We start from the raw sequence: 127,034 nt of genomic DNA, 5'->3' as shown, positions 1-127,034 counted from the left end.
TATCCAGTTTTCTCTGGCCTTCTTTATTTCTCTGTTGATGTGATTTCTGCACCTTCTGTATTCCTGTTCTTTGTTTGTTAACTTGAACTGTCCTATTTTTTCATCATTTCCAATATTTCTGCTGTTATCCATGCTTTATATTGGGTTCTCGTTTCTCTTCCTATGTTTTCGTTGGCTGCTTTTGTTGCCCGTGCTTTCATGGTTTTCCACTTTTGAGTTGATGTTATTACCCGCTAAAGCCACCTTATGCGTTTCTTTGTGTGTTGCAGTTGCAAATTACTTTTTCTTGTTTTCATCGTCTTAGCTTGATTGTGTTCCATCTTTTGCTTGGTGCTACCACTCTTTTCCTCTGGTCGGCGTTCGGTCTTCATGAAAACTAAATTATGATCTGTGTCAACGTCTGTACCTGCGTAACTCTTACTGTTCTTGATTTCTAAATGCTTATCGGACCAGTAAATAGTCTATTTATTATCTTGCTTTGTCTACTGGCTGTTCGAAGAGAGTATTTGCTACAGTCAGATTATGGCTTTTGAATAACTCAAGTAGTCGTGCGCCTTTCGCATTCCTTTCTCCTAGGCCGAAACTCCCAGTTACAATCTCTTCTTTGCCTTCGCCGACTACTGCGTTCGAGTCACCCATGATTAAATTGTCCTGGTCTTGAACTTTCATCAATACTTCTATTTGTTCATAGGTTTCTTCTACTTCCTCATCTGTGTAGCTTGATGTAGGCATATATACTTGGATTATCGTCATATTCCTCGGTTCTGTTGCTATCTTCAACATTATTATCCTTTCATTGTATCTCCAACTGCCTATAACTTTCTGTCCTGTCTTCTTATTCAAGACGAAACCGACTCCGGCTTTATCGTTTACAGCTCCTGAGTAAATCGTTGTGAAGTCCCCGTTCCACATGTCTCCTCCATCTGGCCACCTAACTTCGTTGAATCCCAAGATATCTATTTTCATGCGTTCCATTTCTTACTTCAGGTTTTCCAGTTTTCCACACTGTAACAGCGATCGCACATTCTAAGTTCCTATCCTGCAGGGATTTCGTTTGATGACGACCGGGGAGGTCTTGATTGGTTTCCCTCCACCGCCGGGGACGAAACAGTAGTGTAGTATTCCCTAATATTACGTTTTCTTATTTGTCTTTGCATGTTGTTTTCTAGGGACTGAGGAAAGTGTTGGTGTCCTAATTTTTTACACCTCACAGTGAAACAGCCAATAGAAGACATCCTGTCTCTGCCTGTTTTTGTCCACATCTGAGCCTTGCCGATGTCAGTCTTCTTTAGCCTCAATGTGGTAATGGTAGATTTGCTGCAAACTACCATAGCATTTCTCTTTGTCTGGCTCCTACCGCTAAAGACCTGTCCAAAATGGGAAACCCTCTGATAGAAAAGATATCTCCGGCATTCAATATACTACGCTGCTAAACTAAGTTTAGTACGCTGTTTTTGTGTCTTTGGTTTTAACAAGTTTTGGAGGCATAGTGGACAATGTGGACGGGCTATATCTGGGATAAAATATAGCGTTTCATAACCGGAATTAAACAACCTTTACAAAAGCCAAAGAAATCTTGAAATCGGTTAGAGAGATTTTGAAAATTTCTCATGTATACAATGAAGCAAAAAGTGACGCTCCCAGCCCTCGAGGGTCTATTTCTCAGAAGAAAATGTAAAGTATCATCACTGACTCTAGATAGGCTTTGCGACAACGAAACAATTTTTGAATGCTTGTTCAATAGTTTTTGAAAATTTATTTTATATAGAATTTAAAGTGACGAACGTTAAGCAGTGGATGAAGTATGAAGTATGAAGAGTAGGGAAAGCATGGAAAATGATGCATTGACAGTATACAGTTGTCATAGAAACGTGGGTCCCAAGTTAAATGCAAATTTTAAATATAAGGATTGAACAAGGGTAGCGGGATATATAGTGTTTTTGAATATCGTACACTGTGTTTCTACTTTCATTCGGAATTCGGAATAGTATTTTAGGGTGGTTCCTCTGAAGCGCAGACTGTTTTAAATCGGCAAAAAAGAAGTTAGAATAGTAAAGGAACTGTCTCGAACTGCATGGAAATATTTAATGAAACACAAATTATAACAGTGCCCTCTTTGTATGTTTTTGAAAAGGAATAATGTAATGGTAATATAAGTGAGTTTAATCTCCTCACCAAAGATAATAAGTGTACGGGTATAAATTATTTAAATTACTAACACAAATGGTGAGTACAATGTTTCACTATAACTTCAAAAATATTGTAATTTTTTTCTTGAAAGAAATTCAGTACATAGTATTTCAGATTTAATTGTGAAGAGATTTATGGAAAGCAGAATGTTATTATATAAAAACTAATATAAACAGGCGAAAATACTTGTAAATTTTATCTAAAGATCTATCTAGGCTCCAGTTGCGGCGGTTGGACGTTAAAAGTGGGGGGGGGGGGGGCAAGACATGATCTTAACAATATTGTATATCAATGTTAGATTTCCTGGTTGTTTCTAACACTGTTTGATGAAAGGTTGTATAACTAATAGGATACTATATTTTTTCACTTAAAATACCGTATATCGTATTTCTATTTTATCAAGTAAATTCATAAGAGCAATACAGGTAAGTAACTAGCTCTTTATACTCTTAAATAACGAAAGTGTAAGAAGAGATTTGAGTTCTTACTCATGAACATCTTAAAATTCTGTCTGGAAAATTGTGTGATCAGATTATTTCATAAATTTGGGAAACAAATAAATAGAAGGGATAATATTATTCATAGTAATGAATAATGACGCTTGTTTTGCAGAAGTTATATTGAAACTGGGAATTAATTACCAACTTATACTTTTAATTCCACACATGCCATTAAATGAATGTTTTTACTCTTAGAAAATGAAATACAGTAAGTACTGCAAGCATATGCTATGACATTTAAAGAAATATGCAATTGCAATATTAATTGCTTTGAATTACAATTAAAACGTAATTCCTGTAGCTTTCTTAACTCCACGGGAAGACAAATATCCAATACGTACTCACGCAACGGCAAATATATGGCACCATTTTTTTCTATGAAACAGTAGTACATACAAAACCTTTACCAGGGTGTCCACATACTGGAAAATAAGTGATAGTCAGGGGGAGGTCAGGGAAGTAAAAATGTATCAGTTGAAGTCAGGGAAATGGCAGATTGGTCAGGGAAAGTCAGGGAAAAATCGATTTAGGTCCATTGTTCAATTGCTGAATTTATGAAATAAGGTTGATTTCTTTACTGTTACTGGATGCAAAATGTAGTGTTCTCAATGATGATATTGAGGGAGGCAGTGTTCTCTGATATAGTTGTTGAAACTAATTTTCTGCGAAAAACACATATCTAACTGCATCCTGGCATATTTGCTCAAAAGGGTAGACGCGGTTCTAGAAGAATTGCATGGTGGCAAGAGAATATCTGGACAAGTGGCTGAGAACGCGAAGAAATAGTACCTCCAGCTCACAGTGAAAGCTCAGACGGAAGAATTTAAGGAACACTAGAATGAAATGAAATTTGTCAGTTTTACGTCCCACGGTTTATGCCGGTTAGGCTAAAGGAGACGGTGATGATGAGAAATGAATGAAACAGTGGAATGAAGAAAGTGGGAGGAAACGGGGGAACCCTAAGAAAACCCACGAGTACGGAGGAACACTCGAATGAATTCATAGCCAATGATAGAGATGGTATTTGACTTGATGAGTTTTTTACTAAGTCTTAGGAAATGGAAAGAATTTCGTTGACTTATGGTCAGTTATGAAATTGTGTTTTATCTTCTTTCACGGAAACGCATTTTTTGAAAGTGGTTTCACAATAAATAAAATTATCATTGTTGACAATTTACAAGAAGAATCTCTGGTGGCTCAACGGATCATATATGATTCTGTTATGAGAATAAGTGAATCATCAGGATTAATAATTACAAGAGGTATGATAAATTCAGTGCGAAGTTCAATGACACAATATCAGGTGTATTTGGAAAAGAAAAGAGAAATAAATGCTGGAGACGAGAAGAGGAGAGAGAAACAGAAGATTCAGCAACAACTAAAGGAGCTGGAGGAAGAAGAAGAGAAGATTAAACTGCAGAGACAACAAGAATGATATTCAGATCAATGAAAAGAAAACTATGGGAGGAAGAATGAAAACAAATTTCTAAATTGATTGCATTTAACAACTGCACAAGCAAAAGTATGTGTTACACAATGTGTGTGTGTGTTTTTTTTTAATAATCAGTAAAAGCATGCATGAAGTGTTTATTACTTTAGGCAATATTATAATGCTGTGTAATTGGTATTATAATGTGTAAGCATATAATTTGTAATTTTTTCATATCTTAAGTACTCTGTATACTGCACACTTTCGTTTGTAACTTTACGTATGTAGGCATAATCAATATCGGCCTAATGCATATGTTTGTAAATTTACATTCCTTTGGAAAGAAAATTGAAAAAGAAATAAAACAGAAGCGGAAGAGAACAAGGCCAACTATAGGGAGTGTGGAGGCTGAAGTTTTTCTTTCTTTTTTCTATATTTTTAAGTTACTCAGGGGTCAGGGAAATCTGGAACTTTCGTCATGGAAAATCAGGGAAAAGTCAGAGATCTTTTCTCCAAATTGTGTGGACACCCTGTTTACCTTTCCAAATGAAATTATATAAATTAAGGCGTCACTTCAAAAAAGTGGGGGGGGGGGCAACTGCCCCCTCTTGCTTCTCCTAATCGCCGCCCATGCTAGGCTCATATATTTTTAGACAATGTCTACTGAAACAAACAGTGATAAATGAGAATGAAGAAAATATTACATTAGATTATCTGGTGTAGTGCTAAACGTAACTGTTTGAATCATCGACTCGAAGACACACGCATTATTGGTAATTTAGGGACAAGTAGCTTATCTAGGGAACTTGGAGAGTCAATTACCATTAAAATCTTTACAAAAGTAACTAACAACGTTTTCAACAGCTCCTCTAGAGGCTTTTGGACAAAGCTGGCGAATTATTACAGTGCTTTGCTTTTTATTTAAGATTTTGATGTTACTTACTGAGCAATTTTAAAAATAAAAAATGCAAATCATTATTTGAGTACCACCGTTCACAATTTGGGAATAACCTGTATGATTCGTGATGTCGCCACCTGAATATCCAATATGTCACAAATACGAGAATTTCTCTGTGGGTCGTTACACCTGACAACACAATCCACCTTAAGGGTAGTGATGCATCAGGTCAATTGACACTTGTCCGTTCGAGACAGGGTGAGGAGAAACATTTTTGCGGGCGAATTGTGCAACGTATTGGGAAACTTTTCTAGAATAGGGCCAAAGAAAAAGAAAATAAACAGGCGGCTAATATAATTTATGAAAACAGGTCAATTTGATGTAATTCTTGTAGATTCATGAATTCCAGTTTTTCAATCTGATTCGAACTGGAATACAATGACTTAGAAATAAAGTTAATCCTCATCTGTCGCACTGTTTCTCATATGACTTGAAGAAACTATTCTTCATCTCATTCGTCAGATTAAGTATCATGTCGCTCGTCTTAAAGAACACTTTTACGGGCAGTATTTTTCATATAATTTTGAACAAATGCTTTACTATATTTATTTATAGTGCAAGGTATAATTAACGGCCCTGTGTAATTAACCCCTTAAGCGTGTGGACCGCTTATAAGCGTCACGGCCGATATAAGGTTTGATGGGTAAACACATACTAAGCGATTTTGAAGCTTGTTTCACTTTCTTTCCTTGTGTAGACAGAGGCGGATAGGCATCATTTGGGGAGCGCGGGCGCTTTTTTCCCACAAGAACCACTAGTACCTGAATGTCACAAATCAAGTGCACAATTTTCATTCTACATTAAGTCAACACTATTAACAATTAACAATTAAAACTCATATATTCTTTCATCAGCATATTATTGTGAATTATTCAAAATATTACGTTCAAGGAATACGTATACTATATTACAAAATTAGCAGACTTTTTAGAGTACTACTTTTTGCTGATACAAAGTCTATCACCTTTTCAGTCGCAACATTCTCTAACAAGTCCTTGTCAATAGAGTAAACATTAATATTTCTAGATGTTCCTGAGGCATGGTATTCCTTAACCTATTTTTAATGTATTTCAGTTTTGAGAAACTTCTTTCACATGAACCTGAGTTCCGGGCAAAGTCAATAAAAATTTGTATGCTAGTAGCAAATCTGGATACGCATCACTGAACACATTACAGCTCTGCAAATTAAAAAAAAAAGAACACATTGGACAATTTTTGCAACACGTTTTGCACTCGCCTTCCTTGTGAAGAAATGTTTTTTATTGAACTTGTGATCAAGACTGACTTTCAAGAATTGCCATTTCCTTGAAAAGTCCAAAAGAAAATTTCTATGCAGTCCTTGGAAAGTTCTTTACTGGAGTTTCTTCAGAAGGTAAGTTTATTGAAAGCCGTGTCTGGAAGTTCTTTCACTTGGTTGAAGTTTCTAGGGTCCAAACAATCCATAAAGTATCTCTCTTCTTGAATCTTGAAGAAATACTCGAAATTATCATTTCCAATATTGTGTTGAATGCTACGATACAGTAGCTGGCCACTGAATCAGAAGCAGCTTCATCTTCACATTCATAGGGAAACATCCTTCTTCAACTTCGAAGGCGAGTTGTCGACAGGTGAGTAGAAACAAAGAAATCACGTTTCATTTCTTCAAATTTGTAATTGGTTCATTCTGCAATTTTTAACGCTGCATTCTTAACAAATTCGAAATCAACTATCTACACTTTCAGTTGGGATAGAGAAGCCTGCACCATTCGATACAACTACAATACATTAGCACCCTGTGTTTGGAGATAGTTTAACAGAGAGGTTGTCACTTGAAGTATTCTCAAGAACACTTGTGCTGTCAAAATTGTTTTGAACTTGATAAGATCTTTTATATTCCATTTAGCTACACGCCTAACTTCTGGTTTGAATATTTTTCGTAGAAGCAATTCTTTATTGTTATGGTCAACTTTGTGTACAAAACACTTTCTTGGATCAAATATGACCAAATTTTTCTGCAAAGCAGTGTTTTCCATCATCTTGTTTCCGCAATAATTGTAAGATGCCTTTGTTAACGCTTGATCTTCCAAATGTCTATCAGCAGATAATACTCATTTATAAATACCGCACAGTCATTCAGCAGAACAACAATGACACAGAATCAATGCAACTTTTTGTCTGATCAAATATGATAATATAGGGTATATGAGTGTAACACGGTACGTGTAACTGATCATAGGTGTTTTGAAAAATTCGAATATTCTCCTACATGTTACTTGCGCCACGGCGGAGTTTTCAATACACTTCTTAATATCAAGGATCAATTTCTGCAGAACTTCCAGCAGTAAACCGCGAAGATACTGGCCTTGTAGTATATATACATTTCATAATGTAACAACTCTTTTTTTTAAGAACAGTTTTAACAATATATCGTAAAACAACAGAGCAATGGCATCTTAATTAATGTCTAATAGAACAGAAAACATTCCAGCTTGAGAGACTTCTTTCGAAATACCTTCTCTGATAAGTGTGTCGATAGCATCCAAAACATAATTCACCGTGTTTTCTGGAAGTTATGTGACCACAATCATCATTACTTTCTCGTACATGTCTGTTTACTCTTCTCGATGGCTTTTATGCGGAAGAGCAAATTCGCTTAACAAGAGAATAATATCCAAAAAGTTTCCATGATCTAAAGCTGTGTCTTACAGTCTATAGGCTGCCTCATTTAATTTTCATCTGTAAGTGAGCCTTGTTTTACCAATGAGTTTCAACACTTCGACATTTCGATGCATTCATTACCTATCTGTTCTTCTCAATTTCATACTGCCGTTGTTTTATCTGTCCATGATGAAGTAGTTTCTTAAACCTATTCTTATTTTCGTTAGATACGTAAGCATTCCTGCTGGTCTGATGTATTTTGGAAAACTTTCATTCTCTTACTCGCTGATAACCGTGTTTAGTGTTCCGTTTGTCGTGTACAGAACCTTAAAGAACCTGTTTGTTCGATCTCCAGAATAAGTTGTGCACACGCTGCAGAAAACGTATTTTGAGCAGGACAATATGAGAGTCAAGCCCTGTTGGTGCCATCTGCTTGTATATAAACAAACTCAGGATTAAATAATATACTTTATTCCGTTGATGGGTATGAAACTCAAAAACTTGACGATGTCATCCTCTTGTGGACGTATGAAAGATTTCGTTGTTCTGTTTTCTGGTGAATCATGCTTTTCAATGTTTTAACTGGCTTCGGAATCGGCATCACTAGAACTAGGGCTGTTCTGTTCATTTTGTTCTTTGACATCAACAATCGTAGTTGATATTGGAAGCGCAAAATTTGAGACTCATTGAAGTGGAACTTTCTTGTTCATTTTCCACTCTGACACTGACATTGGTAGCTGAGATAGTGGGAGCACTATTTAAGCATTCATGAAACTAGTTTTCCTGTTTATATTCCACTCGTAGCAGATGAAGTAGGATTGTTACCTTCAACATGTTCAGTCTGTTGGCAGTCAATAGTTGATAGTCTTGCAGGTCTGGAGGCACTAAATATGTATGTGATCTTTTTGCAGGTATCAGCATCTGCTTCTAACAGCTTTGCCTTCTTTCCACGGCGCTGCATCGATTTTCACGATTTAAAACTACCCCAGCAATGAAATATTTTCAAAACGTTTCTAAAACATCCATCATCTTCCTTCGTAAAATGTAGCGTACTTACCCTTAAGGAAATATACTCCATGTGTTGTTGAAAATATTTTCCGAATAATACTGAAAATATTCTCTGAATACACTCAAAAACGTTGTTGAAATATTTTATTCGCCATTACAAAAGTTTTCCAAAAAAATTTTTTCGGTACGATTTCCCAACATTACTGAAAATGTATTTGAAACGTTTTATACAATGCTGACGGGATGGTTTCTAAAATGATTCACATGGAATATTTTAAAATTATTTGTCAAGAATGAAGAAAAAATTTTCTAAATATTTTTACAATTTATTGGGTACATTAGTTGAAATATTTTCCGAAGATTTCTAACTCATTTTTAACAAAGATTAATGTCCTATAAAATAATTTTAACATATTTTTTATACATGCCAAAAAATATTTTCTGTATATGACAAAAAGTATTTAGACAATATTTTCCTACATATGACAAAATATTTTCTATATATGATAAAAATATTTAGCGAATAGCTTTTGTACATTACAGAAAATATTTAGAGAATAATTTCTGTACATGATAGAACCCGGAGCCCGTAGGCCAACTCGGTTATTATTGCAGATATGGAAACAAGATAATATATATATATATATATATATATATATATATATATATATATATATATATATATATATGAAAGAAAACGAAAAAAAAATAATAATAATAAAAGTGTACTGGAGAGAAGTCGCTAAAATTAATTCTCTTTAACGAGGACGATTACGAAACATCACCTACTGATTGAAATCCGGATTATTTTCCAATAAAGTAAATTCCAATAAACTTTCTTGTTATTGTTGATTATTCCATATCGGACTCCCGAAGAAAACTCATCTAAACAACTTGTTGACCGTGCCAATAGCGACTACTCTCAGTCATGACTCCGTTTTCTTTCATTTAGAAATAGAAAAGAAAGAGAAGAAAGTAGAAGGGTAAAAGAAGGAGGTAGGAAAAGAAGAAAGAAAAGAAATAGGGTATTTTAATAAGAAAGCAGATTACTGGATAATTCTGGAAATATAGTAAAAGGTCGGGAAAGTAGTTGAGAGATGAATCATTCTAAATGTTATTAACGACTAATCAATTTTGGGAATGCTTCGGAATAGACACATGTTCCCTCATATCACCCAGACCTAGCTCCAGGCACCACGACCGTGGGATTGCCCAGACCTAGACCTGGAAACGAGAAAGGTGAAATCATTCTTTGTACGGTTATTCCGACCGGTGATTGATAACCATCCAGCATCTGAACTCTGTTCTCTAGGATCGACCACACATATGAATTAGCCAAGAGGAAAGAAAAAAAAATCAGACTTGTAAACTCAATATAAATTTACATATCGTATCAATAAGAATTTCAACTTCCTGGAAGAAGGATGTCGTATTTAGGCTCATCCTGCTATTTTTGTTTCACTCCTAGAGCCGATTTAAACCATTAGTAGCGGTCCTTCATGACCTAGGTTATTTACCTTAACACATATATTAAAACACGACACATATATTATAGATGTTAATACAACAAATGATATCACTAAAATTACTTATATTAAATCTATCATGCATTCACACGCTCACTCACTCAGGACAGTGTGTATATGTTTAAAGGAAAATCAACTAGCTACAAGGGTACAAATAGTTTATTACATTCATAGTGAAAAGAAAAGACAAACAAATAATTATGAAGAAAATATTAAACGCACAAGTTCTTGGTTATATATCAATAGAATACAAAGTGTTATATTTTAGTAAATTTTTATATATTCAATCCTATTAACAAATGAAAAAAAAAATATAATTACATGTATCATATCTTAGGCATGCTAAAGCAAAATTATAATTTGCGACATACGCAAAAAGACACTTATTTCACTAAAAAAAAAATTGGACAAAGAGGAAAGAAAAGTGGAAAAAAAAAACTTTTAGCTGTATTAGAACTTATATGAGTCTCTACCTCACATTGATCAATAAAATATTAATGATTTTGAGCGTTCAAATCACAGATCACGCACTAGTCGTAGTGTCCAAAACATTTCGCTCCATTTAACTTAGTTTGTGTTTATTTATATATCTCTCTCTCTATATATATATATATATATAAACTATTGGTTTACAAAAAAACATTCATCGACTATATTTCGATTGTAACTCTTCGCAGTTTATATCTGCACTCGCACACTGCGATGTTTATACCCATCTTGGGATTTCAAAAAAAATAATCACTTTCGCCAGAGGATGTTTCTCCTCTTAGATAGTCCATTCACAAATTTATTAATCGAATAATTTCAAGTTACTTATTTGTTCAACACAGGGACACGTCATGAAACCTTTCCTTAGAAACACTTTTGTATATATGTATACATGGTTCGGATTAAAAAAAAAAAAAACAATCTTCCACAGGTGTACAGAGTATAAAGGTTCAAATTGAGGATAAAAAAAAACTGGTCAAGTCACAGGATACATATGAATGGTGAGAAGGATTCAAGGTGCACTTTCCACAATGGTTTTAGGTTAGTTGTTCAGGGATAATATTCGTTATGATGTGGGTTACGTTTAGACCTGCCGTTACTTTTCAATACATGCCATTACATAATTACAGAGGTTATCATGTACATCGATTCAGAAGAAAAGGAAAATTACTTGAGTGCACGGCGGCATTCTTGACAAAATCTATATTCTTATATACGTCGGAAACTTACTGGTAAACTATAGCAACCAATACACGTTTAGGGGGACAGACACGAGCGCTCTTACATATATTCATAATACATTTAATATCATACTTTTACTTTAAAATCATATTCACATACTAATTACATATACATTTCGACGTATTCATTTCTCTCTCTATATATATATATTTATTATAAATGCGCACACATTTAAATTAATCACCCCAATAATAAAATTTTTACAAGGTTGCAAACATTGTCCCAAAACAAATGACTTCCGACATTACATATGAAAAAAGAAAATTGATTTTTACTTGATACCGCGCATCTATAAATTTTTCACTCTTATATAATCAATTCGTGTTTAAATCATGAAGAAAAAAAAACTTTGGAAGGCAGGCACGTAACACAGAGCATTCCTAAAGATATAACTAGATAACCTAAAATACAATTTCTGGGCCCAGGTCAACTACAAGGTAAACAAAAACCAAAACGGAAGGAAAGTGACCAATGGATTAAAAAATAACTTAAGAGGACGACGGTGACAGAACGTAATCGAAGTGTCGTCAACTACGAAGTCTTTGTTCATTTCGGCGATAGGTCAAAATGTGATGGAAGACCCAATCATTATCTACTCTATCCATGAATTGTGTCTTGCAACGTCTCAGCCGGTAATTTCAGATCAGAGTTGTACGTTGAATAAATTGTAAGCGACAAGTTCAAAATCTTGGGGGGGGGAAGGTTGGAAAAGTTAAAAAAAAAAACTTGAAGAAATGAAGACAGAGAGAGAGAGATAGAGAAGAAGGAAGACGAAGAATAGGGGCGCCAAAGACTTAAGTGAGAAATAACTAACGCTACAAAGATGGAAGTCGAATTTCGCTCTCAACAAAATCCATAGCCAAAATATTCTTAACATGCCAAAAGGGGTTCGGCTTACCAAATAACTAGCCGATAAAACTGTCTGCGAAGATGAGACAAGTCTGTGTCCACGATGGGATTTTCGGAAAGACAAAGGCTTTAGGGAAATCCCACCACTCACCGTATCCGGTCAACACCCTTGCAGACCCCGAAATCCTCCGGAAGGTTAGAGACGGCGTTAATTTAGAATTTCAAAAGAGAGAAAAAAAAAATCATCCGACCTCTTGGAAACTAGAAGATTCCAGGATAGTAATGAAATTAGAGTAATAGCTAAGATATCCCTAATTAATGATTTGCCAAAATAAAAAAAATTAAATAAACTGAATTTTGGATCGGTGATTTCAATTGCCAAACTTCACCGATAGCTACCCTGCGCAGACACGCCACAGTCTGGGATGTCGTTAATTTCCCTCGTCTAATTAAACTAAGAAAAGAAATGAAAATACTTAAAGGGACTAGGGGTCGACATCCGGGTACGCGAATAATAAATTTCAATAATTAATTGTTTTGATTCTGTAACCCTGTCAGAGCTGTCGCCTCCATGAACATTGTAAGCTAGCCCGAGTAGGTAACGTGAAGGAAAAAAAAAATCTCACGGAGCAGGATATTCTATTTTAAAACTGTCCAGAAAATATAATTCACTACAGCCCTGTTGTATAACTATTGTCTTTCCGTAATTTATTATTCAATATGTCTAGTCATCGGTTATATGATGCTACCTATTCTATCAGATGGTATTACTATGGTTGATTATTATTATAACATATAAAACTACAAAGTATTACCATAGTCCGACTATATATCGCCCTCCGGTCCGCGTGATATTATGGTGCAGGGGTCAGAACCTGAGATGTTTGTAGCTACACGTATCTATTCAATATCTATATATCAACACGCGGCGAAGTATTCACTGGGCTACTATATATTTAACTATATGGGTGTCTTATATTCTATATTCATTTACTACAATATTCATATACTTTATATTCATATTCATATTAACATTTATATAATATTCATGTCATCATCTTTTTCATTTACTACGTCGCTATATTCCACAAACACCCTGTTTCCTCTATCTACGCCCAGCCTATTTACACATTTCATCATAACACTTTAAAATCTATAATGACTACAAACATTTCCCATTCCGATCACCGCACGACAACCTCACTCGAACTCAAGACTTTCACCACACACACACAAAACTATGTAATACCTGGTAGCTTTATTAAGAACGAAAAAAAAAAAATCCTACGTATGTTCACTGAAAATAGAATTATCCGCGATAATATTTAATGTTTACGAAATTCTGCAGCAACAATAAAATTATTCTGCAGCCACGAAGAAAACACGAACATTTAATATAATTTCAAAGCGAAGAACTAGCATCATATCGCCCGACTTCTGTTAAAAATTTACGTATTGTTTATTTATTTAAATATTTCGATTTCTAGACTAGGCAGAATGTTGAAATTTTCAGAATATATTAATTTTGGGTCACTTGACCTAACTGTACATTCATATGGGCTGGGAATTATACCTTCTAGGTTTTATTTCGGAAAGAAAGGTCAATTTCATGAAAACTAAATCACTAAGTACCTCGACAGAAGAATGACGGTTAGTACTGACTTTCGACACTAGAGGCTAGCGATAATATAATCAACCCTTGAACAACTGAATGTGACCTTGTACACGGAATTATTATACTATATTACGTTCACTTTTGAATATTGTGTGAGTTCACTTAATGACGGAATAAAAATATCGCATAGTAAATACTACACTGTCCATACTCAACCATCTCACACACTCTTTCATCACTTAACTACCACTACCACTGATACTAGAAAATGTTTACTACATTACAAATATACACATACATGCCACATCCATGCTACACACTACATTAATACATGTTATACTAATAAATATACACAGAAAACATTCACAGATTTTACCATTTTAAATCGGCTCTATGCAAGGTAACGAAAGGAAAGGGAAAGAAAGGAACAGGGCCAACTGGCCCTGTATTTACTAAATCACATTCTTAACTGTTTAATCAATGCCCCCGAGGGGACATATCGAAGTATTGGCTAACAATAGGACCCCTGCCCTGAAGGGGCAGGAACCCGGAAACAAACTACATGTTCAACTCATCCCGCTGGAAGCCGTACTCCCAATTTGGGAGTCTGATAGGAGCCCTTACTGCAAATTTACACGTACATGCTGATGGTTACTAACACTACAAACAGACCTAAAAATACCGCCATGTATGTAATTAAAAAAAATCACTCGCTACCTACATAAACAGATCTATAGATGGACAGGCCTAACGTAACTCTAACAGGAATAGTTTTAAGGATAAAAGTATTTAAAGGGAAAAACACCACTCTTCCGAAACTGTCTGTGGATATTTAAGAACCACTAGCAAACTGATGCACTTCGTGGAACCTGTCCATCACTCATTATATCTGCTCAACATGGCGTTACTATACTGCACTTCCTATTTCAGCTTTTTAGTTCAGTTTTTTTTGTATGAAATTTAATAGTTTTTTGGCTCCTAGAGACTTCCAGAGATGTTAGATATTAAAAAACTCCCAAATGTTACCTTGTTGCAGCTTTTCTACCTCATTTCTGACTTTTAAGCTGGAAGGTCCAAATCTGGCTATTGTCAGCAAGACTTCCCGGCATGGAATGGAAATAATTGCGCCCTAATATCATAGCGTGGGTTTATCAGCCAATCAAAACTAAGCATTTTGGCGGTGGGGCTTTGAAACGAATAAAATTTGGTAAAATCTGGATTAAACTAGATTTTAGAAGGACCTAGGTATCTAAAAGAGAGGTGAAGGGTGGTCCTGAAAATTCTGTCGAATTTTAGATTGGTTATTTAATCTGAAAGTTCCATCCAATAGTGGATCTATATTTTCGGATAGCACTGACACCGTAAGAATTGTAATAATCCATTTACACATCCATATACAAGACTTATAACTAATTTAAAATATAAATAAAAATATTGATTCCCAAAACTATAATCCGTAATGAATTTTTTTTTTTTTTACAGTTTTCCGTGTTAATTTGAAATAGAATAACGAACAATATTACGAATTATATGAACAGCCAGAAATTTTTTGTTAAACGTCAGATACAGTCGGTGCAAAAAATTTCGGGCACCCTCCTATTAAAAACATAATCTCATTAGACTGTAATGGCACATTACAGTTCCCCGGCGTCGTTAAAAAAAATTTTGTTTGATTAACAAAATTTTGTTGAATAGAATTAACATGTATTAATACTAATAAACTAACTACTCACTCATACTCTCATGCACTCAAATGAGACAGTGTAACATTCACTTTGGGTATTGAGTTAGAAGTTCCCGTTTTTTGTCCTCAGTACAGTTGAAAAGCTTAAGATTCTGGAAATTGTGAGTTCCGATACTTTCACCTTTTAGATTGTGTAATACAGCGCAATTTTTCAATAATTTAACTGCTAAAAACGGGCCGGTATAGACTTTCATCCATTTTGCTGACTCATGCTTTAGAAGTGAGGATAAATTATGCAGTTTCAACATCACTAATTGCCCTTCTTGCAGATTTATAGCGTTTGACGACTGTTGAGCATGACTTTTTAATTTTACCTCTACTTCAGCGTATCGGAAACGGTTATCTACGGAATCTAACTCTTTGGGCCATGGGAACACTTTCTTATAGCTATCAACGGCAGAATAACTAAGAAAGCGTTCCGCAGGCGTACAGCCAATACTGGAACAATATGAATTATTTAGGAGATCCTGAATTTTGACTAAGTACTTGTGCCAAGTAGTTTGATCTTCATGACACCATAATCTAACTAACCTATTGAGTTCTTTATGGCTACGTTCTGTAACGCCGTTAGCCTGCGGGGAATAACTGGAAGTTTTCTTATGTTTAATTTTGTATTTGTTACAAAAGTCCTGCCATAACTTAGATTGGAACTGTGGTCCTTTATCAGATAAGAATTCCTGTGGGTAAGGCAATAGATGAAAGTATCGTCTCTCTAATACTGTGATTATTTCCTTAGTATGAGCCTTTTTCAGTGGGAGGAAAGTAACGAAACGAGAATAGATATCCGTTAAAGATAAAATATAATAATATCCCTGACTAGGTGGCAATTTTCCAATAAGGTCCACCCCCAGAGTCTCATGGGGTACGGTCGCTTGGATATGATATTCCTGCTTAGCTATAGCACGGTTTGTAAACTTTGTTTCGGCACATTCTATGCAATTTCGTATGAAGTTTTTAATCGTGGTTTTTTGATTTTTCCAATAAAATATAGCTCGACAAAAACGATAACACTTCTGAACTCCAAAGTGACCGGTAGAATGGACAACATTGATAATTTGGGGTATACAACTCTGCGGTATCACTAAGAGCCATTTTTGAATACGCAAAGGTTTAATATAAATTAACCCACAGTACATTGTTACTCTGTCCAGATTACGGTTGTTTTCATATTGCTTTAACAGGTTCTTACATAATTCATCTGTTATTTGATTTTCTCGAATAAAGTCTAGATTAATATCAGCATCCTGCGTTTTGGTTAAAAAATGAACATAATGTGTTTCGGGCTCAAGCAATACCTCAGGTGGGTATCTACTAATTGTGTCGGCTACAAAATTTTCTCTGCCTGGACAGTGTTGAAAAATTAAATCAAATTTCTGCAGTTTCAATAGAATGCGGGTGGTTCGTGGCTCAAGGTTCTTTTGGGTGAATGCATGTGTGACTGCCGCGTTATCCGTATGGACATAAGTAGTACGACCCATGATATACTGCTCAAAATGTTCACAGAGGAACAGGACGGACAGGAGTTCCAGCTGAGATATTGAAAGAGACAACTCATAGGGCTTTACCCGTCGACTAGCATATCCGATGACATTAGGATCTTCTTGACCTGCGGGATATTGTGCAAGATAGCCAGCCAGATTTTCCATACACGCATCACTGTGTATGTGAAATGGCAGGGAGAAATCTGGCTGACTTAGAGCAGGCGGATTGCTAATAAGCTCTTTTAACTTATGGAAAGTTTCCAATGTTTCATCGTTCCATGTGAATTTTTGATCCTTTTTTAGTAGTTGATATAATTTAGCGGTAAGTCCAGAAAAGTTTGGTACGAACTTTCTCCTCCATCCTATGAGGCCTAGGAACTTTTGTAATGCCTTCTTTGATTTCGGAATCGGGAAACAACGAATGGGTTCGTTTAATTTAGGGTCGACCCTTATCGTTTTGCCACTAATGATATGACCTAAAAATTTTATCTCCCGTGCGAAGAACTTACATTTTTGAAAATTTAAGGAAAAATTTGCCCTCTTGAAAATTTCAAAGGTTCTTTCTAAATGAGATAAGTGTTCTTCTTCCGTGATCGATTTTACCATAACATCATCAAGGTATAAAACTACAAAAGAACGAGTTGAGTCGTTGAAAAAATTAGTCATAACGGATTGAAAAACAGCAGGACTGCTCTTCAATCCCTGTGGCAAAACGGTAAAACAATATTGCCTTCCTTTATACACAAAGCTAGTACATTGATATGATTCTTTGTGTAAACTGATCCCATAATAGGCACTAGACGCATCAAAAGATGAGAACCAAGTGGCTTGTGAAACACGATGTAATAAATCGTCTATTGGTTCAACCTGTGCTTGTGGAGAAATAATTTTTGAGTTGGTAGCCCTGAGGTCCAAAACGGGACGTACGCCCCCAGAGGCCTTTCTGACAACATGAATAGGATTTCTGTATGGGGACATCTGTTCTATAGCAATTCCTAACCGTAACCATTTCTTTAATTCGGCCTCAAACTCGGGTTGCATTGCTTGTGGGACAGAATAGCAAGGTCCTACAACTGGTTCGTTATCTTTTAGTTGAATTTTGTATGGAGGCGCATTAACACGACGTGGGTACTCGGAGAAGAGAGATCTGTACTGTAATAATAGTTTACGGAGACCTGATCTAATTGGTGGTGGTAAGTCATCCCGAGTAGTAATGTAAGTGTCGATGTCTTGTGGAGAGACATTGCATTCAGCATTCAGGAATGGATCCAGCTGGTCGTCCCTGTTAACCTCTCCCCCATTGAGAGGTGTCACTGCACAGGCAGCTTGACAGATAAATCTGGGGTCAAGCATGGGCTGATCCATCACTGGCCGCCCTGACTCACCGATTGCAATCTCTCTTTCCGGTATTCCCACTAACATTACATTTGGTTTATCAGTTGAAACAGTAACTGCATTCCCGAGACTATCTTTCATACGAATTTCTTTCTTTTCACGGTCAATGATACAATGGAATTTATCTAAGAATGGGCAACCCAAGATTAAATCCGTTCGCAAGTACTTAATAACAAAAATAGCTATTTCAAAAATATGGTCTTGAATATTAAGATTGAAATTTTGAACCCCTTGAACTGAAAAACTTTCCTTCCCAGCAAATGCACCCAGTGTAAGACCCGTGTACGGTCTTAATTTTGCAGAAGGGAAGCGCTGTTTCAATCTTCTCCACACCTCCCAGTCCATTAGGCAGAGCTCCGAACCACTATCAATGGTAGCAACAAGTTCAACGCCACCGATACTTCCTCTTAGGCTGGGAGATGCCGAGAAATAACTTTCTTCCCCCACCGCAAATGGCTCTTCATCGATTACGAATTTTATTATAAATTCTAAGGAATTCGGTGAGGGGTATTCTTGTATCTGAAACTCAGATTTACTATTATTAGAATATTGCATTTTGTGGTTAATGGGGTGTATGTACCCGCAGTTATCCTCCCCCATTTCATCAGGTAACTGCGGCGTTAGTTTGTCGACTTTACCGCTGTTTCGCGACTATCACTCCCATTTAATATTGTTCTAGGCTCACCGTTACCACGCACTTGCGAAGGGACTGAATTCTGGGGTCGATTTACATTATTGTTACTATTATTCTGACTATTACCGTTCTCCCTTCTTCCGTACGCCCTGTTAAAATTCCTCCTGGTGTTATCGCCCCTACCCGGGTTCGATTCCATGTTGGTACGGTCATAGGGACGATAACTCCGGCGATTGTTGAACATGGGCCGATTCCTAAATAGTCGCCGGCCATTATTGTTGTTTTCTGAGCCATACCCACTAGGATAACGAGATCCAGCTTGGGTATAACTCAGGAAATCTGTCTGGCAACTTGCCGTTACCTTCGTCTTCGTCGGTTTTAGAATTTTCGCCTGTCGGGCGAAGTATCGTTTTGGTGGACCACCAACTTCCTTGCCGCACAAGGCAGCTAAACGTGAGGTGACTTCTCGCACCGTTTGGCACAAGTGGGACGCTATGGCCCGAGACTCATCGGGTGGAAGAGCGTTAACTATAATATCTACAAGTTCAGCCTGAGAGGGATGTTCAGCTATCTGATAATATAGTTCGATAATTTTCCAAGCATAGTCCAAGAGGGACCCATACTTGGAGCGATCATACCGGAGTGATTGTAAGTTTCTCTTTTGGAGCCGTTCGATGTGCTCATTACAATATTCTTCTTTGAAAAGAATCAAAAAATCACTAAACGTCCGGATTTGGTATTTAACCGAAGCAAACCATGCGCCCGAAGCGGCGATCAAACATTTTTCAACTATCTGCAGGCGTTCCCCATCAGTAAGTTTATACATGTCTAAATATTGCTGCAGTCTCCGCAGGAAAACTCGAGGCTGTCCATTAGTGATATTCCCATCAAACGTGGGAAAACGTTCGATGTCCCTCAGTGAAACCTTGGAACTCATGCTAACATAAGCAGGGGAATAGTTAGTGGGAATTAACATATTATCCTGCACAATTGGAGTCGTCACCGGATTTACCACCGACGACGTAGTAGCGGTGTTATAATTACCCATGTAAGTGAAAGGGACTTTGTTGGTCGTATTGAATATGTTGGGCTCCATCCCCGGACCAATCGCACCCATGAACAACGACTCAGAATGGCACCCATCTCCTCTTCCCGGCAACACGCTATGTGATTGTATACCTCCATGTAAGGAGGGAGCACTCACGCTAGTGACCGTAGTCGTCACAACACTCGACTGATTCGGCACACTATTGGAATTGAACCACGACTTTGGTTCTAACCGATGCATGGGGTAGTGCGTCGCAATATCCCGTGCATCAACTGACGTTAAATTTTCTTTTCCTGCGCCACGGGTAGTTGTTATAGCGGGTAATATTTCTGAGGAATCGCTACCGGGGAAAGGATAGGTTACCTCTGATTTTTCGCGACTAGATTTTGTCATTTCTTTTTGAATATTTGCTATCTCGTTTTGAATTTTCGAAATTTTCTGGTCAGTTACTTCCAGTTTGGTTTCCAATGATAAGTCTGACAAGGTTGACTTTAAACTATCAATTTCGGCCTGCTGTGTTTCTAATTTATTGTTGATTTTATACAATTTGGTATCCATTTGTTCAATTTCAGAATTTACATGCTCTAATTTACCCTCAGTCTCCTGCCGAAATTGCTTTAGGGACTGTTGAGCCTCGCGTCTGACCAAATCAATTTCAGTAGACGTTTGCTGCCTCAATGTGGTTATTGAGGAAGCAAAGTCCAAACATATGTTGTCGATTTTCTGGGTTAATACCTCGAATCGAGATTCGGTTTCTCGTTTCGAGGTGTCAAATTTTTCATTTATTTCGCGTCTCATCTCTCGGCTATTTTCATTCATTTCGCGTCTCATCTCCAGGCTATTATTATTCATTTCGCGTCTCATTTCCTGTAGCATTTGTTGCAACGAAAGGAGGAGAGCGTCATTATTAGACGACCCAGTCTTCCTTTGCTTTTCTTTGGGTTTATCACTAATTGGATCCCCATCTCTTTCATCATCATCGAGGTCAGATATCTCCACTGGAGATATTTGGCCTCGGTTCTTCGGGGTACTATACCCTCGCTCACCGTCCGAATCGGGATGTTCATTCTCTCTCTCAGAGGATAAACTCATGGGTTCACGCGACTGGTGGAGCTTCCCCTCACATTCTTTGCAGTATTTAACTATTTCACCAGCCCGAACCTTTTCTGCATTTTCAGCAGTATCCTCTAAATTAATACAACTGAAATGTATCCATTTCAGCCCACATTCGTAACACCTCACTAACCTACGAGAGACGCGAGCTCTTTTCTCACTACTTTCTAAAGTACACTGTGTACATGAGACTTCCGCGTTCTCGTGTGATACTACTTCCCTATTGGTTGCCATAGTTTCCATATAAAAAGACACAATATAAACACATGCAATTATATACTTATAAACTAACAATACTTATTAATCAGTTACTATTCATAAATTAAGGGACTCCCATCTAATTCCCTCCTTGGGTCAACTTCCAGCATTTTCAAATTTTAGAAGTTACTTTAGCAAATTCCTTCATTTCCCCCTTTCTACAGAGAGAGACAAAGATAGCAGAACAGCCAATGACTATAATTATTTAATCTCACTGTAACTTTTTAATTATGCACCTTTTGTGGCCAAGTCAATATGTGCTCGATCCTAACAGTGTTTAATAAATAATTTCAAATTCGTTACCAGGGAAAACAATTGTTTCCATGGTAACTGTCCTATGTCAACGGTCGCCAATCTTGAAAGAAAACGAAAGTCCGTCGCCATAGAAACCGCCGTTTCCAGGGCAACAGGTCCTGTCACGGTTAGCCAATCTTGAAAGAAAACGAAAAAAAAAATAATAATAATAATAAAGTGCAATGTACTGGAGAGAAGTCGCTAAAATTAATTCTCTTTAACGAGGACGATTACGAAACATCACCTACTGATTGAAATCCGGATTATTTTCCAATAAAGTAAATTCCAATAAACTTTCTTGTTATTGTTGATTATTCCATATCGGACTCCCGAAGAAAACTCATCTAAACAACTTGTTGACCGTGCCAATAGCGACTACTCTCAGTCATGACTCCGTTTTCTTTCATTTAGAAATAGAAAAGAAAGAGAAGAAAGTAGAAGGGTAAAAGAAGGAGGTAGGAAAAGAAGAAAGAAAAGAAATAGGGTATTTTAATAAGAAAGCAGATTACTGGATAATTCTGGAAATATAGTAAAAGGTCGGGAAAGTAGTTGAGAGATGAATCATTCTAAATGTTATTAACGACTAATCAATTTTGGGAATGCTTCGGAATAGACACATGTTCCCTCATATCACCCAGACCTAGCTCCAGGCACCACGACCGTGGGATTGCCCAGACCTAGACCTGGAAACGAGAAAGGTGAAATCATTCTTTGTACGGTTATTCCGACCGGTGATTGATAACCATCCAGCATCTGAACTCTGTTCTCTAGGATCGACCACACATATGAATTAGCCAAGAGGAAAGAAAAAAAAATCAGACTTGTAAACTCAATATAAATTTACATATCGTATCAATAAGAATTTCAACTTCCTGGAAGAAGGATGTCGTATTTAGGCTCATCCTGCTATTTTTGTTTCACTCCTAGAGCCGATTTAAACCATTAGTAGCGGTCCTTCATGACCTAGGTTATTTACCTTAACACATATATTAAAACACGACACATATATTATAGATGTTAATACAACAAATGATATCACTAAAATTACTTATATTAAATCTATCATGCATTCACACGCTCACTCACTCAGGACAGTGTGTATATGTTTAAAGGAAAATCAACTAGCTACAAGGGTACAAATAGTTTATTACATTCATAGTGAAAAGAAAAGACAAACAAATAATTATGAAGAAAATATTAAACGCACAAGTTCTTGGTTATATATCAATAGAATACAAAGTGTTATATTTTAGTAAATTTTTATATATTCAATCCTATTAACAAATGAAAAAAAAATATAATTACATGTATCATATCTTAGGCATGCTAAAGCAAAATTATAATTTGCGACATACGCAAAAAGACACTTATTTCACTAAAAAAAAAAATTGGACAAAGAGGAAAGAAAAGTGGAAAAAAAAACTTTTAGCTGTATTAGAACTTATATGAGTCTCTACCTCACATTGATCAATAAAATATTAATGATTTTGAGCGTTCAAATCACAGATCACGCACTAGTCGTAGTGTCCAAAACATTTCGCTCCATTTAACTTAGTTTGTGTTTATTTATATATATATCTCTCTCTATATATATATATATAAACTATTGGTTTACAAAAAAACATTCATCGACTATATTTCGATTGTAACTCTTCGCAGTTTATATCTGCACTCGCACACTGCGATGTTTATACCCATCTTGGGATTTCAAAAAAAATAATCACTTTCGCCAGAGGATGTTTCTCCTCTTAGATAGTCCATTCACAAATTTATTAATCGAATAATTTCAAGTTACTTATTTGTTCAACACAGGGACACGTCATGAAACCTTTCCTTAGAATCACTTTTGTATATATGTATACATGGTTCGGATTAAAAAAAAAAAAACAATCTTCCACAGGTGTACAGAGTATAAAGGTTCAAATTGAGGATAAAAAAAAACTGGTCAAGTCACAGGATACATATGAATGGTGAGAAGGATTCAAGGTGCACTTTCCACAATGGTTTTAGGTTAGTTGTTCAGGGATAATATTCGTTATGATGTGGGTTACGTTTAGACCTGCCGTTACTTTTCAATACATGCCATTACATAATTACAGAGGTTATCATGTACATCGATTCAGAAGAAAAGGAAAATTACTTGAGTGCACGGCGGCATTCTTGACAAAATCTATATTCTTATATACGTCGGAAACTTACTGGTAAACTATAGCAACCAATACACGTTTAGGGGGACAGACACGAGCGCTCTTACATATATTCATAATACATTTAATATCATACTTTTACTTTAAAATCATATTCACATACTAATTACATATACATTTCGACGTATTCATTTCTCTCTATATATATATATATTTATTATAAATGCGCACACATTTAAATTAATCACCCCAATAATAAAATTTTTACAAGGTTGCAAACATTGTCCCAAAACAAATGACTTCCGACATTACATATGAAAAAAGAAAATTGATTTTTACTTGATACCGCGCATCTATAAATTTTTCACTCTTATATAATCAATTCGTGTTTAAATCATGAAGAAAAAAAAACTTTGGAAGGCAGGCACGTAACACAGAGCATTCCTAAAGATATAACTAGATAACCTAAAATACAATTTCTGGGCCCAGGTCAACTACAAGGTAAACAAAAACCAAAACGGAAGGAAAGTGACCAATGGATTAAAAAATAACTTAAGAGGACGACGGTGACAGAACGTAATCGAAGTGTCGTCAACTACGAAGTCTTTGTTCATTTCGGCGATAGGTCAAAATGTGATGGAAGACCCAATCATTATCTACTCTATCCATGAATTGTGTCTTGCAGCGTCTCAGCCGGTAATTTCAGATCAGAGTTGTACGTTGAATAAATTGTAAGCGACAAGTTCAAAATCTTGGGGGGGGGGAAGGTTGGAAAAGTTAAAAAAAAACTTGAAGAAATGAAGACAGAGAGAGAGATAGAGAAGAAGGAAGACGAAGAATAGGGGCGCCAAAGACTTAAGTGAGAAATAACTAACGCTACAAAGATGGAAGTCGAATTTCGCTCTCAACAAAATCCATAGCCAAAATATTCTTAACATGCCAAAAGGGGTTCGGCTTACCAAATAACTAGCCGATAAAACTGTCTGCGAAGATGAGACAAGTCTGTGTCCACGATGGGATTTTCGGAAAGACAAAGGCTTTAGGGAAATCCCACCACTCACCGTATCCGGTCAACACCCTTGCAGACCCCGAAATCCTCCGGAAGGTTAGAGACGGCGTTAATTTAGAATTTCAAAAGAGAGAAAAAAAAAATCATCCGACCTCTTGGAAACTAGAAGATTCCAGGATAGTAATGAAATTAGAGTAATAGCTAAGATATCCCTAATTAATGATTTGCCAAAATAAAAAAAAATTAAATAAACTGAATTTTGGATCGGTGATTTCAATTGCCAAACTTCACCGATAGCTACCCTGCGCAGACACGCCACAGTCTGGGATGTCGTTAATTTCCCTCGTCTAATTAAACTAAGAAAAGAAATGAAAATACTTAAAGGGACTAGGGGTCGACATCCGGGTACGCGAATAATAAATTTCAATAATTAATTGTTTTGATTCTGTAACCCTGTCAGAGCTGTCGCCTCCATGAACATTGTAAGCTAGCCCGAGTAGGTAACGTGAAGGAAAAAAAAAATCTCACGGAGCAGGATATTCTATTTTAAAACTGTCCAGAAAATATAATTCACTACAGCCCTGTTGTATAACTATTGTCTTTCCGTAATTTATTATTCAATATGTCTAGTCATCGGTTATATGATGCTACCTATTCTATCAGATGGTATTACTATGGTTGATTATTATTATAACATATAAAACTACAAAGTATTACCATAGTCCGACTATATATCGCCCTCCGGTCCGCGTGATATTATGGTGCAGGGGTCAGAACCTGAGATGTTTGTAGCTACACGTATCTATTCAATATCTATATATCAACACGCGGCGAAGTATTCACTGGGCTACTATATATTTAACTATATGGGTGTCTTATATTCTATATTCATTTACTACAATATTCATATACTTTATATTCATATTCATATTAACATTTATATAATATTCATGTCATCATCTTTTTCATTTACTACGTCGCTATATTCCACAAACACCCTGTTTCCTCTATCTACGCCCAGCCTATTTACACATTTCATCATAACACTTTAAAATCTATAATGACTACAAACATTTCCCATTCCGATCACCGCACGACAACCTCACTCGAACTCAAGACTTTCACCACACACACACAAAACTATGTAATACCTGGTAGCTTTATTAAGAACGAAAAAAAAAAATCCTACGTATGTTCACTGAAAATAGAATTATCCGCGATAATATTTAATGTTTACGAAATTCTGCAGCAACAATAAAATTATTCTGCAGCCACGAAGAAAAATGAACATTTAATATAATTTCAAAGCGAAGAACTAGCATCATATCGCCCGACTTCTGTTAAAAATTTACGTATTGTTTATTTATTTAAATATTTCGATTTCTAGACTAGGCAGAATGTTGAAATTTTCAGAATATATTAATTTTGGGTCACTTGACCTAACTGTACATTCATATGGGCTGGGAATTATACCTTCTAGGTTTTATTTCGGAAAGAAAGGTCAATTTCATGAAAACTAAATCACTAAGTACCTCGACAGAAGAATGACGGTTAGTACTGACTTTCGACACTAGAGGCTAGCGATAATATAATCAACCCTTGAACAACTGAATGTGACCTTGTACACGGAATTATTATACTATATTACGTTCACTTTTGAATATTGTGTGAGTTCACTTAATGACGGAATAAAAATATCGCATAGTAAATACTACACTGTCCATACTCAACCATCTCACACACTCTTTCATCACTTAACTACCACTACCACTGATACTAGAAAATGTTTACTACATTACAAATATACACATACATGCCACATCCATGCTACACACTACATTAATACATGTTATACTAATAAATATACACAGAAAACATTCACAGATTTTACCATTTTAAATCGGCTCTATGCAAGGTAACGAAAGGAAAGGGAAAGAAAGGAACAGGGCCAACTGGCCCTGTATTTACTAAATCACATTCTTAACTGTTTAATCAATGCCCCCGAGGGGACATATCGAAGTATTGGCTAACAATAGGACCCCTGCCCTGAAGGGGCAGGAACCCGGAAACAAACTACATGTTCAACTCATCCCGCTGGAAGCCGTACTCCCAATTTGGGAGTCTGATAGGAGCCCTTACTGCAAATTTACACGTACATGCTGATGGTTACTAACACTACAAACAGACCTAAAAATACCGCCATGTATGTAATTAAAAAAAATCACTCGCTACCTACATAAACAGATCTATAGATGGACAGGCCTAACGTAACTCTAACAGGAATAGTTTTAAGGATAAAAGTATTTAAAGGGAAAAACACCACTCTTCCGAAACTGTCTGTGGATATTTAAGAACCACTAGCAAACTGATGCACTTCGTGGAACCTGTCCATCACTCATTATATCTGCTCAACATGGCGTTACTATACTGCACTTCCTATTTCAGCTTTTTAGTTCAGTTTTTTTTGTATGAAATTTAATAGTTTTTTGGCTCCTAGAGACTTCCAGAGATGTTAGATATTAAAAAACTCCCAAATGTTACCTTGTTGCAGCTTTTCTACCTCATTTCTGACTTTTAAGCTGGAAGGTCCAAATCTGGCTATTGTCAGCAAGACTTCCCGGCATGGAATGGAAATAATTGCGCCCTAATATCATAGCGTGGGTTTATCAGCCAATCAAAACTAAGCATTTTGGCGGTGGGGCTTTGAAACGAATAAAATTTGGTAAAATCTGGATTAAACTAGATTTTAGAAGGACCTAGGTATCTAAAAGAGAGGTGAAGGGTGGTCCTGAAAATTCTGTCGAATTTTAGATTGGTTATTTAATCTGAAAGTTCCATCCAATAGTGGATCTATATTTTCGGATAGCACTGACACCGTAAGAATTGTAATAATCCATTTACACATCCATATACAAGACTTATAACTAATTTAAAATATAAATAAAAATATTGATTCCCAAAACTATAATCCGTAATGATTTTTTTTTTTTTTTTTACAGTTTTCCGTGTTAATTTGAAATAGAATAACGAACAATATTACGAATTATATGAACAGCCAGAAATTTTTTGTTAAACGTCAGATACAGTCGGTGCAAAAAATTTCGGGCACCCTCCTATTAAAAACATAATCTCATTAGACTGTAATGGCACATTACATATATATATATATATATATATATAATGATATTTTTAAATTCCAGGAACAGTTTTGTTTTTATATTTGTATACCGCCCAATAATAACGAAAAGTACAATCCTGCCACTGTTGGACAATATTGAATGAAAGAAAGTGTGGTTTGAAATTATTTGGATCAAAGAGAACGGAAAGAAATACATAATGAAAGATATAATGCAGGACTCGATTTCACGTCTTTCGCATCTACTCTTTCCCCCAAACCCCGTGGTTCCTACGCCACTGACGTGGATATTGAAGTCGCCTGTTTATTATTCATTGTGTATCCTTTCAATTCTTCTCGGTGTAGCTAATTTCAAGCCATAAATTCTTTCATTCATGTAGTTCAACATGACGTATGGTAACGTATTTTCTTTAATGGGCGGTACACTATAACAGAAACAAAACTGTTGCTGGAATTTAAAAATATCCTTACATATCTTACCTTGCATTCATATCTGCAATAGTAACCGAGTTGGCCTATGAGCTCCGGACTTTTGCGTCACTGTATATATACCACCTCCTTGCTGGGAACAAATAGTGGGTTGAAAGCAAGCCGGTCAGGCTGCGACATAGCAGTTGGAAATACGCCGAACGCTTTTTCCCTCACTCTGTCTTCATCACAAGGAACCATTGCGGTCCACAGACTCTTTGAAAAAAGAGAGACAATACTGGTAACAATCGCGCTACAGTTCTCATACAAGGTACATCTACACACAACAGTCCAGTGAGGACATCTTAGATTCTCGAAATCTTATTGAGGAGAATTTGATGCATTCAAATACTGTGCTTAATTATCTCTCAATTACCTGAGAGCAGCTTGTTTAGAAAGAAAGACCATTGGATAAAATGAAAGATTAAGCTTGGTACAGAAAGTCCATGCGACATCTCTGCGACCTCCAAATGTTTGCTCTAGTTACATCCCATGCGATGTCGCTAGGATTTCGAAATGTCTGTTTTGGTTACATGTTTGGGATATCCCACGGGATGTTGTTGCGATATCCACGTTACTTCATTGGAACATAAATTGTGACATGTCCTAATGATGTTGCAATGTTACTAGTGGTGTGTGGCCACGCCGTGCATGTATGTTGGGGTGTCTTATGTGACGTTACGAGATTCAAAGTGCATATCAGTGTATTCACAATCGTCGCCTGCCAGTTTTGAAAGCGGCTATATTTGATCCATTTTTTTTAAAAGGAAACGTATTGAAGTTTAGACATCAAATTAAAGAAACAATTGTTAGCAACCTTTTCCTGATTAAAAAAAAAATACTAAATCCAAATGTGTTGTTGAAAATGTGTTCTGCAAATGTACGGCGGATGGGGAATAGATCTTTTCAAGAAATGCTACTTTTCACTTTCAAGAAATGTCACATTGCTGAATAATTGGAAATACATATTTGCTCCTTTATAATGTTACTTTTGATTACCACTACTAACTCGAATTTCAAATCTCACTCGAATTTCGACACTGCGAATTGTCAGTTAAAGTTCTGTGGAACTGCAGCCGAAGTTTTTCACTTAAAATACCGTATATCGTATTTCTATTTTATCAAGTAAATTCATAAGAGCAATACAGGTAAGTAACTAGCTCTTTATACTCTTAAATAACGAAAGTGTAAGAAGAGATTTGAGTTCTTACTCATGAACATCTTAAAATTCTGTCTGGAAAATTGTGTGATCAGATTATTTCATAAATTTGGGAAACAAATAAATAGAAGGGATAATATTATTCATAGTAATGAATAATGACGCTTGTTTTGCAGAAGTTATATTGAAACTGGGAATTAATTACCAACTTATACTTTTAATTCCACACATGCCATTAAATGAATGTTTTTACTCTTAGAAAATGAAATACAGTAAGTACTGCAAGCATATGCTATGACATTTAAAGAAATATGCAATTGCAATATTAATTGCTTTGAATTACAATTAAAACGTAATTCCTGTAGCTTTCTTAACTCCACGGGAAGACAAATATCCAATACGTACTCACGCAACGGCAAATATATGGCACCATTTTTTTCTATGAAACAGTAGTACATACAAAACCTTTACCAGGGTGTCCACATACTGGAAAATAAGTGATAGTCAGGGGGAGGTCAGGGAAGTAAAAATGTATCAGTTGAAGTCAGGGAAATGGCAGATTGGTCAGGGAAAGTCAGGGAAAAATCGATTTAGGTCCATTGTTCAATTGCTGAATTTATGAAATAAGGTTGATTTCTTTACTGTTACTGGATGCAAAATGTAGTGTTCTCAATGATGATATTGAGGGAGGCAGTGTTCTCTGATATAGTTGTTGAAACTAATTTTCTGCGAAAAACACATATCTAACTGCATCCTGGCATATTTGCTCAAAAGGGTAGACGCGGTTCTAGAAGAATTGCATGGTGGCAAGAGAATATCTGGACAAGTGGCTGAGAACGCGAAGAAATAGTACCTCCAGCTCACAGTGAAAGCTCAGACGGAAGAATTTAAGGAACACTAGAATGAAATGAAATTTGTCAGTTTTACGTCCCACGGTTTATGCCGGTTAGGCTAAAGGAGACGGTGATGATGAGAAATGAATGAAACAGTGGAATGAAGAAAGTGGGAGGAAACGGGGGAACCCTAAGAAAACCCACGAGTACGGAGGAACACTCGAATGAATTCATAGCCAATGATAGAGATGGTATTTGACTTGATGAGTTTTTTACTAAGTCTTAGGAAATGGAAAGAATTTCGTTGACTTATGGTCAGTTATGAAATTGTGTTTTATCTTCTTTCACGGAAACGCATTTTTTGAAAGTGGTTTCACAATAAATAAAATTATCATTGTTGACAATTTACAAGAAGAATCTCTGGTGGCTCAACGGATCATATATGATTCTGTTATGAGAATAAGTGAATCATCAGGATTAATAATTACAAGAGGTATGATAAATTCAGTGCGAAGTTCAATGACACAATATCAGGTGTATTTGGAAAAGAAAAGAGAAATAAATGCTGGAGACGAGAAGAGGAGAGAGAAACAGAAGATTCAGCAACAACTAAAGGAGCTGGAGGAAGAAGAAGAGAAGATTAAACTGCAGAGACAACAAGAATGATATTCAGATCAATGAAAAGAAAACTATGGGAGGAAGAATGAAAACAAATTTCTAAATTGATTGCATTTAACAACTGCACAAGCAAAAGTATGTGTTACACAATGTGTGTGTGTGTTTTTTTTTAATAATCAGTAAAAGCATGCATGAAGTGTTTATTACTTTAGGCAATATTATAATGCTGTGTAATTGGTATTATAATGTGTAAGCATATAATTTGTAATTTTTTCATATCTTAAGTACTCTGTATACTGCACACTTTCGTTTGTAACTTTACGTATGTAGGCATAATCAATATCGGCCTAATGCATATGTTTGTAAATTTACATTCCTTTGGAAAGAAAATTGAAAAAGAAATAAAACAGAAGCGGAAGAGAACAAGGCCAACTATAGGGAGTGTGGAGGCTGAAGTTTTTCTTTCTTTTTTCTATATTTTTAAGTTACTCAGGGGTCAGGGAAATCTGGAACTTTCGTCATGGAAAATCAGGGAAAAGTCAGAGATCTTTTCTCCAAATTGTGTGGACACCCTGTTTACCTTTCCAAATGAAATTATATAAATTAAGGCGTCACTTCAAAAAAGTGGGGGGGGGGGCAACTGCCCCCTCTTGCTTCTCCTAATCGCCGCCCATGCTAGGCTCATATATTTTTAGACAATGTCTACTGAAACAAACAGTGATAAATGAGAATGAAGAAAATATTACATTAGATTATCTGGTGTAGTGCTAAACGTAACTGTTTGAATCATCGACTCGAAGACACACGCATTATTGGTAATTTAGGGACAAGTAGCTTATCTAGGGAACTTGGAGAGTCAATTACCATTAAAATCTTTACAAAAGTAACTAACAACGTTTTCAACAGCTCCTCTAGAGGCTTTTGGACAAAGCTGGCGAATTATTACAGTGCTTTGCTTTTTATTTAAGATTTTGATGTTACTTACTGAGCAATTTTAAAAATAAAAAATGCAAATCATTATTTGAGTACCACCGTTCACAATTTGGGAATAACCTGTATGATTCGTGATGTCGCCACCTGAATATCCAATATGTCACAAATACGAGAATTTCTCTGTGGGTCGTTACACCTGACAACACAATCCACCTTAAGGGTAGTGATGCATCAGGTCAATTGACACTTGTCCGTTCGAGACAGGGTGAGGAGAAACATTTTTGCGGGCGAATTGTGCAACGTATTGGGAAACTTTTCTAGAATAGGGCCAAAGAAAAAGAAAATAAACAGGCGGCTAATATAATTTATGAAAACAGGTCAATTTGATGTAATTCTTGTAGATTCATGAATTCCAGTTTTTCAATCTGATTCGAACTGGAATACAATGACTTAGAAATAAAGTTAATCCTCATCTGTCGCACTGTTTCTCATATGACTTGAAGAAACTATTCTTCATCTCATTCGTCAGATTAAGTATCATGTCGCTCGTCTTAAAGAACCTTTTACGGGCAGTATTTTTCATATAATTTTGAACAAATGCTTTACTATATTTATTTATAGTGCAAGGTATAATTAACGGCCCTGTGTAATTAACCCCTTAAGCGTGTGGACCGCTTATAAGCGTCACGGCCGATATAAGGTTTGATGGGTAAACACATACTAAGCGATTTTGAAGCTTGTTTCACTTTCTTTCCTTGTGTAGACAGAGGCGGATAGGCATCATTTGGGGAGCGCGGGCGCTTTTTTCCCACAAGAACCACTAGTACCTGAATGTCACAAATCAAGTGCACAATTTTCATTCTACATTAAGTCAACACTATTAACAATTAACAATTAAAACTCATATATTCTTTCATCAGCATATTATTGTGAATTATTCAAAATATTACGTTCAAGGAATACGTATACTATATTACAAAATTAGCAGACTTTTTAGAGTACTACTTTTTGCTGATACAAAGTCTATCACCTTTTCAGTCGCAACATTCTCTAACAAGTCCTTGTCAATAGAGTAAACATTAATATTTCTAGATGTTCCTGAGGCATGGTATTCCTTAACCTATTTTTAATGTATTTCAGTTTTGAAAAACTTCTTTCACATGAACCTGAGTTCCGGGCAAAGTCAATAAAAATTTGTATGCTAGTAGCAAATCTGGATACGCATCACTGAACACATTACAGCTCTGCAAATTAAAAAAAAAAGAACACATTGGACAATTTTTGCAACACGTTTTGCACTCGCCTTCCTTGTGAAGAAATGTTTTTTATTGAACTTGTGATCAAGACTGACTTTCAAGAATTGCCATTTCCTTGAAAAGTCCAAAAGAAAATTTCTATGCAGTCCTTGGAAAGTTCTTTACTGGAGTTTCTTCAGAAGGTAAGTTTATTGAAAGCCGTGTCTGGAAGTTCTTTCACTTGGTTGAAGTTTCTAGGGTCCAAACAATCCATAAAGTATCTCTCTTCTTGAATCTTGAAGAAATACTCGAAATTATCATTTCCAATATTGTGTTGAATGCTACGATACAGTAGCTGGCCACTGAATCAGAAGCAGCTTCATCTTCACATTCATAGGGAAACATCCTTCTTCAACTTCGAAGGCGAGTTGTCGACAGGTGAGTAGAAACAAAGAAATCACGTTTCATTTCTTCAAATTTGTAATTGGTTCATTCTGCAATTTTTAACGCTGCATTCTTAACAAATTCGAAATCAACTATCTACACTTTCAGTTGGGATAGAGAAGCCTGCACCATTCGATACAACTACAATACATTAGCACCCTGTGTTTGGAGATAGTTTAACAGAGAGGTTGTCACTTGAAGTATTCTCAAGAACACTTGTGCTGTCAAAATTGTTTTGAACTTGATAAGATCTTTTATATTCCATTTAGCTACACGCCTAACTTCTGGTTTGAATATTTTTCGTAGAAGCAATTCTTTATTGTTATGGTCAACTTTGTGTACAAAACACTTTCTTGGATCAAATATGACCAAATTTTTCTGCAAAGCAGTGTTTTCCATCATCTTGTTTCCGCAATAATTGTAAGATGCCTTTGTTAACGCTTGATCTTCCAAATGTCTATCAGCAGATAATACTCATTTATAAATACCGCACAGTCATTCAGCAGAACAACAATGACACAGAATCAATGCAACTTTTTGTCTGATCAAATATGATAATATAGGGTATATGAGTGTAACACGGTACGTGTAACTGATCATAGGTGTTTTGAAAAATTCGAATATTCTCCTACATGTTACTTGCGCCACGGCGGAGTTTTCAATACACTTCTTAATATCAAGGATCAATTTCTGCAGAACTTCCAGCAGTAAACCGCGAAGATACTGGCCTTGTAGTATATATACATTTCATAATGTAACAACTCTTTTTTTAAGAACAGTTTTAACAATATATCGTAAAACAACAGAGCAATGGCATCTTAATTAATGTCTAATAGAACAGAAAACATTCCAGCTTGAGAGACTTCTTTCGAAATACCTTCTCTGATAAGTGTGTCGATAGCATCCAAAACATAATTCACCGTGTTTTCTGGAAGTTATGTGACCACAATCATCATTACTTTCTCGTACATGTCTGTTTACTCTTCTCGATGGCTTTTATGCGGAAGAGCAAATTCGCTTAACAAGAGAATAATATCCAAAAAGTTTCCATGATCTAAAGCTGTGTCTTACAGTCTATAGGCTGCCTCATTTAATTTTCATCTGTAAGTGAGCCTTGTTTTACCAATGAGTTTCAACACTTCGACATTTCGATGCATTCATTACCTATCTGTTCTTCTCAATTTCATACTGCCGTTGTTTTATCTGTCCATGATGAAGTAGTTTCTTAAACCTATTCTTATTTTCGTTAGATACGTAAGCATTCCTGCTGGTCTGATGTATTTTGGAAAACTTTCATTCTCTTACTCGCTGATAACCGTGTTTAGTGTTCCGTTTGTCGTGTACAGAACCTTAAAGAACCTGTTTGTTCGATCTCCAGAATAAGTTGTGCACACGCTGCAGAAAACGTATTTTGAGCAGGACAATATGAGAGTCAAGCCCTGTTGGTGCCATCTGCTTGTATATAAACAAACTCAGGATTAAATAATATACTTTATTCCGTTGATGGGTATGAAACTCAAAAACTTGACGATGTCATCCTCTTGTGGACGTATGAAAGATTTCGTTGTTCTGTTTTCTGGTGAATCATGCTTTTCAATGTTTTAACTGGCTTCGGAATCGGCATCACTAGAACTAGGGCTGTTCTGTTCATTTTGTTCTTTGACATCAACAATCGTAGTTGATATTGGAAGCGCAAAATTTTGAGACTCATTGAAGTGGAACTTTCTTGTTCATTTTCCACTCTGACACTGACATTGGTAGCTGAGATAGTGGGAGCACTATTTAAGCATTCATGAAACTAGTTTTCCTGTTTATATTCCACTCGTAGCAGATGAAGTAGGATTGTTACCTTCAACATGTTCAGTCTGTTGGCAGTCAATAGTTGATAGTCTTGCAGGTCTGGAGGCACTAAATATGTATGTGATCTTTTTGCAGGTATCAGCATCTGCTTCTAACAGCTTTGCCTTCTTTCCACGGCGCTGCATCGATTTTCACGATTTAAAACTACCCCAGCAATGAAATATTTTCAAAACGTTTCTAAAACATCCATCATCTTCCTTCGTAAAATGTAGCGTACTTACCCTTAAGGAAATATACTCCATGTGTTGTTGAAAATATTTTCCGAATAATACTGAAAATATTCTCTGAATACACTCAAAAACGTTGTTGAAATATTTTATTCGCCATTACAAAAGTTTTCCAAAAAAATTTTTTCGGTACGATTTCCCAACATTACTGAAAATGTATTTGAAACGTTTTATACAATGCTGACGGGATGGTTTCTAAAATGATTCACATGGAATATTTTAAAATTATTTGTCAAGAATGAAGAAAAAATTTTCTAAATATTTTTACAATTTATTGGGTACATTAGTTGAAATATTTTCCGAAGATTTCTAACTCATTTTTAACAAAGATTAATGTCCTATAAAATAATTTTAAAATATTTTTTATACATGCCAAAAAATATTTTCTGTATATGACAAAAAGTATTTAGACAATATTTTCCTACATATGACAAAATATTTTCTATATATGATAAAAATATTTAGCGAATAGCTTTTGTACATTACAGAAAATATTTAGAGAATAATTTCTGTACATGATAGAACCCGGAGCCCGTAGGCCAACTCGGTTATTATTGCAGATATGGAAACAAAATAATATATATATATATATATATATATATATATATATATATATATATATATATATATATATATATATATATATATAATGATATTTTTAAATTCCAGGAACAGTTTTGTTTTTATATTTGTATACCGCCCAATAATAACGAAAAGTACAATCCTGCCACTGTTGGACAATATTGAATGAAAGAAAGTGTGGTTTGAAATTATTTGGATCAAAGAGAACGGAAAGAAATACATAATGAAAGATATAATGCAGGACTCGATTTCACGTCTTTCGCATCTACTCTTTCCCCCAAACCCCGTGGTTCCTACGCCACTGACGTGGATATTGAAGTCGCCTGTTTATTATTCATTGTGTATCCTTTCAATTCTTCTCGGTGTAGCTAATTTCAAGCCATAAATTCTTTCATTCATGTAGTTCAACATGACGTATGGTAACGTATTTTCTTTAATGGGCGGTACACTATAACAGAAACAAAACTGTTGCTGGAATTTAAAAATATCCTTACATATCTTACCTTGCATTCATATCTGCAATAGTAACCGAGTTGGCCTATGAGCTCCGGACTTTTGCGTCACTGTATATATACCACCTCCTTGCTGGGAACAAATAGTGGGTTGAAAGCAAGCCGGTCAGGCTGCGACATAGCAGTTGGAAATACGCCGAAAGATTCTTCTGTGGAACTTTACCAGCTTAGACTCTTTTTCCCTCACTCTGTCTTCATCACAAGGAACCATTGCGGTCCACAGACTCTTTGAAAAAAGAGAGACAATACTGGTAACAATCGCGCTACAGTTCTCATACAAGGTACATCTACACACAACAGTCCAGTGAGGACATCTTAGATTCTCGAAATCTTATTGAGGAGAATTTGATGCATTCAAATACTGTGCTTAATTATCTCTCAATTACCTGAGAGCAGCTTGTTTAGAAAGAAAGACCATTGGATAAAATGAAAGATTAAGCTTGGTACAGAAAGTCCATGCGACATCTCTGCGACCTCCAAATGTTTGCTCTAGTTACATCCCATGCGATGTCGCTAGGATTTCGAAATGTCTGTTTTGGTTACATGTTTGGGATATCCCACGGGATGTTGTTGCGATATCCACGTTACTTCATTGGAACATAAATTGTGACATGTCCTAATGATGTTGCAATGTTACTAGTGGTGTGTGGCCACGCCGTGCATGTATGTTGGGGTGTCTTATGTGACGTTACGAGATTCAAAGTGCATATCAGTGTATTCACAATCGTCGCCTGCCAGTTTTGAAAGCGGCTATATTTGATCCATTTTTTTTAAAAGGAAACGTATTGAAGTTTAGACATCAAATTAAAGAAACAATTGTTAGCAACCTTTTCCTGATTAAAAAAAAAAATACTAAATCCAAATGTGTTGTTGAAAATGTGTTCTGCAAATGTACGGCGGATGGGGAATAGATCTTTTCAAGAAATGCTACTTTTCACTTTCAAGAAATGTCACATTGCTGAATAATTGGAAATACATATTTGCTCCTTTATAATGTTACTTTTGATTACCACTACTAACTCGAATTTCAAATCTCACTCGAATTTCGACACTGCGAATTGTCAGTTAAAGTTCTGTGGAACTGCAGCCGAATTCTTAACTCATTTTCTTGTTCGCCTCTGTTTGGCATGTTGAAACCAATTCTCAATAATCTCCACAATGTCATCGTTAGTTACGTTTCTCTTGTGTTGGCGCACAGTTTCTGAAAATAAAAATAATAGGCAATGTTTAATAAAATAATATCAGCAGGGATCAATTATTACAACTTAAACTTACTATAATTATAATTATAATCTTATCATAATTGAGGATAAATCATTACATCTTAAACGTAGAAAAATGTTTAAAATGTTTGCGTACGACCTGCATCAGCTTGTGAAAACAATATTGTGTTACAAACGTAACACCCTGAAGAAAATGTAAAGGGCAAGGAAGACAGCATTTACAGCTGAAAATGACATAACTGAGAGTATAGCTTAATTACGGACGTTGTAACAGCCACACTTCTATTTTCAAAAAGTATAGGTTTTTATAAATATTACACTTACACAGTACATTTACTTAATACTGCGCTGTAACTAAACGTCTGGTTTACTCTCTCAGTCATACTACGAAAATGAGGATGATATAACTGGAGCAAATTATAATCTGAATTAGTAGCAGAGAATAGAAAAAAATCATTGAAAATATTTAAAAAATAATATTTTGAAAACATGTGGCAGTATTTCAGTTGATGAAGAACTAGCGTCCCATTCCAAAGGCTCCGATCTCAAATCTTGGCCTGGTCATTCTTTTTCCCTCAGTCCCACTAGGTGAATGCCGAGATGGTTACTAAGGCCTTGATGCGGCTACATTCCTCGATTTCTTCTCACGGAGCAGGCCATATACACTACTTTGCCTTATACAAATGAATGATTTTGATAACTTTACATTGTAAAGAATACTAGAAATCGCGAATGTAGATATAAACATGGCAACTCAAGAACACTGCCAACATGGCAGAACAGTTCAATAAAAGGCTGATATGTACTTTAGGCGTGAGCGAATGATCCATAATCTGAAAATTATCCGTCCAAATGCCATGAAGATACTACAGTTTGCACACAAACAAAACAAACTTTTTTTAAGATTACGATTTAGAATTTTTTTTTAACGGAAAGAGCAAATTTCATTTCATTCTTTTATTCATCCATGTCTTACATTATTGGTCAGAGATCAATACATAGGACTTGTCAAATAATAAGACATTTCAATATAATTTACATTATTACATTACATTATTACATTTACATTACATTATTTTACAAACTATCACCCAAGTATTCATTAATATCATAATACATTTTGTTGCATAAAAAATTAAATAGTTCATTTTTGAAATTCCGTATGTTTTTGATATCCTTTAAATAACTTGGGAACTTATTAAACAACTTAGCGGACATAGGAAGAACACTTCTTTTGGTGTACGCATAGTTTTGGTATGCTGTGAATATGTTATTCTTTTGTCGTGTGTTGTATGAATGTACATCGTCAACATGAAGAAAACTACTTTCATTTCTCTTTACATATATGATACTTTTGTATATGTACAGACAAGGCACAGGTAAAATTTTATTTGACTGAAAGACCCTTATGCATGAGGACCTTGGTGATAGATTAAAAATAGATCTTATTGCCTTTTCTGTAGACGAAAAATAGTAACACTCAAATAAGAAGCTCCCCAGAAAATTATTCCATAATTAACATGGATTAAAACTTTTCCATAATTAACATAGATTGAAACTTACCATAGTACAATAACGGCAAAGTTTCTTTTGACACTGAACCACGTCTATAAATGACAAAACAGATACGGCTTAATTTGCTGTTTAGCTCAGTAGTATGTGCATCCCATGTAAGCCTATTGCTTATTGTTACACCTAAAAATTTAGTGGATTTTGAAGTCTACATCAGTTGAATTTATCACAATGGGAGGTACTATTCGAGGTGTACAGGAGTAATGAAAAGTTAGTGCTTTTGTTTTCTTTGCATTTATCAGCAGTTGATTCTGAGATGTCCATTTTATCAAACGCTCCACAGTTTGTTTTAATTTACTTTCTAGTTCAATTGTATTGTCCGCTATTGCAAGGACATTTACATCATCAGCATATAGTACAATATGTTGGGGATACATATATTGAACAAGATCATTTATGTAAAATAAAAAATGAAATTTTCCAAGAATTGAGCCTTGAGGAACACCAGCAGAGATAGTTGCAGTTTTGGATGAAAATGTGACTTGCTTATTGTTAATTATTTTTTGTATTTTACTACTTGTTTTCTGTTTGCCAGGTACAAGCGAAACCATTCATGTATTACACCCCTAATACCATATTTCTGGAGTTTTGCCAGTAGAAGAGAATGTTGAACACTGTCGAATGCCTTGGAGAAATCAGTAAATAAACCTACTGCATATTTTCCCTTATCAAGTACTGTAGAAACCTCTTTAATAAAGTTAAACAACGCGGTATCAATTGATTTTTTTTTTTTTTTGGAATCCATGTTGAGTAGACGAGATTAGGTTATGGCAGGATATAAAATTTCTGAAGCGCGATAACATTAGCGATTCAAAAATCTTCGAGAAAACAGGCCTATAGTTTTGAACATCATAAGTATTTCCTTTCTTGTGCAAAGGTATAACTTTTGCAGTCTTCAACTGTCGGGGAAAACGCCTGATTCAAATGATACATTTACAAGAAAGCATAGTTGTTTCACTATTAAATGCGCACTCTTTTTTATAATTAGGGATGGGACTTCATCTATACCTGCAGAACGGGTACTAGAAAGCCTTTTGATACAGTCCAACAATTCTTCTTCACTTACCGGAGATATATACATACTATGCTTGTTGCATGGAATATTTGGTTCTTCAGCGAGATCCGACTTTCCAGGTGGTAAATTCGTATTAAGAAAATACTGATTAAAGACTTCAGCAATGGCAGCAGGATCAGCGAAAGAATTATTTCTATATTTAACTTGTTATCTCTTAATTAATCTTCTTGTATCTGCTGGTGACAATCGCAGGTGGCTTACTCTTGAAACGTTGGCAAAATTTGACTCATTAAATGTAAGAATGTAGCCTTCATGCGCTTTTGCTGCTAATAGAGAAAGTTGGTATAGTTTTAATTCAACAAATTGACAACAGTTCCTTTAAACAAATTACATTGATTTTAGATGAATATGTCTCCGAGTCAGTTGCAGTTGACGCATTCTCTAAAATTAATATTTGTACTGACGTTTCATTTTTTACATAAAAGAAAAATTACATGTTAATTTTCAAGCAGTTGTAAATCAGGAATTGATGTAACCGATGTATCCATAAAAATATTACGAAATCTACAGGAAGACAAGGAATAATTTAACGGTTTCAGATGTCAATATACAGGGTGATTGTAAAGTCAATACATATTATTAATTTAGATTACCCTAGAAACTAGCATCAGTTCTAACTGGCGTGTAATACTATTAACATTTTATAAGTTTGTGGAAAATGCGGGTGCATACGTTGAAATGTAACTTAATAACCAAATGGTACACCCTAATAATGTATCCGTTGGAAATAAAACTATGATAGGTTGTTTACTTTTGAAATATTTATTGTTACAAATAAGAGCTGACTTTACAGTATTCAGAGAGTAGTAATGCAGAGAACATAAACTACTCACAAATTTAAAAAAGGATGAGATATAGTTCCCAGTATGCGTTGAATAACAAGTCACGTGTTTCCAAATTACTTCCAAAGCAAAGCCTACACGAAATTATTCTATCAGAATTCATAAATTTCAAAATCTTCGGAGAATTGTAGGCACTAAAACGTAAGCAACCTATATTAATACACCAGTTTAGCATTGTTCACAGATTGTAAATATTACATACCTTTAACTCAAGAAACAGGTACTTGGACACGGAAATGAAGATGAAATGAAACATTTAGTTTAACGTCCTAGGCTTATGAATCAAGGTTAAGTGAAACAATGATGATGAAAAATGAATAAAATGGTGAAATGAAGTAAGTGGTAGGAAACGGGAGAGTCCCAAGAAAACACGCACACGGTTTCTCCACCAAAAGCATATTTGGCGCGAGCTGCAATCGAACCAACAAGCCCATACAGCAAAGATAAACGGTCTACAACTGAGCCACCGCCCCCCGTAAGAATTTCTAAAAAATAAATGTAGTTCAACTAAAATTTATTGTTCCTTGGTATAACCGGGTAAATTTTCTGTTATGTCGTAGTTCCGTGAAACCTCCCTTAAAGGACACCTCTAACACGGACAGATTTTTTGTACCGGCAAAAATATATCTTCTCTTACGAACGAAACACTCCCTTTTACGGACAATCTGATATGGAAGTGGAGGATTTTTTTCAAACGTTACAATAACTTCTTCAAAACGAACATGATTTATTCTCGGTTGTGCATGTTCTGTTTGGCAGAAAAGTCTTTTCCCCACACGTGTATCTGAGTCTAGACCTGGTGAACCTTCAAACAGAACAGCTTCGAATTAAACTTTTTCTGTCCAATAAACTGCCTTCTCGTGAAAGCCCTAAAAAAACTTCAATAAGCAATAACAATGATGCAGGTTCAATCGTATGGCCAAGAACATTCGATTCCTTCCCTAACAAATTTAGTCCTTTTTTCTCTGGATTTTGCATCTTTCGTAATAATTTCATAGATAAAAAAAAACATTGTTTGTTTTACAATAACATTTTCAACGAGCGATATTTCTTCTTTCTTTTTTGGAAAAGCAAAATTTTTCTTTTACATATGATACTGGAGAAAGTCTGGGTTGGAGTTTCACCGGCTACCTTTTTCACTTTCTCTAAGACATTCTTTGTGATTGGGGTTGGGTCAATAAACATGTGCAACCCCAATAACTTGCCTTTTTTATCCATTCCACCAAGGAAGATACCGCGCCAAAACACAAATACAAACAGAATGTTTCTTCCAAACACAATGTTTCTTCGTACTGAGGATTCTTAGAAGACACTTGCTAAGAGTTTTATTAGGCTCTTAGAGGAAAAAGCATGCCTTTTTCGCTAAACAAAAGAGTTTAGCCAGTTTGTTTCTAACGTATCTTTTGAGAAGGTTCTGAGAATTTGAAACAAATGAGAAACACTTTCCCTCCCGCTTTCCCTTCCCATATTGGAAGATATCCAAACAACCTTTGAATATTAATCTTCATCGTTGAACGAATTCACACATCCCCAGCAATAATATTATTTAACAGATATGAATTTCTCCTTCAATCCTCCCAGTAATTCAACGGAGATAAATTCATGTCTCATTGGTGCCCATTATTCAGTGGGTTCACTGTATAGCAGACGGTTCAGCGAACTCAAAATATTTTAGGCGGGTCTAAGGAACCGGCTGAATAGCATCACTGGTTATAGTGAGTTCACCTTATATAACTTGAAGTGACACGAAATAACTAAAACAAAATAAGTAAATTATGTGTCACTTCACTTTATTTCGCATACAATTCTTCTGCCAATAACCCGTACTTGCCACTTTTGACAGGCTAATACAACAGAATACTTCAAGGAAAAGTTGAGTGAACAGTATACAATAAACGTATGTGAATAACGTATTGTCTGCGGGTTATAATGAATCTCCAAACAAATATTCGGCCATGTGCCCATTAGAGTATTATTTAGAAGTAGCTAAACATACCCACTTCGCTGTGTTAGACCAACAATTCAGCCACTTTCATCCTAATATAAGGAATTTTCAAAAACTCGCAAACATGTCTGCTTATTTTTCTCACCTCTTTTTCCCCTCCATCACCGTCAGTTCCCCTTACCTTTCCTTCTAGGAGCTACATTTAAAAAAGAACGCTTAATTATGTAGCTAATTATTTTAAATGAGAAGTCCAAATACCAAATTCCATGTTTCGAATCTTCAAACTAAATCCTTTTTCCTTTTCCACTCTTTCCTTCCGATTTTTACTAAAATATCAAAAAGAAAACAGTGAAACATGTTTAAATTATTTTAAATTAGGAGCCTAAATACGAAAGTTCAAGTTTCTTAACTTAAGGGATTCAGAGATATGGCCATCTTATTAACATCTCACCTCTTTCTTGTCCCTGCCCCTTTTATTCCATTCTAGGTTGTATGTAAAAAGGAACTGAAATACGAGCCTAATTTTTTAAATGACGGGTCCAAATTCCATGTTCCTAACCTTCAAATGTTCCGACATATCGAAATCTGATTATAATACTTGCAAATCCATTCTTTTTTTCATTTTTCACTCTCTTCTTCCAATTTTTATTAAAATGTCAAAAAAAAACTTAAATAAGTGTCAAATTATTTTAAATGAGAAGTCAAAATAAATCTCCAAGTATCTAAGCCCAAGAGATTCAGAGACATTACCACCTTAATAAAGTACTATCCTTTATTCCCTTTTTCCCGTAGAATTTCCAAAAATCCTTCCTTAGTGGAACCATTCGTCACAAATCCTATGTACTTTTCCTTTTCATCACACATTTTTAAAAAAGTATGTTTGTATTACACGCATCGCAGATGTCCACAACTGACGTATGAACCGGAAATTTCCGCCATTTACTTATACTCTACTTGCATTATTGTATTCTTCTGACTATGTTTCAGTAACTAGTTATATATACAATACTTTCATTATCATCCAAATTACGTATCAATAAGCTGTGTAATGACATATATAATTTACATTCATACTTTCAGGAAAATGTTTCACAACATATTTTACCGATAAATTTTGTTTTTAGTAGAACTATTTGCTCCAGTGAGTCCCAATATTATTATAACCTGTCTTTAAGGTGGTAATATACGCGCCTGCTCCATTCGGAAACACTCTTTCGCTCTCCCCCCTCGCCTTCAACCTTCCGGACTCGGTTAGATAGCATTCGTGCTTTTTAATAGCCCCCTAGCACAGATTGATTTATATTTTTTGCACTGTACTTCTTTTCCATATATCCAGTTTCCGTATATATACGAAAATCGTAAATGAATTACAATTTTTCGACAATTACTTTTGATGGTCTCCTTGAATTTTATCTATGCCAAGTGAAACATTTGTATGTCGCTCAGTGCAAATCACTTAATAGACAATAAGAAGGAAATTAATGAAATAATTATAATACTTCATTAATTATATCGAGTGGCACGCCAAAAGTAAAATTGTACGCAGAATTATTATAATCCGTCATTAAAATTCCAATATATGCATATTTTCCCTTTAGAAGCGTCCCTTTGCTCCTTCTCGATTCCTCCACCTTCGCCATGCATTGACTCGGTTGGATGACATTGGTGCTTTCTAGTAGCCACCTAGTACAGGTTGGTTTGTATTTTTGCAGTGTAGATTTTATGCCATACACCCGGCACCGTATAAATATAGGAAATCAGTAAAAGAATCATAATTTTTCAACACTATAATTCGAGCAAAAAGTAAACCTACACGGAATTTTATATGTAGAGATAAAAATAGAAATTTAAAAATTATAAAAAAAGAAATTTAAAAATTATAGGCATTTGTACCGAATTGAGAAGTCACTCTCATATGGACAAGAAGAGATAGAATGCTTCTCTAAATGCTCAGCGGCATTTCATATTTATAAATTTTATAGTTCTACAGTTTTATATTCAAAATGTGATAAAATATTCTGGAAATAATACTAAAATATTGTACGAAAATATTTCATTTAACTTATAAGAGAAGATTACTAATATACTTTTGTAAAAATTAGGAAAACCTCTTTAAAACATTTCTGAAAAATATTTTTATCTTACAAAATAATTTATTTTTAAAATATTCTAAACGTTTTTAAAAATATATTTTTTCGATACGTTTTTTTTATTTTAAATAAAAATATTGTAACAATCGTATTGGAAAACATTTTTTAAATATATGGAATATATTTCATTTCATTGCATTCCGTACCATATATGGAAAACAAATTTAGTATCATTTCGAAAATATTTTCCTTCTCCACAGTGAAAACTTATTACATTACATCCAATACAATATTTCTCACATATTTCGTGAATATTTTCCAGGATTTACTTTCCGGCTAATATTCTGAAAATGTACCGTACTTTCGGTCATTTCTAAAACATTCTTGGGAAAATATTTTCGGGAAATGTTTGGAATACATTGGGGAAATTAGCATGGAAATCTCCAGAGAAGGAAAACCTTTTGGAAATCAAGGAAAATATTTTCTTTTGGTTGAGGAAGTGTTCCTTGTTGTGTGGGTAGGTACATTCTGACCGAAATGTTCTTTTCGTTTTGGGATCGCACCAGGCGCCGGCCGGTAGCTCGGTTGCCTTATTTGCCCCTCAGTGTAGACAATAATGCTAGGTCCTCAACAGAGTTGGCGTGGGTCAATGAAAACTTGACCTACGACCCACTGACCCATGACCCACTGACCCACCACCCACCATGACCCATTCTGACCCACGACCCACCATCCACCGTGACCCACTCTGATCTACCACCCACCATGACCCACTCTGACCCACCACCCACCATGAACCACTCTCATCCACTTTGACCTACTCTGACTCACCAAAATCCATTGTCATCAACTCTGAACACGATCCATGGCCTCTTCTGAACTGACTAAAGACTTTACACTTGTAATAAAACAAGACTGTGAAATTGTCACTAATCGGAGTTTGAATTTCTAGTCAATCGCTCAAACACCACTCTGTTACAATAACAGTGCATCTGATCTTTACGATATAAAATGGTAAAGCGTTTGTCAGTGAGGAAATTGAAACAGTTCGAGGTGGGGGAAATTAATGTGTGCCTAAAATATACTTGTACTAAGAGAGTATTCTTTCAAGTGTTAATTTCTGAATGCATTCCACAAGAAACTTCTAACATTATTCGCAGGAAAATACCCCTGTACAATATGGAAAAGGTTATGGTTTCTCAGTTCACAGTATTTTTCTCACAAAAGACTTCAAAAATCAGTTGTTCATAGCATATAAAGGTGCTCGGGTACAGTTTGCCTAAAGCAAAGAAGAGGCTTACTAAAAATTAGGTAAAAAGTTGAATAACACAAATAAGCCATTTGTAATACAAGTATACATTTTCCGTAACTCGTAATTTTCCACCTTAAAACAAATCTGAAATCGGATTAATTCCTGTTAGTAACTTTTTGGCGGTAAATCATCCGCAGTGGAATGATGTTAATCCTTCAGCCAAGAAATAACTAGCTCGTCTACTTTGAGCTTGTCTAGCGGTGGGCCATTAACATTGATGAGCAGCAAGTTAGACAATGTTTGAGCACTTAGTGTATTTCTAATATTAGTCATCTGTAAATTTATAAGGGGAAATCCCTGTTCGCACTCTGTCGTGGAAATTGATAATATTTCTACCCGATTTCTGCAACTTCTCATCGACAATTTACTTGTTAGACTTAAGTCTGATAACGATTTTTCTTGGTCAGGTTTGAAATACTCAGCAAGAAGTATCATCTCTCTATCACAATACAATATCTTTTCCATATCGACCATGTCAGTTGGCAATGTCGACCCATGTAGAACAGAAATTTCATCTACCACGCCTTTGATAGGGAATCTTGTGAATAAATTATCAATTAAAGCCTGATAAACTGATTATTTCTTATTTGTTTATAAATTTAATTTTTGTAATTACACATGAAGGTTTGATACCATTACCAAGTTCCCTAACCCGTCTAGAAAGCGAAAGGGAACGAGGTTCCTGGAAAGTGTTCAGAGGTGAATGGGAATTTCCCTCCTTCTTCAACTTCAATTACCACACTGCTGTTTGCCATGTGCCAAATTACGATGAATTTCAATTAAATTATCATCGTATAATTATTTCCTTGTTCAATTATCAATACTTTTCAGTGGAAAAAAAGAATGAAATTTCAAAGTTTCAAATCAAAGTAAGTAGACAAACGTAAAGGGAGAAAAAGTGTAAAATTTTCCATACACTTATGCGTACAATCCAAACTTCAAATTTCCGTGTAATTAAGCTTACAGTACAAATTTTATGCCTATTTTTCTCACAACTTTATGAGTTGATTGCCCTGTGCTGTAAGCGCTCCATATAATAAACATAAGCTTCAGCAATTATTATAGCAGAAAGCAATGGATATATGAAGCCAAGCACTGTATTTTTTGTTTCTATTTTTTTCTTAAATAACATCGGTCGTGTTCGATCATTTTTACAAACAAACTCACTACCAATTTTCCATATATAGAAAGTGCCCCCCCCCCCACATAAAGAAGAATTTAAAAAAGTGCTAGGACACACACTGTTTATTTTCAATAAAGAGTTAATACACCGAATTTCATCTCCGTAAGTTTAACGGCTTGCGAGATACTCATTTTTTTTTCGCAAAAATTCGGCTCCTCACTACCTCCTTAGGATATTATGCATAATAATAAAAGCAATATACCATCCCAATTTGGATTAAGGCCTAACTATATACCAAAAGTAATTTCATTTGACTTTGCAATTTGACCGTGATGATCAGGCACACATAGTTACATTCAATTTTTTAATATAATAATTTATATATTATAGTGATTCAAAAATGTATTTTTTCCAGCAGTTAGCTCTAAAAACTCACAGGTCTCGAAAGCCAAGTTGTAGTGTAAGTCCTATTGCTATTATTACTATTAAAAATATCAATATCCAAAAGTGCCTGAATTTTTTTTTTTCACTTGGTTAGATATACTCACCTCAGGTAGGTAGACAGAAACAAGTGAAAAAGAAAGGGAAATGAAGGTCTTGAAAGTAAAACGGAGACGAATTTACCAGTCCTCAGAAGATACTGTCTACAATGCAGTGAGCATAGAGGGTCGGTAGATCATACTGAGTCGGTGGGTGGCAGTGGGTCACGGTGGGTGGTGGGTTACAGTGGATCACATGCTTTTGACCCACGACCCACTGACCCACCCAGAAAACTTGACCCACTGGACCCACTGACCCACTCCATCTCTGGTCCTCAAGTTAAAACTTTCCTCAGGAATGCTCAAAAATTCCCTTCTTAATATATTTTTCTTAATTTTCGTTCACAATTGTTTAAAAAGAGCATTATTGTGTATCTATGGATTATTATACTGTGCTCATATCTCCATCCATATCATACATTTGTGCTTTTCATCTTCTGTTATTACTTCAATGCCATTAAGAAAGTTACTTTGTGTTTGGGATTCTGGAAAGAATTCCACCGTCTTTCGTAATATATACAGCCGCTGTACTTAATAACATAACATTTGTTGGAAAGCTATATTTCCCTAAATTTTATCCCATATTCGTAAAATCTTCTTTTTTCATTCCTTAAAATATTATTTGCTAAATCTTCCCACGCCCCGGGAAATTTCCACTAAACTACCATCACTTGCATCCCTTAAACTGTGTGTAGACCACTTATATGCGTCAATTGTTGAAAACAACCCGCCAGCTATTGACAACATTCCTACTTGTTTACTATTTGATGGGAGTTCCTTTTGCGTAGTATATAGTGTTGGGCAAATTTCAATTGAATTAATAATTGACAGTTCATCTGTAAATTTAATTGTTAATTGCAATTAACAATTGAAATAAGTAATGGTTAATTGTTAATTGCGGTTGGCCATTAATAATGGAGAATCAATTGCAATTAATCAATTGATTGAAAGTAATTGCAATTGAATTCAATCATTCAATTGCAATTGAAATTAATTGGCAATTAATTCAATTGCAAATGATTTCCACAGCAATTACTTTCAATACAATCAATTGCAATTGATTTTCACTGATTAATTTTCAACACTGTAATTCAGAGAGGGCGTGGGGCAATGAAAACTTTAGCCACGACCAATTAACTTTCCACCCATCGTGACCCACGACCCACCGTGACCCAATCTGACCCTTCACCCACAATGAATCACTCCACCCACCAAAACCCATTGTCATCAACCCTGACCCATGATTCACGCCCTCTTCTGTACTGACTAAAGAGTTTAAACTTGTAATAAAACAAGCCTATGAAATTATCACTCATCGGAGTTTGAATTTCTACGATCAATCGCTCAAGCACCGCTCTATTACAATAAGGGCGGATCTGACCTTTCTAATACGAGTATAAATAAAATAAAGAGTTTGTTTTTGTCTGTCTATCTTTGTGCGGCCTGCGGACCAGACGAGTGGACCGAAACTTTTTAAAATTTGGTCACCGGTAGCTTGGTTTAGGCCCCAGATCAAGATGAAAAGTTTTTTCAAATTTTGAACTAGGGGGAGTCTCACGGGGACATTTACCGGGACCGTCCTGGGGACCAGACAATTTGACCGAGAGTTACCAAATTTTGGTAGGGGTACCTGTGTCCAGATCCCACACCAAGGCGAAGCGCTTTTGACAAAATTCGAACCAGGGGGTCTCAGGGGGGGGGCGTTTACCGGAACATGTAAAAGTAGTAGAAAATGACCGATTTCATTGTCGATTTCATAGTTTTCGCGGTCACTGAGATCAATGGTGAAACTCCGATCGCATTAACTTCCAAATTCACCCTATTCGGCTGCGGGCCTTGGGTCAACGGGGGGAAGGGGGTACCAAAAGGTAAAAGTAATCCAAAATAACTGATATTAGTGTCAAATCCATAGTTTTCACGGTCGCTGAGATCAATGGTGACACTCGGTGACTTTCAAATTCATCCACTTTTGTATGCGGGCCTTGGGTCACCAGAGGGGGGAATTCCGAGACATGTAAAAATAATCGAAAATGACTGATATTAATGTCAAATCCATAGTTTTCGGGGTCACTCAGCTCAATGGTGAAACTCAAGACCGCGTTTACTTTCACATTTAGCCCCCATCAACTAAGGAACGGGGGCATTATAAAGGGGATCACGAGACATGTAAAAATAATCCACAATGACCGATGTCAAATCCATAGTTTTCGCGGTCGCTGAGATCAATGGTGATACTTTCATTAGCTATGATTTTCAAATTTAGCCACCATTGTATTCGGACCGGGAGTCACCGTGGGTGAGGAATTGCGAGACATGTAAAAATAATGGAAAATGACCGATATTAGTGTCAAATCCATAGTTTTCGCTGTCACTGAGATGAACGGTGATACTTCCACAGGCGTTGACTTCCTAATACAGCCCCCATCGGCTGCGGGTCAGAGGCGTTGTTTTTTTTTTTTTTTTTCAAAATTAGACCCAGAGGATCATAGGGGTTTTTACCGGGATATGTAAAAAGTAGTAGAAAATGGCAGATGCTAGTGTCACATTCATAGTTTTCACGGTTTCGGCTGGGGTCCAGAGGAGATTTTTTCTCAATTCGAACCAAGGGGTCTGAGGGGGTGTTCACCGGGACATGTAAAAGTATTAGAAAATGACCAATATTTGTGTCGAATATATATTTATCGGGGTTGCTCAGATGTATAGTGACACCCCCGATAGTGTTTACGTTCAAATTCAGCCCCCATCGGCCTTCCCAATGAAAACACATGTACTTTGTTGGATATATATTCACACAAAATATATCCAATTTTAGAAATCTTTCTTAATTGTTCTCCCGTTGTTCAGTTTGTTTACATTGATATTTTATTTGATCCGTGCGAAGAACGGGCACAACAGCTAGAACGAAATGGTAAAGTGTTTGTCATGGACCAAATTACAATGAATTCAATTATATAGATAATTATTATAATTATCATTCATAATTATTTCCTTGTTGAATTATAGATACTTTTTAGTGCAAAAAAGAATAAAATTTGAAAGTCCCAAATCAACGTAAAGTAGACCAACGTAAAGGAAAAATGTATAAAATTTTCCATGTAATTAAGCGTACCGTACAAACTTAAAGTTTCCATGTAATTAAGCTAAATTTTAATTTTTGTGTCGTTTTGTGCGCCTAGTTCCATGGGCCAATGTTATCCTACAAATATGGCGGAACAAGTTAATGCTGTTCCGTCAGGAACGATTTCGAGGTCGTTTCCTTCCCATCGTCTTGTGCGTGTTTTCTACCGTTTTGTAAGCCAATTTCCAGTTTTTGTGAATCAATGGTAGTGGGTCAAAATGGGCATTCAATGTGGGAAGAAAAATAACTCACTCTTCTACCAGTATCGAATCTCGAGGTCGCTTTTTTCGCATTGTTTAGTGCATGTTTTGTACCGTTTCTGCTCATATTTCCACGTTTTGTGCGCCAATGAAAGTGGGTCAAAGAGGATCTACAAATATGGCAGAAAAAGAAATATTCATGCCACTTTCAAGGCCCATTTTGACCCATTGCACTGGTGCACAAAGCGACACAAATCATGCATTAAAAATGTGAAGAAAACGACTTCGACATTTGATGGTGAACTACGCTATACTTGTAGGCCATTTTGATCCATTTTCGTTGTCGCACTAAAGTGGAAATAGGAGCACAAAATGGTACAAAACAGGCACTATACGTTGCGAAAGAAACGACCTCCAAATTCGATAGTGGCAGAACAATTGCTCTTTTTCCTGACACCTTGATGGGCCATTTTGACGCATTTCTGGTGATGCTCAAAACGTGGAAATAGGCGAAGAGAACGGTACAAAATACACACTAAACGATGTGAAGGAAACGTCCTCCAAATTCGTTGGTGGCGGAACAGCATTAACTTGTTTCGTTATATTCGTAGGTCCATTTTGACTCACTTCCGGTGACGCACAAAACGTACAAAACAGGCACTAAAGGATACGAGAGAAACGACCCCGAAATTCGATAGTGGCGGAACAGTGAGCCATTTAACTCCCACTTTAAAAGGCCTGTTTAACTCACCTCGGGTGAGGCACAAGACGAGAAATAGGTGCAGAAAACTTTAAAAGAAGGAAAAAAGGCACTAAACGATGCGAAAGTAACGATCTAGAAATTGAGTGTCGGAACAGTGGGTCATTTTCGTCACACCTTGGAGGCTCATCTTGACCCACTTCTGGTGACGAACAAAATGTGGAAATAGGGGCACAAAACGGAACAAAACAGGCACTAGTCAATGCGAAAGGAAGGACCTTGAAATCTGGTACTGGTGGAACAGTGAGTCATTTAACTCCCACTTTGAAGGCCCGTTTAACTCATTTCCGGTGACGCACAAGACGAGGAAGTAGGCGCAGATAACTTTTTAAAAAATAGGTACTAAACGATGCGAAAGAAACGACCTAGAAATTCGATAGTGGCGGAACAGTGGGTCATTTTCGTCACACTTTGGAAGCCCATTTTGACACACTTCTAGTGACGCGCAAAACGTGGAAACAAGGGCACGAAACGGCACGAAACATTCACTAATCGATGCGAAACGGAGGACCTTGAAATTCGGTAGTGGCGGAGCAGTGGGTCATTTCCGTCCCACCTTCGCGGCCCATTTGGAACGTCTTCCAGTGACGCACAAAACGTCGAAATAGGCACATAAAAGGCTACGCGATGTGAAATTAACGACCTCGAAATTCGACAGTGGCGGAACTCTTGGTCATTTTCGTCCCATCTTCGAAGCCCATTTTGACCCACTTGCGGTGACGCACAAAACGTGGAAATAGGGCACGAAACGGTACGAAAATTTACTAGTCGATGCAAAAGGAAGGACCTCGAAATTCGTAGTGGCGGAACAGTGGGTTATTTTCATTCTACCTTCGAGGCCCATTTTGCCCGTCTTCCAGTGACGCCCAAAACGTCGAAATAGACGCACAAAAGGCTACGCGATGTGAAATTAACGACCTCGAAATTCGATAGTGGTGGAACTCTTGGTCATTTTCGTCCCATCTTGGAAGCCTATTTTGACCCACTTCCGGTGACGCTCAAAACGTGAAAATATATGCTCAAAACGGCAAGAAACTGGCACTAAACGATGAAAAGGAAGCGACCTCGAAATTCGTTGGTGACGGAACAGTGATTCATTTTCGTCCCACCTTGGGGACTTATTTTAACCCAGGGGCCGCGTTCACCTCTGGTGCTTGGGGTCCCGAGTTCGATTCCAGCCCCAGCCAAGTGAGCTTTGTGGTGGACAAACACCGTGTGCGTGGACTTCCTCGGGGTTCTCCCGTTTCCTCCCACTTTCTTCATTCCACCAGTTCATTCATTACTTATCATCACCGTCTCCTTTAGCCTAACCGGCATAATCGTGGGACGTAAACTTAAAGATTTCATTTCATTTTCATTTTAACCCACTTCCCATGACGCACAAAACGTGAAAGTAGACGCACAAAACGGCACAAAACGATGTGAAGGAAACGACATCGAAATTCATTGGTGGCGGAACAGCAATAACTCTTTCCGCCATATTTTAGGCCCATTTTGACCCACTTCCGGTGACGCACAAAATGTGGGAATAGGCGCATAAAGCGACACAAAGCACGCACAAAAGATGCGAAACAAAGTACACTATTGTCCAAAATTATTGTAGCATATCTATTACTGTATTCTTGTAAGAATATAACTTGATAATTATTTTGCAATGTACTTTTAATACTGATACTATGTGTATAATCGGAAATTGCATATTTGTGGTAAATTTCATAGGAAAAGAATTATAAATTCGAAAATTATAATGAGTAAAATAAAATGTTGCTAAATGTACAAGAAAATTTTATTTTCGTATTATTGTTCTTATTTACTGCTCTTTTGGCATGAAATTTGCTACATACATGTCTTTGCCTATTATACAGATACTAACATTATAAGAAATACCGGGCGAATTTGTTATCAAATTATATTCCTAGAACAACATATTTATAGACATGCGACAATAATTTTGGACATGAGCGTACCTCGAAATTTGTTGGTGGCGGAACAAGTTAATGACGCCGTGAGTACCAATATAAGTATATACTGTAGTTCTTACCTCCAAGGCTGAGAACTGCACGGTCGAATTTTTTAGCCAAAGTAGAAGCCCAACCGGGATAGAGATGTCAACCGGCTCAGCTCGATTCAACTGAGCAAACAGCTTGAGCTGGCTTGGTTGGGATGACCCATCGACTCGGCTCAATTGAGCCGATGGCTTGAGCCGACTCGGTATGGACGAGTCATCGACTCGGCTCGATTGGAGCCAATGGCTCGAACCAGCTCCGTTGAAACGAATCCATAGGCTGGGTTCGAGTCAGCTGAACTGAGCCGATGGCTCAAACAGGCTCTGTTGGGATAAGCAATCAGCTCAGTTCGGTTCGGCTCGTGTGAGCCATCGGCTCGAGCTGGCTCGGTTGTATGAGCTGTTGGCTCGGCTCACTTCTCGGTTCGGGTCGATAAGTGAATGAGCTGTGAGCGAGCCGCTTGAGTCGTTGACAACCCTAAACCCGGGTCGAGCAATTTTGAACATGTTTGGATGGAGTCCTATAACTTTTAACAATTTTTGGCTCGAGCCCGAATACTTGCCCCTCCTGAACTCAAATCTAGAACCTCGTGACCGATATCCTTGCCTCCTGTAGATTTCTTGACTACCGAGATCGACAGTCAACTAATTTTTAGTATTCAGATACAAACCGCCTATATTCCATGTTTATACACGTACACGGTGTTATAATAATAATTATGATAATTATATTGTCTATGTAGGATACTTGCAGAGAGTAGTACTTGGAACTAAACAAAGGATTTAGCTCGAATTGGCTCGTTTTGGCTCGACTTGACTCTAAATTCGAGTCGAGTTGCGGGAAATTTTTCGAGCCGAGTTCTCGAGTCGAACTCAAAGATGTTTGCTTCGAGTCGAGCCGAGATTTAAAGAAAACTCGTTCGAACTCGCTCGTGCCAATTACTATTGTATGCATGACGGACATATAGAGTTCTTTCGAGGGGTATAGAACCATAAACATAATATAATTAAAAAATACTTAGTTTCACAGCTTTCTTCCCAGGGGGCGAGGGGATGGTAGTTATCCAGCATTTCTTGTAAGTACCTTATTTGAAATATGTAAAACAGTAACAAGTGGACAACACAATATACACACATCTTATCTTCAGTTTTAATTGCTGATTTCAATTGCAATTAACAATTACAAGTTTCAATTGTCAATTCCAATTAACAATTAAATGTTTCAATTGCACCCTTTGCGATTGACAATTAACAATTAAAAGATTTAATTGCCTGGTGACCAATTAACAATTGACGAAAATTTAATTGCAAATTTTGATTGAATTCAATTGCAATTTTTTTGAAATTAATTGTCAATTACAAATTGAAATCAATTGCAATTAATTTTCAGAGCAATTACTTTCAATTGATTGATAAATTGCAATTGATTTCAATTGATTTTGCCCAACATTGGTACTATATTGTATGGTGCATTGTATTGTCATTTGTTAGAAAATGGCTGCTAACACAAATTCTGCTACGGGTGCTATTCCAAGGAAACGTATTCCTAACGAGCGTATGATAATTTAGCTGAGCGATTTGAGTGTAACAAATAGAAATCCTGACAACCATCAAATTATTGTAGCTATCAATTTTAATATGAGTTATGCATTACTTCATTTTGTAAAAGAAAATTATCCAACACCTGATAAACGTACAATTAAAAATTCCCCGCTTATGGTGGTAATAAATTCGAGTGATTAAAGTGTGCAACCTATACATTTCCTTCCTTAAAAGTGTCGTTAAAAGTGTCGTGTTCCTTCCTTAAAAGATTAACATAGTATTAAGCTCCAAAGAGGAGAAGATGGAAGAGAAGACTGCTCTTTTCTTGTAAATAGATTAGTATTTTCGTGACTTTTGTTTTTGTTTCTTGTGTGACCGTGATGAGATTTTGAGTTTAGCGTCCCTTTCTGCAGCGACAGTATATAAGATGTGGAATTATAACTTAACATGGGATCTGAACTTCATGAGTCCTGCCGGGAATCGAACTTGGGCGGCTCTCAACACCAAGGAAAGCAAGCAACGGAAGGAGAGAACGACTACACAGAAGAAAAGGATGATGAATCAGAAAGCAGTGATGATGAAAAAGAAGTACCAAAGTCGCTGACCTTTCGGAACTTAAGAGATCGCTCAAAAATAAACAAACCAGAACGTTTCAACGATTACGTAATGGCGGTAGGAGAACTAGTTAATGAGACTAGTACTCCAGAAACGTATGAAGAAGCTGTCAACAGGAAGGAAAGTATCTACTGGCGTAAAGCAATGGACAGTGAAATGGCTTCATTGAAAGAAAATCAAACGTGGGAACTAGTGAACCTGCCAGAAGGATGCAAAGCAATTTCAAATAAGTGGGTGTACCGTGTAAAAACAAACCCAGACGGAACCATTGACAAGTATAAAGCACGACTTATGGTGACAGGATTCAGTCAGCGTCAGAGTGTTGCTTTTAGTCAAACCTTCAGCCCTGTCGCTAAGTTAGGCAGAATTCGCTCCTTGCTAAGTGTCGCAGCGAGTGAAAACATGCACTTAGCTCAATTCGATGTTTCAACCGCGTTTCTCTACGGTGAGTTAGAAGAAGTTATATATATGAAACAACCAATAGGCTATAGTGATGGCACGAATCGTGTGTTATGAGTGTGTAGCCCCCCTCACTCCCATTCCATTTTAAATTTTCCCAGTTTCTCTTGGCTGAATTGGAATAAGGCTGCAGGGATTATACGTCGACGCAAACTTTGTGTTAGTTTTATCCTTTTCTATGAGTTGGCAGTCCTGTGAGTGGTGACTTGTGCTTTATGTTCACCGAATAAAAGGGATGTGGTGTGGCCGCGATGCTACAAAGAAATAGTACCACAGAATCGGAAACAATCTAGAAATACTTTTATTATTTTTAGTATTTTAATTAGTTTATTTTAATAAAGAACACATTTAATATATATATTCGTTGTAAAAAAAATACTCACAGATTTTTTTTTTAAATATTTTTCTCTGGCGTGACTGGCGCAATCTCACTGACGCAAGAAGGACAGCGCGGGAAACAGTGTGTGTGAAAATGGACGTCGTAGTGAAGAGAAGAGGTATACGACACAGCACAAAAAATCTAATGTTAACTTAACAATCTTTTGCGAAATTGCATTAATATAAGTAAGAGTGAACTGCAGAAGTTATGTTATTTTCTTATTCGCGCATGTTACAGTGAAGCTCTACGAAAATGATACAAAACGCTTTAACTTAGCTCAAACTAAGTACGAGCACACCTTTTCAGTTTCGTGCTAACGTTGTTCAGACCTAAATAATAAGTCTAATGTTGAATTTCACTCGTGTTTATGATAAAGAAATGTAGGTAAAACGAGAGATCAATTTATAGATTGTTAACCAGTGGAACCATAAATGAGTACATGGCCAACTATACTGCTGGATAATGAAAATTGAAACTGACCTGGAAAACAGGACATCTCTTCAAGGAAAAATGGGAAGAAGATTCCAAAGAACTGCCCTCCAATACCTCTACTGACCCCCTCCATTTTCTGAAATCTCCAAAACCCAAGTGCGTGTGTGAATATGTGTTTTGTTAAGTAATCTGCCGGCTTCGTCGTTACAATTTAAAAATTCAAATTCAAGTTTTCAAAATCCTTTTTTTTATTTTTTTATTCTCCAATAAAATTCATGGGCTTGTATTTAATATGGTAAATGACGAAAGAAAATTCTAAAATATAAAACTTACAAAAATATCGAACTAAAACATTGAAGTAAGTATGTACGCTGTATGTATAATACTTGTGTTTAAGTAAATCAATATCATACATGTATTATGTTTCAGTTGCTTCATACCAGTTTCTTACGCAAATCACTACTGGAACGGTAAGAATATTTATTTGGTGTAGAAATTGTACGGATGTGTATCGGGCGTGTCACTGAGCGTGGGTACGCGCATAGACTGACTTGAATCGAACCCATCTTAATCGATGATTATGTGCAATTCTTCCCACAATCTCTAACCACTACTGTACAGAAAAGAATCTTATACTCCGTTCCATCATTCAGACTCATTACAAATGGAAACACTCAGTGTTTTGAATGAAATAACTATACTTAGTGAAATCACAATACAGGCGTACCGAACAAGACACGAACCCTACCGGTCATAAAAATGGCTACCCCGAACAGGAACCGAACCGAACACGAACCACTCGTGTTATAGTGTGTAAACTCAAGAGAAGTTTGTACGGGCTGAAGCAGTCTCCAAGGTGTTGGAACACGCGTTTTGGTGTTTTTTTGACAAAATTAGGCTTCAAAGTAAGTGAGGCTGATCCTTGTCTATACATCAGGCAACGAAACGGGAAAAAGGTTTTTTGTAGTGTTCTACGTTGATGACGGTCTAGTTAGTTCAACAGAAAAGTGCGAATTAGAGACTTTCTTAGAAGAACTGAAGACTGAATTCAAGGTCACAATCAAGCCAGCATCCTATTTCCTAGGACTAGGGATAGAACGCGCAATCGACGGTTCAATCAAAATAAGTCAACAAGCTTATACAAGGAAAGTCCTTCAAAGGTTTAACCTCGATGAATGCAAACCAGTGTCCACACCGATGTTAAAACAGACAGAAGTATCGAAAGAAGGAAAAGAAGAGAACTGTAATTTTCTGTACCGACAAGCAGTAGGTGCTTTAATGTACTTAATGGTGGGAAGCAGACCAGATCTCGCCTATAGTGTTGGAGTGCTTTCAAGATCAATTGAAAATCCTTCGTCAGAAGGTGTAAAAGTGAAAAGAGTGTTCAGATACTTAGCAGGAACAATCCGCTACGGTATTGTTTATCGTTCGAAAATGAACAGTGGTGTACTAGAGTGCTTCAGTGACGCAGATTTTGTCGGTGTAGCAGGACAGGTCGATCGACTTCAGGTGTAATTGTGATATATGCAGGAGGTGCAGTGACATGGCTTAGCCAAAGGCAAAGAACAGTTGCTACTTCAACTACAGAAGCCGAAATCATAGCAGCAAGCGAAGCTGCTAAAGAAGTCACCTGGTTAAGCAGATTGTTCAATGAACTCATTAAACTCAAACACGTTCCTGTTATTGCAGTTGATAACAATGCAGCGGTAAAACTAGCTGAAAATCCAGAGCTGCATCGCAGAAAAAAGATATTCAAATAAAGAATTTCTTTGTTCGTGAGAAAGTCACAGATGGGACATTAGGTATACAACAGATTTCCACAGAAGAACAAGTGGCATATATCATAACAAAACCATTAGCTAAAACACGAATGCTAGTGTTTTGTAATCGATTTGGCCTTTATTAACAAAAGAAAGTGTTAAGGCAAAGGACAAAATGTTAATAAATCCAAATTGGTTTTGTTAATATATATATATATATATATATATATATATATATATATATATATATATATATATATATATATATATATATATACAGGGTGGGCCATTTTAATTAATCCACGGAAATATCTGAAAAATGATAAAACATAGAAGAAATGTTTGAAGTACACGTTATATATTGCTAAGGGGGAAAACCATTTCCGCCAAAAGTATCCCTCTCCGCCACCCGGAAATGGGGGTAACTTTGAAATGTCAAATGGGAACATGGCTCGAGTAATACCTCGTTCGAAAGGTCTTGGAAAACTAAGTAACGCTGTACCAAAATTTGTTTCATATGGAGCACCAGTTTCAATATAGTTCGGAAAATCCAGTAGCCGTAGTATGAAAACCATGGGAGGTAAATGAATGGAACAAAATTGAAATACGTAAATATCATAGGGCATATCGAATGATGTGACCCCTGCGATCCCAGCGGTTTCCCTGAAGGGATCTTGTGAGCTAACTTCAAAATTTCAATGTCCGACCGGACAACGGTTCGGGCGAACGCTTGACCTACCCAATGCTGTTTGGAAGGCAGACTTCAGGGATAGAGAATTAGTGCACTCAGTTAATGCGGATGGCCACAGTCAAGGGCGCCCATAAGGGGGGAAAGGGGGCTTTCGCCCCCCTAGAAGAAATTGTGCTTCGGAATATCGAAAACTCGATAGAATTTTTTGAATAGCTACAGCAAAATTTGAAACTATATTTGAAATGTCGCTTTTTCTTGCCTCCCTTGGAAACCACAACATGGGCGCCCTTGGCCACAGTTACATTTTGATTAACTGTTAGCACTCATGTCATACTGTGAGCTTGAGGGACGAAACAGTGTGTACGTATATCCCCGAAATGCTTTCCGAATAACCAGCACGCATTGCATAAAAGTTTCTGTGGCGACGGAGATTAACAAATTCACACGTTTGTAAGTTCCAGCAACTGCATTATTCGACAACTTCTTTCGTATAACGTTCCTTCTGTTTTCGCATCAAATCATACTTAGCCATACAGATATGCGTTACCATTCAAATAAAATTTCACCTTTTTTTAGTCACTACAGAGTCATCCTTACAAACAAATGTTTCAACCATACCATACGTATTTGTAAGGTAGCCTTAATTTGCGAATTAAAGTAGAGTTCTCATTTGAACTTTCACTGTTACTTTCCACCCCACTCACATACAGAACACAGGAAAAGATTATTTTACAGGACTTGGATATCTCTCTATACATTATGGCAATTTTACTCTAACATTTTTATCTCTGTTGTATCATTCTCGAGCCTTGGAACGCCTCCGTGGTTTTCCTATTTAATTTTCGTTATTTTAATTTGTCTCTACCCGTATTCATACTATGGGCACTAGACGTTTTCTTAGACACATTCACCATATCTTGGCGATCATTTGAAAACGGTGTCTCATGTCGAAAATATTCTTACAGAAGCTGTTTGATATTCATTTGTCTATGTAACATGATGTTACTCGCTTCAAGTTGCTATTTGAAATTTTCAAGTTGGCCCCGGATACCTTTCAGTGGAGTCATCCCGACAACACCTCTCGATGTGCCTTACGTCAGTTACCTACTCCAGTTTTTCTTCTGTTGATTTATCTCCAATCGCTTTCATACTACGGATACAAAACCATTTCTCTGACACTAATACTATATTTCGGCGGCCTTTTGAGAACACTGATATTTCACCTCAATCGTTTTCTCCTGCAAGATGTTTGATTTTGCAAGATTTATCGAACGAGGTACCACTCAAGTCATGTTACTATTTGAAATCTTGAAGTTAGCCCCCAAGACCCCTTCAGGGAGGCCACTGGGATCACAAGGACCACACCATTCGATATGATATTTACGTATTTCAATTTTGTTCCATTCATTTACCTCCCATGGTTTTCATACTACGGCTACTGAAGTTTCCGAACTATATTGAAACTGGTGCTCCATATGAAACAAATTTTGGTACAGCGTTACTTAGTTTTCCAAGACCTTTCGAACGAGGTATTACTCGAGCCATGTTCCCATTTGACATTTCAAAGTTACCCCCATTTCCGGGGGGCGGAGAGGGATACTTTTGGCGGAAATGGTTTTCCCCCTTAGCAATATATAACGTGTACTTCAAACATTTCTTCTATGTTTTATCATTTTTCAGATATTTCCGTGGATTAATTAAAATGGCCCATCCTGTATATATATATATATATATATATATATATATATATATATATATGCTAGTGAGTTATCTTGTAGTCTGTGTAGAAATGAGTGTTTAGGTAAAAGTTCGTAATTGGTTATGTTAGGACGTTCAGTTGGGTAACTTACTGTGGTAACCTGGACTCAATATAGAACACATCCTGAAAGCATGGTTTGAATGAACGACTTGATGAGCTGAGGTGTTTAGTTTTTCTTTCTTGTGTAGTTTTGTTTAGATGTACGCACGAAGTGGAATAATAAATACAACAGACTATATGAAGTTTCAGTTCCATTTCTCAGTAAAGATGCAGCCAAATCTTTAATCTGAACTTCATGACTCCTGCCGGGAATCGAACTTGGCGGCTCACGTCACAGGTGCGTCCCCTAACCGCTTTGCTAAAAAAAGGGAGCTCTGCTGATGTTCAAGTATAATATATATATGTACTTATTGTTATTTCGGAAAAAAGCAAGAAAGGAAGATAAAACAATTATTGTTTTTAGACTAAATCTGATAAATCTCTCTTTTAGCGAATTTATGGTGACTTTCGGAGCTGAGTTTAGCTCTATTTTGCTAGGAGAAGTTGGCAACAGTACGATTCATGCTAGAAGGAGCAGTGATGCCAATTGAAGGGAAATTTCCCTTGGCACAGGGAAATTTTGAGTAAATTTTGGAGAAAAGGGAAAAAGGGAAATTGCTTGTAATCTCTCAATATTGCAGGGAAATTTGAACCTCTCTTCAATCATTTATAGATTGAATGTATTTACTTATCTGTGGTAACTGTGCGCACAGAATCATAAATTCTTAAGAATTATCATCTCTAAACTTTGATTTAGTTTGTATTGTGGTTACGAACATTCCTCGTGTACAGCCAAAAACAGTAGCAGCTCCAGTTTTCTTTGGAACTGTTCGTATTCGTTTCAGTAAATATGGGAGTGCTGTTCTTAAGTAAGTACATACCAAATATATACTTAATATTTCCTTTGTACCTTAGGTTACATTAATATTAAAATCTATCATAATATCTAGGATAAAATTAAATTTACATAATATTTATTTTATATTCTTTATGATTTATTTAGGTTGTCCGTCCTGACCGAGGTATTTATAGGGTTTTTCCTCAATCACATCAGGCAAATGCAGAGATTGCACCTTTAACATAGGTCCTAGCCTACACCTTTCCATATTCTTCCCCCTCCTCTATCGCGACGCCTTAGATACCTAAACAACAAATGAAGTTCAAATTCTGCGTAAGCTCAAAGGAAGGCTGTCAGGTATCTGCTTGTATGTGGTTATAAGATTGGGGTGAGGGGTGGAAGCGAAAACGATTAAAAATACGTTTACTAAATACAGTACTTGAACGGTTTGGATGAAGGGAAATTTTGTCCGGAAAAGGGAAATTCTGAAGCTTGTGAAGGGAAAACGGCTCTGAAGGAATTGGCATCACTGAGAAGGAGGCAGCAAGACGATCAAATTTATTGTTTGCATCTGCAATTATTTTGTATTTTATGAAAGTCTGATCGTATGTTTAATTACAAATAAGGGCAGAATAAAATAAAAATGAGAGTATTAAACACAGCTGCAAATTTGCGTTAAATATGAAGTCGTAATGGCTGGTGAAGCGCCTATTAAGTTGGAATTGATGTGTAAAGAACAACTCGATGAAGGCTTCCCTCAAGATCCACTGGAAGGGAAAGGGTGGATATACGAGTTGATGACTGACAACAAAGAATTAATATTATCTACAACGGAAGGAAAGAAAACAAAAGGGAAGGATGTAGCTCTTTATTCTTCGGATGTGAAATTGGACGTGGATACACTGAAATCAGAATTTGCACTAAAAGAAGATCCTGATTTTGAAAGTAATACAAAAACGGCAAGAAAAATAGTAGGCGAAGTGACTTGCACATCGTACTCTAATGAATACAAAGAATCAACAACAAAAAGTTTAATTTCTAATGGGCATGAAAGGTAATGTTTAATTTTCTGTAAGTAATTGATTCAGATTGTCAGTATAAATGCATGGTTTTGGAAAATATAACGGTGCGATGAAATACTTAGTGAGAAATAATTAGGTAAATCAGCAATACCTGTTAGTGTATTTTTGGTGCACCACCTTTTAGAAGATTTCATGGTAAAATAAGAGTTTTAATGTTTGGCATAAAAAAAACAATTACAAGGCACAAATTTATACAGGCGACAAAAGTAAGGACAAAGTAATAAAGATGTATTTTATATTTACATGTCGAGGGTAACTAGTGTAAAGTCGTTACAAGTGGTCTCTGACGGACAAACTAAGTGAGTATATTTGAAAGATGATTGAATTAGATTCTATTTTCCACCAGCGCTGTATCTCTGCACAGCGTGCAGAAACTGTATTTTATGTTTACAAGTGGAGCGTCACTAAGATGAAACCATAACAAGTGCTATTGAAACTCGTATCACTGCCAAAATTCGCATCATTTCAGTACTCTCGCTTATGCGTACCTCAACCATCACTGGTGCTCTACCCTGCCAGTTAGATAGCATTCGTGCTTTTTACTAGCCACCTAGCAGAAGTTGGTTTGTTTTTCTGTACTAGGTTTTTTGTGATGTATTCGGAAGGCGTATTCTTTACGGAAATCTTAAAAGAATTGTAATTTTTCAATTATTATTTTTTAGTGGCTCGCTTTAATTACGTGTATGCAAAGTGAGATAACTTATGTCGCCTTTTCGGGGACAATGAGAAGGGAATTAGTGATAAAATTATATCTTTTCAACATTGTTTATTGTGGTGCACCAAGAGAAGACTTGCTCGTAAGAGTCGACTGTTTGCAAGTATCACGGCACACATAGACTAACTGTATACAAAATCACAAATGATCGATACGGATCTTATGTAGCTCCTATCTAGCGACTATTTTGCAAACTAGTGACTGTTATTATTGATTGCTCATTTCTCATCAGTTCTTGTACAAATTTGCAATATGGGTGCTCTATAATAGTTTTTCGTATTCAGAGCCTTCTTTAAAAGAATATGTAGCGTGACTGAAGGAGGTTTGTGATTTTACCTCCAAATTAAAAATTCACCATTTGAATATCATTTCCAAATTCAAATGTGGAATGTATTATATTGGGACAGAAAGTATGGATGCTTGTGATTTTCCAACGATTTAGCTCGAATGCGCTTGAAAAATCTTTCCCATGTGCTGGACACCTTCAACACTCCTATAAGTTTAGGCATTTCTGGCAAGATTAGAATGCTGAAATTTGGTATGATTGTAGCCTTTTGGTACTAACCCGCAGAAAAAAATTCCAAAGGGAATATTTTTCTTTGTAAGGGTCTAACGGAGGATGAAGAAATCCCTTTGTTATTACAACGGACAATTTACTGGAATACAAAATCTTGTCTTTCAGATTGCTAAAATAGGAAAAGAAACTTGAGATTCGGTAAAATTGTCTGTTTAAGAAGTGTGAGGCCGTACGATAAGCAAACGTATGTGTCTAGGGCGTAGCCCTAAGCTAGCCAAAGGCTACCTTATCCATATGAAGCTACATGAACTGACATAAATAACGGGTACTGCCGGTTGGCTTGGAAGAGTTAAAATTTAGCATCTTTTAGCTCTCCAGGCCTGACTGATAGAAAAATTGCCCAAAGTTAATATTTTTAATTTGTGCTGTTCTATATTCGAATGTGCAAATTCCTTATGCTAATTTAATAGTCCTTTAAAAAAAATAACAAGAAGAAGAAACTACTGTAGGATCTTGTTTTAGGACTTGGGATTGGAACAAAAAGCTTCAAATTCTGTATGCTTGTATGTTTTTGTTAGTATCACCTAAATGATTCAGGGCCTTTCCATCGTCACGGACAGGGTATATACACTATGTGTTTGATGCTTTAAATTTATGTATTTCTTAAAGTAGAAGACAAATTCTGTTAATGTATGGTATGTTAGCAGTACAGACTTAGGAGTACGTGTAGCTGATATTTTCAGTACTTTTTTTTGTTTACAGTAGAAACTATTGAATCCTAAATGTCTGTCACGGGCAGGGACAAAAAGAGAAGTGATTTTCGACCTCGCAATTGAATGTTACAAAACTCTGTGAATTCTTAACTCAAAATGCTTTTCTTTACAGGAAAATATATAAATGATGAAATTTTCCAACAAACTTCATATAAGAGAAATTTATCAAATATTTGTATTAATAAAAAAAATCTAAACTTTACTGTATCACGGGCAGCGCACATGATTGTCACGGGCAAAACACCCTGTAAGTCAACACACAAAATCTCAATAAGAATGATATCAAAAATGAAATAAAATAGAAAATAAGTAAAATTCTGCTTTCTCTTGTGGCATTGTACACAAGTAATTCTATTTACTTTACTTGAAGCTCACTTTCATCGCGCAAAAAAAAAATAATATTATGTAGCACACTTATTTCTTACCACCTACTCTTTAGGAAATATTTTTGCTTGCCCATTTACACCCGTATTGTACGGAAATTCGTACAAAACACTGTGTTTAACAGTATATAAAATAGGTGGTTGTATCCAGTGCCGTCCCGTGGAAAATATGCGCCTTGGGCGAGAGTATGCGACGGCGTCCCCGTAAATATGAGTGAGGTCCACAGTCCATCCGCAAAGCGACACCATGCTGAGCATGAAACGTGAAAAACATTTCAAAAGTAAACTCTGCTTTGCCTTAATGTTGAGCACTTTTAATAGTTTTTCCTTCCATTATATATATATATGTTTTCTTTTCTCCTCTAGAATTTTGTGGTGGACAAACACCGTGCTCGTGGGTTTTCTCGGGGTTCTCCCGTTTCCTCCCACTTTCTTCATTCCACCATTTCATTCATCTCTCATTATCACCGTCTCCTTTAGCCTAACCGGCATAACCGTGGGACGTAAAACTCAAAGATTTCATTTCATTTCTCCTCTAGAATTTTGCGCCCCCTTACTTTGAGGCCCGAGGCGGTCGCGCCCTCCCCCATGGCACTGCACAGCTGATATCACGGAGTTTATTTGATCGTAATGCATGTAAGACACATCTTCAACATTCCTGAAAATTTTACCGATATCGCTGACTGTCTTTATACAAATTCCTGACTACTTCGAAATCTTCCGCTGTGCTTTGTCCGATAGTTGCATGCTTGTATGTTCTTTTTTTCTTTCCACTAGAAAAGAATCCACCAACAAAAATATTTCTTGTGTTATATTTTCAAAAGCTGGCGTAACGCAAGCCTTCTTACCATCAAGATCTAAGCCGTTTCTCACGATAGCTTCATAGCTTTCGGAATCATCATTTATATAATCTAAATAAACGTCTGTTTGGAATTTAAAGATTTTACACGGATGAAGCTCCGATTTGAAAGTTCAGCGAAGGATCAAATTTTCGCTGTCAAATCGCAGGAAAAAAGTGTTTGGATTGGAGACATTTAATTGACAGAGCATTTTCCCGTCTTTTATTCAAAATGTCTTATACTTCAATTGTTCTTTGTTTACTTAGTTTCTGCTGATGATAGTAGTAGAACGTATATATTTTGAAACGTAGAGCTTAATGCTGTTACGAAATCAGCAGCACAGCACATTCTACGATTACTTTCTTTTGTTTCACAAAGTTCCGTACTGGCCTTTTTGTACGTACGTACGTTCCATACTCGCACTTCCAGCCCATCCACAGCTCCCTTGAAACCAACAAAAAGGTGACAGTAATGATAATATTTATATGACACTTGTTTTAAGTTAAAACATCATACTGACAGTAATAGATAATTCTCTATTTAAGTAAATAATGTTCGTGCTTAGAAAATGTTAGTTTAGTACATATGGAATCATTTTCCATCATGAATAACCGATGTACAGATACATTCCCACCGGAAGCATGCCCACTGTCACGAGCAGGACAAGTTTTCAAATTTAAATAAATCAATATATATTAATTATTAGCATTACTCCAAAATTTTGTGAATGTGAAATGCACGAGCAAATTGATACTTTTTCTTCTACGTACGAACCACATCCTCAAATTTAGTAATTCTGTACAATAACTTTTGCTGGTTTTCTGTCACCGGCAGGACATTCAAGTTAGCGTTTATATCTTTAATGATATTATAAACAATTTTTATCCTGTAAACACTTTTTCAACGGCAACTTGTAGGAAAAAGAACTATCTTGAACAGCTCGAAGGTACTATAGCCTAACATGCACAATATACCGTAAAATGTTGCCCATAACGAGAATAAAACAAATCCTCCCTGCCAACATGTTAAAATTCATAATTTAGACTTAAAATTTTACATGAATTCTAAGTATAAATAAGTTTTTCTTTAAACAAAGTAAATTTCGTTCTATTTACTTCGTATATATGTAAAATGCATTGGTTTTGAGTTTTTGAAAATATAGGTTGAGGCTCATTTTCTCGTGGAATGGCCCTTTACGAAAGATAAAAAAATTCCAAATTTAGAGTGGTTTTAAAGAGAACTGAAAAATCTTTCCCACATTATTTATAAGGGATACCTTTTACTCTCAAAAAAGTTTTGGGGACTTCCTGTACGGTTACAATGATTAAACTTGACATGACTGTAGCTTTATGGGACTAACCGACAGAAAAGTTGCCAAAAGTGAATATAAGGGAAATACAACTGTGGGTCTGAAAAGTGATGAAAAAATTCGCCATGTTTTTAAATAGGCGTATTTAGAGCTATAATTTCATATTTTAGGTACTTGGAATAAAAAAAACTTGAAAATCAGTATGCTTGTAAGTTTTAATAGCGTTAATTAAATCACTAGAAGTAAAACTTTTCAACCAGTAGAGTAGTTTTATGAAAACTGAAAAAAAATTCATGTTATCTACATGGGACATGTAAAGTCCAAAATGTATATGCACTACTGGCAAGATAACGACGATGAAATCTGGCAGTACTACAACCTTCCGGGAATAACACACACGGAAATAACTAACGCTTAATACTTTTAATTTCTATGGATTGTAAATGGTGGAAGAAGAAATTCCCATCTTATTTAAATGGGTGTTTTCTTGGAATAATCTTTAATATAGTTGGAATACATAGAGAAACTTAAAATCTGATGCAATTATTGGCTTAAGACGTGCAAGGCCGTAAGGCTAATAAATGTATTGGAAACGAGAGTTCAAACTCGGGAAATATTAAGAGTAAATACACGAAATTCACTCTTGATGCAAAGACTGATACGTAAGAGAAGGTAGGCCTTCCAAACAAGGGAGTCTAAGCGAAAGGCTATTCCTTTTTTAAAATTTACAATAGCACACATAAAAACACTATTGACACATGAGAGAAAAACTCATTGAGTAAAATAATAATATACTTATTTATTAGATGCATTATATATATACGGAAAAAATCTCTATGCAGGAGAAAATAATCACAACACTAAACACTAGTATGGATGTGGAGAATTAACTACTTCAGTAAACACAAAATTACAGTCAATCATTTCAATACACAATAGCCCATTAAATATCACACATATGCATGTAGGAAATTTTATATTTTGAAGATCACGCTAAGCATTTTTCTCACACCACTAAATAAAGCATATTGGGACTAACACTGTGGGGTAGCAGTGGGAGTAGTCCCACCACGTAGGTTCCTGACTGCTGCGATGAGAATCTAACAAAAATTCTAGTGCAATTCTCTGGAAGGGATGTCTGCAGTCGCTGTATAAATATCGAAAAAATGCTAGGATCTGAAATTTTTTTTATCGAACTTGGTCAGATGACCTGGGAATTAACTAAATATGGCTACTCACTAAGAACGTCCTTGTGCAACTACTTCATAAATTGTACCCCCTTGCTTAACTGTATCACGAACCAAACTAGCGTAGTGGCTGCGTCAACACGGACTGAAACTCTCTGGGTTGAGGTACTCGGGATAAGAGGTGTGCTGACCAACTGGTCAATCTTCGTAATTACTTTTAAAACGCAATCTGGATTAAGCCACCTGTATGGATATGCAAATTAAATGTCGAAAGAATTTCTGTTCAGAGTTCACTGTCTACAATGTAGATGAAGACGACAATAGTTGGAACGTGAGAACTTCCGAATAAGATCACGCTGAGCAATATTGTTGGAGTTGGTCTCTCTTCAGCGCACCTGTGATGTAGTATTTCCGTAAGTAATTGAAGAAAGCACGTAATTCAGTTCCAAATAATTGAAGAACGTAGTGTTTACATATTAATGATGAAGGAAGAAACACTGATGTGACCAAGTAGGCGAAGTAGATTCTCATTCATGTCGTTCACAAAGTGGATGTTGTCTTTGTTACCCACTAAAGTCCTTTCACTCTGAAAAGATGTTTTACACGTATGTTTTCGTGAACGATGAAAGGCTCTGTTGTTTTTACTCGTGGGAGAGAATCCGAGTTATTCGCTTTTCGCACCGAAGAAAAAAATGATTTTAATTGCAAGAAAAAATGTAAATAGAAGAATTGTTTCACTTGTTCAAAAATATACAGGGAGCCCTAAAAATTTCTTATATAACCTGGTAACGGTTATAACATCATGTTATCAGTAGTGGGAATGAAATAAATCTTAGTTATTTTTCTAGAATGGAAAATGATGTAGGAACTTTCCTAATGAGAAGCCATGAATTAATTCTCGATAGTTGTATTTAAACTTGCTTCAACTTTGGGCATCTGAACGACTGTTTTTCTGCTTGTAACTGCAGATGGTATAATTTGAGATCGTGTAACTCCTTTTACGGGAGTGCAATAAATTGAGATCTTATTTAAGAATTTTGAGGAGTGTCGAAATATGCCTAGGTACCAGCCATGAAAAACTTCCAACCGTTATATTTAAAATATCTGTCGAAGTTAAACCAGTTATTGTCAATTATTTTGTTTCTAGCTGCAGGGTGTGTATTAAGTCTTTCTAACTGGAAGAGTGAAATAAATTAAAGAGTTAATTTCTTTTTAGATTCCAGTTTAAGATTACAATGGCTCTAGATAAAATTCAAACAGTATTTTCTATTTGTTTCATTTCAGAAGTATGCTGAAATTATGTGTATTATATGAGCTATTTTCGCTTCCAACAGTGGATAAAGTTCCGACTTTAGCGTAATTTATTATACGAGTGAAATAAATATTTTTTAATTATTAAAAATAAGTGAATCACACTGCGTTTTATAGAACATTTCTTGTGTACTTTATTAAAGTGTAGCGTGTAAAATCAAGGATTTTTATTTCATTCCTGTACAAAAATTATAATTATTATTATGCTTGTTCGGTATTTTATCATATACGACTGTTGCTTTGTTTGATTTTTTTCATGTAGTAATGTGTAAAATAAAAATAAAATGCAATCTTTCACTTTGTGGAATGATTAAAGTGTGAAGAACCATTGTAACTTCGAAAAAACCAACACACACAGAGTTTGTCCACCAGACAATTCATTTGAAGTGAACAGGGGTCGAACCTGGGACTCCACGCATCAGAGGTGAACGCTTTACTACTGAACCACAGTGATCTAACAGTTCATTATGATGCCCTTGTTAAAAATTTTCTCTTGCTTTGTAGTGAGCCAATCTGACATAATCTTTCGAAGAGATTGCGGCTAGCTGCGTTGGAAATAAATCATCAGTAACACCATTAACATGATCTTTTTTTACATATATATATTTCTTTTACTGTTAAGCAGGTGAGGGAGCTAATCTTTCCAGGTATGAAGTAACTATATGATATAAAACATCGTCATCAGATGCAAAACTTACACAACGAAGACGGAAACGAAAACACGGGAACTTTTCGTCGAGAAAACGGAATAACGAATGGCTTCACTGATATAAAGTCTTTTTTTATTAATCTTATTTTCAATTATATGTCTTCTTTAATATCACTGATTTCCATTAAAATACGAAGTACCTTTTAATAAAAAACAATAAAGTACTCATAAAAATTTTTTTGAATAATATCCCTATGATATCTATTAGAATTTTATCATATGCCCTTACACATACTTATAAAATGTGATGATTTATCCAAAAAGAAAATAATAATGACATCATCCATAATTTAAAAGATTTTGTTCTGAAATGCTCTCTTATTACTAATTACTAACAAAATTCAAAACACACTTTCCCAAATAATATCAACATATCGTCCTCGGTGCAACAGTATTATAGACAAGAAAAAATGCCTCTTCATTAACGCTCCAAAACATCCGTAATTTTAAACATACGAAGAAAAACCATTATAAACATTTTACTCTTACAAACTACCATTTAAGCAAAACACCTTTTATAAAAAAAATCTATACACAAAACTGTTTAAATACGCTATTAGTCAAATATGTGCTTTGATGAGCAACTTGTAAAACATAACAAACAAAACACAAACTTCCGAAATAATAGTAATGTTAAAATATACAATTATCAAATACACGAAGCAATACTAATACATCTCAATGCAACTCTATAGTAGTGTTACAAGAGGAGATCAAGACTGAAAATGGATCGAACACCATTATACTGAAATATCTGTCTTCTTACATTTAGAAGTCAACAACCCATTTTACATGTTTAAAGTTTCATACTATACCTTATGTATAGCTATTACACCTATTAGTAATGTAGTATGTGTAAAAAACTTACCGGAATAAACGGAAGGTTAAAAATAAAATGTAGGAAGGAGTTGGCATTCTAAGTAGTACATTAAACTTATTGGGCATTATGCAGAGTTGTTTTGACGTTTAGTAAAGGGATCTGTGTGTTTGTGCTGGCGCCCACATTGAAGACTGTTAGTGATCCAACATTAATTGTTTGAATTTGTACCAGGGTTTCAAAAAACCCAACCCACCTGGGCCCATGTGGGTTTTTCAGGTTTAATTGGTTTTTTTTTCGAAATATTTCAATCTCTTTGGGGGGAAAATTTTAAAATATGATTTACATTTCATGAGTGTCATTGTCACAACTTGCAATAACTTTTTATTCAGTGCTGTTTTGAAAAATTGCCGCCATTTTGAAATTTTATATTGGATCGCCGAAAAACATGTATACAGCAAATTTAGAATGTCTTGTGCTTCTACCCTCAAAATATCAACTTAAAAAGTCCGAAAATTTCACCTTGTAGCATGGATACCCGCTATTTTGAAAAATGGTCGCCAATTTGAAATTTTATGCCACCAAAATATATACAGCTAATTTAGTCTCTCGTGCTTTTACTTTGAAAATTTCAACTTGAAAGACCTAAGATTGCGCTTTGTAGCGTGGATATCAGCAGCGGCGCAAATTTGTCTTCAACATTAAGGGAACGGGTAAGACGGTATATATATATATATATATATATATATATATGCGATGTATGAAGGGGAAAAGCAATGCTGAGGAGGATTACCCATGTCGGTCCCGACGTCCTCCACAAGGGACATAAAATATGACGACATTATTATTCCTTTATAATTTTAAAATCCGACTGGCAACATTGAAATCTGTTTACAAGGGATGATCCAAATATGATCATTCCCTGTAAACAGTTTTCAATGTTGCCAGTCTGATTTTAAAGTTATAAAGCAATAATAATATCGTCATATTTTATGTCCCCTGTGTGGGGCTCCATGACAACATGGGTAGGGGAGCATAGTTGTCTTCAACGTTGGGAGGCGCTCAGATTTGAGGCTTATTCTGGGAGGTATCAATTTCATTTCACTTTCCTTTGTGACAGTTGGACACCAATCATCACATTTCTTCCTAAAAGACACATTTCCTATATGATTATTGATGGGGGCAGTTCCAAGATTGTAGGGGATATGTCCACATCATCCCACCGTGATTTTCGCCAGTGGATATCAGCTATTTGTTTAAAAACGAGCGCGCCATTTTGTAATTTTATGTTGGTATGCTGCCAAAATTTAAACAGAAAATTTAGTGTATCTCTGGTTTATGTCTTGAAAATTTAAAAGACCGAAAGTTGAACACTGTGTGGTAAAGGCAAACAAACAAACAAATGTAGATCGAGTCATCCTAGGAGCCTCAGATACGTTCGCCAAATATGAATATCAAATAGCTATATTAATTTAAAACAAAGATATAATTCATCAAAATGTCTTAAATATTTTTCAACGTAAAATAAATGGTCTTTATTGCTGAAGTTCACTTTCGATGCTTTGTGCATTCAATTACGGGAATTACCCGAGCACTTGTTGCAAGACCGTTCTTTTCCAAAAATTAATTTAAAACAACAAAGATAGGCCTATAATTCATATTTTATAAAGTAAATGTTTCAAAATGTCTAAAATGAAATGAAATATCATCCAATGTGAAATAAATAGTTTTATTGTTGAAGTATTCACTTTCGATGCTTTGTGGGTTCAGTTGCGGGAATTTCCCGAACACTTCTTTCACGACGGGTTTTCCCTGAAAATGCAGCTTGCTTTACTGTACATCGAAACTTCCATTAATACTGAATTTTGAATGCAGCACTTGAAATAGTAAGTGTTACGTAGTCTTCGGAGCTCCGAGAATTAAGCTTCTTAATTTTGACAAGAATTTTAACGTTATTGCTAGTATTGATTCTACAGAACGCATATTTGAAGGCTAGCAACAAATGACTGAACTTAACTGTTGTTGTTGGAAAACCAAATTTTCCGGAATACGTTTGTTACCATCAAAGGTAAGAAATAATACTAATAGTTTTACTAATGTATTTACCTATTTACTATTAGTACCGGCACCTATGACCTTAAACCTGTCAACGTATGAGTGATAACGTCCCTCGGCGGCGCCGAGTCAGGAAACACACTATTCACGGAAAGTATTTTCTAAAATATACAATCGCTTACTTTACTTCAAATAGGCTATAAGCATAATCTACACATTAATTTGTTCTACAATTATCTCAAGCTGAAGAGAATTTATTTCTTTATCTATTTATTTATTTATTTATTCATACATTCATTCAGTGCATTTAGAGCTTTATAAAGGTCTTATGTTGAATATTGTTGTTTATCTTAACATGAAAGCATATAATTCGCCCAAAGAAAATTTAAAATCTGATAAAAATAACTTTCAATGTGATCACCTTAGTTGTACCAATAATACACTAACAAAAAAGTCAAAAGCCCAGGTGGGTTTTAAGATGTTTTTTTTTCATGTGGGTCCAACCCGAAAAAACCCGGTGGGTTATTTCGGGCTGGGCCCACTTGGACAAACCCTGATTTGTACATATATTTTTCTGCGAACAATGATGTGGATTCCCTATTTTTGTTTCGTGCTGTTTGTGTTTTGTGAGATTTAGTGTATTATATATATATATATATATATATATATATATATATATATATGTGTGTGTGTGTGTGTTTTCTCTTTGGAAAATATAATGTGATATGGAGAAGAATGAAATTTCTAATTTAAAACATTAAACTGGTAATATTTATGTTTTCAGTTTTATTCTGGGATTTTTTCTTTCTTTTTTCTTTTCATTGGTGAAACGCCGATATACAGATATTTTTCAATTTAATGGTGGACGATAATATAAAATAAACCTATGCTTCTTTTATATATCTGAGTTTCGTAGAGGGGAGTATAAAGGGATTTGTGTGATTGTGCTGGCGCCCACAATGAAGACTTAGTGGTCCAACAATAATTCATTCATTTTGTACATATCATAGTTTTCTGCGAACAACGATGTGGATTATCTATTTTTGTCCGTGTTGTTTGTGTTTTGTAAAATTTTGTATTTCGTGAGAGGACAGAGACCTATGTATTATTATTATGTGTTTATATTGTGACGCAAGAAGCAAGCAAGATGTAGAGTAATGCTCTAAAGAACCAGTGACAGACGGTTCAGTATTCTGCTGATTCAGCACCCTGTAATTGTGATATGATTTATTTAATTGTTTTTGCGTTTTGTAATAAATGTGTTAGAGACCTGTTTTCAAACTCCTCCCACTATCTCATACCACACCTCCCGTGACGTCTGGGACTCGCTTCTTGGCTTACTTGTAATAGTCGTCGAGCCTTGGGTCCTACTTAAAACCTGGACCAGACACAGCTTGGGGAGCTGCAGCTAAAATTGGATTGAGAGTTGGCAGATGGCAGTTGCACTTAACCAGTGATCCACAACGGTTCGAGACCAGCTGATGACAAGGGCTCTTGAGAGAGTAAAGAGCAAGATACAAGACCAGGTCCTCGAGAAATGGCAGCTTTACACCCAGACGTCGTAATGAAGGTATTCGTATCACTCATCTAACCTCTTCCCAAACCCAATCTCTCTTTTCTAAAGAATGGTCTTGCTAATTTTTATTGTATAACCATGCTTTTACCACAGAGGACAGCCGTCCGATCCTAGTACTCTGTCATTTAGAGCATATTCCCCACTTACTTCTTCCGACGGCTAGTGATGTAGGAGATGTGATTGACAATTTTTTCCATCCTCTTACACACCCTCTTGATGGTGGAGATGTGCCTTTCTAGCTTTGCTAGTTTTTTTTAATGCATATTTCTAGTCTTATTTAGTTCTTTTCTTGTTTTCTAGTTCTTTCGATTTTTCTCTTTTTGCATGCTTGTGTGCTTCTTAGTTAGCCAATGTCTGTTGTATTGAGCAGGCATTTCGCTGCCAAGTCTAGGCTGAATCTCTTGCGAGAGTGTAGCTGACGCATCCCGATCGAGAGCAGTTATTGGGCTTATCTTTTTGCAAAAGACGGATGGTTTTTCCAGAGTGGATGCCAATGATCTATTTTTTTGGGGGGGGGGGGTCTTAGCTGTTCACTACTTACACAGCGAGCTAATTTTCTGCCAAGTCTATGCAATTTTTATTGCAGAGGTACGGACGTTACCCCGAGCAGAACCAATCTAAGGGCGTAGTGCTGTATGAGGAGGCTTTCACCCTATTCTGAATGCTCCTGTGGTGTATGTCTCTTTTCGAGTGAAAAGTACTGCTCCAACAGTGAGGCCTGTTGGTCAAGTCTGCACAGAGTTCATTGCGGTCAGCTGGAATTTCTGATGGATCCGAACTCCTCGTTTAGGGGCGAAGCATCGCTAGAGTCCGAGACCTTCTCCTTAAGTAGAAAGTAGCTCACCTACGTTTCTTTTGTTTTTCGAGCAAGATGTTTGTGTTGTAACTAAATGCTTTTTTTTTTCAATTTCTTTAGAAGAATAGGATTTTGACCGAGTGAATTGGGAATTGTTGTTGGGAGTTCTAAGGAAGATAGGGTTGGAATGGAAAGATAGAAGACTTATAAGAAACTTATACATGAACCAACAAGTAAGTGTTAGGATAGGGGAAGAACTGACGGAAGAGAGTGCAATTGGAAGGGGAGTTCGACAAGGATGCTGCCTCTCGCCAACACTATTTAATCTCTATCTAGAAGAGATAGTGAAAAAGAGTTTACATGATGATGATGGTATTTCGGTAGAATGATTAGATGCATAAGATTTGCAGATGATATGGCGCTTATTGCAGAATCTGAAAAGAAAATCAATAAAATGTTAGAAAAAATGAGAAAGGGCTTTGAAGAATATGGGATGAAAATAAATGTTAGAAAGACCAAAGCCACGGTGATTGGAACGAAGGGGTCTGTGTCAAATATAAAAGTAGGAGGGGAGAAAATAGATCAAGTGAATAGCTTTCGATATCAGGGTAGTATTCTTAGTAATAACATGAAGTGCGAACATGAAATAAAAGCAAGGATAGGAATGGCGAAAGAAGCCTTTAGGAGGAAGAAAAGTCTGTTTTGTGAGACCTTGAAGAAAGAGTTGAGAAAAAGACTCATAAAATTCTTCGTGTGGAGTGTTGTACTGTATGGGGCGGAAACGTGGACACTACGTAAAGGTGAGGAAAATCGACTAGAAGCCTTCGAAATGTGGGTGTGGAGAAGAATGGAAAGAATTAGTTGGGTCGAGCGCAAAACGAATGAGTGTTAGAAATGGTGGGCGAGAAAAGAACACTTTTAGATATTACTAGGAAGAGGGAGAGAAACTGGTTTAGACATTGCCTAAGAAGAGATTGTATCATGAGGGACGTCCTAGAGGGTATGGTGGCGGGAAAGAGAGGGAGGGGGCGAAGGAGACTACAATTAATGGATGATATAAAAACAGAAAGATCATACGCGAAGACGAAGAAGTTAGCGGATTTATATATATATATATATATATATATATATATATATATATATCTTTTCCCGGCGTTACTGTTATATTTATATTTGATGACTAGCATTTTTAGTATTGATGTGATGTTTAATTGTGTACCCAAGTTTTTAGAGTTCTTGTGTGTATGTTGCGGTATTTGTATGAAGAATTAGGTATGCCTGGTGAGGAAATTTTAGATCATAGTAATACTGTATATTTTGAACCCGTCGCGTGTTCATCCCCAAACTCTGCGAAGGTTACACGTCAGTAATTGAAGAACTTGCGTCAGCAGTTACGTGTGTCAGACATTTTTTATTCATTTTTAGATTGTCCGTCTGCCCGTTCATTTCGGTTCATGTGCATTTGCCTATGTGACTTATCGTTTAACGCATCAGTACCAAATTTGAAACAGAAGCCTTTTGTAAGATTCTCCAGTCGTGTCTTTATAATTTTCACAAAAGTACTAGTAGTTTACTGAAGAATGTAAATAAAACTGGGGATTAACTCAAAAACTGCTATAACGATTTTGTTTGTATTTCATAAATGAAAAATGGTACGGGTCCCCGTATGTCCAGCCGAGTCAGCAAAAATTTTAGTGACGTCACAGGTCAAAGGCTAATGCTCTTGGCCCGGGGTCAATGACCTGGGGTACTTAGGACCACACCCTCTAAATTTTGGATGGGGTACCTTGGTCCACCCCTAAATTTTGGCAGGGGTATATAGGACCACCCCCTTAAATTTTGGAAATTGCCAAATTTAAAAACTTCGTGTGGTAGCCTAGGACCATAGTATGTACCTCTATCAGTATTGGGGTCTATGTCGTTCCCTTTCATGGGTAAAAAATGCCAAAAATTAAATTTCATTTCGGGAATTTTTGATCAATTTATCCCCTTTTATGAGGTGTTATTACCCTATATGGTTATATGGACGTATATAGGGGTCCATTCCCTTTCATAAGACATCAGTATATTGATGCACCCCTTTGAATTTTTGGGAGGGGTACCTTGCCGCACCCCTTCAATTTTGTAGTATCGGGGGTCTACCTCGTTCCCTTTCATGGGTAAAAAATTCCCAAAAATTCAAATTTCGGGGGTTTTTGATCTAATTTATCCCCTTTCATGAGGTCTTATTACCCTATATGGTTATATGCGCGTATACAGAGGTCTATTCTCTTTCATAAGACATGGGTAAATTCATGCACCCGTTTGGGAGGGGTACCTTGGCCCACCCTTTGAATTTTGGAAATTGCCAAATTTAAACATTTCGTACCATAGTACTGGACCCTAATATAGATCTCTATAAATTTGGGTGGTCCATCTCGTTCTCTTTTAGGGGTACAAAGTAGAGAAAATATAAATGTAAGCAATAAGTAGTACCACGTGTTTGGTTTTGACCTAAGTTATCCCCTTTGATAAGGTCCTGTTACCGTATATGATTATATGGGCGTATACAAGGGTCCATTTCTTATCATAAGACATGGGTATGATGTACCCTTCTTAAAATTTGGCAGGGGTACATTGACCCTCCCCTTCAATTTTGGAAATTGTCCAATTTAAGCATTTACAGGACCTCAATATGTATCATGATAAATTTCGGTGGTCCTTTCATGCGTACAAAGTTGCCAAATTTTGGGTTCAACCACGTGTTCGGTTGTTGACTCAATTTATCCTCTTTGATAAGGTTATAAGGTATGGACGGGTATCCTCTTTCAATTTGGTAGGATCCTTAGGGTGTCAAATGCTAGTACAGTCACGTGATCGATGATTTGGTTTTGATGGGCAAGTCTTTGACACGATGACGGGTCCCTGGTCAATGTTTTCTAGGATTTAGGTGGAAATTTTGAAAAAGATTCATGGCATTAAAAAATGTTTTCAATTTTCAAACAAAAAATGCAAACCAAGATTTTCATAACAAAAAAAATTGAAACGAAAATTTTCAAACTAAAAATCAAAATCTTCAAACAAAAATTCAAACAAGATTTTGAAAGGAAAAGATTTTCAAACAAAATTTCAAACGAAAATATTTCGAACCAAATCTTCAAAAAAAACTTCAAAGAAAAATTTCAAACGAAAAATTTTGAAAATTCTGAAACGAAAAATTTTCAAAACAAAAAATTTAAAACAAAAATTTCAAACTAAAGAATTTTCAAGAAAAAAATTTAAAACAAAAAGCAAACAAAAATTTGAAACTGAAGAATTTTCAAAACAAATAGTTTGAAACAGTTTTTGAAACGAAAATGTTTCAAATAAAATTTGAAGCAAAATTTTCAAACGAAAAATTTAAAACAAAATTTTGAAACAAATTTCAAACGAAAAATTCTCAAATAGAACTTAAAATCAAAGAGTGATCACTGTTAACGGTCAACCTTTGTCCGGTTTTTAACTATTCGATTAACAAATAAACGGTTTTCAACTATTCGATTAATAAATAAACGGTTTTCAACTATTCGATAAACAGATTAACGGTTTTTTCCGTTTCTCGTGAACATTTACGAGAGAGTGCAAGAATTTACAAACTAAAACAAAAATTTTGAAGTCAGTATAAATACACATCATATTTGAAACAAAGTGTTTGTGTTGATCATGGATACGCGGTGGTAACATCCATTTATCTGTATTCTCGCAGGACCTAGTGGGTGCGGAAAAACGTGTTTTGTGAAGCGATTACTGTCACATCCCCAATCATAACCAATGCGAAATCTCTTAAGATATACTGGTATTATGCAGAATGGCAAGACGTGCATGCATCAATGCCGGTTCCAGTAGAATTTCACGAAGGACTTCCACGAATGAAAGATTTTTAGCCTCAAGATGGTCCACATTTGATTATTATTGTGACCATATGCAAGAAGTGAATAGTGATATTGTTAAACGACCAAAAAGAAAACGTATCCGACCAAAAAGAAAACGTATCATTCCACAATGATCAACGCACAAACGATGAACAAAAAGTTGAAATCCATTGATTACAATCCAGCACATCCTGCATCATTTTCTACTGCAAAGAAATTATGGCAAGCCACAGGAAAATCTACAACTATCAAAAATAAAACTTCGGTTAAACAAACAACCTACCTACACGTTACATCGTCCTATACGTCGTCGTTTCCGTAGAAATGTTTATCTTGTCAACAATATTGATGATCAATGGGAACGTGATTTAAATGATTTACAATCACTTCAAAACTATAATGACAATTACCGCTATATTCTTACAGTGATATATGTGTTTAGTCGGTACGGGTGGGCTGTACCACTAAAATAAAAAAGTGCCAAGGATATAGTGATTGCATTTGAAATGATTTTCCAGGACAGGAAACCAATTGTCCTACGTAGTGATCAAGGAACTGAATTTACCAACAAGAAAGTGCAAAAGTTTCTCAGGAAACACAATGTGCAACATGTTACAACAAAGGATCGAGATATTAAAGTCAGCATCGCAGAAAGATTTAGTCAGACATTGAAACATCGTATGTGGAAATACTTTACCAAGTATCAAACATACAATTACATCAATGTATTGCCTTTACTTGTAAAAGCATACAATGAAAGTCGACATTCCAGTATTAAATGGCACCTGCAAACGTTTCTCATGACAATTTACTGGAGGTGTGGCATAACATTTACGACAAAAAACTACAATGTTCAAAACAAGATACGGATTTATCTGTTGGTGATACTGTTCATATTAGTAAAACAAAGCGTATCTTTGACAAGGGTTACCTCGAGAACTGGACTTGGGAAATATTTAGAGTAAAAGCCATTGTACCAAGAAACCCACCAGTGTATCGACTAGAGGATTTAAATCATCAACTCATCGATGGTGTTTTCTACAGAGAAGAATTACAACCAGTACCGTTCCCTTTGATGTTCCTCATCGATAAAATGTTAGGTACAAAAACCAAATGTAGCAGAAAGGAGTATCTCGTCCAGTGAAAAGGATATCCTTCCTCATTCAATTCGTGATTTCCTGCAACTTCATTCAAGAAGAAGAAGAATGGAACCTGACGAAGAATTTTACGTTACACCTCTCAGTAATAGTTCCATGGATTATTTTGCAGAAAATACATTGACTTCATATATTACGAAATTACAACGACGTGTAGAGTTTTGCCAGAAATGGGATGTGGCAATTGTAGAGATTCATTATCCACATTCTTTACTGAACATTAACAGTAAAAACAATAAAATATATTACAAATCATCAAGCAGTAATGATCAGGAACCGTGGAAGGTTGTAACGATCCCTGTACGCTATTATAACAATATACGGGATCTTATTCATGCAATTAATACACATCATAAAGAAACCAATTTACTTATATCTCATGATGCAACTAATAATATATGCCTCATAAGACATCCCAAAAAGGAAATCCATACTTCTGTACAATTCTCACCAAGTGTTACTTTAATGCTTTGATTTGAACCGGTGATTTAAAAGATATGCAAAAGGCACAATATACACCGGATGTACGATTAGGTTTACCATCACAAATGTACGTGTACTGTGACATTATTGAATCTATCATTGTTGGAGATACAATGGTACCCTTGCTACGAATTGTCAGCATGGATCCTGTGAATCATACTTTTGGAAGTCATGCAGTACAAATCTTTATCCTGCACATTATGTTCCGGTGGAAAAAATGAATTTTGAGCAAATACAAATCGATATAAGGGATAGCACAGGTCATCGTATGCCATTCACCTTTGGAACAGTGTGTACAAAACTACATTTCCATCGTCGTCGTCATGATTGATCCGTATTTGCAATACTACCAAAAACAAGCGTTATCGGGTATCGGCAACGTCTATGTAGGAAGTCCCTATCAAGCAGGACATGGCAGTGAAAGTTTCCTTGGTGGCTTATGTCATTCAGTGTTACCACTTGTGAAGCAAGGAGCTAAAACTGTGGGAAAATAATTATTAAAACCAGGTGTCAATATGTTTAACGATGTTAATCTCGAATCAACCGCTGGAAGAATCGTTTCATCAACGGATGCAAGAGGCAAAATCAAATTTACAAAAAAAAGGTAAAAATAAGTTGAAAACTGTGCTGGAAAGTGGATATCATAAACAAAAATGGGACACCTGCTCTCAGCTTGAGGTTGACCTTCCAACAAACAACATCATCAATCCTACGAAGAGACGTAAATTATCACATAAGAGGTAGAGGTCATTGGCATCGTCACCAGATATTTTTGATTAATTCAACGATGGCTTTCTTACATCATCAGCCCTTTGAATGTGTAAAAAGTGAATTGGACATTTTTTCAACGTTACCCACGCAAACCAGTGTTCTGGACAATTGTATTATTGGCTACAAACCAATTAGTTCAATAGTTGAAAATTCACCAATAGAATTTGTAGTGAGTGGTAGCAGTGATGTATATATTGATTTGCCACAAACCTTATTGTACATCCAAGCACAAATTGAGAAATAAGATGGTTTCTCCTACATCAAAACGGATAAACCAATTGCACCTGTCAATAATTTTCTAAATGCTATGTTTAGTGAAGTACAATTCTACTTGAAGAATAAACTGATTTCATTTCCGTCACATAATCATCCATATCGTTCGAACCTGGAAAACTGCTCAATTGTAGTGATGGAGCTAAAAGTACACATTTACAAACAGCAATGTGGTTTCAAGATACGGCTGGTCATATGAACGCAACTACCAGTAAGAACAAAGAATTTCAACAACGCTATGAAATGACAAAACGAAGTATGAAATTCGATATGATTGGACATCTTCATTGTGACATTTTTAATCAAGATAAATTTTTAATTCATCGAGTGGAATTACGTGTTAAACTTATTCCTGCAAATCCAAACTTTTGTCTCATGGCCAGTGAAAGTGGTATCAGTGCAAAAATCAATATTCTCGATCCATCGTTGCAAGTGAAATAAATCAGCATTACCCCTAGTGTCAAATTGGCAAACATTAAAATTTTACAATCTACACCGGCAAAGTATTCTCCCACAAGGTTTCAAATGAAATCATTTATCACCCCGAAGGATATATAATCCAAAACTATTGTTAACGTGTTTATGGGAACATTGCCAAATCGTATTGTAGGATTTACATCGAATGAAGCACCCAGTGGAAATATTACTAGCAATCCATTTGAATTTCAACATCTAAACATTAATTTCTTTACATTGTACGTGGATGAAAAAGCTGTACCTTCAAAACCATTGCAACCCAGCTTTGAAGAGAATCTCTACATTTCATCGTACCACACATTGTTCTCAAGATCTGGCATACATTTTACCAATACTGGAAATACAATTTCAAGAGCCGACTACAAGAATGGATATACACTGTTTGTATTTGACTTAACTCCCGATTCTTCTGCTGGAGATTGTCACTATTGGAATTTACAACGACATAGAGCCATCCGATTGGAAGTTCATTTCAAAGAGAAATTACCAGCACCTGCAAACTATATTGTGTATGGGGAGTTTTCCTCACTCCTAGAGATCGACCACCAGCCCAATATTATCCTGGACTTTTAAATTACAAGGTACGTATACGTTATGTATCATTTCCATTCACGATGTTGAATACAAGTAGCTAGTGCTTTAAACGGTACTTCATTATTCAGAAATCATTTTACCGGGGTATTTGCAAGCGATGAGTTACCCTCACGGATTTTTCGTCCTCTGGCAATCATTGTGGGATTGCAATTTATATTGATAATCGCGGTGCTGGAGAATATTTTGACAGCTATGGCTTTCCTCCTTATGTACCACAACATGGTACATTCTTCATTGTGTGTACTATAAATATAATAATAGCCAAATGCAAAGTCTTGGTTCATCCGTATGTGGGTATCATGCTTATTTTTATTTGTGCTGTAAAGCCCACGGAAAATCTCTGCGTGAAATCCAATACTTGTTCACAACAGTACACTCGGTTAATGATCGTAGACTACTACAATATACCTTCCAGGTAATATTTATCATACTTATCATTGAGAGTGTATATATTTTATCATCATCTATTTCTATACTAATCATCTTTTTTTCCTCGTTCTTTTTACAGAATTCACAATAGGAAGCTTTGCAAACCGGTTCTATGCTGCGAAACAAGGAAATAAATCATCACAATCAAGAAGAGGTCTAATGAAAAAACCCAGCTCAATATATGAACATTGTCAATACCTTAGTGTAACAAGAAAGGAAAAGAAGAAAACAAAAATGAGTAAAATACAATTTATGCTTATCTATGTGTTTTTATTGTTCATTCCATCAATACATACAACTTGATCAGATTCAAAGTAATGTTCTCGGCGAAATAAGACGAGTAACCTGGTCATGAATATAGTTCAAAATTTTCACCTAATTCCTAGAGAACATTGACCAGGAAACCGTCGTCGTATCAAAGATTCGCCCATCAAAACCAAATCATCGATCACGTCACCGTACTAGCATTTAACACCCGAAGGGTCCTACCAAATTGAAAGGGGATACCCGTCCATACCTTATAACCTTATCAAAGAGGATAAATTGAGTCAATAACCGAACACGTGGTTGAACCCAAAATTTGGCAACTTTGTACGCATGAAAGGACCACCGAAATTTATCATGATACATATTGAGGTCCTGTAAATGCTTAAATTGGACAATTTCCAAAATTGAACGGGTGGGTCAATGTACCCCTGCCAAATTTTAAGAAGGGTACATCAATATACCCATGTCTTATGATAGGAAATGGACCCCTGTATACGCCCATATAATCATATAAGGTAATAGGAGCTCTTCAAAGGGGACAAGTTAAGTCAAAACCAAACACGTGGTACTACTCATTGCTTACGTTTATATTTTGGCAATTTTGTACCCCTAAAAGGGAACGAGATAGACCACCCAAATTTAAAGTGATCTATATTAGGGTCCAGTACTATGATACCAAATGTTTAAATTTGGCTATCTCCAAAATTCAGAGTGGGCCAAGGTACCCCTCCCAAAAATTTAAAGGGTGCATGAATATACTCATGTCTTATGAGAGGGAATGAACCTTCGTATACGCGCATATGACCATAAAGAGTAATAAGACCTCATGAAAGGGGATAAATTAGATCAAAAACCCCGAAATTTGAAGTTTTGGCAAATTTTTACCCATGAAAGGGAACGAGGTAGACCTAGTGATGGGTAAATTGCCGGGAAGATTCCCAAAATGGGAATTTATCCGGGAATTTATGTACAATCAAAAAAATTGCATTCTATTACTATATTATGATTTCAAAGTTGAATTAGTTTTTATATCACAGCATATTATTACTGTTGTCCACAGAGGATTCTTTAAAATGTATATTCTGAACAATACTATGTTCCTTAATTAACATTTTATTATATTTAGAGACTACGCATAAATGTATGTTTATTTACAATTTATTCTATCAATTAAATGTGTGTGAAAAAATTATATAGTAACAGTTTAAATTTATATGTAAGTGGATTTGCTCAACTTGACTCTATTACTGATATTATAAACACATTAAATTTATAAATGTTATAAACCAATTAGATTGGATAAATGCTAGAAGATACATGTCTCACCAATTTATCAACATTTGCGCATACATATTTATGTTCACAAAATTTGCCAGATACTTACTTTATATTTTAGCACGTAACAATGCCATACAGGACTTTTCATCCTGCCTATTTCTCGAAATACTATACGTTATTTTACATGTAAAAGACGTTCGAGTACGTCTTCAGAAATTGGAGTCAGAGAGAGGAGACAGAGCGACGTCTACTACTAATGGTGGTTCAGGGTTTATTAATAGCACTTCATCTCTGTTTCTACATAATTCTAAATTACTTTACAAAATGGTTCCTTTTCATCATTTTAAATTATTACTTTGCTAATTTTGGCTGTTCTTTAGCATTGGGGGCCAGCTTTTGCACCTACTTGTTTGCGATATTCTATTCCGATGCGGTTGTTTTATGGTTTCATACGTTAAATTACGTTACCAACATTAAATTCAGACAGCATTGCAGAGCGAGCGTTAGCGAATGAAGGCGGGTTAGAGCACCCCATGGCACGTTGTTTTCTATCTTCGTTACCAACAATTCACTTTCTTTTCTCACATAAATCACAGCCACTTACCTTTCCGTTTTGTATAAATCCCCTACTACCCTTAAAAAAATGTGTTCGATACTTTCTCGACAATTTGAACATCACTATCAACTCATTTCTTCCGTAAATCATCCTACTTTTTGCTAGTTTTGGCCCCCCAATACTAAACAATTACCTTACTTTTTAGTGCATATGGAAATGGAACTTTAAAAATCATACTGTTAGCTATATATGTAGCGTCAAATAATTTTAAATTTTTTAACCTCCAAATTCTTTAAAACCTACAAGTAAATCATAATATGTTAAAATAAAGTAATTAGTCATATGATTCTTATAATTTGGAAGATAAAGAAATGGAAATAAATTCCTTCCCGGGAATTTATAGGCCAGGGGGAAAAACCGGGAATATTCCCATTTTTAAATTCCTTCCCACCGGGAATATTCCCACTGCGCATCACTAGGTAGACCTCCAATACTACTAACGGTACATACCAAATTTCAAGGCTATCATACGAAATTTTTAGATTTGGCAATTTCCAAAATTGAAGGGGTGCGCCAAGGTACCCCTGCCAAAATTTAGGGGTGGACCAAGGTACCCCTTCCAAAATTTAGAGGGGGTGGTCCTAAGTACCCCTAGACCATAAACCCCGGGCCAAGGGCATTGACCTTTGACCTATGACGTCACTAAAATTTTTGCTGACTTGGCTGGACATACGGGGTCCCTTACTACTTGAAATATAACGATTTCAGGGGTTGGCCCTGGGGACCCCCACCCTGTAGTTACAAAATTCCCTCCGGGTGCTTCAGAACTCTCCTTATAATCATTTTTTGGGAACCTATTGTCTACTTGGGCTTAGTAGATATTTTTAATTAAATAGGAAACAATGATTACTAAAGAATTATTTCACTTAATCCATTCCATACTATCATTATATTTTATAAACAAAGAAGAAGGTGTAAGTGTGTTGAAAATAAAATAAGACTTTGATCTATCCAGTTGCAGCCTAAGCTTGAAACGAGCCAACTGCCAACATGTCATTGTCTTACTGATTGTAACGGAAGAAAAGATGTATCAGAAATCTACACATATTACTGCAAGATTCGAGTTTCTTACTGAATTGGGAGATGGCGTAAGTGTTTGGTTAGTCGTACCTGTATGTGTGGTATTGTAGTGGATACTTCGAAGAGTCAATACGCGTGTGAAACAGTTGGCATTTCACCTTGCTAAAATGTCAAAACTACCGACATTATTATCTTTTTTAAACAAACGAAGACATGTTGAATGTGACTCATGTTCTACAATCGGCAATATTCGCAGTGAAGTTGACAGTGCAGAATCAATTCCAGTTGTTTTTTATAAGGTGAGGAGCGGTCATATTGAGTCGGAGAAAACTTTCAGTAAGTGTGACGTAACGGGAATTCAAATATTAAAGAAAGTGGGAAAGTAAGTATAGTCGGCTATAATTTGATCGTGCACGAAGTGGTGATTTCTGTAAAGTTTGTGAAGAGCACTTAAGGAATGACTTAAAAGTTCTACAAACAACAGGTGGAATATGTATTACCGTACCTTTCACTAACTTTCGAAAGGCAACAGGAAACTGTAAAATTAGGAAAACTCCAACGTAGAAAAGCATGCAAAAGCCGTTTCAATGGAGAATGATATATTTCAAGGACTTAAAGCTCCTATCCACTCGCAAATAATTCATCAAAGTAAAAATTTAAAAAGAAGTGAATCGACCGGCTTTATGTATGTTCATTCAGATTGTGTACCTTTTGGCCAAGGAGGAAATGCCTCACACAAGTAAATATGAACCCTTAATAGAGAGGATTTTATTTAAAAATAACAGTGATCTTGAGAAATAGGTTCAATCTCAAAGGGAGTGCTCTACATGTTCAAGTAGAAATACAGGTTGAAAATTTCTAAGTTGCATTGGCGAGGTGTGGGACAGTCAGGATAAATTCATTTTTCGCAAGAGACGTTATTCTCTAATGGCGGACGAATCAACGAATATTAAAATCAAAGTGAGTTGTTTTTGTGTGTGCGTTATGTTGACCCAGTTTCTTTGAATGTTCAAAAGAGATCTTTTGTGCATGGTTGATCTAAGAGGTACAGACGCTGAAGCAATATTTTTGACGATTAATAATTAATTAAAAAAGTGTAAACTTTGTTATGAAAATTTAATATCTAGTTCATTTGATGGGGCAGCTAACTTCAGTTGTTGTGTTAATGGTGTTCGTGCTCGAGTTTCGAAGGAAAAGGAACAAGAAATACCATATATACACTGTAGAGCACACATTTTGTCATTCGCTGTTACAAATTGTAAAAACAAGCATCCCATCATCAGGCGCACGCTGCATGCTCTTTCACGCTTCCCTGAAAAGAGAAAGAATTCAACATGAAATTTAGAAAGTTTTTTTAAAAGGCTGTGATAATGATTTCCGAAACTGTTGATGTGCGTTGGTTTAGTCATTATAGTACGGTTCACGCAGTGTTCTGCTACAAATCCATATTAATAGCATGTGAGTAGATTCATAAGGATGGAACTGATCTATCTACTGTAGCAGGGGAAATTTTGTTAGAAATGATGAATTTCAGTTTTCTTGTTTGCTTGGTGATTCTGGAGGAGACATTAGGTGCAGTTAGTAAACTTTTACAAAAGGAAACTGTAAAACTTTCGTTTCTTCCTGCTCTTGTATGTGGAACTGTAGAACATGTAAACAGCATCGCCTCTGTTTGCGCTACAAGGGATGAAGAAAATAAGGTGAATAACAAAGTCATGAATCTTGAGGAAGATGTATCAGAAATCAGAAGTGTATGTTTTAACGAGGATAAAGTGAAATGTTCAAAGAGTGCAAAACAACTTGTGGGAAGTGTCGTTAACAAAATGCAGGAAAGATCCACTGATAAGGCCATGAAATTGATTGAACTAAGTGCGTATTTTCAAATCTTCGATACATTTTTACAGCTCAGTGAAAATAAATGTAATGGACCCTCTTCTATATTTGGAATTAAATGATGATGATGCTGTTGTTGTGGACAGGGTTGCAAACCATCTCGATTTGATAGGGACTTCTAATTTCTGACTTATTTGTTCCTCGTCCTGACGAGTGTTCGGTCGCGCCAATAGGTGTCCAAACTCGTGAGCCCGACGCTCGTGAGCTCGGCACTCACGCTCAACCGGGCTCGGGCTCAATAATTGAGCGCGAGTCCGGGTGAGCCCGAGCTCCAATGAAATAATTAAGCGCGAGCCCGAGCCCCAATGAAATAAGTGAGCGCTAGCCCACTTGAGATTAGTGAGCGCGAACCCAATCGAGAGAAGTGAGTGCGAGCCCAGTTAACAGAAGTGATCGCGAGCCCAGTTAAGAGAAATGAGCGCGAGCCCAGTTCAGAGAAGTAATCGCGAGCCCGAGTGAGCGCGAGCACAGTTGGGAGAAGTGATCGCGAGCTCAAGTGAGTGCAATCCCAGGTGAGGGAAGTGATCGCGAGCCCAATTAAGAGAAATGAGCGCGAGCCCAGTTGGTAGAAGTGATCGCGAGCTCAAGTGAGCGCGAGCCCAGATGAGGGAAGTGATCGCGAGCTCGAGTGAGTGCAAGCTCAGTTGAGAGAAATGAGCGTGACCCCGAGCGAGTGTGAGTTAAATTGAGTGCGAGTCCGCGCTCACTTAACACTCACGTGGGCTCATTTGCTTTAAAGTAAAAAAAAAATAGGAAACTCATTCCATGTGCACAATTGTAAAGGAAGAATGAAACAACTTTACAAAAAGAAAAAGCACACTGTTGTGGTGCGAGCTGTCATTTTATTGTCCAGAGGACTTCAAACACCTTTCGATAGAGAACCGACTTTTTATGGTTATTATGAGAGGATGGTATTTGTTTGAGGCAGGTATTTGTTTTTGTTGTTTTAGTAACAACTTCCATGACCCAAGCTTTTTTTTTTTTTTTGTGAGATCATAGAGTAAGGAAACTACTTGAATTTGCGAAGTAGGAAATTTATTTACTAGCAGCTAATGAAGCTGTGGGTTTATAGAAAAGTCGAATGAAATAATTATGTATTATTTAATTGTAGCTTCTTTAAATCCCAATAAACAAGAGTAGCTTTTAAGAATGTTGATAACTTGCACCATAATAGTTATTCAGCCCATTAATTTATATGAGGAAAAACTGTTTTAATTTTTTGAAATAAAAGAATTTTAGCCTGTTAATTTTACTGACTACTTCTTCTTGTGATCTTTAAATGTATTCTAAGCGAAATTTAACTACGGTGTTATGCAATTTTAATATATATAAATAAAAACTAAAACAATATTACATTGAATATTTTTAAAGCAAGGAACTCTTAAATAGGCCAGAAAAAGAAATTAGTAAAATTGAATGATTAAAAAAATATTTAAAAAATTTTCGTCTATTTAAAAAAAAATACTTCCTCATATAAGTCAATGGGCTATTAAGAAAAGAAAGATAGTAATTCAACATCCAAAAAAAATAAGACACACACACACCTCCTTTCATTAAAGTCTTTTTTCGAAATCTACCCTGAAACGATGACTAGTCGTTTGTTACAACCAGTGTTAAAAGTGAGGGAAAACACGAGGGACGTCATCCCCCACTTCCAAAAATATCTATGGCGTCCCTCCACTTCCTAAAAAATATAGTGGGCAAAGATAGGCACAGGGGACGGCATAACGTCATGCGTTCCCCAACCTTTTCAAATCCATTTTTACCCTTGGTTACAATTCGATTTTGATGTTGTTTGACACAATATTTTCATTGCGGATTTATCAAATCTTATTACAGTGAAGATTAGCACATACCTGACGAAATAGCTAAGGGTTGCCAGGCACTTGACTTATTCATATTGATTCACTGTCAATAAGCGGTAAGTAACTATTCTCATCTTCCAGACGAGCGAGATCTCATATAACCTCACTGATGAAAAAGAATATTAAGCTCCAAACAAACACAAAACATTCTAAATTTCACGATATCTTCGTAAATTGACACAATAACATTTCCTCTTTTAACGCAGTCCTGAATATTACCTCATTTATATAGGTACTATTTTTCCGTTATGTTACGCCATTAAAGAACCGGCTTTTAATATATATTAAAGAAAATGTAAAGATGAATTGAAAACTAGAACCACAATAAGCTTACCATTTTCGAAAGTATTACACATAACTTCTCGACTCAAACTGATGTTATGACGTAAATTTCATTCATAAACATCTTTATTGAGCTTTCATTAACTTCTAATTTTTTTGGTGTGTTTTAACAAAATACAGGCTATAATCAACGCATATTTTCAGATTTAATACTCTTAAACTTAGCCTAAATTAAGAAATATTCATATTTAATGTATTTTAGCAGGGCAATATGCTTTCAAATACATAATTAAAAGTAGAGGTTGCTCCTAAGGGAAGTCACAAAGTTAAAAAAATAAAGTTTTCTTTCTTCAAAGTAAGGGAAAAAAGTAATCTAATTGACTTAGAAGATGCAGGCCCGAATGGAACACTATTGTGGGGCTCCAGGTTTGAGAAAAACGTAAAGAAATCGCATTAAGACTATATCATCCTAGTATTCATGGAGGTGTCATATCACTTAATAGGCCTATTTTTTCATCGGAAGTTGGAAACGTAAAGAAATAAAGAAACTACTGCAGAATTAACTTTAGAAAATATTGCTTGTTTGTTAATACAAACTATTCACTCCCTCTAATTCTAGATAGAGGGCAACAGGCTATACGTACCCTTGTTTGTCCATTTGTATATGAGATCCTGACTGCGCATATTGTTTTATACGGAAAGTACGTACACATGGAATACTTACAGAAAGTATTATAAAACATGCGTTTTCAGCTATACGTTTGCAGTCCAAGAACTACAGGATTTACAAATGTAACATACGATTTTACATACGCCACGTACACTTTTTTCTTAGTGTATGGTTTTGAACCATGGTCTCAGATACATAGCTATTATCTACAGAGCACGACAATGAATGAGCCTCGGGGCTTGGCAATACAGTAAAACTTGAAGGTGAAGGTCTGCTTTTAACATATCTGGGATTTACTAATTTTGTTGTACTTACTAATTCATGCAGTTCCTGAGCACAAAATTATCATCGGCCAAGGTCGATTTCCGCTTCACTGACTCGGGGTTCGATAGTTGGTTTCTTAACAATGGGGATGGGACGGGGGAGGGTTAACATTCTTCAGAGCACTAACACTTTCACTTTGAATGCCTTGGTGAGAGGGGTTCAGAAGGTGTATACTGGATTGTGGACTACACAATAGTACATCATACTGTAATTTGGACATCTTCGTTACGCTGACTAAACGAAAAAAAAATCACCTATAATTTATTCCTAATAAAAATCATTGGACAACAGTATTACAAGCCCTTCCGCTGGTCTAGTGGCTTACACGCGCGACTTTTGTGATCGATTCCCTGTGGGAAAGTATTGAACGACAGTGGTTCAGATTCCACGTTAAAACTATAAGTCCATGTCTCATATAGCCTCGCTGATGAAAGGGGACGGTGAAAGATAATCAATTAATCAATCAACAGTATTTTAAATCTCAGCTGCATAAACAACCTATGACTTGTAGGACTAGTTCATTTTGTAAAGCAGCTGTTAGTATTAACGTGTCAGGTATTTCTATAAGATAAGAAAAAACATTATTTTGTAACTAAATGATAGCTCTATCCACATAGATTCTGCAAACAGGAACAATGAAAATGGATATAAAAGTGACTCACATTATTTTAACAAAAATCAATTTAGGAAATAGTTTGAGCTGCCGCAAAAATAGGAAAAGTTAGAAAACTCCGATTAATAGTAACAACTCCATCAGGGGTTGAAAATGGAGGGAGCATACGCCATTAATCAGCCCATTAAGGTGTACAAGCTCGCTCAACTGGGCTCGAGCTCAATTATTGAGCCCGAGCCTCAATGAAACAAGTCAGTGCGAGCCCACCTCAGAGAAGTGAGCCCGAGTGCAATTGACCTCGAGCCCCAATGAAATACGTGAGCGCGAGCCCAATGAGCGTGACCGCAATTGAGAGAAATGAGCCCGAGCGCGAGCGCATTCAAGAGAAGAGAGCGTGAGCTCAAGTGAGCGCGAGCCAGTTGAGACAAGTGAGCATGAGCCCGAGTGAGTGCGAGCTCAGTTGAGACAAGTGAGCGCGAGCCCGGGTGAGTGCAAGCCCAGTGGACCGAAGTGAGCGCGAGCCCGGGTGAGTGAAAGCCCAGTGGACCGAAGTGAGCGCGAGCCCAGTCGAGAGAGATGAGCGCGAGCCCGAGTGAGTGCGAGCGCGAGCCCAGTTGGGAGAAGTGATCGCGAGTCCAGTTGGGAGAAGTGATCGCAAGCCCGAGTGAGTGCGAGCCCAGTCCAGAGAGATGAGCGCGAGCACGAGTGAGTGCGAGCCCAGTTAAGATTAGTGAGTGCGAGCGCGTGTGAGCGCGTTCAGTTGGGAGAAGCGATCGCCAGCGCTAGTGATCGCGAGTCCAGTTGAGACAGGTGAGCGCGAGCCCAGTCGAGAGATGAGCGCGAGCCCGAGTGAGTGCGAGCGAAAGTGAGCGCGAGCCCAGTTGGGAGAAGTGATCGCAAGCCCGAGTGAGTGCGAGCCCAGTCCAGAGAGATGACCGCGAGCACGAGTGAGTGCGAGCTCAGATGAGAGAAGTGAGCGCGAGCCCAGTTGAGACAGGTGAGCGCAAGCCCAAGCGAGCCCAGTGGAAAATGGCCATCTATGGTCGGGACGCATATTGTCCCGATTTATAGATTTTCAAAGTTGATTATTATTTTACTAGGCCTTCTTGCAATGGAACAATTTATTATTTTACAAGCACAGTTTTATGTATAGAATAAATTTAACAAATTTGTGTTTTAATTTGACTCATGCAAAAATTGTAGCACGTCTTTAATTTATGGTACTTCGCTAATTGTTTTGACTTGATACTCTAGCCAATTAGTATGATAATATATTCCATGCAGCGCTAAAAATATTGCCTTTGCTACCTCTACATAAATGCGACTGCTACCAACGTCACTTCAGCGGGTGGCCGCGCACTCATTTGTGATTTTAGAAAATCTATATAGTTTTCTCTCTAAACTCGTTTATATTAAATTAATTATAGTTGTGTTTGATTTGAATTTGTTGCATATGTTGCTTATGCCTAGTGATGAGCAGTGGGTGGGAAGATGAAGAAAAGAAACAAAGTGCTGCATTCATTCAGGTTCGTGTTATTCAGCTGATTCTTTACATTGCTTTCAACGACTCTCCGTGCGTATAGTCTCCGCGGAGGGCTAGAACACCGTTTATTCCGTCCCATTTTTTCTTACGAAAAGTTGACAAACCTGGTTGCGGATGTACGATCTTTTAAATATGTTCCACCTAGCAAACGTAAGAATATGGATGTGATGTTGCTTCTTTTATTTTAAATGCTGCTATTGGTTACGAGACTCTTAAACCTCTGGTTGAGTGTGTATTGTGTATCCCTGTTTCTACTGCTACTGTAGAAAAGCAATTCAGAGCTATGAAAAGATTCATGACAAAATTGCAAAATCGTATCGGTCAAGATACTCTTCAGTTATGTTTAAACGTATCCATCGAAGGAGACATTGAGGCTATACAGAGGATTTTATTCACGAGGATATCAATAGGTATGCTGTGAAGATATCTAGGCGCACTCGACTGATATAACTTTCAAAAAATGTGACTGTTCCACTTTGTTACATTTTATAATAATTTGAAATAGAGTTTGAGATTGGAAAACTCAACAAAGTTCTTTTTCTAAAAAAAAAAAAAAAAATACAATAAATCATTTTCGTTTACAGAATTTGTGCGTATTTTTATCAGTTAAAAGTTTAGCTCGACATTTATCTCTCAGTGTAACTATACATTTTTCATGCGTTTATGAGTTAATATTAGCTTTTTCATATTGATAGCCATTTATTACCTCTAATTGCGTTATTGTCAGTTAGAAAGAAAGTGGAAATACTGGAATTTGAAGTTCAAGGATAGTGTTAAGAATAATGTTATTAATATGTTTTGATATTTATAATATATGCAAGTTTGCAATTGTACAAATTTGTCTACTTGTATGACACAACTATAAGCTGTACGAATAATCAGAATAATGTATAAGTTTTTTATATATTATCAAAATTTCCTTACGTCATATTCTCGTTTATGCTCAATGTAGGTTACCAGTATTTGTGTGTGTGTATGTGTGTCTTTAAATTGTCAGTTCAAATATATAGGAATAGCGATAATCCAACTTTCTATAATTTAAAAATTTGTTCTGTTTTAATAAACTAAGTGTAAAATATTTTAATAGTATTTCACAATTTTTGTTGGCCTTTCCAGAGTCCATAAATATTTATGCCTTTTCTTCAAGTAAGAATTATAGCGGGAGTTGCTGTATGCCATTTATGGTTTGTACTTTTCTTTTCCCCCTGTGTATTAATATACCCCCGGGGAAAATGTTCTGAAATCATCACTGTACATGAATGTTTCACCATCAAACCTGTATTGTGGTAAACCCATTTTTCTAGGGAAGTAATAGTTACAGTTAGGAGTGATTTATTTTGGCAGAATTTTCTCAGAGCTGACAGACGATTTCGTTTATATTTCATAAATTCTAGAATATTATTAGAATCTAGCGAAAACGATATCTCCAAATACGAGACTATCTTAATCGTTATATGTGTTTTGAATTGAACAAAATAATATGTATGAGAGGAAAACTTGTCCGTATTTTCCGAAAAATGGAAAATATCTAATTAATTTTTAAACTTAAGTATTGGTCTCTTACCGTAAGCTGTTTACTTACAGAAGGGAATCTGATGATTATATTTTCATTAAGCTCCTCAGTATAATACTAGGAAGATAGCAGTATCAGAATCGACACAGCACTATCTCGTTAACCATAAGCACAGTATTGTTAATAATATGTAGCCTAAAATTTCACAAAATTTGAAATTTATTTTTTGTTCAGCTAGAATATTGTCCAAATTTAAAGCATACAAGTAGAAAGAAACACCAAAGGTACAAGATAACATGCATGATGTTAAATTCTAAAGTGTAGTTTTTTGTAGCTAGAGAGTATCTCGTTGCCAATAATAATTAACAGGTTTTATTGTACTAAAAGAAATTATTATTTAGCCTCTTTTGTACTGGATATGTAATAAAATATAGCGCTAGCTAACAGATTGTTCGCTTTTCCTAACCAAAACACACATACTTTACGCATATAGTACATCTGAAAGTTTCAATAATGACCTGACAAACTGGCATATCTCAATCTTTCCTTTAAAATATCCACATGGAATAATATGCTCTTGAGAGTGTTTTTCCGGATGATGTTTCCAAAACAAATCAGTCGATCTTTTATATCACAAATAAATATTTTATTAATAACCTTATAAAAAATCAGAAATTCCTTGTCATCAAATACTCACAAGGGGTAGTTTTCTTGTCAATTTCTTATTTATTTTATGAAATACGACTCGTGCAAATCCTTACAACAGTAAGTTGTATATTTTACTTGTAATAATTGTAATTTACTTGTAATATTGGGCCTTAATGTATTTTAAATATAGACTAGGCAGATTCTGAAAATAGAAGAAGAAATAATACATTTATAATGTTAATATATAAAAAATATTCAAAATGTTTTTATGTACTCTAATCTTGATGTCGTCGTGATGACAACAGAAATTAAATAGAATTATTCATTTATCTAAGCAGACATCTTAAAAAGTTGTGTAGAAGTAAACTGTGTACGCTTCTCTTTTATGATTATTAAACAAAGAGTACAAAAAAAAATAAATTGTGTGTTTCATGGCTCAATATAAACATTTAAGAACCAGACATATCGTTATATCCTTTGGTAGTTCACAAGCAAATATTTTGTTAATAATCCTAATAAATGACACAAATACCTCAAATAATTCGAGAAGTTGTGAATTTTGTTCAAAGGAGATATTCCAAAAGTCTTATAATGTGACTCGTGCCTCAGAAATGAATATCTCAGTAATAACTGTAGCATAACTTGACGTAGTTTAAGAAACTGAAACGACAAAGTTTAGTGCAGTAGCCTTTTATTTTATGAATTTTTCTTGCTATGTAATGATTTCATTACTAGTCGTTTTAAAAGGCGTTGGCACAACGTACAGATCATATTGTGGATCAACATTAAGGCCTTAAAGCATTCCGAGTATATATAGAAAACTAGTAGGTATTCGTATATTGCTTGCAGTGACGTATTGCAAAATTTAAAAAATATGATAGCCTTCTTTTCTTCGTTTTCTCAATATCGTAATAGTTTTTGATAGTTGTATATGGAAAAACTCCACGTAATTACTACATTTCTAGCACAGAAACTAGTCGAGCAATTATATTTAGTGATATCGTATCTTCTTTCCATCTATAATAATATGTTCCGTCCATACTGTAACATGTGTAACTATGTATATACCTGAGTTAAGTTTGATTATATGTATATACAAATATAGATAGAATTTGACATAGTAAAATAAATTACATTCTCTTGTTTGCAGAATTGAATTGAGATTGAAACTCCTCGTTAACCTTCTGTCCCATATTTCTGAGGGTTTCATGTAATATCACAATAGTATCAGATTTCAGTTTGTCACGAAATGTAAAGAACAAGTACCTGAGGGCACGCCACATTTTGGGATGCATTTACAAGTATAATAGAAAAAGAAAGTAACTTGTTATTGATGCTTTATTTTTTCAGTAAGTATTTGGGTTTTTTAGTATTTATATTACTTATCTCATTTGCATTTCCTTCTTTATTGAATTTCTTACAGTGTCCACAAAAACGAGCCAGTATATGAAAAACAGGAAACGAGCCAAAAGTTTCAAAAGGGACTAAGTCAAAACGGTATTTTGAGATCACTTTTATTAATGCATACCGTTAAAAAGCCATATACTTACCAAGAACGTGGTCCAAGCTCAGCAAGACACATGTTAATATGTAAAAATGAAAAACGTCACAGTTGCCAAGACTGTAGTAAATATTTCAATAACAAATCAAAGCTAACAACATACGTCCCTATCCATACAGTGGAAAAGCGTTACAAATGCGAAGACTGTAGAAAAGAATTTAATAAAAAGTCGAACATAGCAGAGCACGTTTATATTCATACAGGGGAAAAACGTCATACTTGCCAAGAATGTGGAAAGAATTTTATTCAGAAAGTAAATATGAAAAAACATATGTTAATTCATACAGGAGAGAAACCACATAAGTGCGAAGTGTGTGGAAAAAGTTTTCGTCGTAGTCCAACTCTATCAACACACATGTTAATACATACAGGTGAAAAACCTCACCAATGCAAAGTTTGTGGTAAGAGATTTACTCAAAGGTCGTCATTGGGATACCATATATTAATACATACAGGTGAAAAACCTCACAAATGCAAAGTTTGTGGGAAGAAATTCGCTCAAAAATCTACATTAAGAGCTCATGCATTAATACATACACGCAGACAACTTCAAACACTTTAAAAATATGTAAAGTGAGTTTGTAAAAGTTAAATTTGGAAAGACACGGCAATACATGTAGATGAAAAGCCTCACACCTATCAAAAGCATTGAAAGACTTATTCCACCATCATGTTTAGTAACACATTTTATGATATTGAAGAGAATATCACCATACGTGCCAAAACGTAAAGAGTCATTTAGTTGAAATTCATATGGTGCAGGAAAATTCATATTTTGATGTGCTGAAAGGAATGATTTTTTTCTTTTTTTTGAAAAATTATGTTCAGCAGTTCAGATATTGAGATATACAGGTAGAAAGCCAAGTTTCAAAATCGTCAAGGTAAATTTATTGATAATTCACCTTAGTAACGCATGTCAACACATACAGATCAAATAGGGCTTATTCCATATATGTCAAAAAGTGTGCAGAATATGAGATGCTTTGAATACCAGAACTAAGCAAAGTGCAAATTATGTCCGTTTCTACAATAACATTCAACTCGCATTTGAGTTGAGTTCATTTCGAGTTTAACGTCCCTTTCACCAACGAGACTATAAGAGACGGTATTTATTTATTAACCTGGAAGCCAAACCACATGAGCTCCCGCCAACAATTGGACTCGATTCTCCCAAGCCAAAGGCGAGTACGTTAATCATTTAGCCACGAAAAGCTCTCACTTCGTATTTGTTAAGCTAGGATGCACTATAATGGAACCAATCCAGTGGCTTAGACTAAGCGACAATTTATATGAAAATGGCCTCGTGTTTGCAACATTTAATTTTGGACCTAAATTACCATGAAAAATATTTACCGTTTGTGAGAAATATTAGTTATCAGACGCAAATCAGTTATGGAAAGCATAGCTTTCGTTTTCACAATTTCAACGTCTAGAAGCAACTTGCAACAGCCAACAATCACACAAAACAAAAGATATTTTGAAGAAATCGAGCTAGACTTGTGCAGATTATCATGAGATCATCAACGACTTAAATATGTATCTTCAAAGTGTGGCATACATTTTGTACAAAGAAGGTTAACTATAATAAGAGACAGTGTCGCGCTATATAATCTGCCTAAAACTATTATCTAGATTAAAGTTTATTTACTGACAAACAAATACATCCATTATTGGAGTAATTGTTCAGAAGTGATAAAAAGAGTATAATTAGTAAGACTGTGTAAGAAAGGTCTTTATCGCAGGGAAAAGTTCCGCAGTCTGTAGCAAAGCCCACATTGATGTTTATGTAGCAGACTTTTCGAGTAATTCATTCATTCAGTTCTATCATTTCTGACACGCCACATGGTTTTCCTTCTTGTTTTTAGTCCCATTCATATATTTCTTTTGCAACATTAGTCAATAGTTCAAGCCTCATTTTCCCACAAACAAACAAATGGAGTGAGAGCATTTATAGAAGTATACGACCTATCAATTTCTCTTGGAAAAGATTCGTACGAAAAAAGGTTATGTGGAGGTATACTCCAAATTTCAATGTAATCCATTTCACTTTTTTGATATAACGAACGTTTTTCTTAAAGGGAACAATAACTATTTACGTTATAAATGTCATAGCAAATTAAGTACTTTGTAGCTATGAACACTTAGCTATTATGTGTGTTTTGTAAAGATCTGTATGCATTAAATTTCCTTTCAATTTGTTGTAACAATTCAACGAATAAATTAATAACGGTGGTTTATTAACTCAAGTCTATGCATAATTATCTAATAATATCCATGCAAAAGTAATGAACATTTTCCTACCTCTAATTTGTTATGGATGAATGTATTATTTACATGTGATTGATAATGTATTACTTTTTCAGCATTTCAGGCATATCCCGAAGAATGTATTTTAAACATACACACGTACCAATTGTACTGTTTATTTTGTGCTAAATGTACATGAAATTTCAAACGAGAGATATACAGACATTTTTAATAGAGTCCATTCCTCGTATGTTTTTGTATGTTAATGCCAAAGCTCGGAGTAAATCTGTTTCAATATGTTTATGGAACACTTTCAGCTATGTTTTGTAGTGTTAATTAGCACAGTTTGATGTACAATTTTTTCTAAATTATTTCATAAACAGTATGTACGGGCGAATTGTCGTACGTTATCATTGCTCTTTTTCTAACTTCAGACTTCTTTTTATTTGTCTTATTAACGGTATTTTGTCACTAGAAACAATGGAACAATTCATTTGTTGGTCCATACATCCTGTAACGTAAATTTTCGTTAAATTAAAGGTGAAGAGGCGCGTATTATTCGGATATGTCTTCGATTATTTTGTACTACTCGTTGCAGCACTGATCAACATTTCCCCCTGAATTTACATATACTTAACCAGGGCCCCGATCCTTTGGGGGCCGAGCCCCTCCAAGCTCTTGTGGGCCCCGTGTATTGTTATATGTATTTTTTATTGCTATATGTATTGATATATATATCTTATCAATGGGACCCCCAAAGTTACAGAGAAATCGGCGCCCTTGAATTTAACCACATATTTTAAGACTTGACTTTTTGCAGGGTTGGGAATCAAATATTACCACGTAACTGGTTACCTCCTTTCTAATAAATAAATAAAAAAAAATTTCTTACTTTCGGTTTCCCGCTTACTGATGAACACTTGAAATTTTTTTAAACCTATGACATGAGAATTTTTGTGCTACTTTGCGCACGAAATACTCAAAAAGGATATTAACATTTTGAAAACACACACATATTTCTTGATATTACCTACAAATACAAGAAACGTGTCAATTTCAAAATACAAAGCTACAAGTTAAACCACTAAGTGCCAATTTGTTCGATGTAACTCCCGTTGGTGATGAAACAAACATCTCGCCGAAGCCCACTTGCTACACTCATTCCAGTGGATTCGGCGTAATTTCTGGAACGCCACCGTAGGCATGATGTCTCAGGTGTGCAAGATTGTCTACTAGGAGCGGAACATAACTCGATCCTTAAGTAAACCTCACAAGGAAAAATTGGTGTTAAATCTAAAGAGAAAGCTGGCTATGCAATTGGAGCTGCACAGCCATTCCACTGAAGTGGGAAGCCAATATCAAGGTAACCTCAAACTTGCTTTAGGAGTTGTGCCTATACGCCGTGTTGCTGGTAATAATAGGTCACGTCTTTTTGTTCGTCTTCATCTCTCTGAGGAATTAATGTAAATTCCAACATATCAATATACACGATACAAATCACAGTGTTCTCCATAAAGAGGATCATACACTTAAAATTTATAAGGGGGCAAAACACATTCACCTTGGGACTCTCAAAGACGTTTTCAGTAATTTGACGTGAGGTTTTGCTGTCCTAGAGTGTACAAGTCTGGGGTTCTCCATACCACTTATATGGATTGTACTGTCATCGCTGGTGATAATTGTGGTAAGAATCTCTTCTTTATCTGATTCAACATTTGCACACAGAATTCTCAACAATCAAACCTATCTACGGACGTAATTTGTTGAACCATTGCAGATCTGTATTTTTGTCAAGCATAAACTTTTACGTAATACTCGTCAAACTCTTTTGTGGAATTGACGCACGCCGAGCTGAATTTCTGGGACCACGCGAAGTTTTCCCTAGCTTGTTCGACAACAGCAGAAGCAACGGGCGCAAGACCTGCTGATTTAACATGACAAATAGAACATTCAGACTCAACTATGTTTCCGTGCCACTTGTAAATTGTAGACATGCTTAGATGTTCCTTAACTTGCCTCATAGGAAATCTACGCAGAACAGCTGCTGCAGGCTTCATTTAATGTAATAACAACACACACCGTGTACGATCCGCACCACTGAAAGTCGTTATTTTAAGAATCCATTACAGTGACAAAATGTGTTACTAAACACCACGCTAGGGGCCGCGCTGGCTAAGTGCTAAAGCGTTCACTTCCGGTGTTTGGGGTCATTGGTTCGATCCCAGCCTGCGCCGTGTGGACTTTGTGGTGGACAAACGCCGTGCTCGTGCGTTTTCCCGGGGTTCACCCGTTTCCTCCTACTTTCTTCATTCCATCATTTCATTCATTACTCATCATCACCGTCTCCTTTAGCCTAACCGGCATAACTGTGGGACGTAAAACTCAAAGATTTCATTTCATTTTTTACGGCTCCACGCCAGTCAAGCTTGAAGTGTGTTCTTACAAACAGATACCTTTATCGGTCCTCTAATTTATTTGAATGTTTTTATATATGCCTGCAAAGTTGTAAAGCCTTTCTTGACTCTCTCTGTATATCGTCTATAAAGGCATTAGTCTCCTGTGATATGATTAAATTGATTACTTTTGCTTATGCAACAATGAGATTTTGATCGATAAGATTTTCTGTTTTCATGATCGAACCACACTGATGTTAGCGCTGTTGGCGTATACAGTTTTCAAGGTTTCTTGAGAAACTGCTATTCAACTTGCCGAAGGCGTGACGGACTCACTACACTTGAGAGACTCTACGGACACACCTTACCAGTATTAATAGGAACTCATAGACTAAACCGTAAATTTACATGTAGAGGAAGTGAAATACACCTGAGAAAATTATTTATAACACAAGTTTTACATGGTTAAGAGATACGCACCAAGGAAAACTTGGAATCTCTTAGAAAGCGATAGAAGTTCCTCCCGAGGCCTACGCTTGAGTCATCACTACTTCATAAACCTGCGAAAATATAGGGAAACGGATATTTCAATGCAACATCGTGATATATATTTGTGTTTGTATGTGTGTCTGTGTATTTGTCTATTTATGTTTGCATGTACACTCGTTTCCAAAATGATTGTTGCATATCTATAACTGTTCTTGTAAGAGTAGTTTGCTAACGTTTTGCAGGATTCTTTTTAATACTGATATTATGTGTATAATCGGAAAATGTATATTTGTGGTAAACTTCATAGGAAAACAATTATACATACGAAAATTAGAGTGAGTGAACGAAAATGTTGCTAAATGGACAAGAAAGTTTTATTTTCGTTTTATTCTTCTTAGTTACTACTTTTTTGACAAGAAATTTGCCACATACATGTCTTTACCGATTATTCAGATACTAACATTACAAGAAATACCGGGCGAATTCGTTATCAAATTATATTCCTACAACAATATTTATAGGCATGCGACAATAATTTTGGATATGAGTGTACATATGTGAAACATTCTGCCTTGAAAATTGCACAATCAATTAGGCTCTTTCTGTTTCTAGATATTATTGTGCTGAGTCGGACATCTTACTCCTAGTAAAACTGAATTCCCTTAATTTTCATTTGGTAGACTTGACAACTGAAGAGAATATCCAACGTCACATTGATACCATACCCAGTGGTGCCAATACCTTCAAATTAACAAAGTTTCCCCCTCACACTTTACACCTCTTTCTATGACGTGAGATCATTAGTAAAAAAAGTGACTCAAGACTCACATTACAATTATACAAACTCTAAAGTTAAATGTGGTTTATTTGAAAGTAAAATTGATAATCTTTGTAAGGCGAAAGATAAAATGTAATTTTTTCCGACTTTGCTTAAGTTCCGAATTTCACTGGCATCTCTCTCTCTCTCTCTCTCTCTCTCTACATATATATATATATATATATATATATATATATATATATATATATATATATATATTGTAATATTCTATGTCAGCGTTTCCCAACCTTTTGCAAGTTGCGGCACACTACAGGTGTAACTTGAATTCTCGCGGCACACCCATATATATATATATACCCAAGTAACCAAAATGGCTGGGCCAACGTAAAAATATGGTTGCGTTGATTTTTGGTGACAAAAGCAACGTTGGTCCAGTGTTGTTTACGCCGTTATTTGCAACCAACCAAGTCCCACTGTTGGCCCAACATCATTTTACGTTGAAATAATAGTTGAATTCAACCAACCTTTTTGCAACAGTGGGCCATTGTTGATTTTTAGGTGTATCTTTTATATATATAAAATATGTATTAATGGAAAGTAAAACAAATATTAAAACAGAAGAAAACACAATTACGTAATTTAGATATGATATTTTTCATGTTGAAATTACCAGATTTTCACGTCTAGTTCATACTGTGGACGGTAGGAGGCAGGAGTGATTCCTACCCAGAGTGCATCAGGCGAACCGCCAGAAGTCCGCCATAGTGTGTAGTGAATGTACGAACATTGCGCCCAGCAGGATTCCGTTTGCTGGATTTCGGTAAGTTTTCATGCAATTTTGTAATTATTTCATGTCATTGTAGATATGTTCAGTAGCATGCCTAACTTATATATAATAAGTGGTTGTAGTTCAATACGCAATTAAAACTTTCGGCGTACATAAAATCCCGTGTTGTGTTCGCTAGGATTATAAACAAAGCGGCAGGTAATTCTATTGATATATGATTGCCCATAATAGGTGTACGTAAATTTAAAAACGGATGGAGCAATGTGGGAAGCGTTGCGTTAGCTGGTCCTCCTTCCTCATAGGTTCGTTAAATTTATGTGAGTTTGTTTCAGAAGTGGTAAAATAAACACAAATGGTGTCAGTAAAACTTTACCGTGAGCTGTACACGATATACGCCGTTAACGCGATTGTACCAAGTAATTTCGGAACAGGTTTGGTTTTTTGAGTACGGTATCTTAAAAAAATGCGATAATAGGTCAGATTAGCTCCTGTCGCGCATCGTCTGCTATGGTGCAAATCATCGTTATTTCATTGCTAGTGATGTGCATAGTGCTAAAAAGGGTGGTATGCAGTGTGTGTATATATGAGTACAAGGGCACACCTAATTTCGGCAATGTGTCCTTGCGCGCAAAAGACAGCGTTGGCTATTGTGCAAATTATCGTTATTTCATTGCTAGCAACGTCCACAGTTAAAAAAGGAGATAGTGTGTGGAGTTTTGAGTGCAAGGTCACATTGCCAAAAACGTTTATGTGCCCTTGTACTCAAACATACACCCTCTTCACCACCCTTTTTAGCATTGTGGACATTACTACCAACAAAATAACGATGATTTGTACCATAGCAATGCTGTATGACGGAAGGAGCAATTCTGGTAATATTTTACATTAGGCACTTCTCTCATATATGTAGCTTATGATACAAATCAGTGTTATTTTGGTTGCCAATAAATGTGCAGAACAGAAAACCCAAAGAACAAACCTTAAAAAGGCTGGGGGGAGGTACCCCCGTGTTACGAGCGGAAGCGTCTGTAACTACCAATTTGGTGTTAGTTTACATTAGCCTCTTCTCACCCTTGTACAACACTAGCTGGCGTGAGGCTTTTCAGCGATTAGAATTGCCAGTTAAAATGATCTACCTTTATTTGATTACCACTGCCAACTCTGTGAACGAGAGAAGATGATTAAGTGTCTTATAAGGGTAGGTCCTTAGAGGGCGGATACGCGGCAAGGTGACGGACGTGTTTGTGCGCTTTTAACACATTCCTTTCCTTCCACAATGACATTATTGATCTTTGTAGGATTATGGACATAAGTAATAACCAAATAACACTGTTTGGAAGTACCGGTATTGGTACCGCGTATATGGCATGCTCTCAACCCCTCCTTCCCCCACAGGTGCCTTTATTGAGGTTTGTTCTTCGGGTTTTCTGATCTTAATATTATTAGTAACCAAAATAACATTGATTTGTACCATAAGTAACACTGTATGAGAGAAGTGGCAGCCATTGTGCACAAGTTGTGGGCCAGTTTTTACGACGACAATTGTGTTATTTTCTTTACATATTTTGTCATTTCCTTTCAAAGTTAGGATAGGTTAGGTTAGGTTTTGGTTCTTTTACTATTTCCTACTTACCTTCATGATTTGTACAACTGCTCAGTCTCTCTACCCGCATACGTAAGCACGAAATTTAATATTGAAATGTCGCACGATATGCAAGATTAGACCATTTAGGTACTTATTCACGGCTATATCGCGATTCACTTTCATTTGTTTCTCTTATTTCTCGCTAAATTCGTTTAAATTTTTGTCACAATTCACTGACAGTTGAATTACGATTCAGTGCTATTAAGACATTTCTCCTGTAAATCTTTCTATTTTTGGCTAAATTTGGCCCCCAACTTTTGCACGAACTCCGAAGCGGCTAACTTCAAATATTACCCAATCGGCTACATTCTAATAATATACCAACCCTGTGAGACAAAAAAACAAAGTTTCTTGTAGGGAGTGATTGGGCATGCAATGCGCGCTCTTAACACGGGGGTGATTTTCCCTCCAAGTGCATTTATTGATTTTTGTGTGTGTGTGTGTGTGTTTTGGATTCTAGACAATTAGTAATCAAAAGAGAGAGAGATAATAGCGGCATAAGCAACACTATATGAGTTACTAATCGTAACAATTACCGCTGATTGTTAACGGCCCATTTTCAAGTACATTGGCAGCATTGAGTAGCTACTAAGCGTGTCGTACGATAGAACTAATGAAGATTGCAATGTACACAATTGCCGTAAATTCGGCAGTTACGTTATCTGGTCCTCCATACAGACTTCATGTTAGATAAAGTTAGGTTATATTGCATAAAAATTGTATAATGATGATATGAGGAATGGTTATAGCAGGGTTGGCTGGTTTAAACCATGGTTTAAACCAAAAAACAAAAAAATGTTCGTAAAAGTATAAGTGTTTGTAAAAGCTTGATGAACACACATTTGTGGGTTATCACGTTTCACTTCCGTATATTATTCGTATTATATTCAGACCTAAATTCCCCATTCATTACTCAAAAAGATTATAATACAAAAGCAACTTTTTTTTTTATAAGTTTATAAATGTTTATTTTGTGATTTTTTGTAGTTATTATTATGTAATTGCAATCGAAGAAAAATTCTAAATATTGTTTCGTTTCAATGTTTACTATTGATAAAATATATCGAAAATGCCGTACTTTTTGTGTGTGTAGGGGAGGGGGGTCATACAGACCTCACGAAAGGCATTTAGTGAAATAAGTACCTTTGGTATCTATTTATGTATAAATGAGTCTGAGCCAAAGTGGACTCAAATAATTCGTATCTTTTTTCACTTTTCTTATTGATATGCAGATTAAGTCGGTGTATTTCTTTAATTTGGACCAAGAAAAGTCGTTATTAACTAACTTGAACTAAATTAGTTCTTCTGTACTTCGTACTACTTTGAAATTGTTCATATGTAATTCTGTGTAATGGTTTCACTTGTGCAACTGTTTATCTGTTTGTCCTTCTGAAATGACTCTTGACAGTTATATTAAGAAGCATGTAAAGATCAGTACAACTTTTTTTTTTTTTTTTTTTGGATTCCTTCGTGAGTGAGTCGGCAGACGTATCGCATTTGTGGCCAATTAGTCCTGGTTCCGAGTTCAAATGGAGGACAATTTCTCTCGGATGTAACTCGAGAAGCGGTTTTTATTCCGCTTTAAGCTTATGTGACTCCTTCCAGCATAACTCGGTTGTCGCATAATAACATCAAGGCGAAACAAACTAATTTCTGTCCGTATATGATATGAATATATAGAGCAAATTATTTAAACCATAGAAACCTGGTTTAAACCAAAAAAACCTGGTTTAAACCAAAAAAACGATTTATTTGGTTTTTTTAATAAAAACCATGGTTTTTGCCAACCCTGGGTTATAGTAACGTTTTGGGCCTTGTGCTAAATGAAATGCCATATTTAATGTCACACACAGGGGGGGGGGGGAGTTTTGATAGGGGTATTCCAGGTTACAAAACCTTAAATTGGTCAGGGAATTTCAGAAACATTTCCCGCTCGCCACCCTGTGCTGTATTAACACATGAGATACGTGATGTATTAAATTCACTACAGCACCAGTACTACAGTTCAATTTGATATTTATGTCAACAATCCACATACCAAATGAGCTGAACATGTGCATCGATAAGGACGAGGTTCGCGTGTTAGAAAAATGGAGATACGTGAGTACGCCAGAAATGGGATGATAGGAAGTATGTAAGATTAGTAATCTCCACATTAGAGAATAATAATGTTCGTATTTCACACAGTTATAAATGAATTTAAAAAATAATTCTTTTGCAAGAACAATTTTTAATTAAATGGACATGTTACAAAATATAGAATTATTTTCTTATCTAAATTCTCCACAAACATAACTGTGAGATACGTATGAATTAGAAATGAACTTTTACACAACAGCTCACTAAATAAAAAGGTTTAAAAATTTGTTTGGTTAATCCATCTTAAAATTTGAGAAAGCTTGGTTGCTTTGTATCAAAAACGTTTGAGCCTATTTCTGTGCAAGAAATGCTTTTTTTTTTTAAAGCTTTGTTCAGGTTTTGAAGAGGTTTTGGGCATTCTAAGAAAATCTCACTTCTTCCCGAAAAAGAAAACATTAGAACCGGGATTCAGTGTCCTCAAAATTGAATATATCTCCTATAGAATACTAGTAACCTGAAACTCACAATTTGCTCCACGACTGTAAGCTTAATGAGTAATAAGAAAAGTACTGTAGGGTTGCTGGGGAATATATATATATATATTAGAAAAATCCCCGTTTTTGCGTACACCTTAAGTTCATGAAAACAGAAATAAAGACCATGCTAGTTAGCTCTGTTGAATTCCTATTCGGGAGATCATGAGTTCGATTCCTACGGCCGACGATCCTAACCGGGTTTTCCAGAGTTTCTCTCAGTCCTAGCAGGCAAGTGGTGAGATGATACCTGACAAATAGCACTGGTTTTCCCCTTTGTGTAGTTAATGTGGTAATGTATCTAGTGTAAAATGGCATTAAGGAAATCTGCGAAAGTTTTCATTTGAGTTTATTTTTTTTATTTATTTTTTTTTCTCAGCAGAAGTTACAGAAGGTCGACCAAGTTCAGATGGAAATACATCACCTGACAAAAAGCTGTTAGAAGGCGGAACATCAAGAATAATTTCGAACTCGACCTATCCACAGTCGTCCACAGTTTCGGAATGCTCGTGCAGTAAGTTACTTTGATTGATTTTAATATTGCATTTTTGCCAAAATTTTATTTTTTTCGTGTTGTTTACATGATATTAAAATTTGGAGTTATACGTTCGTTTTAACCATCGCAGCTATGCAACGCGGGACCGAATGAATAACTTTGGATTCAGAACTTTAATAAAGTAACAGTTCATGAAGTGACAGATTTGTTCTTACGTTTCTCCACCATTTTATTTTGCCTGAACAGAAGCTGAATTACAAAGCATTCCCATTATTCATGGCAATGAAATTGCAATTATGTACCCACGCCTCCAAAAGAGCATATCCATCTTATTCTGCATATGATCTAACATCAGACAACCAACCATGAGTGAATGATATGAGGTTTAAGAATTACAAAGGCTTTAGAAGATATTTTGTAATTCTGAAACCCTGAAACCGCCCACTATGGTTTGTTGTCTAATATTAAAGAATGTGCAGAATAAGGATGCATTTGCTCTTCTGGAAGTCTGGGTACAAACTCAACTATATTGGCTGGCACAATGACACTCTGGTGACTCCATGTAAATAGTCCGTTTTCTTTAATCTTAATTTAGTTTTCCCTGAGTTTCTTTTGCTTCATGCCTGATGAAAGACGTAGCTCTGTTCGAAAAATTCATTCTAAAGTTTTAATTGTTAAAAGTAGTTGTGGTACATGCCAGTTCAGGCAAATTAGCACGTATCTACATTAGGTAAGCATTTTCGTATTTTCTTTTCAGCTTGATCTGAATATCGGCTCACCTAGTTGGTAGGTATTACAAGAATGTAATACTGTAATTAAAACAAAGAGACACACTTGATAAGTATATAAACACTGGAGGATAATAAAAATCACTTAAATATCTGGAGAAATAAAACTTCCCGTAGTTGTCATTTTTTTTCTTCTACTTTCGACTTTAGAGAATAGTCGTGTAGTACAAAGTAACGTAGTACAATTTTAACATATATGAATACTGTACTATATGTTATTTTACATTAAATATTTACAATGTTAAAATACATGTTATTAACTTCTCAGTACCTTTGTTTAAGAAAACATTTTCTGGGGTTGGACGTAGGGCCAACATAATCACATGATTGTGGACGTAACTTAATGTCAAGGGTTTCAGTAAAAATCAAGTATTTACCAAGATGTGAGTGAGAGTAAATTAAAAATTACTTATTTCTTTTGTACTTCAGGTTTATTTTATTTATTTACTATCTCTTTTTCTTTTTATTTTAAAACACAACAACCCTAGATATACTTAGGTCACTTATTCCCAATTTAAACAGCAAATGGTGTGTTTATGGTATTCTGGCGCTTCGGCCTACTGTCCCTTCCCACCGCCTACCTTTTCTAACAAGTATTTTCATTCATACACGTCATGCTTAAACACAACAAGAACATAATATTAGAGTAATTATTACAAAAATTTCAGTATTAATTTTCTCCCATTTTGTTTTCATTCTAGGTTTTGCAGTAGTTGCAAGACACCTTGCAGAAATGAAAAATATGCTAATAGATTTAAGCAATGATGTTTGTTTACTGAAGGACCAATTAAAAACGGCAAATTCTACATCGCCTGCAAAAGTGAACTTACCGGAAAACTGCACAATTCCATGTACATCAGTAGAAGACGTGTTAAACTTGGAAGAATAGCTTCAAGTACGTGATAATGCAACGACGCTGGTAAGCTTGTGTTCTAAATAATAGTATATTTGCATTTTTACGTTAATTTTGTTTCCGTGCATCAATATTTAAAAATTGAATTAAGGAGACAAATTAAATATCATTCAAGCTGTTTACTTTAATGAACATCTTGCCAATTTTAGATACTTTATTCATTCCGGAATATCGTAAATTGTTTATGTAGGAAGATATTTCTAGTTTTTCCTTGGGAGGGAGGGCTCACAGAATCCAGAGTCAAAATTTATTTTTGGATTTTAGTCAACTGTGGATGAACACAGGGGAAGGGAAAGGGCGTGTTAGATATTGGGAAGAAGTCGTAATAAGACCTATTCATGTAAGGTAACAGTGCAGTAGAGAGAAACATTCCTGCAACTAAACTGGCCGTCATTTTTATCTTACACCCTTCCTTGTCCCGTGTTAACCCAAAGTTGATTAAAAAGAAAGAATAAAAATCGAATGTAGATTCTTCAAGGGATCCTACGGGCGAAAGGAGCACCCCCCCCCCCCTTCAATGAAAAGAGGCCAATTCAGTACGTTTGAAATATTGAAGAGAACTTCATTTAATTAATTAGTAGAGTGAATTTAAGAATCAGTTAAAGTAAATCGGGGGGTGGGTGGAAGGATACCTAAAAGATTTGAAACCAAGGGGATAGGGCCTCAAATTTCTTTTATTAAAATAAAATCCCATTAGAATAACGGAGAATTTGGCAAATTAAAAATAATACCTAGAGATGAATTTAATGTGTAAACGTGTCTAGGACTTTAACCTTTCGTTGTGCTACGTTCGTGAATTGTTGAATTAAGTTTACCGAACCCCATTATTTATTGTTTACGAGTCTTAAAAACACGTCAACTTTCAAATTTCGTCCAAGGCAATACATTTTAATTTTTAACATCCTTCTTTAAAAACACTGAAGTACCAAATTGTGTAAACTCGTACCCACAAAGTAGTTCACACTATTGTAGTTTATTTGTGGCAGCCCTGCTTCTAAACAATTATACGCTCAGATAATAAAGATGTTGCTCGGTAAGTAGGGTTAGAAACTTTATTTAAAAAAAAATAAAACCTAAATCAATGGTCCACTTAACGAAGAACAAACCCTGGTAATATTTAACCGGATGGAATGCCTAGAGGAGGCTTTTTCCTTCATATTCAAAACTCTATCACGCACACGTATTCATGGTTCAAAATATTCAACATGAAGCACACCGTCGTCTCTTACGTTACAACTTCGACCTTAAGTACAACGGCGATGTGTGTGTGAGATGTTCTTTGAGCACTCCCTGTTCATAAGTAGTTCCCACAAAGTATTAGAGCTTTAGAGCAGTTGCCAATGGGCAACCCCGTGTGTCAAACTACCCTAAACATGGGAGATCAACCGATTCGTGTACTGTGTGCTTTCAAATTCAATGCATGAGCCGTACATCATCATGATTGTATCGGTACGCAAGAATGGGATCGAAATCATCCTTTATTCATCTGTGAACAGTTATTCTCCGTGAATAATGTTTTACCTTTTCAAAAATACGGAGTTATTTGATTACTAAACAGTTCATTCTGAAAAATTGCATCTTAGTTACCGACTAAACACCTCCAAACAGTAACTAGATTACTTGGGCTTTCAAGCAACGGCTGAACCGTCGCATTCCTTAAATGATATCTTTGCAACAAAAATTGGACTTTTAAAAACAATCCTCATCCTAGTCAGTGCGTAAGTAGTGTTATAGAAATCCACCATTAGATGTTAAATAGTTATTGCAATTGACGTGAGGCCATTGGTCTGTAGACCCACTAGTGGTATATTGTGATTGCTTGACTTATAACGTGAAGGAAGTGTTTCAATTCTTTTCTTATTTTTATAATTCTGTTTCAGGAAACGTACCTTGGCACTTTTGGTGGGAGAAATCTTGGCCACGTCGTGAGAAACATATTAAGAAGAGTTTTTACTGACGAAGTAGCGGTCTTGTACAATTGGACTGGGAAATGTAAAAAGAAATCACTGGAGAAGTTGACCATCTCAAGAATAATAATAGGTAGGATATTACCTTATCTCGATACTTCTCGTAAATTTGATGCAGTGGCACTAGTCGACTTGTGTTGACGCCTTTCATTTCACTGAAGGAAATTCAATAATACTACTATGTAAGGAGCAGAGGTTGATGAAATATATTTGAATTATTTCATGTTAAAAGGGCATATCTACAAAATCAATGAAGCTCATTTTCGCAATTCATCACCCACTTCTAGCCTGGGCCGCCAGAAGGAACAAGAGTAGCGAGACCGGCCTTCACTGGTGGGAGTTCTGTACACTTTCAATAATTTTCTTCAATGCGGAAGAGAGCAATGTTGCAAAATGAGAACTGACAGTTGTATTGTATTTGGAGATTGGAGATTCGGTTTGGGGATATTCGCGTAGCCCTATGCGATATTTACTGTACAGAAGATTGTGTGTAAGCAAACCTAGGTGTAAAAGGGATTGTGTTTTCAAGTAGAAGCGGGCAGATGATATATACGACTTAACAAATTTTAAAAAAAAGGTTAATAGCGTTCTCGACGCCGAAATTAAATTGCCGCAAATTTTAAACGTTTCCCTAAACATTTCATAAACTTATAAAGAGGAGAAAAATTGCAAGTTGTTGTTCTTTTAACAATGTGATTTTCCAAATGATAGCGTAGTTACAACTCCTCTGAATGTTTTGGTTATGTAAAAAGCAAGGAACAAATTGTTTTTTGTGTTAAAAAGTTTATTTCCTAACTTTCAAACAACGGAAAATATTCAGAGAAGTTTTAACTACGCTATCATTTGTAAAATCATGCGTGCAATTTAATTTCGGCCTCGAGAGCCCTCTTAAAACCCATCACTTAAAAGAAAGAAAAAACTCGATGACCTATCATCAATTTTTATGTTGTAAAGAATTAAAACTTGATACAGAGTTTGGGAATAAAAATTAACTGTTATCAACGTTGAACGTAGTTAACTTTTTTTTGACACGAATTTCCTTCAGTTTGCCAATATCTGAGAAGAAAGCATAGCAGTGATTCTTGCAGTTGTTTACGTAGACTGTGACTTATCTCTAGTATTCGTGCATAGCTTATACAATGTTCTGACTTAAAGTGTTGTGAAATTTCCTTCATGATTTTTACCCATTTTTATTTTTGACCTCTCTTCTTTACTTAATTACAACCAAATATTATGATGTGAGGCCGTTAAAATTAATATTTATATGTGGTGAGTGCTCAGATTTTATTTCATTGTGTAGAATCGTAATTTTTTAAAATCAACTATCATTAAGACAGTGGTTTTATTTTCAGTCACGCCAGTCTGTTACATAGAACATTGTACAGTAGTAAGTTTGCGTGTTCATATTTCAAGTGTTTTCGAACCGTTACTGAAGTACGGATAATAAAGAATTGATGTAATCTATTGGTTCTATTTGTAGTATATCTAGTATTGTTCTGTTGACTTCACAAATTATTTTCATTTCAGGGGCTGTGCGTCTTAATGGAATAGCCAGGAAAGCAACAGACCAGGAAATAAAAGAAAGGATTCAGAACTGGTTCCGCTGGGGAAGAGATAGAAATGGAGGAAGAGAGCGAAGGCGTACGTCATCCAATTTCCAAGAGACACAAGAGGAGACTAATCGAGAAGGAGGAATGGACCATTCTTGAGGCATTGCGTTCATCTGGGAAACAGGTTGCAGGATGTTCTACGAATTTTGTGAACTTTCACTCAGGTACAAGTGTTGCTAGTAATGTAAATATTTACAGTCCTTGTATAACAAGCGCTGAAACAACTTTTATATTTACAAACAGTAGTGAGAAAAGTAATGATGTAACTTCTATAGTTGCAAACAGTAGTGAGAACGGAAGTGTGAATGCACCACATCATTCATTCTGTGTGCCCCACTCACTCAGTGAAAGATCAGCTTATCACCTGGTCTAAAACCGATGAATTCCTCACAAAATGCATTCTAATTAGGGACTTTTGTCATGAATCCCTGTATTACTGTCTTCCTTATTGTAACATGGACCATTTTTATTAGAATTATGAGTTTACACATCGACGGCATTTTGCTGCTACCTTATATCTCAAAAAACATTCCTTCGAAAAGAAGATATGACAGTTCTAATCAGATCCGATCAGAAACTTCATCCAAGTTCGTCAGCCTTAAAAAGCAGTAAGATGAAAGATGGATGAGCGAAAGTTTCTTGGCGACCTGTTAGAGAAAGTTAGGAAGTTGCCAAGAGGTGGCAAGATTGATGATATTCAGGTTTTACGGTTGACGATGGTGTGAAACCTCGCTCCAACTTCCAAAGTTTCTATCACATGTTTTCGCCAAGGAGCTTTGCTCATCCCTCCTCCGTCTTACCACTATTCTGGGCCTGACGAACTTAGCTGAAGTTTTGGTATCTCTGATGTTTTTGATAGGATCTGACCGTGTTTTGACGTAACGTCCTTGACATATATGTAACCCCATAACTTCATAGTACGGTTAGTTGCTTAAAGCTCACTGAAACACTTTTCACATGTTAGTGCAAAAACATTTGCATAAAGTTTACAAAATATTGTGATACGACCTACCTCATATTTCATAATTTTTTCAATACTCGGGACGTTATAAAGAAACTTTGTGCAAAATTTCAACTCTCTAGCTAACTGGGAGGACCCTAACAATGAGAGTCAGTTAGTCAATGAGTATGTGAGTGGGCGAAAAAAAGCTGATTTCAGAGGTCCACAACTCAGACATGGTTATGCTACGAACATGCAATTTTGCACATTTGTGCATAACTACCATATCACCCAAACTTCATAAGCTCATTTTCCCGTCTTTAACATCGATTAGTTTTTACGGGCCCTCGAAATCAACGATTTCGCGATAAACTCTGGTTCGTGTATAACTTGATTTTGGTAGCTTACATTTCTTGGTGCGCTTGGATGGGCATGCGATGCCGCGCATGTTGATTAATGTTCCTTAGATAGGTTTTATTGTATTTCAGGAGAGAAAGTTAGTTAGGGCAAAGATACACATCCAGGTTAAAAAACTTAAAATCTAATTTTCTGAGATATAAAGTGACTGCAAAGTACCGTTGATGTATGATCTGCAAAGTGAATTCCGTTAACATTTGAAGAGTTGAAAAATAGCAGGTGTGTACTGAGTTGCAAACCCTAGAAATATACTGGATTTTTTTTTTAAGAACTGTATAGAACTATATGGGAAAATCAGTAATATAAGCATTAGTTTCGCAATGTCATTAATTTTGGTGCTAACCCAACGTTCAGATCCACGTAAAAAATTACATGGGCAAAATTTTTCGGTTGTTTTCCACAACTATCTTCTACTACTCTCATAAGGGAAGCTCAGGTGGGGCCCTGCACTTTCTTTGACAGCCGGAGAATGTGTGAAGTAACCGAAAAACTTTGTCCAAGTAATTTTCTTACGTGGATCTGAACTTTAGGCTTAGCACCAAAATTAATGACGTTGCAAAATGCCTCTTTCTGTATGTAAAAACTTTTTTCGTTGTGAAATCATGACTAAGGCTTTTTACTTCCATGAGACACGTTTGGTTTTGGAGCTATACAGCTGCTGTCTGTTTTTCAGAATCTGGTTTTAACTGTATTCCAAGAGAGAAAAAATTGTGAGAAGTGAAGAAGACCACTGAATTCTTTTAGAAAGGACGCTAATAATGAGTGTCCCAAACTTCACGCAAGAATTAATTTTGACATAAAATACATATTTATACTTAAAACTTGATTGTATTTATTTATTTATTCATTCATAAACTATACAGTATACGGTTATGCATGGAACAACACATCGGGTAAATAGCCTCCACATACGCACACTGTTGAAATTTTCCATTACCATTTTAAATGAATCTGGCTGACTTTCGTTCATATAGTGTTCATTTTCCTTGAAGTACTACGATTGTTGGCATTCCAAGGCGTTAATTCGATTTTCTGAACTACAAATGCAACGATTTTGTTGATTAACAAAGCCCTCAAAGTGTAATCGGCGATAAGGCTCATTTTCAGCTCAAGTCAAAATGTAACAATTACTTTTTCCGTGAATTTTGGGACACTTTCGTATCAAGCATACAGGAGACATATTTTGATCCAAGCCTGTACTACAGTATTAATTAGGGATGGGAAATTTCGGAAATTTTACTTTCTAGATTCCGGAAAATAAAATAGAAAATTTCGAATGTCGGAAAAATCTGAATTTTGAAAAAAAAACCCGGATGTTTAGAAAATAATCCAGTTTTTTTTTTCTACCACGGTCAACAGTCAACACGTTGAGTTAATGTGTTTAACCAACCTCCAATTTTTTTGGTGTGTGTGTGTGTGTGTTAAGGCAATGGAAAACCAGCTTTTGTAATAAAGTACGACAATTCCCCACGCGACCAATTGAATAAATAGACATAAGAAATGATTAAAAAAAAAAAACTTTCAGTTCGTAAACACTGCTCAAAGTTTTGGTCCAGCTTGAATCCGCGTGTTGTGGGTTTGTTGCTCTTTAGCTTAAACCGCCGCAGTCGGAAAGGGACAAGCCATTTTACTGAACAGGAAATATTGGGGCGCGTCACCTGGCCAATTACATCATTGTTGTCGCCTTCCGTCTTCTGCTACTCAAGGCAACCCGAATAAAACAAGTGGCTGCCCGACACTGTCAAAAGCTCTGTCGCTGATTTAAGCAAAACGCGGAAATTTTCTATTTTGTATTTCGATCGCATCTGCTTCTACTTTCCGTATGTTGGATATATCACCGATGGGATACACGGATGCGTCGGGCGACCCGAAATACATTGTCAGGTAACTTGTTTCATGTGAATGGCCTTGCGTAGCAGAAGCCGGAAGGTGCATGCAATGATGCCATTGGCTAGATGGCCCGCGCCATAATATCCCGCTAAAACATGGCTCCCCCCCCCCCTTCCATTTGGCTGTGACGCTGAGCTCAAGAGCACCACGCGGCTTAAAACAAAAATCAGAATCTCGAAACCCAGACTGCTTCTTTCATCTAAGTACGGATTTTTTTGAAAGCCGGATTTCGGAAATTTTTGGCCTAGTATTAATGCCTTCAATGCATTTTTTTTTTTTTTTCAGTTTTGTGATGTATCATTCTTGTCTAAATCGTATAAGTATTCAATAAGAAATGAAAAGTATTTAATATTTTCTTGGTATGCCATAGCAGAGTTCTGTGCCCTCTTGCATAATTGTGGAACGTTTCATGTATCTATACAGGTAGTTTCTATGAGTGTAATATAAAATTATTTTTCAAATAAGACTCTTTTTATTCCTTGTTTGCACGAATTGTTTTCACGTTGTTTCAATACTTATCAGGAAACCTTTCTCGCATTTGAGAATTTAAAAAATAAAAATGAGACCATCCATATTGCGCCATCCGTATAATCTTTTCAAATATTGTAAAATGACATACAAAATATCACACTGTTATTTGTAGTCAAGTTATTTCCTATACAATTATCGTAAAACATTATAGTTTTAGGACTTCTGAGTAATAAGCAAAATGTATATAGTTATCACTAAAACGAAAATGTAAATGGTTATCAATGAAAGAAACAAATGTTTTCATTGGTTATCCGAATAAGCATAATGGCCTTCAAAGCATAACTATAGCTTTTAAAGGTTTGTTTAACATGTTATAAATACTAATTGTACGATAATTTGGCACCATGTATAAATTACATTGTGTGTATGTGTATGTTTTTTTTCCTTCAAATTTTTGAATAAAAACTGTCCGCTCAAATATACCTCTTTGATTTTCTTCTGGTCCTTGAAGTCCTTTCACCAGTCATGTGTGAAATATGACTTTTTTTTTTTTTTTTTTTTACAAACTGCCGAGGATGGTAGCTCCCTTGGTCGCAACGGGAGAATGACGGCATTGTATCTTGTGCAGGACCAGACAATAGTGACGCAGCCAGTGGTGTACGGGTAGCAAGCCTGCTTGCCAAGAGGCATTCGGCTAGATCGAGCGTAACTACGAACCCTTCTCCGGCAGGGCTTTCTCTGGGTTTCCTCAGTCCCACCTGGGGAATACCCGGATGCTGAGATGTGCAAATCCAGAGCCGCGCTACCTTCCCACATTCTTGTCCCTCCTATATCGGCCTAAGCATTGATATCGAAAGGTTATAAATGAAGTTCAATTTCACTAGAAAAGAAAAGTTGAACTTTATTTATAACTTTTAGCTATCAATGCTTAGGCCGATATGGGAGGGAGAAGAATGTGGGAAGGTAGCGCGGCTCTGGATTTGCACAACTCAGCATCCGGGTATTCCCCAGGTGGGAGTGAGGAAACCCAGAGAAAGCCCTGCCGGAGAAGGGTTCGTGGTTACGCTCGACCTAGCCGAATGCCACTTGGCAAGCAGGCTTGCTACCCGTACACCATTGGCTGCATCACTATTGTCTGGTTCTGTACAAGGTACAATACCGTTATTCTCCTGCTGCGACAAAGGAAGCTACCATCCCCGCCATCCAGTCCATGTTGGTTGAAATATCGTTGTTACCTATCGTTGGCCCAACGTGGGACCAACGTTGATAACTGGTTGGAAGTTGAATAATGGTTGTGTCATCATTTGTATTGTCGTTGGCCCAACGTCAATCTATAGTTGATAAATGGTTGACGTTCATTAACGGTTGAGTTATCATGTGTCCTGTCGTTGGCCCAATGTCGATATATGGTTGAAGTGCATTAACGGTTGTGTTATCGTTTCTATTGTCGTTGGCCCAACGTCGATATATGGTTGATATGTGTATAAAGTTGAATAATGGTTGTAATTACGGTTGACTTTTTGTTGGGCCAACGTTGTAAAATGCTAACCGTTGTCAAACGGTTGCGGTAACGGTTGATCTTTTGTTGGCCCAACGTTGACATAAACATTAACGGGTGAAACATGGTTGAACAAATGGTTGACGCGACATCAACGGTTGGAAGATTGTTGAAAAACTGTTGTTTTCTTCGTGGGACCAACGTTGAGAAATGGTGCGTTGGCCCAACAAACGCAAAGCGGACATGCCCAACCATCGTTTCAACGGTTGATAATTTGTGATGTCAACTAAAAATCAATATTGGGCCAACCATTTTTGGTAACATGGGTAATTACTATTATTATTTGTAAATATAAAATACCGTGGTATTTTTATGTGATTACTGATCTTCTTACATAGAAAAAAGCTCGATCACTGATTTCCCCCCGTGGTAAATCATTATGCTTATTTTTCATTCTTAGTTTAAAATAGACAACAATTGCAATTAAATATAGGAATTGGGTTTTTAAAAATCCACTTTCTCTTTCGAAAACTGTATCTAACCTTTCACTAAAAGGGAAGATCACTAAATAACGAACAAATAAACAAATCTCCTACACTTTTAAAACACAAATGTAGGTAATTTGTATGCATGTTTTCTTTCTTGAATTTGTTGAATGATATGTTAAAATTTGAAGTTACGAAATAGTCTGCAACAGTAAAGAAGCAATAATGGTCATGATAATGATAAATACGTTTTACAACACTAAAAGTGTACAGAAAAGGAACACAGTATGAAACTTAAAATTGTAGATTTATACTAGAGTAAAGGTTCATAGTAATGTGAAATACAAATATACATTTTCTCCTATGTCTTGCAATTTGGTTTCTATAGAATTAATAATTTGTTTCGATTTCCTCGCGGCACACCAGCGGCCCATTCACGGCACACCAGTGTGCCGCGGCACACCGGTTGGGAAACGCTGTTCTATGTGATGTTGTAAACAAACAATTCCACGCATCAGTATTTACAAACACCGGCACATGGTTCCGCAAGAGGATCTCCCACCAGATGGATCTATAGTCACATGCAGACGACGACTTCTGGCCCCTCCCAGAAGCAGAAGACGATATCGGAGCAGCAGCGCCACCGCCACCCAAAGGACCCTATAAATTGGATGGACGAAGGCAACTTGATACCAGTTTTCTAGTGACCCTCCTCTAGTCTGCTACGCGACTTTTGGAGTAACCTAACCCCAGGCCTCTAGTCAGCTACGGGACTACGCCTATCTTATCTTCTGGCTTAGCCTGTTACGAGGCTCTCTCTGGGAATCCTAACCTCAGCCGCTTAGCTTGCTACGGGCCTCTGTTGGCCACTTAACCCGACTCTGCTATTAGTATCAAGTTGGCCCCACCACTTTTGGACGGAGAAAAATAAATAATGCTATTCGTTTGTGCTACGTTAGTGCTGGTTAGTGCCCAAATTTCAGCGTTTGTGCAATCAAAATAACAAAGTTATGAACAATTTAAATTTCGGGGCCAACTTGACGTCAAGTTGGCCCCGCTTTTTTCCCTAACTGAGATAGAATTGATTTTCTAACGTCAAATGTTTGTGCTACGTTAGTGCTGGTTAGTGCCCAAATTTCATCGTTAGTGCTGTTCAAATAACGCAGTTATAACGAATTAATTAGCGTCAAGTTGGCCCCGCCTTTTTTCCCTAATTGAGATAGAATAAATTCTCTAACATCAAACGTTAGTGCTGGTTAGTGCCCAAATTTCACAGTTAGTGCTGTTCAAATAACGCAGTTATAACGAATTAATTAGCGTCAAGTTGGCCCCGCCTTTTTTCCTAATTGAGATAGAATGGATTTTCTAACGTCAAATTTGACGTTAGAAAATCCATTCTATCTCAATTAGGAAAAAAGGCGGGGCCAACTTGACGCTAATTAATTCGTTATAACTGCGTTATTTGAACAGCACTAACGGTGAAATTTGGGCACTAACCAGCACTAACGTTTAGCATTAGAAAATCCATTCTATCTCAATTAGGGAAAATGGCCAGGCCAACTTGACGCTAAATAATTCGTTATAACGGCGTTATTTGAACAGCACTAACGGTGAAATTTAAGCACTAACCAGCACTAACATAGCACTAACGTTTAGCATTAGAAAATCCATTCTATCTCAATTAGGGAAAAAAGGCAGGGCCAACTTGACGCTAATTAATTCGTTATAACGGCGTTATTTGAACAGCACTAACGATGAAATTTGTGCACTAATCAGCACTAACGTTTGACGTTAGAAAATCCATTCTATCTCAATTAGGGAAAAAAGGCGGGGCCAACTGGACGCTAATTAATTCGTTATAACGGCGTTATTTGAACAGCACTAACAGTGAAATTTGGGCACTAACCAGCACTAACGTAGCACTAACGTTTGACGTTAGAAAATCCATTCTATCTCAATTAGGTAAAAAAGGCGGGGCCAAGTTGACGCTAATTAATTCGTTATAACAGCGTTATTTGAACAGCACTAACGATGAAATTTGTGCACTAATCAGCACTAACGTTTGACGTTAGAAAATCCATTCTATCTCAATTAGGAAAAAAAGGCGGGGCCAACTGGACGCTAATTAATTCGTTATAACGGCGTTATTTGAACAACACTAACAGTGAAATTTGGGCACTAACCAGCACTAACGTAGCACTAACGTTTGACGTTAGAAAATCCATTCTATCTCAATTAGGTAAAAAAGGCGGGGCCAAGTTGACGCTAATTAATTCGTTATAACGGCGTTATTTGAACAGCAGTAACGATGAAATTTGGGCACTAATCAGCACTATCGTAGCACTAACGTCTGACGTTAGAAAATCCATTCTATCTCGATTAGGGAAAAAGCGGGGTCAACTTGACGCTAAATAATTCTTTATAATGGCGTTATTTGAACAGCACTAACGGTGAAATTTGGGCACTAACCTGCACTAACGTTTAGCATTAGAAAACCCATTCTATCTCAATTAGGGAAAAAATGCGGGGCCAACTTGACGCTAATAATTTCGTTATAACGGCGTTATTTGAACAGCACTAACGGTGAAATTTTTGCACTAATCAGCACTGACATAGCACTAACGTTTAGCATTAGAAAATCCATTCTATCTCAATTAGGGAAAAAAGGCGGGGCCAACTTGACGCTATTTAATTCGTTATAACGGCGTTATTTGAACAGCAGTAACGATGAAATTTGGGCACTAATCAGCACTATCGTAGCACTAAGGTTTGACGTTAGAAAATCCATTCTATCTCGATTAGGGAAAAAAGGCGGGGCCAACTTGACGTTAATTAATTCGTTATAACGGCGTTATTTGAACATCACTAACGGTGACATTTGGGCACTAACCAGCACTAACGTAGCACTAAGGTTTGACGTTAGAAAATCCACTCTATCTCAATTATGGAAAAAAGGCGAGGCCAACTTGACGCTAATTAATTCGTTATAACGGCGTTATTTGAACAGCACTAACGGTGAAATTTGGGCACTAATCAGCACTAACGTTTAGCATTAGAAAATCAATTCTATCTCAGTTAGGGAAAAAAGCGGGGCCAACTTGACGTCAAGTTGGCCCCGAAATTTAATTTGTTCATAACTTTGTTATTTTGATTGCACAAACGCTGAAATTTGGGCACTAACCAGCACTAACATAGCACAAACGAATAGCATTATTTATTTTTCTCCGTCCAAAAGTGGTGGGGCCAACTTGATACTAATGACTCTGCTTGCTACGGAGCGCTGGTTCTTTAATTCCACTCCACTTAGCCTCCTACGGGGCTCTGTTGGAGAGCCTGTCTGCGACTTTACGGTCAAAGACCACCTATAACTAACCTTAGATTCTAGAGAGATTAATTTGTACAGTATTTTGTAAAAATACTTTTATAGTGGAAGCTTTTTTAATAAAACTGGTAGTGGAAGTCGATTCCGGACGCTCTTTTATTAAATGCTCTACCCACAAAACCTATATGAGACAAAGTTTTACATGGCAGAGGCTTTGACCGGCTCAGTATCTATCTGAATACTCCACTACCGGACAGTATTTTTGTTAACTTAAAAGTGAACTATTTTTTTAATGGTATGTGATTTTCTTAAGTATACAATTAGTGAATCGGACTTGACTTTATTTTAGTGCATGTCTCAAACTCGGAACAGGAAAGAACTTTCCTGGAGGACGGCACAAATATGGAGCAGAGTTCGGGCCCTTCTTTTATTATACCAAACCTCACTAAGTATTCGGGACACGTTACGGAGGATCCTGATAGATTTTTTTATCCTTTTCGACCATCTTGCATTGTTACATTCGTGGAATAAACAGAAAAAGAAAGAACTAGTACCTATGTACTTACAAGACGTAGCACTTGATTTAGTCCTACAGTTAAAGACCCAGAACCAGTTGGATGCGCTGAATTACGAGAAAAGATAAATTAGTTGACTTGAGTAAATCAAAATTACCGGCATATCGGGCAGAATTTGAAATTTTTCAAGTCCAACAAGGTGAAAACGAGCCAATAGATGGGTATTTTCTCAGAAAATTGAGGGTCATTAAACAAGTTTTGCCTCAGGCCACCGAGCAGCAGAAAATAAATTATTCATTCTTAGGTTTAAAGAAAAATGTTTTGCAAAAGATAGCGTTAAAAACATTTACAATTGTTCAGGCCTTACAAATACATTTACATAATCTGGAAAAAGCAAATGACCTAATGAAGAAACGTGATCACGTGGAATTACAACAGGCAATATATTCACTCTGTGATCATAATTCACCAGTCAGTAATTTACACTCATCAGCAATTGCTGGCGCTTCCTTCCCTGTGCATCAACAACAACCGACCTATCCATTATGTTACCCAACACTTAATTGGAATCACTACCAACAACCGACCCCAGTCTTTCCTACACATTCAGCACCACAACTACAGGGTGCATCACAAAATCAGTTACCTACAAATACCCCTCCCAAGCTGCTAATCAGAACCCCCAGCGCCTAGCAATCTAGTAATTCTAGTGCAAATAATTCATTAAACTTCACTAAATTAGCAAATCAAATGGCTGAACTATATCTTCTTGTAGCGCAAAATGTTATAAAGAACTCACAATTTAGGGGAGGTGGCCGTAACAATTATAGGTCGAAAAATACAAATATTGGTAATCAAAATCAGCGGAGAAATGGAAATAAGAACAGTTCTAAAAAGAATAATAGTATTCCTAGGCCGGAAACAGTTACAATATGCGGTACGTGCTATAAAAAGGCCATTCTTCCAATACATGCTATAAGAACAATCAACAGGGAAACGCAAAGGGGGGAGGGCGCAGGACAAACCCTCAAGAACATTTTCTGAAGGCCGAAAGAAGTGAGCAACGTTTTCTCATTATTTCAGAATTTTAGAACATGGAGACTTTTTGCCTTTATTCGGTGAAGACATTCTAAATCGATTACAAA

The 127,034-nt window shown here is 36.2% G+C and overlaps 1 protein-coding gene and 1 long non-coding RNA gene across 5 annotated transcripts; both read left to right on the top strand.

Annotated features, from left to right (window-relative positions):
• Nucleotides 1-63,902: 63,902 nt before the first annotated feature.
• LOC145683778 (uncharacterized) lies at nucleotides 63,903-102,529 on the top strand. 3 transcript variants are annotated; one of them, XM_081755352.1, is made up of 2 exons: nucleotides 63,903-64,444; nucleotides 99,489-102,529. In XM_081755352.1, the coding sequence occupies exons 1-2, from the start codon at nucleotides 64,083-64,085 to the stop codon at nucleotides 100,186-100,188; spliced, it is 1,062 nt and encodes a 353-aa protein (XP_081611478.1). In that variant the 5' UTR covers nucleotides 63,903-64,082; the 3' UTR covers nucleotides 100,189-102,529. The 3 variants fall into 3 exon arrangements, with proteins under 3 accessions (XP_081611478.1, XP_081611481.1, XP_081611480.1); XM_081755355.1 differs by lacking the exon at nucleotides 99,489-102,529 and adding an exon at nucleotides 85,613-85,713 and having other exon boundaries at nucleotides 63,904-64,444; XM_081755354.1 differs by lacking the exon at nucleotides 99,489-102,529 and adding an exon at nucleotides 71,480-72,104 and having other exon boundaries at nucleotides 63,905-64,444.
• Nucleotides 102,530-105,895: 3,366 nt separating this feature from the next.
• LOC145683780 (uncharacterized) lies at nucleotides 105,896-120,539 on the top strand. Of its 2 annotated transcripts, none has more exons than XR_014131177.1 (5): nucleotides 105,896-106,353; nucleotides 110,960-111,091; nucleotides 112,563-112,780; nucleotides 114,655-114,814; nucleotides 116,269-120,539. It is a non-coding gene; the product is annotated as an uncharacterized LOC145683780 (long non-coding RNA). The 2 variants fall into 2 exon arrangements; XR_014131176.1 differs by having other exon boundaries at nucleotides 110,957-111,091.
• The last annotated feature ends 6,495 nt before the right edge of the window (nucleotides 120,540-127,034 follow it).

The sequence above is a fragment of the Thermobia domestica genome, chromosome 4 (genome assembly GCF_964235325.1).
Source record: "Thermobia domestica chromosome 4, izTheDome1.hap1.1, whole genome shotgun sequence".
Classification (NCBI taxonomy): Eukaryota; Metazoa; Arthropoda; class Insecta; order Zygentoma; family Lepismatidae; genus Thermobia; species Thermobia domestica.
This window is presented reverse-complemented; position numbering and strand designations above follow the sequence as displayed.

What these genes read in the sequence shown, in the direction of transcription:
- LOC145683778 (XM_081755352.1), top strand. Translation starts at nt 64,083, where the DNA reads ATGGCTGGTGAAGCGCCTATTAAGTTGGAATTGATGTGTAAAGAACAA. An exon ending in ATTTCTAATGGGCATGAAAG is followed by an intron (nt 64,445 to 99,488) that starts GTAATGTTTAAT and finishes AATTTCTTACAG; the next exon opens with TGTCCACAAAAACGAGCCAG.